Source organism: Haliotis cracherodii, unplaced genomic scaffold (genome assembly GCF_022045235.1).
Source record: "Haliotis cracherodii isolate W230 unplaced genomic scaffold, xgHalCrac1.p SCAF_11, whole genome shotgun sequence".
NCBI classification, from domain to species: domain Eukaryota; kingdom Metazoa; phylum Mollusca; class Gastropoda; order Lepetellida; family Haliotidae; genus Haliotis; species Haliotis cracherodii.
Window position 1 is genome coordinate 39545668 of NW_027266266.1, and position 132533 is coordinate 39678200.

General features: G+C 42.4%; 2 protein-coding genes across 6 annotated transcripts; one reads left to right on the forward strand and one right to left on the reverse strand.

Annotated features, from left to right (window-relative positions):
* Positions 1–6199: 6199 nt before the first annotated feature.
* LOC139456487 (dentin sialophosphoprotein-like) lies at positions 6200–47845 on the forward strand. 3 transcript variants are annotated; one of them, XM_071238223.1, is made up of 12 exons: positions 6200–6403; positions 7374–7520; positions 10524–11453; positions 15605–15667; positions 16493–16646; positions 20163–20326; positions 21937–22251; positions 22872–23664; positions 24951–25102; positions 41416–41509; positions 42470–42547; positions 43188–47845. In XM_071238223.1, exons 2-12 carry the CDS (start codon positions 7416–7418, stop codon positions 43211–43213), a joined length of 2874 nt encoding a protein of 957 aa, XP_071094324.1. In that variant the 5' UTR covers positions 6200–6403; positions 7374–7415; the 3' UTR covers positions 43214–47845. The 3 variants fall into 3 exon arrangements, with proteins under 3 accessions (XP_071094324.1, XP_071094323.1, XP_071094326.1); XM_071238222.1 differs by lacking the exon at positions 6200–6403 and adding an exon at positions 6416–6841; XM_071238225.1 differs by lacking the exon at positions 6200–6403 and adding an exon at positions 6993–7005.
* Positions 47846–62423: 14578 nt separating this feature from the next.
* On the reverse strand, positions 62424–92555 carry LOC139456488 (protein ABHD15-like). Of its 3 annotated transcripts, none has more exons than XM_071238227.1 (2): positions 92163–92555; positions 62424–65355 (listed from the first exon to the last, which is right to left on the reverse strand). In XM_071238227.1, the coding sequence occupies exon 2, from the start codon at positions 65289–65291 to the stop codon at positions 64107–64109; it is 1185 nt and encodes a 394-aa protein (XP_071094328.1). In that variant the 5' UTR covers positions 65292–65355; positions 92163–92555; the 3' UTR covers positions 62424–64106. The 3 variants fall into 3 exon arrangements, with proteins under 3 accessions (XP_071094328.1, XP_071094327.1, XP_071094329.1); XM_071238226.1 differs by having other exon boundaries at positions 62424–65359; XM_071238228.1 differs by lacking the exon at positions 92163–92555 and adding an exon at positions 73579–73711 and having other exon boundaries at positions 62424–65359.
* Positions 92556–132533: the final 39978 nt, after the last annotated feature.

The window sequence follows — 132533 nt, forward strand, 5'->3', positions numbered from 1 at the left end:
CCTCTACTGAGACCTCTAAAGGAGAGGTGGCCTTTGGTGTTTGCGGCTGTTCTTTCTGCTGCTTCTTTTTCAATAATTTCTTTTCCCTGTTTGAAAGTTTAATTGGTTCTGGTTCTGGTTTTGGTTTAGGAGTCTGAGACTCAACATTTTTTACAGTTTGGCGTTTGGGAGGAGTCACAGACGAAGGTGTCACAGTTGGCCTAACGAGTGAAGCAGTAGATAGTGGCTGGACAAACTTGACCCATGTCAGTTCAGTCTGGCAGTCGATAGAGGTAGTGGTGATAGGAGGACGAGAGACAGCAGCAGAATAAGAAATGACAGAGGTCGTTACAGTAGCACCAACAACCCTCTGTTTTGCTTCATGGGAGGAGACATTGTGTTCAACTTTGACCTTCATTTGGTGATTGGCGTTTCCACACAGGGCAGAATTAGACAAGGCCATATGGTTCCCACCGCAGTTTGCACACTTCACATCCTTCCTGCAGTCAGTGGCCTCGTGTTTGTCACCGCAGTGGTAACAAACAGCAGAGGCCTGGCAGGACCTGGATCCATGTCCAAACGCTTGGCAGGTGTAGCACCGGAGTGGATTTGGGATGTACACCTCCACTCCAATTCTACAGTAGCCGGCTTTGATTGATTTTGAAATTTTAGAGCGGGCGAAAGTGAAGCGATAGGTGTTGGTCTCTACAACACCATCCTTTTTTACAGAAAATCGTTTGAGAGCTGTGACAGATTGTTGGGCAAGTTCTTTGGTGATTTCATCCTCGGTCATGCCAGACTGGCAGCGAGTCCTGTCGCGGACAATTCCCTTGCATTAGTTCAGTGCCCTGTGTTCAGAGACAGAAACCTTGATATTTAAAAACTCTTTTAATTTCAGAAGATTGATAGATTGCTGTCTCCGTGCACATTCCACAAGAAGAGAACCGGAACGAGGCTTGGTGACATTTGTAACCTCTCCGCAGATAGCAGCGATACTTTTGGCTTTGTCACAAGCTTCGATAATCAAAAACGTGGCCAAAAGTCAGATCGCCTGGTGGTATTTTCGTCAGGTGAATTGTCAGACTCAATATTGAACCAGGGTGTCGAAAGGAAAGAGATTCAGCACGCCTTTTCCCCACCCACCATGGAGTGTCTACAAGGACAGTCATATGCTGCAGCGGATCTCCAAGCTGCAAAGACCGAGGATAATGGGGTGGTATACTCCAGCAAATTAGACGCGAAAAGCTATAACTATCTACGAAATTAAATGTCAGGCCCATGACAATCAACTGGAGACGTAGAGAATTCAGCAGAGGTCAGCATCACCAGATTGGCCCATGACCTACTGCCTTCTGGGCATAGGGCTCTAAGCAAGTTTTATAGATTCGTTCATATATATTAGACATTTTGAATAGATTTATTTTTAGTACCAAATGTTTGTGCGAAATAGTTTATGACATAACCAGCCGATTGATAGAATCGGGCCCATTCTACCGCCCGACCAGGCAAAGCTATAGGGTCGTAGCGGTGTGTTGGACTAAGGAGCACTATTGTCGCTCAGTCGCCCTCAACCACCAGAATCCCTTCGTCTGTCGTTACAGGGTCGCAGTCCACGGCAAACAGGCTGCCCAAATCGGTCGCATTTCACGACCAGCAATGGGGTAGTGAGGACACATTCTTGTTTATCTGTCCCGGGTCCCAACGGGGACACAACAGAGTAAAATATTCGCCATTTCCGTGTACGTACTTCATATAACACAGTCGGGCGATTTGCGGGTTTATGATGTTCCTCAAGATGTTAAGGTATACAGTAGACTGTTACATGGAGATTATTACTCGAGCATGTGTGTCATAATGATTTTAGGAAATTAGTTAGAGAGTTCGTTCTTTACGGAAGCCTTTTAGGGCCATATGTGTCTTTCTTTTTTTCTTGAAATTTCAAGATGTTATGTGGAAATGTCAAGATACAAGCATAATAAGTTCAACTTTTAAGATTAGAGTTTGAAATTTCAAGATACTAAGTTCAAATTTTAAGATGCTGTGTTGAAATTTCAAGATACAAAAGTTGAAATTTCAACCTGTTATCTTGAAATTTTAACTTAGTATGTATTATGAAATTTCAACATAACATCTTGAAATTTTAACTTTGTATATTGAAATTTAAAGAAAAAACGAAAAAACCCAAAGGGCCCTAAAAGGCTTCCGTAGTTCTTAGGCGAACTTTTGTAAAAACAGTTTGACAACATGCGAGTTGCTCACAATGATCTAGGAAGGAAATCGGTGTGAACCCGTCTTTATGCATATGTTTTCTTGAGTAAGCGGTGTTCAGTCAACCACGACCTATATTGTTAACAATATGGGATTTCTCAATTCACCATAAATCAATTTCTACAGACGTCTGAACACCCACTGTGTGTTCTGTATAGGACATTTTCACCGACTAGAACCTTTTCAATTGTGTAGTACTGACCCGTTTGAATCTCCAACATTTCAGAATCATATGAATGTAAAGTATATATATATGTGTGTGTGTGTGTGTGCAGCGGAAATTATCTGGTTTGAGAGCTCAACCAGCGCTTGAAACTAACAGTTTCGTCCTGTAATCCTTATAATGATAACATTCAGCAAAACCCTTAAAAAGGGCAAATTTTTACTGGTCCTTATGATATTGGGCAGTTTGGCAAGGACTACCTATACAGGACTAGTGCCAATTTCTATCACTGCCAACACAACCAAGCGAAGGTCGATGGTGTGTGTGTAATACTAACATATAGTCCCGGAAATAAAGTTATCTTATTCAAACAGATATATCTACAAATAAGAAATAATATCCAAATGGGAGCCAGAACATTGCTTAATTTTAGGCTGGAACTGAGGCAATCTAGACTTGCTTAATCATTCTAGACTTGAGTTGGATTCCTTTTTTATTTGTCCTCTAGGGTCTGGGAGACTGACTTTGACTATCATTTTTTTAAATACAGTCCTCTCTTATGCAATAACCCTTATAGGTGAGGTGTGTGTGTGTGAGAGAGAGAGAGAGAGAGAGAGAGAGAGAGGGAGAGAGAGAGAGAGAGAGAGAGAGAGAGAGAGAGAGAGAGAGGCTGCTTGTACTAGACAGGTTTTATGGTGCTGGCCCATGCTGAAGTTTCACATGGATAACCCACTCAGATACAATTTACTGACTCCAATCCAGCCACTCCTTGTTTTAGCCCCTTATTGTCGGGCGCCAGGCGGGGTAACAAGTAACATTTTAAACGTCTCTTGGTACATATGACACGGCCGGGGATCGAACCCTCGACAATCCGCTCTCCAGGCAGACGCTCTACCACTAGGCAATGGAGGCGGTTTACCGTTATACGACAAAGGGAAAACATTCATGTGTTCAGATGTTTAGCAATATTCAAACTGAAATGCTTAAGATTATGTTTTATTTTTTTAATATTTTTCAAAATGCTATTATAGTATAACGACGTGACCCTTGACAGAGATGGATGGGTGCAGCTTTATGTGGAGAACGGATCACATGACCACAAAACGGCCCCAACACAGGATATATGTACACCTCATGCATGATGAATATAACAGTGAAGACATCAACTATCGTATAAAATGCCGGGGTAGGGGTTATCTGAAAACAACAAACGCCGGGTTTCGATTGAACGCCGGGGACTGTATGAGTTACATAAAGTGCCCGCTAAAGTCCCCCTAAACAGAAGCATATACATGTATAAGAACGTTTAAACTACGGTACAGAGGATGGTTCGGAGCGAATCATTAGTCGCAAAGTGAATGAGTGAGTCAGTCAGTCAGTCAGTCAGTCAGTCTTAACGCCGCTCTGAACACCATTCCCGTTACATCACGGCGTGTCAGCTGTATGTGGGAGGAAACCCCAGGTCTTGAACGTTGGGGAAACCCCCAGCACGGGTATCTGATTTTGTTTAGTTACATGGAACGTGCATTCACGAACACAAAGCAGTAACATTTTAAGAGTTTCATAAGAAACAATATACAGTAAACCACTCAAAAGGACCACTAATTTTATAGTTCGTTATATCCTTCGTTCGTTAATCACATTTCGACCGTTAGACATCTTTTAGCAAGTCATGTGACATCATTTTACTCGATAAATAACAAAAGTGGGCTCTGTACATGTACAGAATATATCCACTTCAATCACTGTGTTACTATTGTAAATTCGAGGTGTAATTTGCCTCCAGTTGTTTATTGACGCTTTAAACAGACTCCCCTTTCGAAAACCAAATGTAGTATGTTGAAGGCAGTAAAATTATCTGAGAGAGGATTTTGTATTTTGGACCCCCTTTGGCGTTAAACAAACCAAAGACGTATATAGATAGGATGGGTAGCCCGCATCGATAGCCTTTGGCGATGTGCGCCGCGCAAGCAAGGCCAAGTAATTCGACATCACATGTGAACGACCTTCTGCCATGAGTAGAGAGTGCTCGACCTTTAGCCATCAGGCCCTTGCGCAATGCCAAGTGTATCTATATACGTCTTTCAACAAACAAATCTCATCTGTAAATATGGGACTATGTAAGTTTCTGTCCATGTTATCAATGCACTGGGTCAAGATTTCCCATCAATATACCAGTTATGACATTCCATGAAAGTGTTATGCATGCATTAAATTGTGACCCATGGATATGAGTGAAATCGTCGTTTTTTATAATAAATGTTGAAAGTATGAACACAGATATATGCTCTCCCACATTATCGTGGGCAGAATATTAAACCTAACAAAATAATATTACACTACACAAGTTCAAATTAATATGTATACGGGACAGCATACTTATACTATATATATATGTTATTTTATAGCTAATTCAGATAACCGGTGAACGTTATATTTCAGTAAAAAAACACAAACTCTGAATGTTTATTATTTTTCTGTGCATATTCTAGTGTTATGTTTTCACAAATAGAAGCAGCCATTATGGGGTATTAGGCATGAGGCAACGTATTGTGTTCTTAACGCAAGGTCCTCCTATATATATCATATATATAGATATATTACTTAGGCGTGCAACCCCCTTTCGGTCAACGCGGGATTTGGGGGGTTGGGGTTGTCTACTTAAAGGATATTCTGGACACGATACAGTTTAGCACGCAGGACGCAAATAAAATCTTATTCCGTACGCATTTTCGATCTTTAAAACGCAAATCTTTAAAATCTTTGTACGCAAAATTGTCCTTTAATATTATATATATTCGATATGTTTGAGTAATTAACTTCAAATCGAATCCTTTTCTTAATGGTTTTAAGATGTGTGTTAAGTAGTATTCGGGAATCAGGGGTGAGCAATGAGACTCAGAGTGAAAACTTAGATGGTATTCAGGATTTAAGGGAAGCGTGTGGGTGGTGGAGGGGGTGGGGGTAGAGGTTGGGTGGGTGGGATGGGGGTGGGTGGGGGCTCAATGTTAAACAAAGCAAACCAGCTTGCCTCGTCCCGGTGCGGGAATACTCAACGGACAATACACGGAGAGTGACAACACTTCTCGCGTAACAACAGAATCTTAACAACAAGTGACCTGGTCAACGGGAGGTATGTCGTCAGGTAATTTATTTCAATGTTAATTTATATAATGAGAGGTGAACTGAACTCTTTGATGGACATTTAAAGCTTTGTATTTGCTATTTATTAAGTTGAATAAAGGCAGTTTCTCGGTTTTGTCCTCTAGATATACTCTACTGAACTAAATTCGACGCGAAAGTTTTAAACGAAACAACATTTCTGCTCGTAAATAACATGTTAATATATAGACACTCTAGTTTCACACACGGTATACATCAGTGCATGAATGCATTGGAGCAATTTAAATGTATATTAATCTATTGTTGATAGTATTCTTATTATGCTTAAGAAATCATAGATGCACCCTTTGTTTAATAAGCTTCTTCGTATATTAACCTGCTTCTAACTTATCACAGAATGGGGTTTCACTTTCCACGTGTATGAAGTGAAACAAACTCGAGCGCAAAAGAAATGCTGTCGAACGACTCGGTGCTGATCTAGTGACGTCATCAAGGTGACGTCAGGGCATTAAATAATAATTTTATTGTGATGAGATCAGATAACCCGTCCTTACGTTCAGATAGCATAAATCGTCTAACAACAATATAGCTCTCAACAAAGACCCTAAGGCCAGCTATTGCATCTAACTGCTGCGTTAGATGCACGTGCATTAGCCTTGCCCAGTAGTAATGTTTTCGTCGTTTGAAATCATTATAATACCATTGAACTCCCTTGTTGATATCTGTATAATCTACATGGTATAGGACAAAACAATCGGGGCACCTACAACAGACTGTTTGTTGTCAGATTGTTAGGACAGTGAAAAATCGCGTTGAGCGCGCCACATATATATAGAGCGTGTCGTCACACAAGTAGCATAGCGCTTGCAGGTAAGTGACAAGTGCGAACGTTGACAAATGACAACATATCAACTTCGGCCAATCTAATTTAGTTTGGGGAATTTGTGAAAACAAGTAGCTACATATATTGCAGGGTCTGATATCACACCAGTTTGGACTTGTAAATATGCGGAACAGACGGGACTATATTTTCAGTCGACCAAGCCTTGTGATGTCACCGTTTGTGAGTGTGACATCGCTTGACTGAGAGTTTCAAAGCTTGTTGACGGATGGTGTCGCTAAAGGAGGCGTGGATAAGCGAATTCCGACGCTGAGATGTCACAATCTTAGCCTCGGGTCTTTTTCGTTTCCGTTCATATTTCCTATTCCATGGTTTAGAGACTTAAATCGATTTTGTCACGGACATAACGTTTCGCATGGACTTGGATCGGAGCCAAGACAACCCCTCCCATCACCTGAGATTGACAAGTAATAACAATGACATCACATCTTTGCACGTGAAACGTTATGAAGTAATACAAGTTATAGCACATCTGTGATGGACATACTAGAATTGTTATCTTGATTTGTGGGTGTTAGACCTTATATTGATACACTGTGCAAAATCAAAATATTATGTATTGATAGTGTTTGTAAGTTTAAATATTTATTTATTATCGCTAAACGAAGAAATAATTCAACAAAGCTCGGCATATCTTTGTAGTCATAGCTATCAAAGCAATAAGCTAGGGTTAATGCATGATGTCACCATTGTCAAAGAAATGTGCTGACTTCACAGATGAGTGAATTGTCTTTGTTCTTCATTTTCACCACATCTACTGCAGAAGTTTACTTGTAGATCTACCATGAGTAGACTTTATCTAATTGCACATCTTTGCATCTATTGTATATCTTCACGCTTCTTGAACGACCACCTATTTGTGGACTGGTTACCGACCTCAGAAACATGCTGAAAATATGACCGGTTTTAATTTACTAACAACTGGCTTCTTATATACAGAATGCACATGACTTCCAAGAATAGAGGCATATAGTTATCGTCATGTCTACACCCGTGCGAGACCCCTTCGAAGACCTCCTAGACATGGGGGAAGACGAGAAGGGGGTAGAGTCGCCACCCCCTCTGCCTGTATCCCATCCCCCGAAGGTAAGTGTTGCTTAGCTTTGCATCCTGGTACCCTTCCCAGCGATAGAAATTGGTAGTGTCCATGGGCGGATACAGAGGGGTGGTGGGTGCGGGGGTGCGCACCCCCCCTTTTATTTCGAAAAAAATCTTTATTTATGTATAAATTACCACCAAAGACAATAAATAGATGTTAATTGTGCACCCCCCCCCTTTTCAAAAAAGCTGTATCCGCCCATGTTGTCCTTTAGCTCTTGCCAAACCACCCAATAGTTAAGGTATCATGAGGACTAGTAGAAATTTGCCCTTTTTAAGGGTTTTGCTATATGTTATCATTATAAGGACTAGAAGTGCTGCAGTGTGTTGTGGTAAATTAAGCCATTGCTTGTGTCATTAGATTAAGTTACCTGTGAAGATCCAGGTTTGAATAGGTCTTCAGCAACCCATGCTTGTCATAAGAGGTGACTATGCTTTTCATTAGAGGCGGGTGGTCAGGCCCGTTTGTTGATGCATGTCATCATATCCCTATTGTGTAGATCGATGCTCATGATGTCAATCACTGGATTGTCTGGTCCAGACTCGATTATTTTCAGACCGCCGTCATATAACTGGAATATTGCTGAGTGCGTTGTTAAACAACAGGCAAACATTAGGGTGAAATGGTTCAAGATTGAGCCATGTTATAACCTTTGAGTTAAATGCAGCGCCCATAAAACTTCCAGCCCATGATGGGACTCGAGCCCTGACTTTCTTATCTGAGGACGGAAGGCTTGTCCGTATGACCAGAGATGTTTACCTCATGAACAAGTTGACAAGGTTGGGCACTGACGGATTCAGAGGCAGGGTGCAGCCAAATCAATTCATGCACCCCGTATTTTTAAATTCCTGCCTCTGCCTCTGAAGGGATGTCATCTGCAGGATAAACCCACCTTTAGTTACATATCACGATAAACAGTGTGTGGTGTGAATGACCAAATTAATACTTCCTGAATGACTGATTCCAAGGCCGTAGTTAACTTTTTTTGACTGGGGGGGCAAATATTTGTACAAGTATCACTTGTCCCAAACTTGTATTTTCATCATTCAAATAAAACTGTTTTCTATAAAAAATTCAGGGGGGCAACTGCCCCCCCTGCCCCCCAGCTGCCTATGGCACTGGATTCGTACTTCCTGAATGACCTGATAGATACTTGGTGAATGCATGCGGAAATAACCTTTAACCATCAGGACCAAAGCAAGTGCAGATACAGCAAAGGAGAGGTGCTCTTTGTGATTTGGCAATATATGTTCGGTAGCTTTGTTGAAATTATATTTGCCAAGCGAGTTAGTCATAGGGTTGTTTTACATTTACTTTTACTTTTTAGTGAACTGGATCACCCTGAAAATTACTAATTTCAGAGCCTCAGATAAGCAGCGTATTTGTGTAAAATACCCCCTACCCCACCCAAAAAATAAATATTCGAAACCCAATTACTTTCAGTTAACTTGCGTACAGAAACGCATCCAGTAAATGAAAAACTCAAATGTACAAAAACAGCACACGTAAATACCCAATGAAGCTTTTTCAGCATGCATTCAAAGAAGCTAATTTCCGAAATACAATTACAACCTAATTTACTTACCGAGTCAAGCCTATATATTTAGAACAGTTATATACATCTAAAACATTATTTCATTTTTTTAAAATCTTAAAATGTTCACTCTTTTTGGGAAAAACCCAATAGATTGATAAAATAGATGAGTGAAAAAATATTAGTTACCCAGTGAAAGATGTAATAACCCAATTAAGAGTAAAAACTCAATTGCTCGAAAAGTTACCTGGAGCTCTGCAAATGTATAAATGTTAAGTATGCTTAAAAAAGGTATGTGCACCTTGCACTCCATCTGGATGCATATATCCATAGATGCATGTGTGTCATGCAGTATGTGCACAAGACAATTAGAGTCTACTCCCCCAAACAAGATGCTGATGATAATTCAGTAGATTTTGTGTAGTTATGAGGACAACTATTAGCTGAGCTTACCATGCTTACTAGACCAAACATAATTTCACTAGACTCGGGCTTGAGACTAGTGGCTGAAGTTAAGGGTGGTAATATATAGAATCTAATGTCATTGCATGGTTCAGGGCTCTGCCTGCATGCCTGTCTGATAACATGCTATATTACATAGTGCAAGAGCAGGGTTATGTGCAGGCCAGGGATTTATCACATAGGAAATATTGGGTATTTCTTTCATCGGACATCCCTGTTTGTCAGAACTGAATGTTTACCTGTTCGGTGAATATAGGACACAATGTTATCAGTCTTGATTGATAACCTACAATGTGACAACAGGCAATAGTAGTGCTAACAGGTGATGAACAATGGAATGACATCACAGCAGTGTGTGAGTCAAGGGTCAATTGTCTGTGTGTGTAAGTATTACTGGCTAGTGTAGTGGGTATATTCATACATATGTGACATTGATTCAGACACACAGTTGCACTTCCTGATGGTGAAGTGTAGCAACTGTTTACTATAACTCAAGAGTTGCACACTGGATCAAGAGCCTTGGTTGTACGGTATTTTACAGTTGGCAGTGTGACATTTTTCTATTGTCAGTGTTCGAAATTGAGGATGAAAGTCCAGTATTCCTTGTCAGTGCGATAATGTTAAAATCATTGTCAATGGAGCATTGGTGACTGCTGTGAAATTGTTGGATTATTGCTGATCGCTGTGATATGACTGGGTTATTTACAAGTCACTGTGATATTGCTGGATTATTTCCAGTCTGCAGTGAGGGAGCGTGGTTTTTATGCCGCTTTTAGCAGTATTCCAGCAAAATCACGGCGGGGACACCAGAAATGGGCTTCACAGATTGTACCCATGTCGGGAATAGAACCCGGATCTTCGGCGTGATGAGTGAACGCTTTAACCACTAGGCTATCCGCCCCCCACCCCCCAGACTGCTGTGATATGACTGTATTACTGCGGGCTGCTACATATACACTCACTTACAATTAACACCCAGTTTTCCATTTTACAGGGTGATTCTTGGATGGTTTTGTCAAGGGATGCTGATGACTTCAAGTCCATGGCAGACGCAGATTTATTTGGTAGTAGTAGCTCCAGCATGAAGTCCTCTAACACCGACGACCTTGGCGACCTCTTCTCCAGCACCGGCAGCAAGGGTGGCACCAAGGCTCACGGGAGTACATTTGATGACCTGTTTGGGGGAGGACCCGTTGATAAGAAGGCAAAGAAGAGTACATCCAGTCATGGATCCACCTTTGAAGATTTGTTTGAGGACTCCAAACCTAGTGGCACATCTGTACATCAGGGTAGTGCCATGGATGACTTGTTTGGAAGTGTCAAGTCCAGCACAGTTTCTGGTACTGATTCTTCTTTGGTTGATCTGTTTGGAAGTGGTGGTGCAAAGCAGTCGAGCCAGACGTCAAGTAACAGCAATGGATCTCAACTTGTGGATATATTTGGTGATTCTGAAAGTGGGAAATCAGACGCTATTTTTTCCAGCAAGAATACTGATGACCTTGATGAACTGTTCAAAAGTGACTCGAAAAAATCTGAGGAAACTCTTGAGGATATTTTTGGGAGTTCAAGTGAAAAGAAGTCTAGTTCTGGAATAGATATGTCCAGTAACAAAAGTGACGACACACTTGATATCTTCAAAGAATCCACTGTGAAAACGTCTAGTTGTAAAACAAATTTAGATGACCTGTTTGGCAGTTCTTCTCAGATGACAAAGTCCACGGAATCGGTTACAGCGGTTTTGTCTACAGATGACGCCATGTTCACCAATGGTAAGCGCAGCAGGATTAACAGTGACCTTGATGACCTCTTCGCCAGGGATACAGCCAGCAGCAAGACAGCAGCAGCAGCAGATACCGAGAACACTCCTGACACTGTGGATGGGAAGGTTGATGTTCTCATCTCACCTGGGGCAGAGCAAGCTAAGGTAAGCTACATGACTTCAACCTGGGCTAGATTAGGGCTTCAGCAACCGATGCTTGTCATAGTCATAAGAAGTGATTGCATGTCATTGTACCCTGACTGGGTGGATCGTTGCTCACAATATTGATCATTTATCCAGACTACTGTATTTGTTTAAAAATTTTCCCACATTTTTATAAAAACCTGGTGGCCTTTTTTGGGCTGAACATCTTGAATTCTAGCATAGGCACTGGAGCTATGAAAGACATAGACTTTCGTGAAAGACATTTTATGATTGCTTAATGTGAGGTTAGAAGAAGCTCTCAGTACCATAGCTGTCAGCTCCCAATCATTCCGTGTGATGCTTGGGCAACAGAACTCATGCTCTCAAGCACATCAACATGAACATGCTAAATTTGTATTTGCTGTTAAATGTAACAAGTTATATTTGGGATAACACTTTCTGAGTAAAGTACAGATTCTCGTACTTTTTGGGGTTGAGTCCCGCCTGGGTGAGGCACCTGATCGCCAGCACACAAAGTCAGCGATCTTACCCACCGAGGCTTCCACAAAAATGAAAGTCTGACAACTGATAGTCTAGATCACATACTTTGTGTACCCCCCTGTCAAGTGTAAATTGGCACGGCTCCCATGTCCGAAAGCTGTGAACACACGAAGCCATTTAGAAAGTGGTCAAATGTTACACATGTTAATTGTGTGTTCATATTTGCTGTTAAATATCTATGGTTTCATAATATATTTTAGAGTTGAGGTTACAGTTGCCAGGCTTGCAGTGTGTTACTGCATGTCAGTAGGTCACTGAAGGTGTACCATTTCAGAGACCTGAGAATCTCTGGGGTAGAACAGGTCTTCAGCAACCCATGCTTGTCATGAGAGGCGACTATGCTTGTCGTAAGAAGCGACTAATGGGATCGGGTGGTCAGGCTCACCGACTTGGTTGATACATGTCATCGTATCAATCACGGGATTGTCTGTTCCAGACTCGATTATTTACAGACCGCCGTCATATAGCTGGAATATTGCTGAGTGTGGCATTAAACAACATTGGATGGATGGTTGGTTGGTTTGTTGTTTAACGCTGCACTCGGCAATATTCCAGCTATATGACGGCGGTCTGTAAATAATCGAGTCTGGACCAGACAATCCAGTGATTAATGTCATGAGCATCGATCCACGCCTTTTACGACAAGCATAGTCACCTTTTATGGCAAGCATGGGTTGCTGAAGACCTATTCTACCCCGGAATCTTCACGGGTCTATTAAACAACAAACAAACAAAAAACAAAACAATTTCAGGAAACAATTCTCTCCATGTTTCAATGAAATCAGTTATTTGTGTTGCTCATGTTTAAATTCAACAACCAGATTCAGTTGCCACTTCCCCCTTTACAGAATAAAGGAAGTAGAATACATTTCTAACATATTCTTTCACAGTAGCAGCTAGTTTCTATTCATTGATGTCCCCGCAACTGTTCATGCATTTAACATGTTGAAGCCTGTCATGCTTCTGTCGGACCATTTCTCAGGAAACACCTTCAGCAAGTGAAATGCTCAGCTGTAGCATAAAACAATAAGATTTACAATAATAATTGAACAAATTCAATAGACTGTAGCAGCCGTAATATTTCCTGGACCCGTACAGACGCCTTTTCCACTTGACCAAGAAGGTTAAACTGACAGAAAGCCAACATGGTAAGGATAGCATCTGTGGGATGACTCCATGCTCTTCTATTTATACAGTAACATGCTACTGATTTGTCAAGTGAGTGGTTGGGATTAGAACAGTTCCCTAGGAACTTGTGCTGGTCATGTTAGACAGCTTGTCTCCTGAGAGTTTCTAGGGCCTCGGTCCTGCCCCACACTCAAGCACATGTAGCACATGTGCTGTCTCTTTTGGGAGCAGTTCAAAAGTTGGATGCGGGATAAAAAAAATCTTATTTCCTTAAATTTAGAGGTGGGGGAGTGAATGGCCCTGCAAGTTTTCGACCTGACAAAATCAACCCACTGGATTTCTCAACAAGTGCTCAATATTATATACAGTAACTAAACTTAGAACATCCTGTTTTCATTCATATGCTGTTGGTATGTGGTTAGGAGTTGTCATAAGATGCATTCAGTCTTTTAACGAGGTAGGTTTTCTCTTTTTATGAGGTAGGTTTTCTCTTTTTACGAGGTAGGTTTTCTCTTTTTACGAGGGAGGTATCCAATAGTGGTAAGGACTTATAAACCTCCACTGATGTCATACTATTGTTCTTCAGTTGGGTTAAATCTCATAAACAGGGATGTCGTAATGTCGCCAGGGTTTGATTAATACAACTTCCATTTAGATTGTGACATATGAATGTTTCTCGCTAGAAATGTATTGTGCATTTGAACACAATGTAAAGAAATGTAAAATTAAATGACAAATGTTTTCTTATGTTCCTGAGGATCGAACACATAACCTTTTTATCTGTAGCCCAGTGAGTGTACCACTAGGCTACAGCCGCGCTGATAAATCACAATGCTTTTAAGATTGTCTTTTTCAAATACCGTACGCCAGCAACAGATATTTTACACCCGTTTCCTAAGGTTCATGGAAAGTATGTTTAAAACATGAAAATGCTGATAAATGTTGTTTTAAGTGTTTCTTTTTATTTATATATTAGATAAAAGACATCCCCTCATGTTTTCATGATATTTAAGACCCTCATCCTTGGGATAAAACCTTGGGGCTGACGTTCCTCGGTTTCAAATATAAAAACCCACAGACATGCTTTGTCCTATACATCTAGTGCAGTGTTTAAGATAGAATGGCAGATTTGATATGTAAAACCCATCAAATGATTTTCAACACCAAATAAATAAACTTCAGTTGATAAACGTTCTGAAAAATCAGGGCAAAACACAAGAATAGGTGACAAAAAAGGCCACTTAACTCAGGAATTCAACATTTTCATAATGAAGGTTTTTTAGAGTTTAGGGGGGGAGAGGGTATGTCTATTTTTTTTTTTATCTGACATCAATCTTGGGGATATGTCTGGTTTTTTTATCCAACATCAAACTTTTAAACTGATTCCTTGGACAAGTGACTTTGTTTGACATTTACCTCTTCACCCAGCAATGAATGGGTACCCGGTAGGATCAGATAGTAATGTGACTGTTAACCTTCTAGTCGCGTGTCTTCGTATCCCGACGGTGATCATAATATCAAGAGGTCAGGTGGATAAAGTGTCTAACCAGAGAGCAGAAGGACAGTGGTTCGAACCCCAGGCCACATCCTTTATTAAGATTTATTTATTGGCAACATGTCCTAGAGTGTATGAAAATACAGTAAACTACGTTCAAACAAACACGCTTGTAATGAACTCACGGATGTAACAAAGTGTGTTTTTGGTCCTGACAATTTTCTGTATATATATGGGGGGCACAGGTGGCCCAGTCGTCTAAGTCGCCGCGATTTGCTGTGCAGAGTTGCATTCCTTGGACACGCCAGAAACCTATGATTGTGGATTCGAATCCCGGTTCGCCCCGATTATGTTTCTAGGTTTGTCAGCACCATACCCGTGCTCATGGGTTTCACCGAAGTAGTAAACGTCAGAGACCTGCATTTCTTCGGGCTTTCCTCCCACATTAAACTGACACGCCGCGATATAACTGGAATACTGTTAAAAGCGGCGTTAAACCCAACTCACTAACACTCACTGTATATATATGCTGTAAAGATGCATATAACGAACTATGGTTATACTGAACTAGAATTAATGCTCCCTTTGAGTTCTTTGTAGCTGTAGTTTACTATAATATGAGGTAGAGCGTCTGCCCGGAGAGCGGAAGGTCCGGGGTTCGATCCCTGACCGTGTCATACCAAAAGACGTTAAAAGATGGTACTTGTTGTTACTCTGTCTGGCGCTCGGCATTAAGGGGCTAAAACAAGGACTGGTCGGCTCGGAGTCAGTATACTGTGTCTGAGTGGGGTATTCATGTTAAACTGCGGCATGGTATCTCAGTGATGTAGGACTATAAATCGGCATCAGTTCAGACTAGTACAAGCAGCCACACAGACACACACACACACGTGTGCATGCACGTTGCTATTTAAGTGCAATAATCTTGGATGTGACGTTAAACCTCATTTCACCTCTTTAGAGCTTTAGAACTGTGCTTATGTTTCAGCGAAACAGCAGCAGTGATTTTGGAGACATGGAACCACATGAGTTGGACTTCTCTGTGATTGAGGTATCTATATTGTTAAACTTGTCAGGCTTGCTTAATATATTACAGCTAGAACAATGCAGCCCAGGATTTGGGTTAGAATAGGTCCCCAGGTACTTATTCTGGTTGTAAGAGGTGACCAAAAGGATTGGGTGGTCAGACCGTCTGTCTGTCAGTCCGTCCTTCCTTCCATCTGCTTTTCAAAGGGGACAAAGTTTAGTCAGAGAAAAAACATTTTTCAGACTGATTTTACTGGTCATGATCTCAAATGAAAGTTTGTGTCGCCAATTATTGTTTTACAGAGTTATGGCCCTTGTTCTGTGCTTTCCAACTAAGTGCATCCTGTGTGAAATGGAGACAAATTTTCGCAAAATGCTGAAGTTACATGAATGAAAGTTTGCATGCTTATATAAGAGATACTTATCAAGATGGACTTTGAAATTTGGACCCGTAAATTATCTTTTTACAGAGTTACAGCCCTTGATCCATGTTAGTTTACTTGGTGCATAGTGTCTGCAATGGAGACAGATTTTCTAAGGAACTACTGACGTTTGCTTATCTAAGAGATGTGTGTATTAATTTTACATTAGTCATCTTTTCTGATGCCATGAAGCGGTCCAAGTGCCTATCTCTTCTTAAGGCTTTTAGGAATCTATTTTATGGTATATATTTACTACTTTATGAACAAACAAAATTCTAACATGCCCCATGGATTTGATGACTGGAATAGTTTCACTTATGCTCCTTTTCTCAAACAAATGTATTTCATAATCTCTGTCTGAATTCATCTGAATCTCTTGTAAGCGACGACAGACCTTTGATTTTGATCATTATGCTCATATCACCTAGGATACATCATTGCTGGATCCAAACATAAATAGAAGCAAATCATCGCTACGGAAACGGAGCTCACTGGCACGGAGGAAGAAGCCCACTCGCAGCAGCATGAGACGAGTGTTTCAGCAGCCGGAGGATGGTCTCAGCGTCAGCCCTACAAGTGCAGGTAGGTTGTCTGCAGAGGACATACTGTACACAGTGCCTTCCCCGCCAGTGCAGGTCGGTTGTCTGCAGAGGACATACTGTACACAGTGCCTTCCCCGCCAGTGCAGGTCGGTTGTCTGCAGAGGACGTTCTTAGTCCAGCAGTCAGAGGACGCACCTAGTGTCAGCCCCTCAAGTGGCTAGTGGCCACTCTTGCATCTCTGCATCGGGAAGATGTAAACTGGGTCTAGTTTCACACTTTGGTATAGGTTAGTGGCAACTCTTGCAACTCTGCATCAGGAAGATGTAAACTGGATCTAGTTTCACACTTTGGTATAGGTTAGTGGCAACTCTTGCATCTCTGCATCGGGAAGATGTAAACTGGGTCTAGTTTCACACTTTGGTATAGGTTAGTGGCAACTCTTGCAACTCTGCATCGGGAAGATGTAAACTGGGTCTAGTTTCACACTTTGGTATAGGTTAGTGGCAACTCTTGCAACTCTGCATCGGGAAGATGTAAACTGGGTCTAGTTTCACACTTTGGTATAGGCTAGTGGCAACTCTTGCAACTCTGCATCGGGAAGTTGTAAACTGGGTCTAGTTTCACACTTTGGTATAGGCTAGTGGCAACTCTTGCAACTCTGCATTGGGAAGATGTAAACTGGGTCTAGTTTCACACTTTGGTATAGGTTAGTGGCAACTCTTGCAACTCTGCATCGGGAAGATGTAAACTGGGTCTAGTTTCACACTTTAGTATAGGTTAGTGGCAACTCTTGCAACTCTGCATCGGGAAGATGTAAACTGGGTCTAGTTTCACACTTTGGTATAGGCGAGTGGCAACTCTTGCAACTCTGCATCGGGAAGTTGTAAACTGGGTCTAGTTTCACACTTTGGTATAGGTTAGTGGCAACTCTTGCAACTCTGCATTGGGAAGATGTAAACTGGGTCTAGTTTCACACTTTGGTATAGGCTAGTGGCAACTCTTGCAACTCTGCATCGGGAAGATGTAAACTGGGTCTAGTTTCACACTTTGGTATAGGCTAGTGGCAACTCTTGCAACTCTGCATCGGGAAGATGTAAACTGGGTCTAGTTTCACACTTTGGTATAGGCTAGTGGCAACTCTTGCAACTCTGCATCGGGAAGATGTAAACTGGGTCTAGTTTCACACTTTGGTAGAGGCTAGTGGCAACTCTTGCAACTCTGCATCGGGAAGATGTAAACTGGGTCTAGTTTCACACTTTGGTATAGGCTAGTGGCAACTCTTGCAACTCTGCATCGGGAAGATGTAAACTGGGTCTAGTTTCACACTTTGGTATAGGCTAGTAGCCACTCTTGCAACTCTGCATTGGGAAGATGTAAACTGGGTCTAGTTTCACACTTTGGTATAGGCTAGTGGCAACTCTTGCAACTCTGCATCGGGAAGATGTAAACTGGGTCTAGTTTCACACTTTGGTAGAGGCTAGTAGCCACTCTTGCAACTCTGCATCGGGAAGATGTAAACTGGGTCTAGTTTCACACTTTGGTATAGGCTAGCAGCCACTCTTGCAACTCTGCACCGGGAAGATGTAAACTGGGTCTAGTTTCACACTTTGGTATAGGCTAGTGGCAACTCTTGCAACTCTGCATCGGGAAGATGTAAACTGGGTCTAGTTTCACACTTTGGTATAGGCTAGTGGCAACTCTTGCAACTCTGCATCGGGAAGTTGTAAACTGGGTCTAGTTTCACACTTTGGTATAGGCTAGTGGCAACTCTTGCAACTCTGCATCGGGAAGATGTAAACTGGGTCTAGTTTCACACTTTGGTATAGGCTAGTGGCAACTCTTGCAACTCTGCATCGGGAAGATGTAAACTGGGTCTAGTTTCACACTTTGGTATAGGCTAGTGGCAACTCTTGCAACTCTGCATCGGGAAGATGTAAACTGGGTCTAGTTTCACACTTTGGTATAGGCTAGTGGCAACTCTTGCAACTCTGCATCGGGAAGATGTAAACTGGGTCTAGTTTCACACTTTGGTATAGGCTAGTGGCAACTCTTGCAACTCTGCATCGGGAAGATGTAAACTGGGTCTAGTTTCACACTTTGGTATAGGCTAGTGGCAACTCTTGCAACTCTGCATCGGGAAGATGTAAACTGGGTCTAGTTTCACACTTTGGTAGAGGCTAGTAGCCACTCTTGCAACTCTGCATTGGGAAGATGTAAACTGGGTCTAGTTTCACACTTTGGTATAGGCTAGTGGCAACTCTTGCAACTCTGCATCGGGAAGATGTAAACTGGGTCTAGTTTCACACTTTGGTAGAGGCTAGTAGCCACTCTTGCAACTCTGCATCGGGAAGATGTAAACTGGGTCTAGTTTCACACTTTGGTATAGGCTAGCAGCCACTCTTGCAACTCTGCACCGGGAAGATGTAAACTGGGTCTAGTTTCACACTTTGGTATAGGCTAGTGGCAACTCTTGCAACTCTGCATTGGGAAGATGTAAACTGGGTCTAGTTTCACACTTTGGTATAGGCTAGTGGCCACTCTTGCACCGGGAAGATGTAAACTGGGTCTAGTTTCAGACTTTGGTATAGGCTAGTGGCCACTTTTGCATTGGGAAGATGTAAACTGGGTCTAGTTTCACACTTCGTTAGAGGCTAGTGGCAACTCTTGCATCGGGAAGTTGTAAACTGGGTCTAGTTTCACACTTTGGTATAGGCTAGTGGCCACTCTTGCACCGGGAAGATGTAAACTGGGTCTAGTTTCACACTTTGGTATAGGCTAGTGGCCACTCTTGCATTGGGAAGATGTAAACTGGGTCTAGTTTCACACTTTGGTATAGGCTAGTGGCCACTCTTGCATTGGGAAGATGTAAACTGGGTCTAGTTTCACACTTTGGTATAGGCTAGTGGCCACTCTTGTATTGGGAAGATGTAAACTGGGTCTAGTTTCACACTTTGGTATAAGCTAGTGGCCACTCTTGCATTGGGAAGATGTAAACTGGGTCTAGTTTCACACTTTGGTATAGGCTAGTGGCCACTCTTGTATTGGGAAGATGTAAACTGGGTCTAGTTTCACACTTTGGTACAGGTTAGTGGCCAGTCTTGCATTGGGAAGATGTAAACTGGGTCTAGTTTCACACTTTGGTAGAGGCTAGTGGCAACTCTTGTATTGGGAAGATGTAAACTGGGTCTAGTTTCACACTTTGGTATAGGCTAGTGGCCACTCTTGCATTGGGAAGATGTAAACTGGGTTTAGTTTCACACTTTAGTAGAGGCTAGTGGCCACTCTTGCATTGGGAAGATGTAAACTGGGTCTAGTTTCACACTTTGGTATAGGTTAGTGGCCAGTCTTGCATCAGGAAGATGTAAACTGGGTTTAGTTTCACACTTTGGTATAGTCTAGTGGCCACTCTTGCATTGGGAAGATGTAAACTGGGTCTAGTTTCACACTTTGGTATAGGCTAATGGCCACTCTTGCATTGGGAAGAGGTGAACTGAGACCCCGAATCGATCGTTATAGATATGTCAGAATTGAAATGTATTTGTCATGATTGGTGTAGATGGAGACAAGGATGAAGTGGAAGATGAGGCTAAGCCAGAGGAAGAACCTGAGTCTGTCGTCGCCAAGGAGAAGGACGAGGACAAGAAGCCTGAAGCTGGCCGGAAGTGCCCTGTAGCTGGTGGGAGACTGCTCCTTGGACCTGATGTCCTCGCACAGTCACAGGTAACAGCAATATTACCAACAGATTTGTTTGTTGGTTTGTTGTTTGATGCCCTACTCAGCAATATTCCAGCTATATGATGGCGGTCTGTAAATAATCAAGTCTGGACCAGACAATCCAGTGATTGACATCATGAGCATCGATCCATACAAATGGGATACGATGACATGCATAAACCAAGCCAGCAAATCTGACTACCCGATCCCGTTAGTTGCCTCTTACGACAAGCATAGTCGCCTTTTACGGCAAGCATGGGTTGCTGAAGACCCCTTCTACCCCAGATCTTCACGGATCTATTACCAACAGAACTCAGATTTTATTACCAACAGAACTCAGATGGCAACTGTATATGCAGGGTTAGAAATGCACTTGCAATCTACCTTATGGTAAAATTGGTAGCCTACAAAGAATTGTAACTAGTTCTTCCTGAATTTTACTCATCTCAGGAAGCAGGCGTGTGTTAATTTCGAACCCTGTGATATATTATTAACATATAATGAGTAGGTTTCTCCCCAGAATAAAGCCAACGGATAAAAACGGTTGGGTCATATGCAGATAGAGATGCAAATATCAAAGGTCAAGTAGGGACAACTTTCTGTGTTTATAAACAAACATGGCGTCGCCCTTGTCATTCGGTAATTGAGTCAGAATTAACCATCGAGAATGTGGAGAAATTACTGGGATAATTGCTATCATGATCAAAAGAACAGTCTTATATATACTGAAAATCACTAACTGTGACGTAGCTAAGGCATTTACAAGTTTTGACAACATTGGAGATATACATTGCAAAACAATTTTGGTCACTAGGGGGCTTGCCCAGCGGGATCAGTTGCCATAGCTGTGCTTGCAGACCTCGGTGGCTCAGAACCTTTTCCATAAATTAAAACAACTGGATTTTGCCGAAATATGTAAAAAATTATTAACTTGTTTCGTTTTGACAATCTGTGTACATCCGACTACTTCATAACGTTATGACAGGACAGGCCAACTGTCAACAAGGTCTGACTGTGGCCATGAAGCCTGGTAGAGTTAGAGTAGCTTCTCTTTTGATAAAGGGCAGTTATTCTGGTGGACAGACTTTAGGATTGCCGCGAAAGGCAAGGAGAAACAATTTGTGTAGGCAATTGTTGTTTTGCATATATATGATTAAGCCACTGTATAAGAAACAGGTTTCAGTTGAGACTATATTGGCTACTGTCACTGTCCGACAGACACGTCAGATACCCTCTGACGTAGGATATATTAATCCGCTCATTCCAGGAAAACTTGCAATATTTAGGAAATGTTTGTGGGAGATGGGAAGAGATTTTCGAGCACAATTGAAGAATGACATTATATGATAAAGAGGTTATCACTCTTGTGTGTTTGGGGATGGTAAATATCCTGTATTAGGAATATGATCTATGTATTTAGCTCGCCAAGGCTTGCAAATACAATGTATATTCCCAATACAGGATATTTACCATCCCCAAACACACTCAAGTGATAACCTCTATTGATCATGATCATTTCTTTTCTTGGCATGATGACTTACAAGATTGCTGATGAGGCGTATGGCATGATGTACTTACTCCAGTAACATTTCTTTCCATGATGTTTTGTACTACAGCTGCTGAAGGGTATTGGCAGCAAGAGAGGTCAACCATCAACCAAGACTGACAAGGTTGACAACGAGGTCGCAGCTGGAGGTTCCTCTGTGGTCAAGGCTGAGTCCAAGCAGGTGCAGCTTCCCCCTGAGAAGCCTGAAGAGAAACCGGTGGAGAAGTTGAAGGAGAAGTCCGTGGAGAAGGTTGAAGGGACGAAGGAGAAGGCCGAGGAGGTCGCCTCCTCCAGTGCTGGCCCAGAGAAGGAGGAGGCAGTCGGGAAGAAGGGCCCCATTGGAGGAAGGCTGGTGCTAGGACCTGATATGTTGGCTCAGTCTCAGGTAGTTTCTCAGAATTCATTCGTGGAAACATCCATCCTCTGTCCATCATACTGTTGTATGTTACAAAAGATATTATGAATTATGAATTAATTGAATTTTGACAAAAAAGAGTTTGTGTACAGTTCCCTATTAAAGACTGTTTTTTATGGGCTAGGCTGTCATGACCATACTAGGCTATTATGATTGCATCTGTTGATAATTTGACAGATATGGAGGGGTTGAAGTAAACACAATTTGGTGACATGTTATTTGTAAATTTGGCAGCTACATTGGTCAGTATGAAAGGATGTCAACACTCAAATGATAATATTCTACATATCTTGTTGCATGATGTTAGGGCCCTTCGAGTGCATTTTGAATAAGTTGTTCATGCAATTGTCTCAGGTTGTACTCATGGCATTGTTGCATTTTCACTACTAAAAGTTATCACATGGTGCCTCTGCAAGTTCATTTGAATCCAGGTACAATGTGAAGCCCATTTCTTGTGTCCCCCACCATGGTATTGCTGGAATATTGCTAAAAGTGGTTTGACAACCTCCTCAATCACCCATTTGAACATCAACATATTATTAATCATTTTAAGACCAGAGAGTGATATATTTGTCATGTCTTTCCTGTAGCTGTTAAAAGGAATTGGGAACAAGCGAGGTCAGCCCTCCTCTACAGCTGATGCTGCCCCTGATCAAACAAATGGTGCTCCCTCTGTCTGTGAGCTCAATTCCACGGAGGATCAACAGAAACCTGTCATCATATCAAGGAAACCACAACTCAGCCCCAGACCTAAACTGTCTCCACCCTCCGATCTTAAGACCACGACCCCAAGGTCTTGGTTGAAGGAGACACAGCCTGGGGAGACTAAGAAAGGCCCCTCGTCCCTGTCTCAGGAGACTGGTAAGAGCAGTGTGTTTTCTACTGTGCTAAAGCCTACCGTGCCTCAGGAGAGTAGCAGCAACAAGACATCGTCTGTGACCTTGGAGAAGGTCAACCTCCGGTCAACCAGAAGCAGCAGCATCAACTCTGACTCAAAGGTCACCAGTCCCATGGTGGAGAACAATGTGATTCACGGGGAGCTGTCCGAGAGGAAGAACTCCCTGAGGAGAGTGTCGCCGGGGAAGAACAAAGAAGAGGAAGGGAAAGAGGAGAAGAAGGACCAGCCTGCCTGGCTAACCGGGATGAAGCTACGGAAGACTTCCCCGGCAACCAGCGACACCAGCAGCACTGACACCAGGGGCTTCACCGAGCGCACTCCTGTGAAGACATCCGAGGCTAAAGGAGGCACGACCAGGGTGGAGATAGCGGTCAGTCCAAAGGCCAGTACTAGTGTCAGCACTACAACTCCTCGCATCCCCAGGGAGGACAGACCACAAGCAGTCCTCAAACCTCTGGTGGACCGGCCCAAACCCAAGATAGAAGGTGAACTATCTTTATCTTTAAGTTTAAGTTTAGAAACTGTGGTATCATTGAAAACAATCTTGACACAAGGATTTGGCTTCTTTATTCTTTGTGTGCCAAGTTTTTTTGACATATATAAAGCAAGGGCTTCCTAGATAGAGGTACTAGCATCTGTATCAAACTGTGGCATAGAAAGAATAAGTTATAGTCCACTCCTTTTATTTTCCTTTAGAATCTTTATTCTTGTCAGGGACACGGATGGCCCAGTCATCTAAGGCATTATAATTTGTTGTGCAGTTGCCTCCCTTGGACATGCCAGCAACCTATGATTGTGGGTTCTAGTCCCGGGTCGCTCCAAATATGTTTCTAGCGTAGTCAGCACCATGCATGCTATTGAGTTTGACCAAAGTGATACATGTCTGAGAGCTGCATCACTTCGATTTTTCCAACCCCATTAATCTAACACTCTGTGGTATCATTAGAATCCTATTCAAAGTTTTGTTTAACCACTCACTCACTTTATCCTGGTCAAGAAGACATAGATATTACATAGTGACCTATAATATTTTCACAAAGTTACTGTCAGCATCATATTTGAACACGTCTCGATGCTGCAACTTGTGCATGCCACCAACATTACTCCAGAGGTGACACAGTATCATTTGGTTTGTTGTTTAATGCCGCACTCAGCAATATTCCAGCTATGTGACAGAGGGCTGTAAATACTTGAGTCTTGTTTGTTGTTTAACGCCGCACTCAGCAATATTCCAGCTATATGACTGCGGTCTGTAAATAATCGAGTCTGGTTTGTTGTTTAACGCCGCACTCAGCAATATTCCAGCTATATGACAGAGGTCTGTAAATAATCGAGTCTGGTTTGTTGTTAACGCCGCACTCAGCATTATTCCAGCTATATGACGGCGGTCTGTAAATATTTGAGTCGGGACCAGACAATGCAGTGATTAATATCATGAGCATCGATCCACGCAATTGGGATCGATGACATGCATCAACCAAGTCAGCAAGTCTGACTACCCGATCCCGTTTGTCGCCTCTCACGAGAAGCATAGTTGCCTTTTACGGCAAGCATGGGTTGCTGAAGACCTATTCTACCCCGGATCTTCACGGTTCTGATACATGAATGTATGAAACCACTGCGTTGCGTTTATCAAGTTGAAAATTATGTAAAGCATTCCAACAATTTTGTTCTATTTTAATTCAATATTTGTATGTGCTGATTCTGTTGGGAATGAAGATATCTTTTATTGCTTGTATGTTATTCTGATTTCTCTCTATGTATGTCTCAGCCAAGCCGAGTAGTGTGAACGGTCGCGGTGATTCATCAGTGAGCAAGTCTTCCCTTGGGGTACGGGACACCAACACCACTACTGAAGACCTGCCGTCATGGAAACGGGACCTGGCTGAGCGGCGGAAGAAGAAGAAAGAGGATCCAATCCCTGTAAGTCTCTCAGCATCAACCCATGGTGGTGTGTGCCTTGGGTTTTGTATAGAGGCTAGATATTGTTTCAGCTACAGCTGAAATAAAATAATATGGATCCCCAGCCGCGTTATACCAAAAGATGCTACTTGTTGTTACGCTGCCTGGTGCTTGGCATTAAGGAATAAAACAAGGACTGGTCTCTCAGCATCAACCCATGGTGGTGTGTGGCTGGGGTTTTGTATCAAGGCTAGATATTGGCTGAAAAAAAATAATATGGATCCCCAGCCGCGTTATACCCAAAAATGCTACTTGTTGTTACCCTGCCTGGTGCTTGGCATAAAGGGATAAAACAAGGACTGGTGTCTCAGTGAGGTAGCAGTTTAAAACCGGCATAGCTCCAGACTAGTACAAGCAGCCACACACATCACCATATCAATTAAGGAAGAGAATTTGTGGATGTCAACTGCCAATCAGTGATAATTTAAGTCCTGCTATCACCTATCAGTGCCAATCAATTATTGGCTTCCCTTTTTAAGTGGGGTTACTCCTTATGTGTATCACTTCTAAATGCCATTCAAAGACATGTAATTATCTTGAAACCCCATTTCACCTCATGTCCTTGTGGAAATGGATATATAAAGAAATGTGATTGAAATTGAGTAACGTTCTTCCAGGAAAATGTGCTGACATGTAACATGTTGGTGTTTGTTGCAGGGCACCCCTACTAAGTGACATGTAACATGTTGGTGTTTGTTGTAGGGCACCCCTACTAAGTGACATGTAACATGTTGATGTTTGTTGTAGGGCACCCCTACTAAGTGACATGTAACATGTTGATGTTTGTTGTAGGGCACCCCTACTAAGTGACATGTAACATGTTGATGTTTGTTGTAGGGCACCCCTACTAAGTGACATGTAACATGGTGGTGTTTGTTGTAGGGCACCCCTACTAAGTGACATGTAACATGTTGATGTTTGTTGTAGGGCACCCCTACTAAGTGACATGTAACATGTTGGTGTTTGTTGTAGGGCACCCCTACTAAGTGACATGTAACATGTTGGTGTTTGTTGTAGGGCACCCCTACTAAGTGACATGTAACATGTTGATGTTTGTTGTAGGGCACCCCTACTAAGTGACATGTAACATGTTGGTGTTTGTTGTAGGGCACCCCTACTAAGTGACATGTAACATGTTGATGTTTGTTGTAGGGCACCCCTACTAAGTGACATGTAACATGTTGGTGTTTGTTGTAGGGCACCCCTACTAAGTGACATGTAACATGTTGATGTTTGTTGTAGGGCACCCCTACTAAGTGACATGTAACATGTTGATGTTTGTTGTAGGGCACCCCTACTAAGTGACATGTAACATGTTGGTGTTTGTTGTAGGGCACCCCTACTAAGTGACATGTAACATGGTGGTGTTTGTTGTAGGGCACCCCTACTAAGTGACATGTAACATGTTGGTGTTTGTTGTAGGGCACCCCTACTAAGTGACATGTAACATGTTGATGTTTGTTGTAGGGCACCCCTACTAAGTGACATGTAACATGTTGGTGTTTGTTGTAGGGCACCCCTACTAAGTGACATGTAACATGTTGGTGTTTGTTGTAGGGCACCCCTACTAAGTGACATGTAACATGTTGATGTTTGTTGTAGGGCACCCCTACTAAGTGACATGTAACATGTTGGTGTTTGTTGTAGGGCACCCCTACTAAGTGACATGTAACATGTTGATGTTTGTTGTAGGGCACCCCTACTAAGTGACATGTAACATGTTGATGTTTGTTGTAGGGCACCCCTACTAAGTGACATGTAACATGGTGGTGTTTGTTGTAGGGCACCCCTACTAAGTGACATGTAACATGTTGGTGTTTGTTGTAGGGCACCCCTACTAAGTGACATGTAACATGGTGGTGTTTGTTGTAGGGCACCCCTACTAAGTGACATGTAACATGTTGGTGTTTGTTGTAGGGCACCCCTACTAAGTGACATGTAACATGTTGATGTTTGTTGTAGGGCACCCCTACTAAGTGACATGTAACATGTTGATGTTTGTTGTAGGGCACCCCTACTAAGTGACATGTAACATGTTGGTGTTTGTTGTAGGGCACCCCTACTAAGTGACATGTAACATGTTGATGTTTGTTGTAGGGCACCCCTACTAAGTGACATGTAACATGTTGGTGTTTGTTGTAGGGCACCCCTACTAAGTGACATGTAACATGTTGGTGTTTGTTGTAGGGCACCCCTACTAAGTGACATGTAACATGTTGGTGTTTGTTGTAGGGCACCCCTACTAAGTGACATGTAACATGTTGATGTTTGTTGTAGGGCACCCCTACTAAGTGACATGTAACATGTTGATGTTTGTTGTAGGGCACTCCTACTAAGTGACATGTAACATGTTGGTGTTTGTTGTAGGGCACCCCTACTAAGTGACATGTAACATGTTGGTGTTTGTTGTAGGGCACCCCTACTAAGTGACATGTAACATGTTGATGTTTGTTGTAGGGCACCCCTACTAAGTGACATGTAACATGTTGGTGTTTGTTGTAGGGCACCCCTACTGTTGCGCAGTGGAATTTTAAGTATTAACAAAAATGAGAATTCCCTCACTGTTGTATGCGGGGAACTAAACGTGACTATCTTGATATGAAATAATTCAGATAATAAATTCGGGGAACTAAACGTGATTCTCTTAATAAAAGCTGAAGAAATGTAAATGTGACAAATTTAACTTAATATGATTCTCAAATCTATTGCTATCAACCTATATCAGTCCAGCCCTATTTTGGCTAGCATTGTTGCGCCCGATTGCGACATCCTGTGCCCACTAACACGTTCTACTACGTCCTACCTTGACGAGCTATAGAACGAAACTGTTCAATGTACGTCCTATCGCGACGACATATAAAACCAAAACTGACGAATATGCCTCCCATCGAGCCGAACTATCAAACCAAAGTGACGAATGTACGTCCTATCGCGACGACATCTCCAAACCAAAGTGACGATAACTCAAGCAATTCCAATCTCCTCGCTCCGCACGTGCTCGGGCAGCCCGTGCAATGCAATACTTATTTCCGCGAAGGAAGATGCGTTTCCGCTATCTGTTCCCTCTTTGGCATGTCTTTAAACCATACCCCCTTCCATGATTGACACCTGTCAATCATAGATTGAAAACTATTATCCTGAAAGCTAATCAAGACCATTTGTTTCACTCGAAGAAACCCATTCTAGTGGACATACTTTGTTTGCTGGTCTTTTCACTACTGACTGTCTTGTCTTAATATCAACGACACGAACATGGCCATCTTTTCCTGGATAGACCTTCAATATTCTGCCAAGTTGCCAGTTTCCACGAGGCGTGTCGGGAGATATTACTAAGACAACATCTCCAACTTGTAAATCCTTCTGAGGAGTGTGCCATTTTCTTCTGGTGTTGAGGCTTGGTAGCCATTCTCTCATCCACCGGTGCCAAAAGTGACGAACCAATTCTTGAATTCTTCTCCACCGTTTGCGTGGATTGAAGTCTGTTGTGTCAACTGTGTCAGGTGCGAACACGCCACCAATCTGGCCATGTAAGAAGTGATTTGGCGTGAGAGGTGTACTGTCTTGTGGATGAGCAGATTGGTACGTCAACGGACGAGAGTTGATAAGAGCCTCTGCTCCAGTGAAAGCTGTCATCAACTCTTCATCTGTGACATCACCGGCACTAAGGATTGAAAAAATGGCACGCTTAGCAGCTTTTATCATGGATTCAAACACCCCTCCAAAATGTGATGCATGAGGAGGATTGAAACGCCATTTGATGCCTTTGTTTGCAAGTGAACGTCTCACTGCATTCTCATCAAGGAGTAGGAGCAGCTCCTTCAATTCCTTGACCGAACCAACGAAGTTGGTACCATTATCAGATACTACCAACTCAGGAAGACCTCTTCTGTTAATCATCCGATAAAAGGCATTTAGAAAAGAGTCCGTATCCAATCCATAGGCCATTTCCAAATGAACGGCTCTGGTCGACAAGCATGTAAACAGACAGAGGTAACGCTTCTGTCGATGTTTACCTCGACCATGAACGGTCATGAATGGCCCAGCATAATCTACCCCAGTTTGTGTAAAGGCTCGAAGTGAAACTCCCATTCTCATTTTCGGCAAAGGAGCCATAACTGGTTGAACTGGCCTTGCCTTATTCAATAGGCACAGTGAACATTTCCTTTCCCATGACCGAATCGCTTCTCTAGCAGAGATAATCCAGTACCTTGTTGAAAGTGAAGCTAATGTTTGGTTCGTTCCAGCAACATGCTTACCTTCGTCATGATAATGCTTGACAATAAGCGTTGTCACCCAGCTGTTTTTGGGCAGAATGATTGGGAATTTTGTATCTAAAGGTAAGTATTCAGCATACTCCAAACGTCCCTTCATCCTCATGATCCCGTTGTCATCCATCTGAGGATGAAGGTTCAGGATTTTCGACCCTGATGGTAATGGCTTTCTGGACACTAAAGATGAATATTCTTTTGGATAAGATTCCCTCTGCACATCCATGATAATTCTGTTTTCAGCGTCACTTATCTCATCTGGTGATAATTCTCCTTCAACTTTATCATCTTTTGATGCTATACAATTGTGAAGGAACCTGTAAACCCATGCATTCACTCGTGTGAGTCTTCTCCACGAGGAGAATCTGGAGGGTTCTAGTCGCCATGACTCACAGGGCACCGAAACAAAACTTGCAGATAGAATTCTGTTTCTGTTCACCTCCCTTTGTTCATCTACCTTGATAGATTTCAGCTTAGTTTCTGGCCATTCAGTTTCATCTCTTATTAAATAAGAGGGACCTGACCACCACAATGAACTAGCTACCAACTGTTGAACTGTTGCTCCTCGACTAATCAAGTCAGCAGGATTTGCTTCTGTTGGAGTATGTCTCCACTGTGAAGGACTTGTGACATCCTGGATTTCACCTACCCTGTTGGCCACGAAAGGTTTGAAAATTCTGCTGTTATTTCTAATCCAGCATAACACGTTCATGTTGTCTGACCAGAATATCACCTGTTTCAAGTCAACATCAAGTGCTTCCGTGATATTCAGTGCCAATCGTAGCCCTAGAATCGCTGCCATTAATTCTAATCTGGGTATACTGACAGCTTTCAGTGGCGCAACTCTGCTTTTTGAAGCTACTATTCTGCTCAATTTGTTACCATTTGGATAAGCAGTTACTGCATACACAACCGCTCCATATGCAATCTGCGAGGCATCAACATAGGTATGTAAAGTCAGAGAACTGATGTCTTTATCACTGCAAAGACACCGGGGAACCTGTACTGTCTCTAGACCATTTAGATCTCCTAGCCATTGTTCTATTCTGTTTCTCAATGCCTCATCTACTTCATCATCCCAGTCGAATCCCGCCATCCACATCTCTTGTAGGATTACTTTAGCAGTGACAATGAATGGTGCAATGAAACCCAACGGATCAAAAACCTTGGCAACATATCTAAGGAAACCTCTTTTGGAGATTTTGTCATGTGTTATAGGGAAGTTTACCCTAAACGTAAACCAATCATTTGCGGCTATCCATAACAAACCAAGAGTTTTCACAGATGGCAAATGCCCTCTGTTGAGATCAACCTCATTTACTCTATCTCCCTCAGGTATGCCATCTAATACCTCAAGGTGATTAGACATCCACTTTCTGGCATGCATACCCGCCTTAGACCATAGGTTTTTCAACTGTTCATAGAGTTCTAGACCCTTTTTTTCATCTTCAACAGAATTCATACTATCATCCATATATGTTGATTTGATGACAGTTTCTGCAGCCAGTGGAAATTCTTTGATATGAACTCGTGCATTTTCCTGTGCCACGAACTGGGCCAAGAATGGAGAGGATGTAACTCCAAATACAACCCTACCGAATTCATACACGTCAGGACTTCTAGTCATATCCATTGACCTCCACAGGAATCTATGATAAGGTCGATCACTTGGTGATATACTGATCTGAAGAAACATTTCAGCTATGTCACAGATAAGTGCCACTGGATGTCTTCTGAAGCGGAGTAAGACATCAAACAACTCACTTTGCAACTTTGGTCCTGCATGTATTGCATCATTTAAAGATAGGTCATCATGTTTAGCTGATGCATCGAACACAATACGAACCTTTGTGGTACTCCTATCTGGACGCAAAATGGGAAAGTGAGGAAGATACCATCTTGTTTCACTAAATGATTCATCTTGTTGAATTTTGCGAATGTATCCTTTCGACAAGTACTCAGAGATAATATCATCATAAGCCTTGGCTATTTCTGGATGTTTTGTCAACTTCCTTTCCGTACTGTTAAGACGTTTAACAGCCATGAGATAGTTGTCAGTCAGTGAATGAGCATTTTCATTCCAAGGAATACCTATTTCATATCGACCATCCTTATGAGTGAGTGTTTCATGGGCATACTTTAAGACCTTTTCATCATCAGGCTTCATTTGTGATATTGGGTTTCCTTGATCTATTTCCCAAAACTTGTGCAGTAACTCAGTCAGCTCCACATCGCTGCTGTCAGTGAAGAATGAACTAACAAATTTACTTTGTTCAAACTTACCTTGATCAGATAAGCTACCTATGCATGTCCATCCAAGTGGGGTAAGTCTTGCAACTGGATCACCAGGATGCCCAGTCACCTCTCTAAACGACTGGTGCAAATCCAAATGATCGACACCGATAAGCAATTCAACCCTGCAAGGCTTTGATACTTTTGGGAATGGTATACTTTGTAAATGTGTCCATTTGTTTCTGTGCTTTTGCCAGTCAATCGCTTGCAAATTGCCAGTCACAGCATTAGTTGTCATTGCAGACATCTGAATACTAAGATCACCACTGACACTTTCAAGCTTAAATTCTACTGGTTTTGTCTCAAACGATTCTGTGTGACCATTTAAAACATTTACAAAGATCTTCTCTGGCTCACCCTGTAAACCCAACTCAGCTGCAATGTCGGCATTAATGTAAGACTTTGTGCTCGCATCATCCAACAAAGCGTTTACTGTAATGGTCCTAGTCCCATTTTTCAATACCACTGGAACAGTGCGAAGAGCCATCAAAGTGTTTGACGTCAGTGGCATTGTTGCATGAGACGTTTCAGTTTGATCACGTTTTTGAGATTTTGATTTTTCTGCATCGTGACCCAAATTTACCACTGACTCAACTTGTGGTTTAGCTATATCTCTGTTTTGGTAGGTACGCGAAGTCTTATCAATGAACTCATTCTTTCCAGAGTTTTCATTATGCAATAGTCTGTTGTGGTTCTTTGAACAACCTGATATACCACACAGCCTATTTTGACGACAGCTGTTACCCAGATGATTGCCCCTAAGACAACGAAAACAAAGCATCAATCTTTTGGCTTCGTTCCATCTATCAGAAACAAGCATACCTTTGAAAAGTTTGCAGTTCCAAATGTCATGCTCTTCAGCACATACACCACAGATACTAACATCACTAACAAATGTGCTAGACATTTTCTGTTTTGCCTGTGATCTCTTACCTGGTGTAGTCAATCCATGTACTGATTCCTTTGCAACAATCTGAAATTCTGATTCTAACATTATCCATTCTCTGAGAGTCTCTACTGACTCCTGTCTGTCCCTTTCATACACCCACCTTTGATATTGAGCGACCATAAATTCAGTCATCTTTTTCAACAAAGTGGCATAAAGCAGGCCATTACCCAACTCCTCTACCCTGTCAGATTCTCTGATGTTTGCGACTGCAACATCCAAAATATCCGCGAATTTCTCTAGATCCTGAACATGGCCTTCACGAATTGGTTTGAAATTACTAATTTCCTCATTTTGGATTGCAATCTGTCGCCTCTTCCCACCAAACTTTCTTTCAAGGCGTTCTAGTGCAACATCATAAGCTACTGAGCTGTGGCCTAAAGACTGAATTGATTTCAACGCTTCGCCCGAGAGATATTGGCGTAATTGCAACAACTTGTACTCAGGTGTGGCTGGGGACTGATCTATGCAAGTCATAAAAGCCGCCTTCCAACTTTGATATGTTTTTATATCACCTGAGAAAACAGGTATCGACACACGTTTCAACTGTTTCCACATGTCGTTCCCTATGGCCTTATTATCTGACTTACCTGGGCATTTTGTCCTACCAACATGCAATGCTAGCTCATCCTTCTGACCATGTTTGTGTCCTTCAGAGACCAAATGTTCACGGTCGGCTACTTCAGATTGCTGCGGAGATACAACACTTTGTTGTTTAATCTGGGATCTCTTTGGTATGCTATATAGCCTGCCTAACCTTCTACTGGACACAGAGCTATTTCCTGATCTGTTAGACCCTGATCTGCTTTGTAGATATTCCTTTACAGATTCAAGAGCAAAGTTATTTTCTTCCTCCAAACTATCTATTTCTTGATCCAACTTTTTAACATTACCATGTTCTTCCAGTTTAACATAAACCCTTGATAGCTCTATCATAACATCCATTGCTTTCACAAAATGATCATTCATTTGATCGACACCATCCCTTACCTCTTTCCGTGATGGTTGATCCTGACTTTCTATCAAAGTAGTAAGCTTATTCCTAGCTTTGGTACAACTAGATTTGGCTGCTGCCTTTAGTTGTTTCAACACACGAACTCGTTCCGCCGTCTCCGAGAGGGATCCAGTTTCCGACATATCTGCTCTACACTGGCTATCTATTCCAGTTTCAGACATAGTTGGTCTAAGCTGTCTATCTGATATCTAATACAATTCTAATAAAGCTTTTAGTTCAAATGAAAATGTAACAGAAAACCACGCTCTGCTACCATTGTTGCGCAGTGGAATTTTAAGTATTAACAAAAATGAGAATTCCCTCACTGTTGTATGCGGGGAACTAAACGTGACTATCTTGATATGAAATAATTCAGATAATAAATTCGGGGAACTAAACGTGATTCTCTTAATAAAAGCTGAAGAAATGTAAATGTGACAAATTTAACTTAATATGATTCTCAAATCTATTGCTATCAACCTATATCAGTCCAGCCCTATTTTGGCTAGCATTGTTGCGCCCGATTGCGACATCCTGTGCCCACTAACACGTTCTACTACGTCCTACCTTGACGAGCTATAGAACGAAACTGTTCAATGTACGTCCTATCGCGACGACATATAAAACCAAAACTGACGAATATGCCTCCCATCGAGCCGAACTATCAAACCAAAGTGACGAATGTACGTCCTATCGCGACGACATCTCCAAACCAAAGTGACGATAACTCAAGCAATTCCAATCTCCTCGCTCCGCACGTGCTCGGGCAGCCCGTGCAATGCAATACTTATTTCCGCGAAGGAAGATGCGTTTCCGCTATCTGTTCCCTCTTTGGCATGTCTTTAAACCACCTACTAAGTGACATGTAACATGTTGGTGTTTGTTGTAGGGCACCCCTACTAAGTGACATGTAACATGTTGGTGTTTGTTGTAGGGCACCCCTACTAAGTGACATGTAACATGGTGGTGTTTGTTGTAGGGCACCCCTACTAAGTGACAGGTAACATGTTGATGTTTGTTGTAGGGCACCCCTACTAAGTGACATGTAACATGTTGATGTTTGTTGTAGGGCACCCCTACTAAGTGACATGTAACATATTGGTGTTTGTTGTAGGGCACCCCTACTAAGTGACATGTAACATGTTGGTGTTTGTTGTAGGGCACCCCTACTAAGTGACATGTAACATGTTGGTGTTTGTTGTAGGGCACCCCTACTAAGTGACATGTAACATGTTGGTGTTTGTTGTAGGGCACCCCTACTAAGTGACATGTAACATATTGGTGTTTGTTGTAGGGCACCCCTACTAAGTGACATGTAACATGTTGGTGTTTGTTGTAGGGCACCCCTACTAAGTGACATGTAACATGGTGGTGTTTGTTGTAGGGCACCCCTACTAAGTGACAGGTAACATGTTGATGTTTGTTGTAGGGCACCCCTACTAAGTGACATGTAACATGTTGATGTTTGTTGTAGGGCACCCCTACTAAGTGACATGTAACATGTTGGTGTTTGTTGTAGGGCACCCCTACTAAGTGACATGTAACATGTTGATGTTTGTTGTAGGGCACCCCTACTAAGTGACATGTAACATGTTGGTGTTTGTTGTAGGGCACCCCTACTAAGTGACATGTAACATGTTGGTGTTTGTTGTAGGGCACCCCTACTAAGTGACATGTAACATATTGGTGTTTGTTGTAGGGCACCCCTACTAAGTGACATGTAACATGTTGATGTTTGTTGTAGGGCACCCCTACTAAGTGACATGTAACATGTTGGTGTTTGTTGTAGGGCACCCCTACTAAGTGACATGTAACATGTTGGTGTTTGTTGTAGGGCACCCCTACTAAGTGACATGTAACATATTGGTGTTTGTTGTAGGGCACCCCTACTAAGTGACATGTAACATGTTGATGTTTGTTGTAGGGCACCCCTACTTAGTGACATGTAACATGTTGGTGTTTGTTGTAGGGCACCCCTACTAAGTGACATGTAACATGTTGGTGTTTGTTGCAGGGCACCCCTACTAAGTGACATGTAACATGTTGGTGTTTGTTGTAGGGCACCCCTACTAAGTGACATGTAACATGTTGGTGTTTGTTGTAGGGCACCCCTACTAAGTGACAGGTAACATGTTGATGTTTGTTGTAGGGCACCCCTACTAAGTGACATGTAACATGTTGATGTTTGTTGTAGGGCACCCCTACTAAGTGACATGTAACATGTTGATGTTTGTTGTAGGGCACCCCTACTAAGTGACATGTAACATGTTGGTGTTTGTTGTAGGGCACCCCTACTAAGTGACATGTAACATGTTGATGTTTGTTGTAGGGCACCCCTACTAAGTGACATGTAACATGTTGATGTTTGTTGTAGGGCACCCCTACTAAGTGACATGTAACATGTTGATGTTTGTTGTAGGGCACCCCTACTAAGTGACATGTAACATGTTGATGTTTGTTGTAGGGCACCCCTACTTAGTGACATGTAACATGTTGGTGTTTGTTGTAGGGCACCCCTACTAAGTGACATGTAACATGGTGGTGTTTGTTGTAGGGCACCCCTACTAAGTGACATGTAACATGTTGGTGTTTGTTGTAGGGCACCCCTACTAAGTGACATGTAACATGTTGATGTTTGTTGTAGGGCACCCCTACTAAGTGACATGTAACATGTTGATGTTTGTTGTAGGGCACCCCTACTAAGTGACAGGTAACATGTTGATGTTTGTTGTAGGGCACCCCTACTAAGTGACATGTAACATGTTGATGTTTGTTGTAGGGCACCCCTACTAAGTGACATGTAACATGGTGGTGTTTGTTGTAGGGCACCCCTACTAAGTGACATGTAACATGTTGATGTTTGTTGTAGGGCACCCCTACTAAGTGACATGTAACATGTTGATGTTTGTTGTAGGGCACCCCTACTAAGTGACATGTAACATGTTGATGTTTGTTGTAGGGCACCCCTACTAAGTGACATGTAACATGGTGGTGTTTGTTGTAGGGCACCCCTACTAAGTGACATGTAACATGTTGGTGTTTGTTGTAGGGCACCCCTACTAAGTGACATGTAACATGTTGGTGTTTGTTGTAGGGCACCCCTACTTAGTGACATGTAACATGTTGGTGTTTGTTGTAGGGCACCCCTACTAAGTGACATGTAACATGTTGGTGTTTGTTGTAGGGCACCCCTACTAAGTGACATGTAACATGTTGATGTTTGTTGTAGGGCACCCCTACTAAGTGACATGTAACATGTTGGTGTTTGTTGTAGGGCACCCCTACTTAGTGACATGTAACATGTTGTTGTTTGTTGTAGGGCACCCCTACTTAGTGACATGTAACATGTTGTTGTTTGTTGTAGGGCACCCCTACTTAGTGACATGTAACATGTTGGTGTTTGTTGTAGGGCACTCCTACTAAGTGACATGTAACATGTTGTTGTTTGTTGTAGGGCACCCCTACTAAGTGACATGTAACATGTTGGTGTTTGTTGTAGGGCACCCCTACTAAGTGACATGTAACATGTTGGTGTTTGTTGTAGGGCACCCCTACTTAGTGACATGTAACATGTTGATGTTTGTTGTAGGGCACCCCTACTAAGTGACATGTAACATGTTGATGTTTGTTGTAGGGCACTCCTACTAAGTGACATGTAACATGTTGGTGTTTGTTGTAGGGCACCCCTACTTAGTGACATGTAACATGTTGGTGTTTGTTGTAGGGCACCCCTACTAAGTGACATGTAACATGTTGATGTTTGTTGTAGGGCACCCCTACTAAGTGACATATAACATGTTGTTGTTTGTTGTAGGGCACCCCTACTTAGTGACATGTAACATGTTGTTGTTTGTTGTAGGGCACCCCTACTTAGTGACATGTAACATGTTGATGTTTGTTGTAGGGCACCCCTACTTAGTGACATGTAACATGTTGTTGTTTGTTGTAGGGCACCCCTACTAAGTGACATGTAACATGTTGGTGTTTGTTGTAGGGCACCCCTACTAAGTGACATGTAACATGTTGGTGTTTGTTGTAGGGCACCCCTACTAAGTGACATGTAACATGTTGGTGTTTGTTGTAGGGCACCCCTACTAAGTGACATGTAACATGTTGATGTTTGTTGTAGGGCACCCCTACTTAGTGACATGTAACATGTTGTTGTTTGTTGTAGGGCACCCCTACTAAGTGACATGTAACATGTTGATGTTTGTTGTAGGGCACCCCTACTAAGTGACATGTAACATGTTGTTGTTTGTTGTAGGGCACTCCTACTAAGTGACATGTAACATGTTGATGTTTGTTGTAGGGCACCCCTACTTAGTGACATGTAACATGTTGATGTTTGTTGTAGGGCACCCCTACTTAGTGACATGTAACATGTTGATGTTTGTTGTAGGGCACCCCTACTAAGTGACATGTAACATGTTGTTGTTTGTTGTAGGGCACCCCTACTTAGTGACATGTAACATGTTGGTGTTTGTTGTAGGGCACCCCTACTAAGTGACATGTAACATGTTGATGTTTGTTGTAGGGCACCCCTACTAAGTGACATGTAACATGTTGTTGTTTGTTGTAGGGCACCCCTACTTAGTGACATGTAACATGTTGGTGTTTGTTGTAGGGCACCCCTACTAAGTGACATGTAACATGTTGATGTTTGTTGTAGGGCACCCCTACTAAGTGACATGTAACATGTTGTTGTTTGTTGTAGGGCACCCCTACTAAGTGACATGTAACATGTTGATGTTTGTTGTAGGGCACCCCTACTTAGTGACATGTAACATGTTGTTGTTTGTTGTAGGGCACCCCTACTTAGTGACATGTAACATGTTGTTGTTTGTTGTAGGGCACCCCTACTAAGTGACATGTAACATGTTGATGTTTGTTGTAGGGCACCCCTACTTAGTGACATGTAACATGTTGTTGTTTGTTGTAGGGCACCCCTACTAAGTGACATGTAACATGTTGATGTTTGTTGTTGGGCACTCCTACTAAGTGACATGTAACATGTTGTTGTTTGTTGTAGGGCACCCCTACTTAGTGACATGTAACATGTTGATGTTTGTTGTAGGGCACCCCTACTAAGTGACATGTAACATGTTGTTGTTTGTTGTAGGGCACTCCTACTAAGTGACATGTAACATGTTGATGTTTGTTGTAGGGCACTCCTACTAAGTGACATGTAACATGTTGATGTTTGTTGTAGGGCACTCCTACTAAGTGACATGTAACATGTTGATGTTTGTTGTAGGGCACTCCTACTAAGTGACATGTAACATGTTGTTGTTTGTTGTAGGGCACCCCTACTAAGTGACATGTAACATGTTGGTGTTTGTTGTAGGGCACCCCTACTAAGTGACATGTAACATGTTGATGTTTGTTGTAGGGCACTCCTACTAAGTGACATGTAACATGTTGATGTTTGTTGTAGGGCACTCCTACTAAGTGACATGTAACATGTTGATGTTTGTTGTAGGGCACCCCTACTAAGTGACATGTAACATGTTGGTGTTTGTTGTAGGGCACCCCTACTTAGTGACATGTAACATGTTGATGTTTGTTGTAGGGCACCCCTACTAAGTGACATGTAACATGTTGATGTTTGTTGTAGGGCACCCCTACTTAGTGACATGTAACATGTTGGTGTTTGTTGTAGGGCACCCCTACTAAGTGACATGTAACATGTTGATGTTTGTTGTAGGGCACCCCTACTAAGTGACATGTAACATGTTGGTGTTTGTTGTAGGGCACCCCTACTTAGTGACATGTAACATGTTGATGTTTGTTGTAGGGCACCCCTACTAAGTGACATGTAACATGTTGATGTTTGTTGTAGGGCACCCCTACTAAGTGACATGTAACATGTTGATGTTTGTTGTAGGGCACTCCTACTAAGTGACATGTAACATGTTGATGTTTGTTGTAGGGCACCCCTACTTAGTGACATGTAACATGTTGATGTTTGTTGTAGGGCACCCCTACTAAGTGACATGTAACATGTTGATGTTTGTTGTAGGGCACCCCTACTAAGTGACATGTAACATGTTGATGTTTGTTGTAGGGCACCCCTACTAAGTGACATGTAACATGTTGATGTTTGTTGTAGGGCACTCCTACTAAGTGACATGTAACATGTTGATGTTTGTTGTAGGGCACCCCTACTAAGTGACATGTAACGTGTTGGTGTTTGTTGTAGGGCACCCCTACTAAGTGACATGTAACATGTTGATGTTTGTTGTAGGGCACCCCTACTTAGTGACATGTAACATGTTGATGTTTGTTGTAGGGCACCCCTACTAAGTGACATGTAACATGTTGATGTTTGTTGTAGGGCACCCCTACTAAGTGACATGTAACATGTTGATGTTTGTTGTAGGGCACCCCTACTTAGTGACATGTAACATGTTGATGTTTGTTGTAGGGCACCCCTACTTAGTGACATGTAACATGTTGATGTTTGTTGTAGGGCACTCCTACTAAGTGACATGTAACATGTTGATGTTTGTTGTAGGGCACTCCTACTAAGTGACATGTAACATGTTGTTGTTTGTTGTAGGGCACCCCTACTAAGTGACATGTAACATGTTGGTGTTTGTTGTAGGGCACCCCTACTAAGTGACATGTAACATGTTGATGTTTGTTGTAGGGCACCCCTACTAAGTGACATGTAACATGTTGTTGTTTGTTGTAGGGCACCCCTACTAAGTGACATGTAACATGTTGGTGTTTGTTGTAGGGCACCCCTACTAAGTGACATGTAACATGTTGGTGTTTGTTGTAGGGCACCCCTACTAAGTGACATGTAACATGTTGTTGTTTGTTGTAGGGCACCCCTACTAAGTGACATGTAACATGTTGATGTTTGTTGTAGGGCACCCCTACTTAGTGACATGTAACATGTTGTTGTTTGTTGTAGGGCACCCCTACTTAGTGACATGTAACATGTTGATGTTTGTTGTAGGGCACCCCTACTTAGTGACATGTAACATGTTGTTGTTTGTTGTAGGGCACCCCTACTTAGTGACATGTAACATGTTGATGTTTGTTGTAGGGCACCCCTACTTAGTGACATGTAACATGTTGTTGTTTGTTGTAGGGCACCCCTACTAAGTGACATGTAGCATGTTGATGTTTGTTGTAGGGCACCCCTACTAAGTGACATGTAACATGTTGATGTTTGTTGTAGGGCGCCCCTACTAAGTGACATGTAACATGTTGTTGTTTGTTGTAGGGCACTCCTACTAAGTGACATGTAACATGTTGATGTTTGTTGTAGGGCACCCCTACTAAGTGACATGTAACATGTTGTTGTTTGTTGTAGGGCACTCCTACTAAGTGACATGTAACATGTTGTTGTTTGTTGTAGGGCACCCCTACTAAGTGACATGTAGCATGTTGATGTTTGTTGTAGGGCACCCCTACTAAGTGACATGTAACATGTTGATGTTTGTTGTAGGGCGCCCCTACTAAGTGACATGTAACATGTTGTTGTTTGTTGTAGGGCACTCCTACTAAGTGACATGTAACATGTTGTTGTTTGTTGTAGGGCACCCCTACTAAGTGACATGTAACATGTTGATGTTTGTTGTAGGGCACCCCTACTAAGTGACATGTAACATGTTGTTGTTTGTTGTAGGGCGCCCCTACTAAGTGACATGTAACATGTTGTTGTTTGTTGTAGGGCACCCCTACTAAGTGACATGTAACATGTTGATGTTTGTTGTAGGGCACCCCTACTTAGTGACATGTAACATGGTGGTGTTTGTTGTAGGGCACCCCTACTAAGTCCGACTCACCAGATGTGGCAGCAAACTGGCGTGCCCAGCTGTCACAGAAGAAGAGGAGGCCAGTGATGTCACCCGGAGGTCAGACATTAAAGTACTCTGTCTCACTTTCATAGGCAATCAGTAAGACATGCAGGCCCACACTCAGACACAGATGTGTTCAGACAGTCACGAGGCTCCTCAGTCAGACACACAGGCACTCAGTAAGACATGCAGGCACACACTCAGACACAGATGTGTTCAGACAGTCACGAGGCTCCTCAGTCAGACACACATGCACTCAGTAAGACATGCAGGCACACACTCAGACACAGATGTGTTCAGACAGTCACGAGGCTCCTCAGTCAGACACACAGGCCCTCAGTAAGACATGCAGGCACACACTCAGACACAGATGTGTTCAGACAGGCACAAGGATTCTCAGTCGGGCACACAGCCCTTGGTTAGACATGCAGGTAGACTCTCAGACATAGATGGGTTCAGACAGTCACGAGGCTCCTCAGTCAGACACACAGGCCCTCAGTAAGACATGCAGGCACACACTCAGACGCAGATGGGTTCGGACAGGCACAAGGATCCTCAGTCAGACACACAGGCCCTCAGTAAGACATGCAGGCACACACTCAGACGCAGATGGGTTCGGACAGGCACAAGGATCCTCAGTTAGACACACATTCAGTCAAACACAGACACACTAGGATCCTCAGTCAGACACACAGGCCCTCAGTCGGACATATATGCACTCAGTAAGATATACAGGCATACACATAGACACAGATGTGTTCAGACATGCACAGACACACATTCAGTCAGACACACAGGCACTTAACCAGACACAAAGAAGCACTGTCAGGCACTCTGCTATTCCACTTTATCATTTTCTATGATATGGATATTGACTTGTTTTTCTCCAACAGGAACTATCACTTGATATTAAACTTGCAAACACTTATGCTAATGATACTGATCCTTCAGTATTAAGCGACCAACTGTGCCAGTTCTAGCTGAATTCTTATACAAGAATCTGCTTGTGTTGTTCAGGAGATACCAAGGCTAGCCCCGACAGCAAGCAGCCGGAGTGGGCCATGCAAGCAGAACAACGCAGAGCAAGGCTTGTCAGTGAGTACAACTTCCACTTGTTGTGTGTGAAGTTTATTGAGGAGAGATATTGTCAAAGAATACAAGGAGACACAAACATCATATACGATCAGCCACTTGAGTCTGTAGACAGGGTCATGCCAGGAGTCCGATCAAACATTATGAAAGATATACTTCAGGGTAAATATACACGTTGTTAGATATGCAAAGATACTTCACATGCAATCAACTATGTATTAACTGACGTCACATAGACAAAGATTATAGTGTTCTGCTTCTAGTGATCAAGCAGAACTCATGTATTTAACAAATACATTCAAGGATGCTGCTTGTTACATTAACTTTGCAGGGATTTCTCTAGACCTGATCAGAGGCAGATATTCAGCCTAAATATCTGTAAAAATTCTCAAATGGGAAGTGGGAAATTCCTATTTCATGTAAATTTAAACCTCTACATCACTAAGGCTACTCCGTTTTCCCACGGCAAGGAAATTAACTGACTACAAAAGTCCAGTTTCCACCCTTGCCGAACTAGACTGGAAACTGGACTTTTACAGTCCGTTACCTCCCTTGCCTCGGGAAGATGGGAACTACATGACTAGTTCCATGTGGACCTGATCATCACTGATATAGTTTGAGAGTCCCTGGTTTGTATTTTCAGAGTCCGGACTGATTGGGCAGAAGTGAAGACGAGAATCTTAAAACAACAAATCCTATATAAAGTCCTTCATCCTTCCTGCTCAGCAGCTCGTGATGTGAAGCTTGTACAGTGAGCTGGACACCCCTAGGGCAGGGTGTGCCCAGGGAGGGACCACACCCCTGTGTAGTCATCTCTCATCATTCCACTGTTATTCACTACTCTTAAGCAATCTTAAGTGTTAATGGTGCTCAAATTGTTGTATATTACTTATTGTTAATTCTAGACATATGTCAACGTCAGAGACTCAAATATTATAAAGACCAGGTTTTGCAATGTCCGTGTGGGTTGTCTTTCAACACAGCATACAGCTCCATCTTCAAGTTATCGTCAAATTGTCAAGAGAATATTTGGCCTAAAACTTATGACAGTTACTATGGATGCAGTGAATTGTATTACAGCATACATGTATGTATGTATATACTTGCACTCTCTTCTGATGTCTAATCCTTCATTGTGTGATTTGTCTTGGATTGATATGTCAGTGATGTTGCTGTATTAGCTCACCTGATGCTGTACATATTAGCTCACCTGATCATCAACCACTAGAGTGTGTGCAAGGGTGTCCCATCAGTTGGTATTAGATTTTGCCATCATATGAACATTTCCAGGCAATGATAACTCAACAAATTATACATATTTATGTCAAATTCCTCAAAAGACACGGCTGTAAATTCAGTTGAATTTCAAACACCCAGAGTAGGTCAAAGTCACATTTAAAGGCTCAAGAGGAGTTGTAATTGGCATGTATGTTGTGTTTGGAGACAGGTCACATGTAGACACAGGTGAAACCAACCTGGCAATATTTAGTATGTCAAGGTCACATGATAATTGCGGCGACACAAAACTCGATTAGAGGACAAATCTGAAAGGATTAATAGTTGTGTCACTTCTGGTGTTAATTCAGTGTCCACTGAATCTGTTTACCAGAAACGGTTTGCATTGTTCATGTGATGAACATGTTATATATAATGTGGTTGTAGTGAAGTGTTGAGTTGCTGTTCATATTAATATTAGCATACTTTGGTTGTTGTGACATCCCGAGCTTGCTATACTTAGTGTGCCTTACCTACACTGACATATATAGTTGTTTGACATTGTTTATATTATGTTTATAGTTTATTAATATTTCCTGGATATCCTTTGTAGATTTATATTGATATCCTTAAAGATTCATGGTGATATCCTTTGTAGATTCATATTGATATCCTTTATAGATTCATGGTGATATCCTTTGTAGATTCATCTTGATATCCTTTATAGATTCATAGTGATATCCTTTGTAGATTCATCTTGATATCCTTTCTAGATTTATAGTCATATCCTTTGTAGAAGAACATCAGGGGGCAATTTATATGAATTTAGTATTAGTTATGAGTTGTTTTAGAATCGCTGCTGTTGATAGTATTTTTTTGTTAATGAATCGTTGCAAAAGTTGTTCAAGACAGTTTCAATGCAATCTTGTTTTTTTTATAAATTGTGTACTGATGTAATGGCATGATGCCTGGCAGGTCCCATCCTCTTTAATCCAGGGTACTATATAACCATTCTAGTACAGGGATTTGCCAAGACCTGTTAAAAGGCTGACATTCAGGCCCAAGTTTGCAGGAAATGTCAGTAAACATTCCAAAATTGGAATTAAGACATTCCCAATGATGTTAATGTTGTTATAACTAATGTATGGCTTTGTGAAGGTAACTTGTGCTTTGTCATTGTAACTTGTCATTGGGAACCAGACCAATGAAGAGGAACAGCCTTTAATGCTTAGTTTTACATTATTGCACTGTTAAGATACCTCATAATTTAGGAAAATGAGAACTTTAAAAAAATCCCAATTTACCTGCCAAGTTTGGAATCTAGATAAGTCTCTGTATGTGATAAATACCCTGGAACCTTTTTGCTTTGGAAGTGACATCCTCATCTTCGTCTCTCTTATCTCTGGCTCTGCACATTTCTCTCACTTTCTCTCACTTACGAGTACCGGTACTTGGATTGGACAGCAATGGTGGTGAAGGGGTTCATGGATTTTATTGTAACGGAATGGAGATAATAAACTCTGGATAATCGAGGATGGTCAGGTCCTTCAGTTTTGTGTATAACCAATGGTAACTACTCAGTCTGTTAAAGCAAAGACAAACGAAATACTCACTTGTAGATAGTGTTGTAGATTTCCAATTTATAACGATCAGATCTTTTCCTACGATACCATACCTCTCTGCATAAAGATCTGAGGACAGATCCATAGGAACTTTATGATCATCCCCATCAGCATTGAGGCTTCTCGATTCTCTGTATGAGTGAGGGAAGCATTCACACACTCATATCTTATTTCTGCCTCTCTAAAACCAATGCAATTGGGCAGTTCCAAATGCAAAAGAAATAAATAAAGCTGCTCTATAATATATTGTGGCTATTTTATGAATTCTGATATTTATGACTGCCATTTGCATCTACACCCAAAATGATGGTATGTCAAGGGCGTATTTTTGTGGGTTTTCTTTGACTACGATTAAAAATTCTGAATCAAGGTAGAAAAGAAAAGAAGCTGATCCATTTTAAGAAACTAATATCTGATTGGCTTAAGAATCCACTCATCCTTGTCACAAATTGGGCGGTCAAAAACTGCTCAGGTCAGCCTGACGAAAGGTGTGATGGAGGTGTTGTCAGATCTTCGCACAGAGAGGAATAATATCGGGGTAAGGGATCTGAAATTGGTAGATTTCAAGCATGGGCCTCCCCCGTGTTGTACAGCTTCCTACTGACTGTGATTACCCTGTACATTTCTCTCATGTCCTTTCCTCATCACCTCACTCTGAAACCAGTTATTATGCAGTCTCTAGCAATATACATGGCTGTTGATTTCTTTTGCACATACATTGTAGTCATTGGGTGGTCAGATTCCTTCACAGGCTTATTGCTTAACAATGATATCATGTACGAGATTGGTAGTTGTAGATTGTAGATTATCAGATTTGTGACACTGTAAGTGACTGATTGCTCAAAACAAATGTTGTGAAATCCCTTTATTGGTGAAATGCTTTAATGTTGTAATTTTGTTATGATTTTTACAAATTTAATGTTGACTGCATTTGATGTTTTAGTGCTTGAGTGCATATCAAGAAAGGGGGATAACTGCTGTGTTGCAGCAAATCCTATCAAACTGCTACAGCCATGCTACAGTAACTGATAGGCAAGATGAGTCAAGGACTGGTAGGGCAACTGCCACACTGGCTATCGATGCGTTGATGTTTCATAAATGGCTTAGCTTTATAGTTAATTTTATCTTTTTTATTTTCTTACACTATTTTTCTTTCATGTAAGGAGCTCTTTGAGTGAACTATATGGATGCTGAATGCTGAGGTGCTAATGATTGTCCATATGCCGGTCTGTGAGATCTCCAGCAATTCTAACTGTTGCTATTCACGTGTCACAGGACACGCTAGAGAACCACACCTGTTTGACAACACTTGACTCCCATTCGGTCAGTATCCATCTGTTTGTGGTAGGATGTAGATGTCTACTCATCGAGATGTATGACATACAGGACTGCTAGTATATACACATCAGATCACTCAACTAGGAATTTGACAGTACCCACTTTGCCTTGAGCGTCTCCTTGTTTTGTGATGATCAAACGGAGTTGAAAATCCAGTATTAAATCCAGCCATTGTGCAGACATATTTCACAGCTGAACATGGCAGTAATTATCTATCAGTAATGCTGCAGAGACTGATCTCTTGATGCTGATGGTTCCTGCCAACCAATCTTAAGTGTCGGAGTTCACTGTACAGAGTTGTGTCCCTTGGATATGCCAGGAACCTATGATTGGGGTTTGATTCCCCGTTATCATGGTTATGTTTCAAGGTTTGTGAGTTTCAATTGGTGCTGGTGGTTTTCACCAAAGTAGAAAATGTCTGAGACCTGCGTCACTTCAGGCTTTCCCCAAACAGCATGCGAACATGCCGTGAAAATAGAAATACATATACTGTTCATAGCGGTTTTCAACCGAACACACTCACTCACTCCGCATGTGGCAAGACAGCCATGTTCTTATTTCAAAGTGTTGAAAATCAATTCCATTATGTAACTTTTTTTTTGGTGGCATGGAATCAGTTCCTTGACTGTTCTTGACCGTTTGCATTTGAAAACAAGTTTTCAAGACATTAACACTTTATGTTGATAACTGTTTCTTAATTTTTATTACCAAATTTTGTCCCTTTTATACTTTTGTCCTACATTGTGGTCTGTGAATGAGATTTGAATGTTTGACTTTGTGTCCAACACATCTGTATGTTCGATGCATCTGTATGTCCGATGCATCTGTATGTTCAAAGCATCTGTATGTCCGAAGCATCTGTATGTCCGATGCATCTGTACGTCCGAAGCATCTGTATGTCCGATGCATCTGTATGTCTGAAGCATCTGTATGTTCTAAGCATCTGTAAGTCAGATGCATCTATATGTCCGATGCATCTGTAAGTCCGATGCATCTGTATGACTGATGCATCTGTACGTCCGAGCATCTGTATGTCCGAAGCATCTGTATGTCCGATGCATCTGTATGTCCGATGCATCTGTAAGTCCGATGCATCTGTATGACCGATGCATCTGTATGTCCGATGCATCCGTATGTCCGATGCATCTGTATGTCCGATGCATCTGTATGACCGATGCATCTGTATGTCCGATGCATCTGTATGACCGATGCATCTGTAAGTCCGATGCATCTGTAAGTCCGATGCATGTGTATGACCGATGCATCTGTATGTCCGATGCATCTGTATGTCCGATGCATCTGTATGTCCGATGCATCTGTATGACCGATGCAGCTGCATCTGTATGTCTCCCTCAAAGAGCACATGAAGGGTTTTAATATGTATTGAAAGTGGCAAGGTTCATTATTCAAATTGCGAACATCTGACTACTGTTAGATGTTGCAGAGGTTCTCATGTCTGTTATCAAATCTTGCTGGAAGTCATTGTCCATGTGTCATGGGTGTGTCTACACTACGCTCCTCGCCTGTGAATACATTGGGACACTTTACAGTGTAGTTGCTATTTGTGACCAATGAAACAACAGCCTGGTTCAAGCAAGAGAGACTGTCCAATGAGCATTCAGTTTACATCACATTTCCGTGAGTTATATAGATGGCTTCATGTCATCGGTGGATTCAAAATAGACACACATCACTACTACACTGCATGATAGCTGAATGTCTTCACAGTGATGAAGGGACATTGTGTATACAACATGAAGTATTCACAATTGCTTTGAAAGGGGTCTTTCTGAATGTGTATTACTCAAAAGAAGTTAGAGAGCGCCCAATTTTATTTTATATGGCTACAGTAAATCTGTCATGTTAGGACAGGCACTACAGTCATTTGGAAATATTGGGTGTTCTTCTTTTGAGTAGTTTATATTTAGATACCGTATTCGATGTAATAAGCACAAAGGGCGTTCTCAAAATTAGAAATAGGGAGCTCTTATTAGAATATTATTTTGGTAAAAAAAAACGGGTTGAAAGATACATTTCGTGGTTTATGCTGACAGCCTGAAATGTTTATATACAACAGACATATTTCTTTCAGAATTTAATTGCCCATAATTAAGGGTGCATATAACACATGATTGCGTACTATATGCGAATAAATGTCTTGTATACATTGATCAATCGGAAGGGTGCTAATTGGGATTGTTCACTAGCCAATGTAGTAGCAAATATCGCCGTGGGCGCTTATTACGCCCAATACTGTATGTAGATTCTGTAGAATAAGATGTATGGAGGAACAACCTCTTTATTACGATTAGGAGCTACTTTTCAGTGTTATTACAGCTTGATAGTGGTGTTAGAACCTTCACAGCAACATTAGCTCCTCATTGTAATAAAGAAGTTGTTCATCCATATATCTTATCCTTAATTTGTACTCCCACTTCCTAATGCCTCTAGAAGAAGTTATGTAGACTCTAGCAAAGGTTCAGTGGCTTGTGCTTGCTACAAGTTGTGGTGGCGGACATTTTGGACCTCGAGAACACCACTGAACCTTGCCACTTTCCACCGATGTTGATGTTAATGCTGGCTATGCACCTTGTCCACACCATACTGTGTATACCCTGCCCAAGTGGTGCTTCAGTAGGCCTATCTGTTTCAGCACAGTCAGTATTTTTACCGCTCATTTATACAGTTTTAGTTTCTTTACCATTTCTTGTTTTTCTTTCATGTTTCTGTTTTTAGTGGGCAAACTGTATCATGTCCGAGGTATTCCATGTTTTGTTATCAGTTGTTTGTATACATTTAGAAGTTGAGATTAGCTTATTTGTGATAGTTGCGGGAGTATTGGTGATGCTAACAGTTGTGAATACACTAACCAGAGACTATTTTTTCCTTGTGAAAGATATGCCTGTGTATGTGTGAATTTTTCTGTATGACCATATTTAAGTATAGTCTTGCTTCTACTTCCTTACCGAAGTTGTGAAATAATCACTTGTGACAAACTGTGATGTGTATTATCTGGCATTGCAGTGTTAAACAGTCGTGGACAATCGGTCTGAAATGCATATCAGGAGATATTTAAAAAAATATTATATTACATGATTTTGTTGTCATTTAGAAAATTTAGAAAAAATGTCAGATAAAAATAAAGAACAAATAATCGGTTTATTGGGGCCTTAGCTATGTGTATTTGTTTGGTATCAATTTCCTAATCATTTTTAGAGTGTTTTAAATAGTGTTCCATTATGGTCACACTGCAAGTGTTATATCAGTGTTCAGTGCTACAGGGGGCGGTCGGGTAGCCTAGTGGTTTAAGCGTTCGCTCTTCACACCGAAGACCTGGGTTCGATTCCCGACATGGGTACAATGTATGAAGCCCATTTCTGGTGTCCCCCACCCTGATATTGCTGGAATATTGCTAAAAGGGGCGTAAAGCCATACTCACTCACTCACTCAGTGCTACAGGGACCACGTCTAGCCCTCACTAGCTTCATGGATGTCGGACATCCATAGTATGGGTACCTGGAAGTATTGGGATTGTGGACACAGGTGACTTTCTGGTTAATAATAGTGCCATACTTTAAGAATGCCTGTGTTCTGATATTGATGAAAACTTTTTTTTTTTGTTGACCTTTTTATTTTTCTACACATAAGATACTTTTAAAATGTTCCTGGTGGTGTTGTAGATCCAGTTGTGATGCAAGATGATGTATCAAGGTAGTAGATTGTAACATGTCAGTTTTGGGGAATAACATTTAAAGGTAGACATTTCGCATTTTACTCATACAATTATACTCTTATAATTACATAGAAGAATTATATAATTACTTACATTTATATAATTACATAGATTTTTGTTTTGCATCAATAACTGATTTAAGTTATCAGTGTAGATCTATACGGGTTAGTGGAGTTTTACTTTCAGTTTGTGTATGTGAATGTTCTTGCCACTTAACCAGTGTTGTTCATTGTTTCTTCACTGTGTATCACAATTGATTCAGATGAGTTTGGGCAGGAAGTTGAAGTCCTGTTAACAATATCAGATCCAGAGGCAGTATGAGGGTTTTAAAAAGGGGAGTGAGACTTGCCATGTCACAAAGGGAACACACATGATAGGAGTCTGCAGCAAGGGCAACATGTCTCCCCCCCCCCCCCCCCCCCCCCCCCCCCTATGGATCTGCCGATGAGATCACTTGATGGCTTCACTGGCTTGCATTTCAACTTCCCCCCAGATCTCCACATATCTGTGTGTTCATGGGAGTGATCACTGTGTGTAGGACTCTGAGGGGGAGACAATAATGGACTTGGGTACCTGCATCTCAAATATATGTCCTGGCCTCTGGTACCTGTGTCTCAAAACCTGTCCTGGCATCGAGTACCTGTGTCTTAAAATCTGTCCTGGCCACGAGTACCTGTGTATCAAACCTGTCCTTGCCTCAAGTACCTGTGTCTCAAAACCTGCCCTGGCCTTGAGTACCTGTGTCTCAAAACCTGTCCTGGCCTTGAGTACCTGTGTATCAAAACCTGCCCTGGCCTCGAGTACCTGTGTATCAAACCTGTCCTGGCCTCGAGTACCTGTGTCTCAAAACCTGCCCTGGCCTCGAGTACCTGTGTCTCAAAACCTGTCCTGGCCTTGAGTACCTGTGTATCAAAACCTGCCCTGGCCTCGAGTACCTGTGTATCAAACCTGTCCTGGCCTCAGGTACCTGTGTATCAAACCTGTCCTGGCCTCAGGTACCTGTGTCTCAAAACCTGTCCTGGCATCGAGTACCTGTGTCTCAAAACTTGTCCTGGCCTCAAGTACCTGTGTATCAAACCTGTCCTGGACAAAAGTACCCATGTCTCAAAACCTGTCCTTGCCTCAAGTACCTGTGTATCAAACCTGTCCTGCCATCGAGTACCAGTGTCTCAAACCTGTCCAGGACTCGAGTACCCATGTCTCAAAACCTGTCCTTGCCTCAGGTACCTGTGTATAAAAACCTGTCCTTGCATCAAGTACCAGTGTCTCAAACCTGTCCAGGACTCGAGTACCCATGTCTCAAAACCTGTCCTTGCCTCAGGTACCTGTGTATAAAAACCTGTCCTGCCATCAAGTACCAGTGTCTCAAACCTGTCCAGGACTCGAGTACCCATGTCTCAAAACCTGTCCTTGCCTCAAGTACCTGTGTATCAAATCTGTCCTGGCATCATGTACCTGTATCTTAAAACTTGTTTTTTTAGCGCCTGCAGCATGCTTTGAATATTTGAAAATGAGAGTTTTCTCCCCTGGTCTTGTTCTCCAGTACAAGTGAAAGCCAAGTCCATCCAAACCTGCCCCATCTGGAATACTTGTCAGCTGTAACTGTGTGGGAACTGTGGAGTGGGTTTGCCCATACAGACGAGCGACAGCCCATGCTTGAATCCCCAGCAGCAGCCAAACTGTCTCATCAATGTTTTATTTTTCGTGTTCTTAACCTGGGGGGACTTTTCTTTTACGTTTTGATATGTGTGTACAATAATTTTGTATTTGTTTAGTGTGCTAATTACATCCTACCAGTGATAAGTTCATAATCAAAACTTCAATTCAATTATTTGGTATGCAGAGTTGACAAAGACTGAGGCCTTGTTCCAGCCATGACTGATACTCACTGTACAAAAACAGTTCACCAGTGAGAGGGCATGGTGGTTCATTGTTGCAAGATATTCACTTTGTGTGAAGCCCATTTCTGGTGTCCCCCGCCTGATATTGCTGCAATATTGCTAAAGCAGCGCAAAGCCATACTCACTCATTCACACTGAATGTCTTTCAAAGACATGTAGAGAAAGACCAACACTAGATGTGACTACTGCACTGGTGCCAACCATTAGGATTTTGAACCATTCCACCAATTTGATTAAATGAAATATACTTCTTGAAAGAACTATTTTCACATGGCTTTAGTTATAGCTATGGCTTGGGCGCGCCAGAAACCTATTATGGTGGGTTCTAATCCTGGTTCGCCCCAATTATGTTCCCAGGTTTTGTCAATACAATTCCTGTGCTTGTGGATTTCACAAAGTGTTAAACGTCTAAGACTTGCATCATGTCAGGCTTTCCTCCCACATCAACTGACGTGCTGTGAATTCTGTTCACAGTAATGTTAAACCTGTTTCATTGACAGAAGACAGATAGTCATATAAAATAAATTGTTCTTAACTTCATTTGAGTTGTATATATATTATTAGTTTTGTCCCAAGAAACATGAACTGCAATTTAGATTGGATATTGGCCCAGTACAGTAATTGTCACACTTACAATTAACAATGTTAGTGTGTGATGGGATGGTTTCCAAATTTTGAGGTGTTCGAGTTTTAAAACATAATGCAAAAGATTATTTATTTTCATCATAAATCATACCAGACATGATAATAATGATTGCTAATGTTTTTTAGAATTGCTGAGTTTAGTTCCCTATTAGAGTCCTCACTGCCTCATGGGAGGCGGGGGGCACGGGTGGCCCAGTTGTCTAAGGTGCCGTGATTTGCTGTGCAGAGTTGTGACCCTTGGGCTTGCCAGAAACCTATGATTGTGGGTTCGAATCTTGGTTCGCCCCGATTATGTTTCTAGGTTTGTCAGCACCATACCCATGCTCGTGGGTTTCACCGAAGTGGTAAACGTCCGAGACCTGCATCACTTTGGGGTTTTCTCCCACATTAAGCTGACACGCTATGATATAGCTGGAACACTGTTAAAAGTGGCATGAAACCCAACTCACTCACTCACTCACGTAGGGCCTGGCATCTCTGCTTCTGACCAGGTGGGGCTGAAGGGTTCAATGTGCTACATCACAGACTCATGATACGATAGGCAATAAAGGATGATGTGGGATATAAATATATAGAGAATCTCACCCAAGGGTCTTTTGATATCAAATATATCAACACAAGTTGATAAAAGTAGAAAAACTCAGAGGTTTTGGCAAGGAGTTTTTCCACTTTTATCAACTCGTGTTGATATATTTTGTATCAAAAGACACTCGGGTGAGATGTTATTTAACATCCAACATCATTCTTCCAACTTTTTCAGTCTGTAGACAGAAATAAAAACATCTTCGAGTGGCCTATCCCAGCCGTGTTTTTACGTATTTGTTAAGTCAGTTCTGTTGGTGTTGAGGTCTGGATGTAGACATCAATTCTACAGCAGACTACCTTTTTTAAACAGTTGTTGTTGAATGTTGTGGTGTTAGAATAGGTCTCAGAGGCGACTTAATGGATTGTTGGTCCGGTGACTTGGTTGATTGTGTTTCGTTACCACGATGGTGTGGTTTGCTGCTCACAATATCAATCACTTGACTTGTATACATGCCCAATCAAATGGAATATTGGTGAGTGTGGCGCTAAACAACAAACAAAGCAAATTAGTTGTTGTCACGTGAAACAGAATCACTGTGTATCCTGTTTGTCTCATTTTAGGTCCATGGGACTTTTATGAAAGTGTATCTGGACCCATAATCAAAGTTTGTTGGTTATAGAAGATTGGGCATTTTATGTGTGCTCTATTTTACCGATGGCTGAAATGATGTCAGGTTTTACAAGGGACCATTGTTAAATACTGTCACATTCCCCATGGGCGGATACAGCTTTTTTTAAAAGGGGGGGGGGGTGCACAATTAAGATCTATTTATTGTCATTGGTGGTAATTTATACAGAAATAAAGATTTTTTTCGAAATAAAAAGGGGGTGTGTGCACCCCCGCACCCACCCTCTGTATCCGCCCATGTTCCCTGACTTTAATGGGCCATTAAAACACAGTGGAGGTTACAAGAATGCTATTTATTATTTGCAAAGACTTTTTTCCGAACTGTTCTTGTTTTAGTTTTTGATTATGGTATCTTTTTTACATTGCCTTTTGATTGGTCAGTGATTTTAGATTTTGAGAAGCAGTTTAATCAGAGGCGGTTATTGTCATTATCACATCTTGCAATGTCTACAAGCTTGACAAGAACGACTATGCACATCCCTGTATACAGTAATGTAACTATACAACAAAATAAAGCTTTGCTGCTGGTGGCATAACCAGCAAAACTACTGACTTGTTGGTGTTGAGTGTCATGGGATCCATGGGGCAGAGGTGGTCCACTGAACAGAATAACTTCTGCTCCATTAAGATTGCCGGGCCATGATTGTACTGAGACAGCCAGGCCTTATTTGAGTAAGATGCTACAACAAGACAGCCAGGCCTTATTTGAGAAAGATGCTACACCAAGACAGCCAGGCCTTATTTGAGTAAGATGCTACACCAAGACAGCCAGGCCTTATTTGAGTAAGATGCTACACCAAGACAGCCAGGCCTTATTTGAGAAAGATGCTACACCAAGACAGCCAGGCCTTATTTGAGTAAGATGCTACACCAAGACAGCCAGGCCTTATTTGAGTAAGATGCTACACCAAGACAGCCAGGCCTTTTTTGACTAAGATGCTACACCAAGACAGCCAGGCCTTATTTGAGTAAGATGCTACAACAAGACAGCCAGGCCTTATTTGAGAAAGATGCTACACCAAGACAGCCAGGCCTTATTTGAGTAAGATGCTACACCAAGACAGCCAGGCCTTATTTGAGTAAGATGCTACAACAAGACAGCCAGGCCTTATTTGAGAAAGATGCTACACCAAGACAGCCAGGCCTTATTTGAGTAAGATGCTACACCAAGACAGCCAGGCCTTATTTGAGTAAGATGCTACACCAAGACAGCCTGGCCTTTTTTGAGTAAGATGCTACACCAAGACAGCCAGGCCTTTTTTGAGTAAGATGCTACACCAAGACAGCCAGGCCTTATTTGAGTAAGATGCTACACCAAGGCAGCCAGGCCTTATTTGAGTAAGATGCTACACCAAGACAGCCAGGCCTTATTTGAGTAAGATGCTACACCAAGACAGCCAGGCCTTATTTGAGTAATATGCTACACCAAGACAGCCAGGCCTTATTTGAGTAAAATGCTACACCAAGACAGCCAGGCCTTATTTGAGTAAGATGCTACACCAAGACAGCCAAGCCTTATTTGAGTAAAATGCTACACCAAGACAGCCAGGCCTTATTTGAGTAAGATGCTACACCAAGACAGCCAGGCCTTATTTGAGTAATATGCTACACCAAGACAGCCAGGCCTTATTTGAGTAAGATGCTACACCAAGACAGCCTGGCCTTATTTGAGTAAAATGCTACACCAAGACAGCCAGGCCTTATTTGAGTAAGATGCTACACCAAGACAGCCAGGCCTTATTTGAGTAAAATGCTACACCAAGACAGCCAGGCCTTATTTGAGTAAGATGCTACACCAAGACAGCCAGGCCTTATTTGAGTAAGATGCTACACCAAGACAACTAGGCCATATTGCTACACTTAAACAACCAGGTCTTCTTTGAGTAAGATGCTACACCAAGACAGCCAGGCATTCTTTGAGTAAGATGCTACACCAAGACAGCCTGACATTCTTTGAGTAAGATGCTACAACAAGACAGCCTGACCTTCTTTGAGTAAGATGCTACACCAAGACAGCCAGGCCTTCTTTGAGTAAGATGCTACACCAAGACAGCCTGACCTTCTTTGAGTAAGATGCTACACTAAGACAGCCAGGCCATATTGCTACACTAAGACAGCCAGGGTATGTTGTTACACTAAGACAGCCAGAGTATGTTGTTACACTAAGTCAGCCAGGCCATGTTGTTACACTAAGACAACCAGGGTATGTTGCTACACTAAGAAAGCCAGGGTATGTTGTTACACTAAGACAGCCAGGCCATGTTGTTACACTAAGACAACCAGGGTATGTTGCTACACTAAGACAGCCAGGGTATGTTGTTACACTAAGACAGCCAGGGTATGTTGCTACACTAAGACAGCCAGGGTATGTTGCTACACTAAGACAGCCAGGGTATGTTGCTACACTGAGACATCCAGGCCATGTTGTTACACTAAGACAGCCAGGCCATCTTGCTACACTAAGACAGCCAGGGTATGTTGCTACACTTAGACAGCCAGGGTATGTTGTTACACTAAGACAACCAGGGTATGTTGCTACACTAAGACAGCCAGGCCTTCTTTGAGTAAGATGCTACACGAAGACAGCCAGGCCTTCTTTGAGTAAGATGCTACACCAAGACAGCAAGGCCTTCTTTGAGTAAGATGCTACACTAAGACAGCCAGGGTATGTTGCTATACTAAGACAACCAGGATATGTTGCTACATGAAGACAGCCAGGTTATCACTATCGATTGGTTGATGCGTGTCATCGTATCCCAATTGCGTATAACTGGATTGTCAGGTCCAGACTCGATTACACAGAACACCGTCATTTTGTTGGAATATTGCTGAGTGTGACGACGACATACAACAACATACAACATTCCCTTTACGTTGATAGCAGATTTCATAACATACCATACAAGTTTGTGCTGTTTTTAAGTAGTTTTATTGAGGTAAATTCTGTTAATTTCATATTTTGGAACTATATAACAAATATGAACAATTATCGTATCCACGCTTTCGATTCCTCACATGGGTACGATTTGTGAGCCCATGTTTGATGTCCCCATCACCGTGGTATAGCTGGAATTGTGCTTGAAGCGCTAAACATTTGTTAAATACAATACTCACAAAGAATGCAGTGATCGCAGGGTCCATTCGTCCCTTTCCGTAGCCTGCAAGAAGACTCGTCCCCCTATCGATTAATGTTCTGTGCGAAAATACGACAAACCAATCAGAAAGCGCGTATGACTTCAAGTTCTTTGACTAAAGAATCCATCAGGAATAATTTTTGATTTTATATATGTCTTGCATCTAAAATATACCCAAGATACAGTTAAACGTGTTCAATCATACTGTATAATACCGCATGTCTCGATGTGCTTTAAATTGCATCTGAAATATTTATAATATATGGGGAATATACGTGAATCATTACGCAATGAGTTGACAATTCTTTTATCTATGCGCGTTTGCGCTCAGACGGAACCAAATATGGCCACGACAGGGGCACGAGTCGCTTTTCGGCTTGTCCCGGAATAACACGAGTTGGTCACGAAAGTGAAGGGTCCGGTGACTATAAGTGACCGATATGTCGAAGCGCCCGTAAAAGAACAGGATGTCCTCAGCTCAAGCAGGGTGCGGTGCCCACTTGGAGCAAGCAGTCCGGTAATGGCAGAAAGGGGGAGCTCGAACAATCAGTCCTGGGCTGTAGAACGATGGACCCCGGAGCCTACTATAATATCACCGATGATAACCTTGGAGCCTACTATAATATCACCGATGATAACCTTGGAGCCTACTATAATATCACGAATGATAATCTTGGAGCCTACTATATCACCGATGATAACCTTGGAGCCTACTATAATATCACCGATGATAACCTTGAAGCCTACTAGAATATCACCGATGATAACCTTGGAGCCTACTATAATATCACCGATGATAACTTTGGAGCCTACTATAATATCTTCAGCAACCCATGTTAAAAGGCGACTATGCTTGTCGTAAGAGGCGAATACCGGGATCGGTTGGTCAGGCTCGCTGACTTGGTTGATGCATGTCATCGTATCCCAAATTGCGTGGATCGATGCTCATGATGTCAATCACGGGATTGTCTGTTCCAGACTTGATTATTTACATACCGCCGTCATGTAGCTGGAATATTGCTGAGTGCGGCTTTAAGCAACAACAAAAAACCAACAACATAAAAAGATGGCAGTCAGTAGCGGGCTTGCGCCGGTCAGAAGATGGATATCAAACCCATTTGTATGTTTGCGATGAGACCGTCCTGACCACAGCCAGACACCAGATAACCCGTATATCACCACCATCAATTACACCCCACTTAACAGTGGTCAGGTAACGACGTTGCAGTGATTATCACCTGGCCCGCCCACCGAACAGGTGTATACTAGCCCCACAAATGATGTATGTAGTCACGCTCGTGGACCCTCTAATCCTGGGCTGATTGCCATAATACGTCAGCCGTTGGAATTACCCCCATTAAACATCCACGTGGAGCATCATGCGGGGCTATTTGATAGCCTAGTTCTGAAACCAGCATCTGCAAAGTCAGCCTGTATGATAGATGCTAGGACAAGAGTATGTATGATAGATGCTAGGACACTACTATGTATCGAAGATGTTGGGAAACGAGTTATATCGAAGATGCTGACAAGAGTATCTATCTAACGAAGATGTTAGATCAAGACTATTTATCATAGATGCTAGGACAAGAGTATGTATGATAGATGCTAGGACAAGAGTATGTATGATAGATGCTAGGACAATAGTATGTATCATAGATGCTAGGACAGGAGTATGTATCATAGATGCTAGGACAAGAGTATGTGTGATAGATGCTAGGACAAGAGTATGTATCATAGATGCTAGGACAGGAGTATGTATGATAGATGCTAGGACAGGAGTATGTATCATAGATGCTAGGACAGGAGTATGTATGATAGATGCTAGGACAGGAGTATGTATGATAGATGCTAGGACAAGAGTATGTATCACATGCTAGGACAGGAGTATGTATGATAGATGCTGGGACAGGAGTATGTATGATAGATGCTAGGACAGGAGTATGTATAATAGATGCTAGGACAGGAGTATGTATGATAGATGCTAGGACAGGAGTATGTATCGAAGATGCTAGGACAGGAGTATGTATGATAGATGATAGGACAAAAGTATGTATGATAGATGCTAGGACAAAAGTATGTGTTATAGATGCTAGGACAGGAGTATACATATGATAGATGCTAGGACAGGAGTATGTATGATAGATGCTAGGACAAGAGTATGTATGATAGATGCTAGGACAAGAGTATGTATGATAGATGCTAGGACAGGAGTATGTATGATAGATGCTAGGACAAGAGTATGTATAATAGATGCTAGGACAGGAGTATGTATGATAGATGCTAGGACGGGAGTATGTATCAAAGATGCTAGGACAGGAGTATGTATCATAGATGCTAGGACAGGAGTATGTATCATAGATGCTAGGACAGGAGTATGTATCGAAGATGCTAGGACAAGAGTATGTATCATAGATGCCAGGACGAGAGTATGTATCATAGATGCTAGGACATGAGTATGTATGATAGATGCTAGGACAGGAGTATGTATGATAGATGCTAGGACAGGAGTATGTATGATAGATGCTAGGACAGGAGTATGTATCGAAGATGCTAGGACAGGAGTATGTATGATAGATGCTAGGACAGGAGTATGTATGATAGATGCTAGGACAAGAGTATGTGTTATAGATGCTAGGACAGGAGTATGTATGATAGAAGCTAGGACAGGAGTATGTATGATAGATGCTAGGACAAGAGTATGTATGATAGATGCTAGGACAAGACTATGTATGATAGATGCTAGGACAAGAGTATGTATGATAGATGCTAGGACAGGAGTATGTATGATAGATGCTAGGACAGGAGTATGTATGATAGATGCTAGGACAGGGGTATGTATGATAGATGCTAGGACGGGAGTATGTATCGAAGATGCTAGGACAGGAGTATGTATGATAGATGCTAGGACAAGAGTATGTATGATAGATGCTAGGACAGGAGTATGTATGATAGATGCTAGGACAGGAGTATGTATGATAGATGCTAGGACGGGAGCGTCTGTTGAATACTTTAGGACAAGAGTGGGTTCTACCAGTCCCAGTCTGCCCTAATGTTCTCCCCAGACTCTGCTCGACTGTGAAGGCGTACGTACGCCATGCGTGGAATGCAGGGTGTTCGCGGGGTTAGGAATCTATACATTGTATGTCGGGCTAAAGGGTATTTACGTAGCACAGGTAGTATTCACAAGGCATGACATGTTTTCTACCGATGTATTGATGGCGCATATTGATATCTCCTAACGATGAATGTCCCGCATACATAATCAGGCGTAAGTATGCCCTCGTGAGCAGCAGCTGGCGCTTTCTATGCAGGGATGGAAAAACGTTCTGTGGCAATGGTATATTGTGACTGGTGCTCCGGTAATTGTTGGTTCTCGTGGTTAAGACTCCAACACGGCTGTATTGTTGGTTCTCGTGGTTAAGACTCCAACACGGCTGTATTGTTGGTTCTCGTGGTTAAGACTCCAACACGGCTGTATTGTTGGGGGGTCATACAGCGAACTTTTCACGGCGGTATTGTTGAGGAGTCAAAAAGAGTGTAACGAAGGTGTCACGCACTGGGAAGGAGCTTGTGGGAAAGGGAGGTCACTCTAATTTCAACCCGGAGCTATCTCCGTTGTTTTCGTATTTGCGAGTAATGGAGTCACCCACGCTGTACGTTGTTGGTCCAGCTATTAAGTGCCCAGCTTATCCCTAAGGTAAAACGTATTCTTAATTAAATGTTTGAATGCATTATATATTTATGTTTCCATCCGTACATCTTCTAAGATTGGTTTAGTGCTGATAACCATTTTCTAAAATGTGGGCTCACATCTTTCCCGTCATCTATGGTGTTCGAAACAAGTGGGCCCACATTTGTATTTCGCCTAGCTTCGTTGGGTTGTTTCGTTAGTCTGATAATCAATTCCTAAATGTGGGCAGAAGTTCTTCCGTCATATTGATTGCAACAGGAGGGGCCAAATTTATTAATCGCGAAATTCTACTTAAATATTGATAATCATTTTCTCAAATGTGGCCCCACATTGTTCCCGTCATATATGGTGATCGAAACAAGTGGGCTCACATTTGTATATCGCCTAGTGGGTTGACGTTCTTCCGTCATAGTGATTGCAACAGGAGGGACCACATTAAAATATCGCTAAGCTTCATTAGCTTGGCTTACTTATAACCATTTTCTAAAATGTGGGCCCACATTGTTCCCGTCTTATAGTGATCGAAACAGGTGGGCCCACATTTGTAAATTGCTGGGTTTCATTGGGTTGACGAAGTCATTTAGGCTAGTGGGCTCACATTTGCCATTACTTTGCATGGGTATGTGACTTTATATATTATTCATATTTTGTAATATTGATGGGAAATACTTTTATAAATCATTTCGTGTGACGTTAATTCCACGAAAGGCACAAACATCTTTGAAGTTTGAATAACGTCATCATAGCTGACCACACTAGTTTTACAAAAATAGCTACAAAGCAAGAAACTTAAATCTACTTCAAATTAAATTTACAGAGGCAATACCACTCATTCTACCTTTTCCAGTATAACACATCAATCTAATCATAAGTGTTGGTGGCGATATAAGCCTGAAAATATGTCTGCACCTCGGACATGATATGTATACAAGCCTCAAACTTTTCCGAGAACTTGTTCCATAAAAGGAATAACTCATGAATATTAATAACCCCACGTCCTAGTTTGGCGATGTTCGTAGAGGTGAGTTCTGCTGTATTGCCATCGCATTTGTACATTTTAATCCAATTATAAGTCATAATACTTATTTTAAATAGACAAAATAACAGTTCGTAATGCGGGTTTGTTTACGTAGTACATATTCTCAACAACAAGTGCGTTTAGTTTCGAATGTGGGCCCACCTCGAACTTTCGATTAGGCAAACGGAGTTACCTCCCTTCTCGAACAGATAATGCGGTTTCGCCGACCGAGTTAGACCAAGGTAGACTGAGTTAGACCAAGGTAGACCGAGTTAGACCAAGGTAGACCGAGTTAGACCAAGGTAGACCGAGTTAGACATGTTGTACTCATGATACACGACTCAAAGTCTTCTTTATTATGGCATGATGTTTATTATGCATACATCAGTGAATACGACCAATGAACATGACATGAATCGTCTCGAAATGCAACATATTATAAATATTATACGTACAAACAACAAAATTAGATATTTTGTTGTTCCAACAGAATGTTCAGAATACCCGGCTTGAAGATAATCCACATAGTATTCGCCCTCAACAATATTAGTTTTTGTATCGTATCACTGTTTGATATTTCTCAGAAGTTGACGGATGACAAAGTAGGCACGATTATTACGTTAAATTTTGATATAGAAGTTCTTATCCATTAAGTGTGCCCACTTTGTGTCGTCTCAACAATACATTACCCTTGATATATTAATGTAGACTCCAGTACCACGCTAGTACACTACTGTCCTCGACAATTATACTAGAGCGTGGGACAAGAAATAGATTTTATGGGCACTGTGGCTTTCGATCAAGTGACAGTTTAAAGTACTGAAAACCCACTAATGTTTTATTGCTACTTATATCTGTGAAGAACGCTGAGTAAGTTACCGCCTGACGTACTATAACCCGTTAGCACTTACCCATCTGACGCCAGCTGTAACCTGCTCTAGTCTCACTATGGCAGCACTGCCCAGACTCTTCGGGTATATTCGTGAGCATTATTTTATATTTAAAACAGTAGGGTCTATCCAATCATTAAAGATCGACGTTGGTTTACAAAATATATTGATCCGGTGCACTCACTGGCAGTATTCCCGTGAAGTTCCCGTGTTGGAATTGGTCTTTAGCAATCCATGCTTGTCGTAAAGTAGAGTAAAGAGGCGATTAACGGGATCGGGCGGTCAGACTGGCTGACTTGGTTGATGCATGTCATTGTATCCCAATTGTGTAGATCGATGCCCAGGATGCCAATCGCTGGATTGTCTGGTCCAGACTCGATTATTTAAAGACCGCCGTCATATAGCTGGAATATTGCTGAGTGCGGCGTTAAACAAACAAACAGTATTACACAACACCAGCGTGGTGAAACCATACGTATGCATTCATGCCATCCTCCATTATCCGGTAGTCTATATCCTATAGTCTATGTCTATAATGATAAATACTCTGGACCTTTTAGCCACAACAGTTTCGAATAGCACGACGCTGAAAGTAGAATCAAATTATTCTCACGAGCAACATATTCTGTGCTTGTAATGAGTGAGTGAGTGAGTTGGGTTTAACGCCGCTTTTAGCATTATTCCAGTTATATAAAGCGTGTCAGCTTAATGTGGGAGGAAAGCCCGAAGTGATGCAGGTCTAAGACGTTTACCCCTTCGGTGAAACCCACGAGCACGGGTATGGTGCTGACAAACCTAGAAACATAATTGGGGCGAACCGGGATTCGAACCCACAATTCGTGATAGCGAATGCTTTAACCACTAGGTTAAGGAACCGAAAAACAGCAACTGTTAAAAATTCAGATAATCTTCCCAAAAACTTGTTGATATTTGTGTGTCTGTTGATTAACGCCGCACTCAGTAATATTCCAGCTAAATGTCGGCGGTCTGTAAATAATCCAGTGATTGACATCATGAGCATCGATCTTCGCAATTGGGATACGACGAGAGTCACCCGAACCCGTTAGTCGCCTCTTCCGACAAGCATGGGTTGCTGAAGAACAGGTCTAACCCGGATCTTCACAGCCGTAGTTGATATTTTACTTCTTGGGAATATAGCTTATATGGTTGAGCGAACGGCACAGCGGCTGTTCATGGCGTAGCCCTTCGTGGTAAACTCGAACACTGCCTCTATGTAATCCAGGCACAAGTTATCTGCCCATGATTTGGGGGGAAATCCTTCTAAAAAGCCACAATGTCCCCCTTTCTCTGTTGCCACTAGTAAAAAGTTGGGATAATATTTGAAGAGATCATAAGGAATATCACTTTTGGCATAGAAAGGATCGTCTAAACTATTGATACATAGCACTGGCACCGATATGTCGTCCACGTCTCGGATAGGGTTGTTCCTCTCCCAGAACTCTTCCATACTATCGTAGCCATATATTCGGCAGTAAACATCCTCCTCGTATTTGTGAAACGTCCACGCCTTCAGAGCCTGTTTCACGTCGACCGTACCCGACAAGGCACGGGCGTGGCGGCACAGGATCGCCTTGAGGAACAGGAGGAACATGTAGTCATACACACTTCTCATGGACAGGGAGAAACGTTCACACGCGTCGTAACAGGGGGAGACGCATGCGCCGACAGATATAAGAGCCGAGGATCCGAACTCGCCTAAATAGGAAATCAACAGCCCACATCCTGTACCGTAACCCACAGCTGCTAACTTAGACCGCGGGAATTTCAACCTGATGTATTTCACGACTTGCCGTAAATCGGAAGGGTCGCCGGAACTTTGTAGTTTGGCTGTTGTTAAAACACTTCCACCGTGTCCCCTGCGGTTAAACACCACCGCTTTAAATCCGCGTTGTGTGGCGTCGTAACACAGTGACGAAACACCAAGGGCACTTCCTGTTATAGAGGGAATGATAAGCAAAATAGTCCTTTTTCTTTTGATCTTTGGTTGAACACTCACAACCCAATCAAGGGCAACAACTCCCTTGTCTCTCATTTGCAAGTACTCCCTGTCGAAATTCACATCAAACGTAGGGCATATTGCTGCAAGAATCGATTGCACGTGACGATTGCGTATCCAAAACGAGGGCGAAAATACCCGCTCTCGCAGGCGACATTTGCTGAGTAGGTGTCGCGTCAGTGTTGATTCCCTGTAATGGAGCTTTGGGTGGTAGGCACGTGACCGGAAGAACCCATGTATGCGGACGGCGAGACTGAGCAGTAGGGAGCCAATGACTGCCATCAGAAACGGGACGGCGATGATGGCGTATAAGGATAACATCATCATCAGAGGAAAGGATCGTCTGTCTGGTCCCACGCTGCCATCTTTTTTCAAGAGTCTACATGTCGACCTTTCTGGAAAAAAAACAAGAACAGAAATAAAGCAGTTATATAGAAAATTTAGACTCGGACAAGACCTACGTCAAAGCCAGAGAACAACCAGTCTCGATTATCCAACGAAACTGATTCAGACGTAAAAGGCAAAATAGGGTGCCGTTCCACAAAGCATTCTTAGTGCTAAGTGAGCGTAACTCTCATACTTTAACATAATCTTTAGAGTGTCAGCCCTACGATCGCATTGTGGGATGAAGCCCAGGATACCGACAATACAACAGACATAAGATGTCTGAGGCCTTGGATCTCACCCCACAGTACATATTGTTAATTTCATACGTTGATTTATCAAAGGGATTGTTCCCGGCTGTCGTTGCGCAGTTATATGATCGAGAACATGATGTGTATGACCAGCTGCATAGGATCTAGACTTGTTTCCGGACACCTTTGCGCAGCATATTATAATGTCTGGCGGGCCTTTCACACTGCGTTAGTTTTACCTCCTCGGGAATAATGAGATCTGAAAATAACGGGAGCCATGGGCTGTGAGTCCATGGATGGGTGGACACTGGTCATCTACTGGACAGTTCCATGTCTCTTCCTACAACAGTCCAGCATGAGCACAGTGACGTCAGTGGTCATATATCGGGGACCCATAAGGCATTGCGAGTGCATGGTCGGCTCCACGATATCATATTAGCCATATGTTAAGTATGTATGAACGAATGACAGTAATGGTCGTGTTGTGAAATGGGTCGGTTAACAGTTATCCAAGCCACAAGCATCGAACGTTTCGAGTTTCATAATGAACTACAAACAACATTAATGCTTTTCACATTTGTGTTTCTTCAGGATATTCGCATGCACCTTAGTTTTTAGAGTGAGTTGGTGACTGTTGTTTTACACCGCTTTTGGTAATATTCGAGCAATATTACCGTGGTGGACACCAGAAATGGGCTTCAGACATAGTACTTATGTGGGGAATCGAACCCGGGTATTCGGCGTGACGAGAGGACGCTTTAACCATTAGGCTACCCCAAAGCCCCTGCTATTTAACCGTATACAATACATAGCATATGATGGGTGTATCTCTCGGCAGGATAAATCCTACGAATTTGGATCATTGACGGATGATTCTGCCAAAGAAAAATAGGCCAGATCTTTCAGTGTTGATAAACAAACATGACGTCACCCTTGTTTCAAATCGTTCGCAGAAGAATATTAGTACTCATGCCATGTGTCTGTTATCATTATCCAAATACTAGTCTAAGGTCTAAAAACCAGTGTCAGTTTCAGATGAAACTGTATTGCCTGTTGTCACTGTATCACAAACTAATCACTGGCCTTGTGACGTAATGTATTACTACGCACATTACAGGCACATTGGAATGATGGGGTACCGTTTTTGAGAGCTGAGAATACTATTTTCGAAGATAGAATTTATGAATAACAGTATGTGATAAAGAAATTATAACGCGAGTGTGTTCAGGGTTGGTAAATAACCCGTATTAGTGATAATCGTTGTATTTAGCGAACCTTCACAGCCATCTGAACACACACTCGTGTGATAACCTCTATACCATGCGAGGTGAGGTGAAATGGGGTTTAACATTTTATTGCACTTTTATGCACGTGTGTGTGTGTGGCTGCCTGTACTAGTCCGAGCTGATGCCTATTTATAGTGCTAGCCCACTGAGATACCATGCCGCAGTTTAACTAGAATACCCCACTCAGACACAGTATACTGACTCCGAGCCAACCAGTCCTGGTTTTAGCTTAATGCCCAGTGCCAGACAGGGTAAGAACAAGTACCATCTTTTAACGTGTTTGGATATGACGCGACCGGGGATAGAATCACGGACCTTCCGCTCTCCGGGCGGACGCTCAACCACTAGACCACGGAGGCGGTCTCTGTACCAGGTTATATATAAGTGGGACATAAATATTTCAACTCACACGTCCGATAAATGTGCCCAACACGCAGTTCCCGATGTTTAAGTTTTGAACCTTCATCTAACTTGGCTACTAGTCGACGACCATCAGCACGTTGCATACGCAGCAACCAGGCTCGACGAGTAATGGAAACGCATCTAATATCCGTCGGTCAGTGCGGATGTATATACTGGGAGTGTCCTCATCAGCTGTATTGGAAATCTCTACTGAGCGTAATGTCATCCATAGCGCATATAAAAAATGAGATTTTTTCCCGCATGTAGTAGATGGTGCATACACGGAGATGGGGGTCTGGAGGAGAGCTCGTTATCAGGACTGTCAACACACTTACGTTTAAGTGCCTGGTGATTGGGTTGGTTCTGACAAGTAAGTTTATGACTTTCTGTTCTTATGACGTCATAACAGACTCTTAGTGTCCAGCTGATGTGACGAAGCAGCTGTTATGCGGAACACAGCTTTATGAAAGACCAGCACGAGATGTTGATTAAATAGATGTCCTAGGGACATATAAAGTCAGAATCGATTTAGCTGTGAGTGTGATTTCCTCAGTGACAAGACATCAAGGTTGTTGACGAGATGGTTTTTCATCACTGAACATGACAATTGCATTAAGGAACAATGCCGTCGTCGCGATGTGCGAACAGATAGGGTTGAGTAGCCATGCTCAGATCATACATTCCGGTGTTGATTATAGTCTGAAGCAAATCTTTGTTAATCACGAATGAGTATGTTGTCATATACAGTTAATGTGTTACATGATTACTGCAGAATGATATATTCTAAATGTTCAGGATGTAATTGTTTACATTCCTGTTGATGTACACAGGGCTAATAAAGATGAGTCAAGTGCTCAGGGAGGTGAGGTGAAATGGGGTTTAACGTCGCGTTCAAGATTATTGCACTTATATAGCGACGTGCATGTACGTGTGTGTGTTTGTGTGACTGCTTGTACCAGTCCGGACTGATGCCGATTTATAGTGCTTGCTCACTCATGCCGCAGTTTAACATGAATACCCCACTCAGACACAGTATACTGACTCCGAGCCGACCAGTCCTAGTTTTAGCCCCTTAATACCGAGCGCCAGACAGGATAACAACAAGTACCATCTTTTAACGTCTTTTGGTATGACGCGGCACCCGACCGTGCGGACGCTCTTCCACTGGAACATGAAGGTGGTCCTAGAGGGGATAAGATGCCCCGTGATTGTGAAGACTACATGTTGTGAATGCTGCGACTACAATACTAGATACCTACTTCTGTGTGGGATCTGGGTGTGAGTTGATCCGGGCGGACGCTCTACCACTAGACCACGGAGGCGGTCAAGTGCTCAGGGACAATGACCAAATGAGCTTCATAGGACAATCGTCAGCAACATGTCCACATGACTTTCATAGGCAGCAACATAGCCAATGACAATCGTCAGCAACATGTCCAGTTGAGGTTCATAGGACAATCAGGGCGGCCGGGGAGCCTAGTTGTTAAAGCGTTCGCTCGTCACGCCGAAGACCCGGATTCGATTCCCGACATGGGTACAATGTGTGAAGCCCATTTCTGGTGTGCCCCGCCGTGATATTGCTGGAATATTACTAAAAGCGATGTAAATCTTCAGCAACATAGCCAGAAGAGGTTCATAGGACAATGTCAACCACACGAGTGAGTGAGTGAGTATGGTTTTACGCCGCTTTTAGCAATATTCCAGCAATATCACGGCGGGGGACACCAGAAATGGGCTTCACACATTGGACCCATGTCGGGAATCGAATCCGGGTCTTCGGCGTGACGAGCCAACGCTTTAACTTCAAGGATACCCGACCGCCCCCGTCAACCACACGAGCGAATGGTGTTAATAGTACAATTTCAGCAACACGACCAGATGAGGTCACAAGGACAATGCTAGAAACATGTCGAAATGAGGTTCAACGGACAATATTTAGCAACACGCCAAGGTTGGATTCACAGAACGATGTCAGCAACATGACTAAATGAGGTTCACAGGATAGGAAAACCGCACTAATAGCAGCCCTGGTAGAATCACCGACCACGGAGAAACTTAATAACATAACTCACGGGCAGCAGGTGTTCATAACAGCCTTAAATGCCTCGTGGGTATTCCAGCTCCGTGCATAATTACCCATACGTGTCGCGGAATGGACATCAAATGGTTACAGCGCGTGCCTGACTGGATATGACTGTTGGTCAGACCGACCAGTGGTTGGACACAGTCGGGTACGATGGATCGCATTCGGATAAGACACTAATAACATCCCAACCTTCATTAAGCGCGAAGGTCTGTGGACCTATATTCCCAAGGGCATGGTATAAGTTGTATCACGTACTCCCAGTGATATCCGTGCTCAAGGTTGTCAATCGCTTCTTCGTCTGGCTGTGATGTTTGTTTGCTTATTGTCTGACGCCACATTTAGTAATAATAAATGAAGGCGGTCTGTAAATAATCGAGCCTGGGCCAGACATTTCAGTGACTGATATTGTGAGCAACGATCCACGCCGCCAGGGCTCTATGATATACCATCAACCAAGTCACCGAGCCTAACCAACCGATCCATTTGGTCGCCTCTCACGACCAGCATTCTTACCCGGAATCCCTCTGAATTACCGGCGATGTAGCTGTAATATTGCTGCCTGCGGCGTAAAACAGTAATATGCATTCAGAGTACATTGGGAACACCCCATGTCCACCTGTATGAAACAGTATTTCAGTTTTATTTCCCCAGCGTGTCAACTTGATGATGGAGGAGTCGGAAGTGATCGAGTCTCAAACGTTTACCACTTTGATGAAACCCATAAGTAGTGGTAGGGTGTTTACAAACAAACACACCAGCCTGGTTCCCTGGGTATGCTGCGCTGGCGCTACACTGCGGGCCTGGGGCTTTGTATCGAGGCTGGATATTTTTTCAGTTACAGTTACAAACCCAGATATCATTTGCATTTAAAACTATGATGTTTTTTTTATACACAAACACCTTGCAACAATGAAATATTTATGGCAGGCAATTCCTTTTGTTCAACAATTAAATTTTCAAGAGTTTTCGGGCCATTGGATTTTTTCCCCGATAAAATCCCAGCTCCCCCCCCCCACACACCCCCCCACCCCCCCCACCCCCAGGCTGACAAACACACCAGGCACATATTGAACTCGGTTCTTTAAAACAACGTCAACTGTCAAGCAGACAGAGTTTGTTTCATACGGCGCAGGGAAATTGAAACAAATATGGTTTATTGGCAATAAAAACGACTGACGTGTAGGATAGACGAGACGCACTGGTGCCCGATAAACACTTTCTTTGTTATCCTAATGAAGATTAACCAACTACCTCAGAGAAATGCTGGTGGAAAAACAAGACTAGGATGAATTCCGCAACCATAAATGTGTGCTGCAAACTCGAGTACATTAATATACATTACACGTTTTAGTTCACAACCAGTCCATTTGAGTTCAGCAACAGGCTTAACGCTGACATACACAATACCCTTGACGACTATGAACACCTGTCTGGGAGAACACGATACTCTGCCTTTCTAGCTCGCGAGAGAATTTATCTTTAGGAGAACGTAATAGAAATCCCGGTATAGCGTATTCCGTGTGCTAATATACAAGACACACTTTCTACTTCATAGATAAGTAATATAAAGTAAGAGTAATTTGAGCCTGTGGAGGCTGTCCCTAGACGATCTGCTTGCTACTGCCCCGGTTAGTGTTGTGCAGCGAAATGGGTAGACTAAAGCTCAGTCTCTGAAAATATTATTTGGATAGAAACAAACAACTCCATTTAAATTGAAAAGGAGCCATATTGAGATGGGAAACCTGTGGACAATCTAGACTTGCTTCATTAAGGCAATATCATTATAGTAAGGGCTGGGAGGGAGGAAAATAATATGATTCAGGGACTGCGAGACAGACTACGTGGGTGTGGGATATGATGGATTCTAGTCCGCCTCGACCCAAATAGCTGTGCGCTGACGCCCTCGTCATCAGTGTGTATCATCGTCATCGCAATTTGGGCTTGAAAGGTCATGAATGTTCAAACTATAAACATTCCTGAGAGTTATCTTCTTTTTTCACCAACACGGTCATATTACTGCATAAACCGTAGGTTGCATATTACGTGAGTGTTTGTAACAGCAGCTGGTACGAGGGTTCTAATAAATACTGTTCCTCGCCATCAGCTCCGCGTCGCATCCCTTACTTCTACACAGACTCCATCCACGTCGCATCCCTTACTTCTACACAGACTCCATCCATGTCGCATCCCTTACTTCTACACAGACTCCCTCCACGTCGCATCCCTTACTTCTACACAGACTCCCTCCACGTCGCAGCCCTTACTTCTACACAGACTCCCTCCATGTCGCATCCCTTACTTCTACACAGACTCCCTCCACGTCGCATCCCTTACTTCTACACAGTCTCCCTCCACGTCGCATCCCTTACTTCTACACAGACTCCCTCCACGTCGCATCCCTTACTTCTACACAGACTCCCTCAGTGGTCTAGTTGATTGCGCGGCTGTCCAGAGAGTGGAAGGTCAGGGATCGGATCCCCAAGCCGCGTCATACCAAACACTGAGTGTGTTTCAGTTATATCAGTGTGGGTCAACTTTGGACGTGAGGGAACCATGAATTGACGCGTATCAAGACCTAGACCGCTTGGTCAAAACTCGGACGAACTGAAATTCGATCCGACGACCCGTGAAACACATCTCCATGAACTTATAATTGGAAACAAATAATTATATTTTCTATTTTTTTTCTCACTCTGTGTGAATGTGTAGTGTTGTCGTCGCACAGCGGCGTGTAGAGTGCCCGGAGGCTGTCATTGTGTTAACACCAAGAAAAGATGGTACTTGTTTTTTCCCTGTCTGGCGCTCGGCATCAAAAGGATAAAACAAAGACTGGTCGGCTCGAAGTTAAACTGCAGCATATGGTATCTCAGCGGACAAGAACTATGACACCGGCATTACCCCGACTAGTACAAGCACATACACACATGCACACGCACGTACGGATGCGCACACGCACGCATGTCACAATATAAGTGCAATTATCTTGAACACGACGTTAAACCCCATTTCACCTCACCTCGATCCACAGACATGGGCTTTGTACATGCACTGCAATGACAGGGGCCCTCATCCACATTTAGCCATTATCTCTGTGGAATCTCATTTAATATTTTTTATCTTTTTTTTAATTTTATTATTTCAATATCCCAAATGATGAGATATGTCAACGATGAGGAAGAGACGAGGTGCAGAGAAGAAAATAATCCAGTTTAATCCCTCTCCTAACAAAGGTGAATTTCACCCTGTAGTTAAGGGATAGTCCCGCTTAATCTATATTGTGACGTTTAAGATTTGGTGTGGTCATCGTTTCTGACATTTGAGGATTAACCTGTCTTGTCCCTTTACAGCAATGCTCTTTCGCCCCCACCCCCCCCCCCCCCCCCCCCCCCCCCACCCCCCCACACACACACACACACACCACTCTTTCCTTCTCCGCTCCCATCATTGATAACTTCTTCTTCCCACTCTACCTTTCTTCCAATTCATACCCTATTCGATCTTTCTACCGTGCCTACTCAACCCGTCAAGATCCAGGTTAGAATTGATCTTCAGCAACTCATGCTTGTCGTAAGAGGCGACTAAATGGATCGGGTGGTCAGGCTCGCTGACTGGATCACTGGATTGTTTGCCATGACTTCAGTTATTTCAGTTATGATTTGGAGAAGACAAATTGCAACCGTCAGAAGAACGAAGAATCGGGCTTAAAATCTTTTCTTTGTTATCAGGAATTCTCAATTGGACAAAACCTCCTACCCTCGCGAGCCCACTACACGCTAAGCGCCATAACACAACGAGCCGAGGACTACAACAAACACTGGTAAACATGAAAAGACGGCTTTGGAAAAATCGCATTTCAGCCTAAAGTAGATCCAAGGAAATCCAAATGTCAAATCTTGTTAATCAGTTGCGAAACGTGATAAGTTAGAAACGTGAAGAAACATGTGGCGGCAATATAGCCATTAAGAAGCAGGTTTGGCGAACGCATAGAAAACGTCTTTGTTAGGATATAAAAACAGTACGCCTCAAATGCGTCATTACTGTGCGCTGTCAGACGGTGGCTTATGACCATGGGCGGATACATTCAATGGAGTCAAGGTCCCTTTCTCAGCCACGGCAACACATTCATACAACATGCAACTTAATCAAAAATGCCGTTTCAACAAAACAGAGCATATGCATGAAAACAAACCAAGGCTTGGTACCACCTGTAAAGAAACAGCCTGACTGGACATATGGCTGCGACGCAGGGCGAGTTGTATTGTTCGGTCAAGGAAACCAAGTGGACATTTTCACGGAATCGACATGAAACGGCCCGGGGTCAGTACAAGTGACGAGTGACTGAACACTCCACAGCAAGAACGATTCCAGCTTTGTCGTAAAGGCCCTCATGGCTTATTATCCCTGCGGTGTTTTATTGTACGTTAAACAACGACCACGAGTCATTTATTTCTTAAACACGTCACAGCTGTGTAATGACGCGTATACGTCACAGCTGTGTGATGACGTTTATTACCCAGACGGTTACAAATAACCGACTTAATAAAAGTGGCGACCCTTGAAGACCCGGGGTAGAATAGGTCTTCAGCAACCAATGCTTGCCGTTAAAGGCGACTGTGCTTGTCGCCTCTTACGACCAGCACAGTCGATTTAACGGCAAGTCTAACGGGATCGGGTGGTCAGGCTCCCTGACTTGGTTGACGCATGCTATCCATCCCAATTGCGTGGATCGATGCTCATGATATTAATCACTGGATTGTCTGGTCCATACTCGACTATTTACAGACCGACGTCATATAGCTGGAATATTGCTGCGTTAAAGAACAAACCAATCAACCAATAATAAAAATCGCATGTGCACCAGTGAACATACCACTTTTCGTCACCCGGACTACATTGTTAACGTCATTGAAATCTTATTGTGACGTAAGGTCGGAATGACGTCAAACTAAAAGACGTCACAGCTGAAGATCGTTGACGTGTAAAGTGTGGGATTGGTGTAATATAGAATTATCAACTCGGTTAGAAAATCTCCAACTTGAAGCTGCCAGAGTAGTTACTGGGCTCCCCAAATATACTTCGCACACACATCTGTATTATGAAACAGGATGGGAAACGTTAATAGAAAGAAGGAGGAAACGTAAGCTGTGTTTGTTCTACAAAATACAAAGTAATATTGCCCCAACTTATCTAAAAGACATTGTACCAACCACTGTAGGTGCAAATGTATCATATACTTTTAGAAATTCAGACAATAATGAGATTGCATATACTAGTTTAAAACACTCAACGGGTTCTTTTATTCCATCAACTGTAAGGATATGGAACAATATTCCTGCAGCAGGTAGAAATTGTACATCTACATCCCAGTTTAAGACATACATACAAAAAGAGCTAGTCATTGCACCTCCATCTTTTTCCTATGGTGTTAGAAAGTTGAATATATATCATACTCGATTAAGATACATGAAAAGCCAGTTAAATTATGATTTATACAGAATAGAGATAAAATGTGATCCAACATGTCAATGTGGTGATCCATGTGAAAACGCATAGCATTATTTATTAAAGTGTCCATTGTACGTCCACCTAAGAAAAACTATGTTAATATTAAACCATGGCTCCTTTGTGTTTGACCGTGGTCTAACTAACTGAATTGTTAGTTAAACACCCGTTCGCAATAATGACGGAACTTCTTTTTTTCCCTATCATTTGTCTTGATGATAGAACAATTTCATGAAAAATGTTTGACGCCAGCGAGATTCGAACCCGCAACGTCCGCATGGCAGGTTAACGAATGTAGTCTTCTGCCACGGCGGGATATGGAGAGAAAGGTAAGAAATTAATTACTAAATATTTAGTTACATCAGTAGCAATTGCTTATCCCTTTATGAACTGCGAAATGTGTATTAGGCAATGTTTATACAGTATGTTACTCTATGCATTCTTGTATTTGTACAGTACTTGTGATTTTGAAGCTTTTCGTTCAACGAAACGAACAGACAGAAAAGAAATTACTATTATCTTGATCAGGGCTACATTTGCTCATAATAAGCCCATCAACATGGGCAAGTAATATTTAGTTGATTGATAAATGTGCTCGAGTTGGTCCAAACGAATGGTATACTTGCCCCGGGACATGCATTTCATAACCAACATCGGCAAAGTGCGAGGTGCACGTGCGAAAGGCTCGGGGGACACATTTCACGTGCTTCACGCAGGGCCGACTTACACAGTGTTCTCAGAGTTGAGCATAGAGTTCCTGAATATCTTTCATAATACCTTTAACAAAACAATGTTTTTTAAGCATTTTAGGTGCTATTAATGTTGGACATGGTTTAAATAAATTAGATCCCTCCAGGCCGGGATCAAACGTTTAAAATTTGACAGTCAGACCCTGCGGACTGCGCCCCTAGGGATCTAACTGTCAAATTTTAAAAGTTAGATCCCTGCTTCGAGGGATCTAATTTATTCTTAATTCGGGACATTTTACAGAACGCCGTGAACACAAATGTAAATTAGATTTAGGTTTGATGTTAAACATAAATGAATGTTTGTCCATTATCGAAAATCAACATATCTTTAAAGCAGTTCAAATGTTTATAAGTCATACAATGAGATCTGGGTAACACTTTAATGTACATATACTAGTCTCTCATTTGTACATTTCTTGTTATCTTTACACACATCTTCTTTTCTGTTTTCCTTGTATATGATTTACTGTACAAGCTTTTGTAAATACCATGGAGAGGGAGTCCTAAGTTGGATAACTTGTTCCCAATCCATTTCAATCTGAATAAATATGTTTAAATCAAATCGATCGTTGACGTCATTCGACAACTGTGGTTTTCTTTGTCAGCGGTCGTGATCATTATTCAAAAGGGGATCTCAAAACAATTAAGAAATATTGGTCAATAAAGGAATTATTACACTCGCATGTGCGTCACACTGATTTTATAAAAAACATTTAAGAATTCACGTATCACCGTCGCTCTCGCTCCGGAAATACAAGAATTCGGACTTTTCGTACGGTTGCGGTTTCGTACGGTGACGGTTTCGTAATGACCTATCCGCCAGTTGAGTAATGACGTACAGTTCATAGAGTGGCCGAACAGCTGTTGTAGGCGCCAGCCAACAATATATGAACTACTGTGCTTGTCTGCTCTGTAAATCAAGGTATGACACTAAGCCTCAAACATAAAACACCCCAGTGGCAGTTACACATACCGATTCCAATCACACATTCACGACGGGCACGTGTCCTTGCAACATATGGCAACCGTAGAACGATAACTATCATGGATGCAAACACTTATATTGTCATGATGGTGCCGTCACTCTTGTCACAGGTGTCATGCAGGAACAGCATGCAAGAACGTGACAACGATTTCTGGTACACATTACATAGCACATGTTGCATTGTTTGAACATTGCGATCCTGGTGCTGTGAAATCAGCGGCAACTGTCTACACAGGAAGAAACTACCGATGTAGATTGGATCTGCTTTCAACATGTGTTGTTTAATTTCACCAGTCTGACATATATGACACTGACGCACTTGTTAAGGCCGCATGTCTATTTCACGGTAGACAGACTGACTGAAATGTACATTTCACAGCTGATTCATAATAACTTAACAGCTTACAACCGTACATTGAATACACAACCTATGATGAATGTTAGCGTAAGGATGATGTGCGGTTACTAGTTCGTACTGAGTTCGTACACAAATAGACCTGTGCTGAGGAATTTACAATTTTTATATTATTTTTTACTATACGCCTTGGCAAGTCTAGATCAAACTAAACCAAATCTAAAGGTGACTATGCTTGTCGTAAGAGGCAACTAAAGGGATTGGGTGGTCAGACTCGCTGACTTAGTTGTATCCCAACTGCATGGACTGATGCTCATAATGCCAATCACTGAATTGTCTAGCCCAGACTCGATTATTTACAGATCGACGTCATATAGTTAGGTATTGCTGACTGCCGCGTTAAACAACAAACAAACAAACAAACAAAAAAACTTAGGTTTTCTGGATTCCACACGAACACCACAAAGAAATTTTCTTTAGAAAGAACAAAATTAAAATATTTCAAAGAAAAGTTTTTGTAGACTTAGTGTTAGTCTAGTATACAAGTATTGATCACATACAGGCATTAAACCAGCTTGGATTTGGCTAACGTTTTCTCCACGCAGTTTTTTTTACACAATAGTTTTGTCTCCTTACTCTTTTTCTAATGTTGATTTAACAGAGGGTATTTCACATTAGATACTGATTTTATATAGGTTGACATGTCTTTTTTTATAATCCAGAGAGATAATCCGGAGTTGTGGTAGAGGAGCCACGCATACAGGGTTCATTGTTTGCCATCTGTAAACATCATTACATCTACAGTGTCAGAACATGTGACGCACACGGTACGCAGAGATATAGGAGGTATGACTGACTACGTAAGTATTGAATTTAGCTGGACTGGCTGGTCTTCAGGCTGATAGACGAGCATCGCCTTGTGACGCAATAAGACATGACTCAGTTGCTGCGTTTATCAGGCGAACATATAATTGGCTTTAGGTCAGTTTTTAACAAGATATGTCTGGAAGGTTTGATTTGTGGTGCGGTTATTATTCGTAAACTAATGGAAATTGTTTTTGTATTTCACGTTTGAGACATGCTGACTGGTCACGTTCGTATAAATATCGATACTTGAAAGCACCAGTAGTGTTAAGCGATGTTGATGCCAGACACCCAAAGGTGCACTGTCCGACACGCTCATCAGCTATGGACTACTTATACCACACTCCAGTCAAGACTCAATCTTACACCACGTGTTTTAGGATCATTAGGTTAGAGACATCAATTCAGACTACAGCTGATTGCTTTTGTCCGGCTAGGTTTACGTAACAAATACACAAGATAATCTTACTCTCTGCAAATCACACAATGCCTTGCAGAAGGGGAAATATTATTGAAATTGAAAATCATCAAGCCTAGTGACGTTTTATCGCATCTTTCACATTTTCATTGATCAAGTTTGTTATATCCTGTTTGCCCAGCTGAAGCATACGCGTATGCGCCCTTACTTAAAAAAATACGGTAAAAGACATACGCCTCCTTACGTTTTTGTTTGTTGTTGGGTCTAAAAAAGGGACTGCGTCATGAAACTATTGCGAGTGTTTATCACTCGTGGTTTTCGCAGTACTCACTTTCCCGCAAAACCTTCCAGACTCACAGTATTCAAAGTGATATCGATACCGACCATCGCACTTAAACCTCCCCCAGCCTCGAGACAAAATAGAGCCAAAAGACTCTGTAGCTCACCTGACGTTTTCTGGAATATTATATTAATTCAGAAAGGTCATTCAAAGGCAAAAAAGCAAAAATAAAACTCAGAACAGAAGTACTCTTGGTACGTTCATTAATTACATAACGATACATACTGGCCTTTAACTACAGAACGGTACGTTATAGCCTTTAATTAAATAACGGTACGTACTGGCCTTTAAGTACATAACGGTACGTACTTGCCTTTAATTACATAACGGTACGTACTTGCCTTTATTTACATAACGGTACCTACTTGCCTTTAATTACATAACGGTACGTACTTGCCTTTAATTACATAACGGTACGTACTGGCCTTTAATTACATAACGGTACGTACTTGCCTTTCATTACATAACGGTACGTACTTGCCTTTAATTACATAACGGTACGTACTTGCCTTTATATACATAACGGTACGTACTGGCCTTTAATTACATAATGGTACGTACTTGCCTTTAATTACATAACGGTACGTACTTGCCTTTATTTACATAACGGTATCTACTTGCCTTTAATTACATAACGGTACGTACCTGCCTTTAATTACATAACGGTACGTACTGGCCTTTAATTAGACAACGGTACGTACTTGCCTTTAATTGCATAACGGTACGTACTTGCCTTTAATTACAGAACGGTACGTACTGGCCTTTATTTACATAACGGTACGTACTTGCCATTAATTACATAACGGTACATACATAACTGGCCTCGACATTCAAGGCTACCGTGGACATATTGGAAACCACAGACGAACATAAAGGTCAGGGTTAAAGTTGTGACAATTTACAACACACAGAGCAATATATAGCGTGTTATCGTTGAGTCAAAAACATAACTGTTTATCAAACTTAATAAGGACACATGAAAAAGGGCAGACCAATTGGAATAGTCCTTTCCAAAATGGCCGCCCTGGTAGGCAATTTAAAATCGGATCGGTTTTCTTTGAGCAGTTTTCAGAGTCATCATTACTAGGGAGATGTAGTTTCATCTTCATATGTTTTGTAGTTTGAGTGAAGATGTCGAAAATGCAATAACGCCAGGAAAATGGAAACAGGAGGAGGTGAAGGTCAATCAAACCGGTCTGCAACCCGCCATCGATTAGTACTTTTGGTTTCGAAAAAGAAATCTACCAATTCAATAACCTCGCACCTCTGGTTTTTGAAGATACAATTTCCTGCTGTTGTTGCGTTTTCCTGAGGGGCATCGCTGAAAACTCACACTCACAACACAAGTAACCATAGCAACTAAACAGAAGAGTAGTATCACTAATGTGACTGATGACATGACGATCAATTTAAGCAATATCTGTCCATGACATTGTCCAGAAAAGAATCATATTCTATATGATGACATCAGTCTCTTGTCCCGTGATCTATTTCGACTGACGGATCACACTGGCTACTGAATGTGGCAGGTATATGGATTTGTAAGATTAATCCTTGCACGGACTTAACGAAGGACGGCAGGAAATGGGAGGCAGGGAGGCGTGTGAGTAAACTGGGTTTAACGCAGCTTCTCAGTTACAGTAGGAAAGCCCCAGGTGATTCGGGTATTCAACGTTTACCACGGAAGCATAACCATGGCGTAGTGTGATTCGAACTCAGTTTCATAGGTTTCTGGTACACCTAAGGGAGGCAACTCTGTACAGCGAACTGCAGTACGTGAGACGACTGGGCCATCCGAGCACGGGCATTATGGCCAAAGTTAGATTCGAACCCAGATTCATAGGTTTCTGGTACACCTAAGGGAGGCAACTCTGAACAGCTAACTGCAGTGCCTGAGACGACTGGGCCATCCGAGCACGGGAATCATGACCAAAGTTAGATTCGAACCCAGATTCACAGGTTTCTGGAACACCTAAGGGAGGCAACTCTGCAGTACCTTAGACGGCTGGGCCATTTGTGCGAGAAAACGACGTCATATAATGACAATATATCAGCTGTCATCCACCGAGCATGGACGCAATCCTTTACAATGATATAGCCAGGACTTCATAGGAAATACAATCAAGATACTTGACAGTTTAGGGTCAAGCACAGACAGTTAAGATCTCTTCCATGTCCTAGAGGTGAGGTGGGGTGAAATGGGGTTTAACGTCGCGTCCCAGATTATTGCACTTATATAGCGACGTGCATGCATTTGTGTGTGTGTGGCTGCTTGTAGTCCGGACTGCTGCCGACTGATGCCGATTTATAGTGCTACCACACTGAGATACCATGCCGCAGTTTAACATGAATACCCCACTCAGACACAGTATACTGACTCCGAGCCGACCAGTCCTTGTTTTAGCCCCTTAATGCCGAGCGCCAGACAGGGTAACACCAAGTGCCATCTTTTACTGTCTTTTTGGTATGACGCGGCTGGGGATCGAACCCCGGACCTTTCGCTCTCCGCTCGGACGCTCTACCATTCGACCACTGGTCTCCATGTCCTAGACAAGACTAACACACGCCTGACAAAAACTGACATCGACAGGAGCAGATTTAATGTGCAGGTCGACATGTTTACTTTCTCTTTCTACCGCCTCCGTGGTCTAGTGGTAGATCGTCCACCCGGAGAGCGGAAGGTCAGGGGGTTCGATTCCCAAAAGACTTTAAATGATGGTATTTGTTGTTACCCTGTCTGCCGCTCGGCATTAAGGGGCTAAAACAAGGACTGGTCGGCTCGGAGTCAGTATACTGTGTCTGAGTGGGGTATTCATTTTAAATGCGGCATGGTATCTCAGTTGGCTATCACTATAAATCGACATCAGTCCAGACTAGTACAAGCAGCCACATATGCATGCTATACAAGTGCAATAATCTTGGACGCGAGGTTAAACCCCAATTCACCCAGAAGTACTCTCGGCACGTCAAACATCCAACGCAACTTTCTCTTTTAGGGAGTATGCCCGCGCTTCAGTATGACTAGTGATGTTAGTGTTGCCATGGAAAGACAGTAAATTAAGAACGTTTCCAATATGGCTGCCCTGGCGGCCATGATTTAAACCAATTTCTGGTATCAGCGCTTGCCTCCCACACAGCGTGGATCGTTGCTCACAATATCACCCTCTAGATCAGGTAAGTATAGATGTGATGAATCAGCGCTTGCCTCCCACACAGCGTGGATGGTTACACACAATATCACCCTCTAGATCAGGTAAGTATAGATGTGATGAATCAGCGCTTGCCTCCCACTCAGCGTGGATGGTTGCTCACAATATCACCCTCTAGAACAGGTAAGTATAGATGTGATGAATCAGCGCTTGCCTCCCACACAGCATGGATCGTTGCTCTCAATATCACCCTCTAGATCAGGTAAGTATAGATGTGATGAATCAGCGCTTGCCTCCCACACAGCGTGGATGGTTGCTCACAATATCACCCTCTAGATCAGGTAAGTATAGATGTGATGATTCAGCGCTTGCCTCCCACACAGCGTGGATCGTTGCTCACAATATCACCCTCTAGATCAGGTAAGTATAGATGTGATGATTTTTAAAAAAAATATTAATATAAATTATGATTTTTCAAAAGGTGGTTTAGTTAAATCTAGACTTGCCTGGGTTAAAGGCACACACACGCACGCACGCACACACGCACGCACGAACGCACGCACGCACCTTCGGCGCAGGAATGAGATAGTAGCTTTGTGGATAAATCGTTCGCCCCTTTCGCCACACATGAGAACACTCACTCGAGCACTCGAAGACTCACTCACTCACTCACTCTTATTAAACATCCAAGTCGTAGATCTGAAGTGTATTTTAGTATAAACGTCCCCAGCAACACTCACAAATGGACAACACCAAGGCTGGTTTAGATACACAGAATCAGTGCTACTAAATATCCCTTGGTATCTAGTGACACAACAACAAAGCCATAGCTTAAGTATTCATATGTATCACAGGTCCTAACCGTTAAATTCTCCTTTTCGGTTGTCACACCAGTTTAGACTTATCTCCCAGTGGTATCATGAGCAAAGCCCCCTCGATCGTAGTTCGGGCCTCCTGACGCTTTCAATATCTTCTTTACATGGTGTTAGAATGGGTGACACCCTTTCTGTAACTATGTCCGTGCGTCTTGAAGACCCTACATTGTCCACATGCGTGTGTTGCCCTGGGTGACCAAGTGGCTTGACTTTCTAGCTTGACTCAGTCCATGCAGAGGTCAGTGCTATATTACAATATTAACGTGGCCAGGATACAATAACACGAATTTAGCACCAAGTCGGACCAAGGGATAGAATACGAACAGCAATAGACTGACATATTCTTTGTGAAATATTGTATTGCAAAATACATCTCTCTCCTCTTGAATTAAAATAATGTTTGATTGTGGAATAGAGCTGGCTAGAGCTGGCTGTAGCGGGCTAGACTTGCTTATAATGCTTATATATATATATATATATATATAGACTTGCTTATAATGCTTATATATATATATATATATATATATATATATATATATATATATATATATATATATATATATATATATATATATATATATATATATATATATATTCCACAATCCACAATCATGGTGCAGGACTAGACCAGAAATAGAGTGACCGAACCTTTTCTAACCTTGGCCCCTGCAGTCTCCAGGGCCGTGATCCAGGACACGAGGGATGGGGGATTGGGGATGGGGGTGAAGGATGGGGGTGGTTGTGGTATACCAACTGGATATTCTGTCAGTGAACTCGAACCGGGATTCGAACCCACGATCATAGGTTTCTGGCGCGCCCAAGGGACGTAACTCTGCACTGCGAATCGCGGCGCCTTAGACGACTGGGACACCCGTGCCCCCTCGGATAAATGGAAACTTGAAGTAAACATAGAAAAAACAAATATAGTGATTTTTAGAAAAGGAGGACCTACTGTATTGAGAGAAAAGTGGGCATATAAAGGTGAATACTGGGAATATAAATACCTTGGAATATTATTCACAAGTACATTAAACTTAAGTAAATCGGTGTTAAATTTATCAACAAGAGCAAAGAAAGCTTTCTTTCATTTACAGACTGTTGTGTTTAAACTTGGCGTTGCTACACCTCACATTTTCTTTAAACTGTTTGATTGTCAAATACAGCCGATCTTATTGTTTGGCGGAGAAATATGGGGCTGTCGAGAGCTTTACTCAATCGAAAAGGTTCACCTGTTCGCCTGTAAAAGATTTCTGAATGTGGGCATGTCAACTAGGAGGTTCCCACTTTATATAACATCTTATACTCGATGCCTACGCTATTGGCTGAAGTTATAATGTATGCCTGAACATGGTTTGCCCAAGAAAGCTTAAAATATGCTGGTATATCTTGACAATATTGGGAAGAACACATGGGCTTCCCGTACAGGCTTAACTCTTTTGAATCATGGCTTTGGATTCAAATGGATATCGCAATCTATTGGTGACATAAATATGTTTTTACTGTAGATATGTTCCAACAGGATTGGCATTCTACACTTTCAGGAAGTTCAAGATCGACACATATCGTAATGAAACAGTCCGTTTTAAGGGACCGTTTATGCATAGAATTGTTACGGGGAATTAACTCTGGGATATCCACGCCTTCAAAAACAGACAGAGAGGTTCTCAGGCCAAATGCAGAAAGAAATGATAATGGGTTACATAAGAGTGGACTCATTAAGATACCATGTTATAAACGCCATGGTCTCTTACAACATTGTGCTCAGTGAATATCAATCATGTTCATAGCCTACATCATTCATACATTCAGTTAAAATATGGACATAAGGATGATCTTACAATACTCTTCGTGTACAATGAGTTCATCATTATACTATAGTAAAATACTTTCACTTATTAATTCATTCCGAATATTCTTAAACTTAATTACCTCAGAATTGAATTTAATTGATAAATAAGTAAAGTACATTACTGGTACCTTGTTGAAAATATAACAATGATTACATTGTTGTTGTAACCAGGGTAACTGCGGTACAGATACCTGGGGCTTAAGCCGGGGGTCACGGTACGTGCCCCACGTGAACAATGGCTGATGGCCGAACGTGCGTCGAACCGTAGCCTTTACTATAACGAGGTAACTGCCGATACTTACTTCAAGATAATGATGATTATACATTTTAACACTAATCAAAAACTTCTGACGTTTACCAATTATAAGTAAACAAGAGTTTGCCACTAACGTGGCTGTACCCCCCGTCCCTGTTGCAGAATTTATGACATAATTAAATCTAAACAAACACTAACCTTTTTTAACCGAGGTGGAACTTGTCATGGAAATTGTAAAAAAAAGATGAGTTTGGAACCTTAGTCCATCTTGTTGCCATGGAAACGTAAAAACTAAAAATTTCTAAAATTTCTCAATAGCAAAAGGCACCAGTTCAGCATGTACCTGACAGAACTGCAAAGTTTCATGAAAAAATATTGAACGGTTTATGAGTTATGCTCCGGAAACGAACCCTACCATCACAGAACCTAAATCCATCTTGTTGCCAAGGAAACGTAAAAAATAAAAATTTCTAAAATTTCTCAATAGCAAAAGGCACCAGTTCAGCGTGTACCTAACAGACCTGCAAAGTTTGATGAAAAAATATTAAACGGTTTATGAGTTATGCTCCGGAAACGAACCCTACCCTCACAGAACATAAGTCCATCTTGTTGCCATGGAAACGTAAAAAATAAAAATTTCTAAAATTTCTCAATAGCAAAAGGCACCAGTTCAGCATGTACCTGACAGACCTGCAAAGTTTCATGAAAAAATATTGAACGGTTTATGAGCTATGCTCCGGAAACGAAATGTGACGGACGGACGGACACGAGAAACAGTTTATAAAAGAAATGCTGAATATTGTATTGTAACTCTTATCTACGAGACTGCCACTGAATTGCCTGTATCTTTATAGACTATTCTACGATATGAAACACAAAATCTGCGAGCGCTTCACGATAGTGCGGATGCACTTATGTCATAAAGAGTTAAAAGACATTGCCGAGTCTGTGCGTATTTAGCTACAGAAACAGTGTTACTTTTCGTGTATTGTGTTCTAGACATATACGGTCACAGACTGGTTATCTTTAAATACATACATTTAGCTGCCGATGCTATGCTACTCATTATATTGAAACATGAGATGTTTCCCGTGAAAATACAAACAACGAGACGAACAACATGACCAAAAATATAATTGCAGATAATAGAACACGTTGACCACCAAGTCACTTGATACAGAAACGTTATACATGTTGAACATAATGTGTAATATGTTAGATTGATACTTAAACGACTAGAATACTAACGCTAGTAATTTATCCGGGACGCTCTATTATTCTCTATTATTCAGTATAGTATTTGATATCTAGTTGAACTGCATGAAATTAACATATAGCAGCCAAATCGTAGATTTCGATCAATACTTTTTGATTAACTATAACATAAGTTCATTGTACCAGCAGAGTAACAAAGTTATTTACAGCTGGTTTAACTAAAATGGCAAAGTAATAAGTAAAAGTAACTTACCTTCAAAAACAGACAGAGAGGTTCTCAGGCGAAATGCATGAATTACTCAAAGCCAAGATACCCCTGCATTTATACCCGAGTCAACGTTTGAAAGCATGTCACTACCCATTTGTCCAGTTTGGAATTGATAACAATGGTTTCCCACATGGTGGTCAAAATATGCAAGTTTTGATGTGCTGACTTCCTTAGTTAATTGTTTATAGGCTGGTCTGCTGTGTCTGAAACTGGTCAGGGGGTCTAGAATTTCAATACTTGGAATTGATAACAATGGCTTCTCACATGTTGGTCAAATTATGCAAGTTTTGATGTGCTGACTTGCTTAGTTAATTGTTTATTGGCTGGTCAGCTGTGTTCGAATCTGGTCAGCCTGGTCTAGAACTTCAATAGGGTTAGCTGACTAGCATCTGCCAGCTCGTTTGACTGGTTTCGACAGCTTGCATCTCCAATCGTTACGTATTATGATACACGACCTGGAAACTATGTAGCGTTTACTGGCTTGGGAATGTGAAACTTAAAGTAGTAGAATATATTTGATTTTGATAAAACTTGAAGAAAAATATAATGATTTTCGCACTGTTATAGTACCCCTGGATGTCGTGGAGCTTTGACGGCAAAAGCCTATTAATATTTTGTTATACAGGTGTTAGACGTAAACATAATACAATTGTACACAAAAAATACATAAAACATTTTAAAGTAAAACAGCAAACAATAGAGGAACATGACAAAGGGTATGCACTGCTTAGACAGCCCGCTTAAAATACCTTTAACATACAAGAAGGATCTAAAATTTGGTATCTACCATCATGAACCATAAGAATGTAGGCAGCAAAAGGTTGATTGGACATTTTCTGGAGTTTACAGGCAGTAAAGAAAGAGACTTGAAGCGTGTTCGGACCGAGAGAGACGTTTGGGTTATACCCGGATTCTCCACCAACTGAAACGAGACTTGAAGCGTGTTCGGACCGAGAGAGACGTTTGGGTTATACCCGGATTCTCCACCAACTGAAACGAGACTTGAAGCGTGTTCGGACCGAGAGAGACGTTTGGGTTATACCCGGATTCTCCACCAATTGAAACAGTCCGTTTTAAGGGACCGTTTATGCCTAGAATTGTTACGGGGAATTAACTCCGGGATCTCCATGCGTTCAAAAACAGACAGAGAGGTTCTCAGGCGAAATGCAGGAATGACTCCAAGCCAAGATACCCCTGCATTTATACCCGAGATCTCCAGTCTCACATGTTGGTCAAATTATGCAAGTTTTGATGTGCTGACTTCCTTAGTTAATTGTTTATAGGCTGGTCTGCTGTGTCTGAAACTGGTCAAGCAGGTCTAGAATTTCAATACTTGGAATTGATAACAATGGCTTCTCACATGTTGGTCAAATTATGCAAGTTTTGATGTGCTGACTTGCTTAGTTAATTGTTTATTGGCTGGTCAGCTGTGTTCGAATCTGGTCAGCCTGGTCTAGAATTTCAATAGGGCTAGCTGACTAGCATCTGCCAGCTCGTTTGACTGGTTTCGACAGCTTGCATCTCCAATCGTTACTTATTATGATACACGACCTGGAAACTATGTAGATTTTACTGGCTTGGGAATGTGAAACTTATAGTAGTAGAATATATTTTGATTTTGATTTTTACAGGGTCGTATCTTTCAAATAAAGGATTCAACACCTCCACAATACACGCATTAGACTTGGTCTGCGTGATCTGAAAGTGAATAGAGGAAGATATGTAAATATTGAAAGGTCACTAAGAATTAAACCCGTCTGTAACCTTGGTGTTGAAGACAAATTTAAATTTATGTTTATTTACCCCGTATATAACACAATAAGAATGGAATATCTACCCGCCTGGCAATTTTCATGCATATCTACTAACAACTTTATACGCCTGCTGTCAAACAATACCTATAGCGTCCAACTACAAGTATCTTTATCCATTCATCACGCATTTATGTTATGTCAGTTGTTGTCTTGATACTCCGTATTCTACAATATATAACTGTGTATGTAACTCACTTGTAAATGGGCTAATGGTCTTTCATACAATCAATAACTTACGAATTGAATTGAGTTATATGTATATTGGAGCAATATATAGTGGCACAATACATTTGTTTATGTGTAAATTCCTCTTTATGCATGTTTGATATGATGTATAGAGGTGAGATGAAAATAAAATAGGAGTCTGGATATATTGTCTCTAACAGCTGTGCCAGGCGTCGTGTTTCAAAAAACCCAGAGCACTTTGTAATTTATGAATGATATTAGACCGTGACTCAGAGTCGCACTGTATCATATTATATATTACTCACATGATAGACTCAATCCATTTCATCTCGGTAATTAGATTTTCAATCCAAGCTGTCCTGGATAATATCTCACTGATAGTACAACGTCATTGCATTCGTCCCCGTGGATTGTCCATTCAATCGGACGCAAGGAACTGGTATATTTCAGCTGAGACAACGGAGTGCTTCACTTTACTAGGCCAGAATAGAGAGGATCACTTCACGGACTTGTCTATTCCCCTACTGCTGTGATCTGCAGTTGTCTAGGAGTCGATAAACGTTTTTGTCATAAGCTACGGAAGCGCCTGAAGCATCAAACGTTTATTACATCTCCCTGTTGTTTCGTGGCGATTCCCAAGTAGAATTAATATGTTAACCAAGAAATCTGTTCGTAAAAGAATTGAGTGTGACACCAAAAAAAGGTATAAATCAACAGTTGTATTACAAAATGAATTAGGTTTATAAATCAATACAAATTACTGCGCAACAATTACAATCACGAAAACAATAGAGTAGTAGTACAATATTCAATGGCTGTATAAAATGTGAGCGCAGTGGAAATGCCAATGCCAAGAATATTAATCACCTCGACGCAAGCTTTCGAGATAGGCCACTGAACACCAGGGTGAAAAGTGATCTTCACACGGAAGCTGGTCTTGATGTAATGTCAGATGAAATGTGAGATGAGACAGGGACGCGTCCGCTCCACCTATATAGTCTAACAAGCTTCCAGTACTTTCTACACGGTGCTAGACCAGTCAGTGTCACTTGAACATCACAGAATATTCTAGAATATTACAATATCGCTTGACAACCATCTATGCTATTCCGGAAATTTACAGATAATTCGAGCATCTAAATATAAAAACTTTCTCACAACTGCTTACATTAAATAGTACTACAATCCTGACAACTAATCATTGTCTAAATACAATGCTATGACCTTTTACTTAATCTCAACAGAAACAATGTAATACATTTACAATCATTGTTTAACTATAAATATGTTTAACTGCCATATAACACTGTATTTCACTCTGTGATCATATGACGACCTATTTGGTGAATATATAATATTAACCTATTTTTGACAAGGGAATATTGGTCTTATCTAACTCACACACACCTATCTCATCTGGAATGTTTAGGATATCAAATTACATTGATCTGTCAATCGATGCCAGCGGTTGATCTAGTCATGCTGACCTCCGTGTCACAGAGACGTCCCTAATAACACAACACACACAGAGACACTGACACAGCCACAGATACACACACACACACACACACACACACACACACGTCGCTATATAAGAACACATCGCCTATTTCTTCTGATCCAAAATGTTTACTCAATGTATTTTTAAGCCGTTGCCATGTCACAGAAACAAGACGCCGGAGACTCATAGTGTTGCTTGGGGGAACATCTCGTGACAGTCAAACCATTTGCTATCCGTTGTGTGTTACATCATGTAAGAGGTGTACTGGACACCGCTCTATCTGGTTAATAAGTAAAAGTATACAGGACACCGCCCTATCTAGTTAATAAGTAAAAGTATACATGACACCGCCCTATCCGGTTAATAAGTAAAAGTATACAGGACACCGCCCTATCTGGTTAATAAGTAAAAGTATACATGACACTGCCCTATCTAGGTATTAGATAAAAGGTTACAGGACACCGCCCTACATAGGTATTAGATAAAGATACTATATCAGAGCTGTATAGGAGACTTCTTATCGAGTTATACCATATCAGAGCTGTACAGGAGACTTCTTATCGAGTTATACCATATCAGAGCTGTATAGGAGACTTCTTATCGAGTTATACCATATCAGAGCTGTAGAGGAGACTTCTTATCGAGTTATACTATATCAGAGCTGTATAGGAGACTTCTTATCGAGTTATACTATATCAGAGCTGTATAGGAGACTTCTTATCGAGTTATACTATATCAGAGCTGTATAGGAGACTTCTTATCGAGTTATACCATATCAGAGTTGTACAGGAGACTTCTTATCGAGTTATACTATATCAGAGCTGTACAGGAGACTTCTTATCGAGTTGTACTATATCAGAGCTGTACAGGAGACTTCTTATCGAGTTATACTATATCAGGAGACTGTTATATTCAGTTATAGTAGAGCTATACAGGAGACTGTTATATTCAGTTATAGTAGAGCTATACAGGAGACCGTTATATTCAGTTATAGTAGAGCTATACAGGAGACCGTTATATTCAGTTATATAAGAGCTATACAGGAGACTGTTATATTCAGTTATATAAGAGCTATACAGGAGACTGTTATATTCAGTTACAAGAGCTATACAGGAGACCGTTATATTCAGTTATATTAGAGCTATACAGGAGACTGTTATATTCAGTTATAGTAGAGCTATACAGGAGACTGTTATATTCAGTTATAGTAGAGCTATACAGGAGACTGTTATATTCAGTTATAGTAGAGCTATACAGGAGACTGTTATATTCAGTTATAGTAGAGCTATACAGGAGACCGTTATATTCAGTTATATTAGAGCTACAGGAGATATACAGGAGACCTAGTAGAGCTGTATAGAAGCCGGACATATCGAGATGTATCTCACGAACCCAGATCAATTGATTGTTCGTAGCGCACTAGCCGTACCTGCATGCGACCGTTGAGTTTTCAACTAAATACATTAACGTAACACTAGACTGAAGGTAAGCTGTTGCAGTGATCACCGAGCAGCTTCACGCCATCATCACCGCATTGTCACACGCACCACACTTCTCTGACACCTGGACCAAATATACAACCAGAATATCCCACTCCACCCTAACCTCAACAAAATACCACCGTGTATTCGTCACGCTCCCTACCCCCGTGACATGGGCAGCACGCGAAAGTGAAGCATGACCCCCCTCTCAGCTCCGGTTTCATTGCGGATGGGAACGACTCGATCAACTGGACCCGCAAAAGCCCCATCTCTTCTCGGTAATCGTATCCGTCAAGTCGTGTAATCACGGCGTGCATATAAGCCACAAACAAACACACTACAACACATTTCCTTCACGCCAAACCCCCAAAACTGGATTCATGTCTTCCGTTACCATCATTCCCGCATCTCCGTATGTCAGTATATAGCGAGTGTACTTAAACGTCACATCACAAAGCACTGCAGCAACCATGTATACGCGGATCCGAAGGTACCACCGTCGGCGATGTATATGCTACCCGACTGTCGTTACCGTCAACACACAGCCCTGACCACCTGCATCCACTACCCTATAGACAGGGGTATGTGGGGGCAGGAGGGGTGGGGTGAGAAGGGGGTGGGGAGGAGGGGTGTGCGGTGTCGGTTATTCTCTGAACGTAAACACGATTAAAATAAGGGTTTGCACCTAAACATCGAGAGAGGAATCTGACCCGGTTATACATTTAACAACCTACATAAACTCTCTCTCTCTCTCTAGAGATGAAGACATATACACACGCAGAGATTTATTCAATTCAATAATCTTGTGACAGTAAGATGTGCGCCAACTGTTACTCTGCACCATTTCCCCTCGTGGTGAAGCTGTTAAAGCACGTGTTTATGCATGGACACGTTTGGCAGAAAGTACGCTCTAATTACACCTCCCCCTGTCAATATACAACAAATACAACTCACACCCATCTAAAACAAGAGATATACTTACACGCTAGTGTCCCAGTCCCAATATCCTACAGCGTCCCATCACTGAGTGAACTCACTGTTGCCCATAACGTCCATGTATTGACATTCCGAAGTTAGCGAGTCGGTCTCTTCCAGCTGACTGTTCGACGTCCTCGCGTGGCGGCGCCCAGCCCACCACAGCGCTCACTCCGCTCACAGTCGGTCGGCGGAGGTCCGCGGCGCGTGTGGTGTGTGAGCAGGGAAGGAATCGAATTTCAATCGGAATAACCTATACTCCACACAATAGATCGATGTTTAGACATCAGTCTGAAGGAATCGCGCGTTTTTTTGCCTTAATACTTCCTGGTTGAATCCGATTGATGCTCAGCAGTAGATTTGTATCTTGTAACCGAGACGTGAGTCTAAAGCTCAACAATTCGTGCGTGTCTTTGATATATATATATCTAACGAGAATATATATGTATATATATTCTCCCTGATGAATGATGTAATGTTTCCCTCTGCATATTTCGTGTTTTTCCTATAAAGTAGTCACACGAACAGGTAAACAGGTTGTTGTTGTGTTGTTTGAAGGTAGATGTTGTTGCGTACGTACAAACTGCAATTTATCCTGAGGAAGAGGTGGGTTCAAGAAAGTATTAAACACACTCACTCGGAAATATAAAAACCTACGGCCTCATCTCCCCCTCCCCTCGAGCACACCCCCCCCCCCCCCCCCCACACACCCCACACCCCCGCACCCCCCCCCCCCCCCCCCCCCCCCCCCCCCCACACACACACACACACACACACCCCACCCACCCTTCACACACACACATACACACATACCTCGGATAGACCCTGTATATATGATTATTTCTCACATAGTGTACCGCGGTCATTCCCATTGTGGCTTCTAATGACGACGACGGCGTTGCGGGAACGACATACAGTTACGGTAACGTGAACAATGCGTCATGTTCTATCATCACGGTTGGAGTCGTCAAGGTTCTGTGTTCTAACCTTAAGTGTGTTGTGTTGTTATGGGTTGATAAGCAAAGTGCTTCCTCAAAAGTATCCGACTCTAAACAGAAGCATAGCGATAAATAATTCACTTAGTGCAGGGAGATAATCGATAGATATATAAGGGCGCGCAGGGTCACCAACCCGGGAAAGAAAATAGAAATCATATCAATACAAAAACAGAAATTATGTGAATACCAAACTCACAATAGATATGTGTACCCTACTCACAGGAGTCCCAAAGAGGGACAGGTCAGCCGAAATTGCTTAGGCAGAAGGCGATCTCTTAAACACCTAATGCAACAACAACAACAACAACAACAACAACAACAACAACAACAACTCGGGACGGGGAACTGATAAACAACTCGAAAACGCTTGTGAACAAATTATAAACTGAACGTGTATATTTTGAACTGATATTCCGTGAACGTATATTAACAACTGATATCTCCTCTGGGTACATATTGACAATTTATATCTTCTGTGAGTATATATTGTAAACTGATAGTTTGTGTAGGTATATAATCTGAACTTATATTTTGTGTAGGAATATATTGAGAACTGATATTCTGTGTACGTATACATTGGGAAGTGATATTTTGTGTAGGTGTATATTGTGAACTGATATCTCGTAAACGTATATACTGACAACTTATTTTTTGTGTAGGTATATACTATGAACTGATACATTGTTTAGGTTTATATTGTAAAGTGATATCTCGTGTAATTCCCTTTATTGTAAACTGTTATATTTATAAAGTATATATTTGAAGCTATATCTATTATGAAGGCATCTCGTGAACGTATGTATTTCATTTGGTGTCTTCATAACTGAAACCTCGTGGACCTATAGACTGTGAGTGAGTGAGTATGGTTTTACGCCGCCTTTAGCAATATTCCAGCAATATCACGGCTGGGGACACCAGAAATGGGCTTCACATATTGTACCCATGTCGGGAATCGAACCCGGGCCTTCGGCGTGGCGAGCGAACGCTTTCAACACAAGGCTGTGACTGACACATCATGTGCACGAATATGTTGGAAAATGATATCATCGTAAATTCGTAAACGAATATTGTAAACATCTAATATAAAAAGTAATACTAAAAATAATATTTATTCCATGTTCGACAAACTCACCATGGGGCAGGGCATTGTAGTTTACACATGTACGCAGCGGTCGGCAGGCCGCGGGGAATTATGGGATAAGAAACCCCACTGTGAACAGGTTCATGGAAAAATAATAACAATAACGTTAGATTAATATGTCATATCTTTCTCTTTAATCTTTTGGCATATGAGATAAAGAGACTAGCTGTCGCTGTAAAACCCAGACTAGCGGTTTACGTAAAGAATTCTCCTTTGTGACGTGGATGTAGACGTGGCTCGTTTTGTCTTGAAGTCTACTCCTACGACGACCAGGTATGATGTAATATTTAGTCTCCACAAACATCCAGAGAGGTGTCGTGGGTAGTCTGGGGGGTCATTGAGACAAAAGGGGGGTCAGTCTAGTAGGTCATTGTGACAGAGGGAGGTGGGTCAGTCTAATGGGTCCTTGGGATAGAGGAAGATGGGTCAGTCTAGTGTGTCATTGAGACAGAGGGAGGTTGGGAAGTCTTGTGTGTCATTGAGACAGAGGGAGGTGGAGGAGTCTAGTGTGTCATTGAGACAGAGGGAGGTTGGGAAGTCTAGTGTGTCATTGAGACAGAGGGAGATGGAGGAGTCTTGTGTGTCATTGAGACAGAGGGAGGTCGGGAAGTCTTGTGTGTCATTGAGACAGAGGGAGATGGAGGAGTCTTGTGTGTCACTGAGACAGAGGGAGGTCGGGAAGTCTTGTGTGTCATTGAGACAGATGGAGGTTGGGAAGTCTTGTGTGTCATTGAGACAGAGGGAGGTTGGGAAGTCTAGTGTGTCACTGAGACAGAGGGAGGTGGGGAAGTCTTGTGTGTCATTGAGACAGAGGGAGGTCGGGAAGTCTTGTGTGTCATTGAGACAGAGGGAGGTAGGGAGGTCTTGTGTGTCATTGAGACAGAGGGAGGTGGGGAGGTCTTGTGTGTCATTGAGACAGAGGGAGGTAGGGAAGTCTAGTGGGTCATTCACAGAGGGGGAGGTGGGAATTAAACGATACTGCCTAAAGCTAAATCCATGAATGTAAGCTGGGTTGAAAGAGTGCCCAATCGCAGACCGTCGTGTAGCAGTCTACATGGATGCCTCTACACATAGCCTATGGAATGTGATCGTTACAAAGGACGTGTTCCGATCAGAAGATAAACCCACCTCTCCTCCTCGCTAACACGCGATATCCTCCCCGCGGGTAATGCTGAACAAACGTACATTCATAACAATTATAACGAAGCCACTTTCCACAACATCGTCTCCAAAAGACGCTCGCTATGTTTCTCTCGATGTTGCCAGCATATAGGGCAACAACTCCAGAGTGAGTGAGTTTGGACTTCACGCCGCGTTTAGCAATATTCCAGCAATATCACGGCCAGGACACCAGAAATGGGCTTCACACATTGTACCCAGGTGGGGAATCGAACCTAGCCAACACTGTAACAGTAGTATTGCGACACTAGAAACCCGACTGTAAGGCTCGATAAGAAATAAATAAAGTATTGTTGACAAACTCAAAGGCGCCCGTAAACCAAAGGAAAGTGGGCGTAATCCTTGGTAACCATGTATTATATGTAAATTGGTAAATTATGTATTATCAATAACTAATTGCAACTATCGATTGTTCCGAAACTATCATACAATCGACGAAACTGTTGCCATTTTTAAACTCCTATCGATATAATTTTGAACTAAATCGTACGGCAAACAATTGCGATAGTTCGATTTAGCATCACCTCTTTGCTATCGTTTAACATTCATATCGGTTTTACAACAGCTTATATATACATACGGCAACCAACACACATCGTGAATAGCAACAAAGATGCCTTACATCTCCGTGTTGCTCAGTAGCATTTCCTAGGCTATTAATTTCGCCATCTGTCGTTGTCATCGTCGTTGTTGTTGTGATGATGATGTAGCATTTCCTAGGCTATTAATTTCGCCATCCGTCATCGTCGTTGTTGTGATGATGATGATGATGATGATGATGATGATGACATTTTCAACAAAATATAGTCAAACATTCAAGGAACCTCAGCCGACTCTGTGTGTGCAAAAGACGTCCCTGACGTATTACCACAAAGGCGTTAAGACTTTCAGTAAAACGTAACGTTTCACGTCGGTTCAATTACACTTGACCTGCATCTGAGGAGCTCCTGGGCTTACCAGTTACAGCAGATCAATATATACACAATCTACATGTCTATTTCATATAATATACCCCTGTCGCAACACAAACTGTATTACCAGGCAAGTAGATCAAAGCCAAGTCTATTATGTGACGCTATCACTTGAACGTATCCCACTTGGACTGGCGTGTATTGTGCCGTCCCGCCATCAATCATGTGTGTGGTAGGACTTTGAAATAAGTGTAATTTGGAAGTGATGTAACCCACGTGGGAAGACAACCGGCTACAGATGGGACTGCTGCTATCACTCAAGGGCTATTACTCCCTCTCGAACACTGAGTATGAGATTGTGTGGTTGGCGCGTTCTTTTGTGTCGTGGAATTGTCGGAAAAAATAGCCGTCATTTCGGCTATGAGAAGTTCTAATGCGTAGGAGAAAACCTTCAGTGGACTCATTAGCGTTGGATTGTGTCTTTGTGTAAGATGCACGTTAAAAATCGACGCTTACTTACACCCTGTTTGATGTTAATAAGCGAAGAGATGCTTCAACTGTAGACCAATAGCGCCATATTCTTTTTTGCCAAAGGTGAACGTCAGTCGAGCAGGCGGTTGACCTCTTTGTCGGATTATACGGGTGAGTGGGGGATGAGAGGGTGAGTGAGTGAGTGAGTTGGTGGGTGGGTGGGTGGGTGGGTGAGTTGGTGGGTGAATGAGTGAATGAGTGAGTGGGTGGGTGAGTGAGTGAGTGAGTGAGTGAGTGAGTGAGTGAGTGAGTGAGTGAGTGAGTTGGTGAGTGGGTGAGTGAGTGAGTGAGTTGGTGGGTGAGTTGGTGGGTGAATGAGTGAGTGAGTGAGTGAGTGAGTGGGTGGGTGGGTGAGTGAGTGAGTGAGTGAGTGGATGGGTGGGTCGGTGTTGGGTGTGTGGGTGTGTGTATGGGAGTAGATGGGTGGGTAAGTGGGTGGGTGGATTAGTGGGTGAGTGAGTGAGTATATGGGTGAGTGGGTGGTAGGGTGGGTGAGTGGTGTTGCACAATAGTTTCTGATTTTGTGTATTCTTATATTAATAACATGTATGAATGTTTAGTCTGAATGTCTTTAAACTGTATGTGTGTTTAGTCTGTATCAATAATACAGTTCGTCTATCCATTTAGTCAGTAAATATTAATCAATATCTGTATTTAGTCTATATGAGTAACACTATCACACTTGAAAACCTCTGGAGTGAGGGGGCAGTGCTGTGATTTAATGGTTCTTTCGTCAATCCCACATGGATACAATGTCCATTCTTGGGGTGTCTAACGGGATCGGGTGGTCAGGCTCGCTGACCTGGTTGATGCATGTCATCGATCCCAATAGCATCGATCGAGGATGTCAATCACTGAATTGTCTGGTCCAATATCGATTATTTACAATGTAGGTGGAATATTTTCGGCGTTTAACAACAAACAAACAACTTTTTCCTTCGCGATATTTCTGGAACTTTGATAGCGTCATAATTGCCATTCACTCACTCACCTTGTCTAGCCTCAGGGTGCTCACGAGGGAGACATTTGCAGGCTGTTGTCTCAAGCTGTCAGCGAAACAAATGGGAACCTCCCAAGTTTGCCCCTAAGGCATATGTGCAGTTGAACTATTGAATAATGACATGCACATACCACACAGAGAGCCTGTCCCCTGCGGCGTAATGAAACGTTCAGGGAGGCATTCGATTTACATATATATTGATGGAACATGGGCATACTGATATGCGGAACATGATAGGCGTGGTTTCAACACAGTGAATGCCTAATAACCTCTATTACAGCAATAGGGCGCTCTAATCGTGAAAATGTACGATAGAATTAGGATATGTATGTGCTTATTCAGAAACAATAAGTCGATTCTATGTGCTTCATGATTCAAGTGTGCTTACTCAGAGACCTGTGAAGATCCAGGTTAGAATAGGCCTTCGGCAAATCATGCTTGTCGAAAGAGGCGACTAACGGGATCGGGTGGTCAGGCTCGCTGACTTGGTTTGATGCATGTCATCGTATCCCAATTGCGTGGAATCGATACCCATGATGTCAATCACTGGAATGTCTGGTCCAGACTCGGTTATTTACAGACCGCCGTCATAAAGCTGGAATATTGCTGAATGCGGCGTTAAACAACAAAGACAACAACACGTGCATGTATGTGTGTGTGTGTGTTTGTGTGGCTGCTTGTACTAGTCCGGACTAATGTTGATTTTAAAGTGCTAGCACACTGAGATACCATGCCGCAGTTTAACATAAATTCCCCACTCAGACACAGTATACTGACTCCGAGCCGACGGGTCCTTGTTTAAGCCCCTTAATGCCAAGCGCCAGACAGGGTAACAGCAAGTACCATATTTTAAACGTCTTAGCTGGGCCTTTCGCTCTCCGGACGGCGCTCTACCACTAGAGCACGGAGGCGACCCATTCAATTCAGAAGGTTTCAGGCAAGGGACAAGCTGTGCACTCAACTTTGGATTTTGTTGTTATAAGCTGTATGGGTTATGGGATGTTGGGATATCACCGTGTAGTTACGGTCAGTCTAGTCCCGTCAAGCGTCAGCACCGCTTCCCTCTCCCTTAATTGTCCGGCTTCCGTCCCCATTCGGCAAAGTCCGGCGGTCGTCGTTGTTCAGTGTCATTACGTTCAACTTCTTCGATAGGCATCTAGAAATTGGAGTACTAAGTAAGGATACGAATTTATGGATGAACAACTTCTTTATTACAATTAAAAGCGACGTTTCGGTGTAGGTTCTAACACCGTTATCAAGCAAGTGATATATACTTGTCTGCCACACTCTGTATGTTACTTGCTTGATAACGGTGTTAGAACCTACACCGAAACGTCACTCTTAATTGCAATAAAGAAGTTGTTCATCCATTCATTTGTATCCTTACTTTTCGCACGTCACGCCGAAGACCGACATGGGTACAATGTGTGAAGCCCATTTCTGGTGTCCCCTCTGTTTTTATTTCTCCCTATTTAACACTGCCGAGGTTACTATAAGAGTGCTGAGTTAATTAACTCTCAGGTGCTAATTGGTCGAAGCCGACTTAATCGGCTGTCAGTGCATCTTGTCAATATCTTGGTTTAGCTACTCTCCTTTTATTACCGTTATACGATTGCTCAGCTAATCAGCTTGTACATTTGCTCTGATTCAATTAATCAGTGATCATTGTCAGTGTAAATGTTTTTATATCTTATTATGTCGGCTAATGATACATATAGCTGATAGTAATAAACCTGTGAACCTATAACTACGTTTTCATGATTACTTTATTCTTGCTTAATGATACCTGGTCTCTGGAGAAAAGCTCCATTACAAGAGGTTTTGGGACGATACTCTTCCAGCCAGGAATTATGATTTTTAAAAAATCAGGGGTGACGGGCGGATTTTTTACCACAACCGTAAAGTTCTACTCATTCTTTTCCGCGAATCTGGATTCATACTCCGACCGTTTTAAAGCATACAATTTATTCATTAGGATCATCTATAGATTATCAGTTATAGTAACTGCACATGTATCACGACTCTATACGTTATTCCATTTATGATATTCTTGCAGCAAATAAATTGCAGGAAAATTGGCACCTTTTGCACCTGTATGTTGGCTTGTGATGATGATTCACTCTGATTCACTCTTCTCGTTTAGAAAGCTGTATATGCGCCTGACTGCGCAGACCGTTAGTTGCCCCAGGGTAGCTGTTGTTGTGATGGAAAGATGCATTTGGTTTTTTAATTTTTTTAGACTCCCGTGTTATGTCATTAACGTCTTATTCCCAATCCCAAACCTCGTTTGACAGCTTCAACGACCTTCTCCAGCTAATGCAGGCCTCTGTGACACAGACACTGAAATGAAGCTCACTCTGTTTATAAGATACCACGGGGAAACTGAAGCTTTACTTTTCTAGTACATCCGTGAAGATCCGGGTTAGGATAGATCTTCAGCACCCATGCTTGCTGTAAAAGGCGACATTGCCTGTCAAAAGGGGCGACTAACAGGATCGGGTGGGCATGATCGCCGACTTGGTTGAAGCATGTCATCGTATCCCAATTACGATGCTCATGATGTCAATCACTGGATTGTCTGGTCCAGACTCAATTATGTACAGACCGCCGTGGCCCAGTGGCCCTGTGCTGTCGGATGTTGTGGTGGCCCTGTGCTGTAGGATGTTGTGGTGGCCCTGTGCTGTAGGATGTTGTGGTGGCCCTGTGCTGTCGGATGTTGTGGTGGCCCTGTGCTGTAGGATGTTGTGGTGGCCCTGTGCTGTAGGATGTTGTGGTGGCCTTGTGGTGTCTGATGTTGTGGTGGCAATGTGGTGGAGGATGTTGTGGTGGAGGACGTTGTGGTGGCCCTGTGGTGTAGGACGCTGTGGTGACACTGTGCTGTAGGATGTTGTGGTGGCCCTGTGCTGTCGGTTGTTGTGGTGGCCATGTGCTGTAGGATGTTGTGGTGGCCATGTGGTGTAGGACGTTGTGGTGGCCATGTGGTGTAGAATGTTGTGGTCGCCTTGTGGTGTCGGATGTTGTGATCTCCCTGTGCTGTAGGATGTTGTGGTGACACTGTGCTGTAGGATGTTGTGGTGGCCATGTGGTGGAGGACGTTGTGGTGGCCCTGTGGTGTAGGACGTTGTGGTGACATAGGATGCTGTGGTCACCATGTGCTGTAGGATGTTGTGGTGGCCCTGTTGTGTAGATTGTTGCGATCGCCTCGTAGTGTAGGATGTGCATCGTTTTCCGAAAATGTTAATCAATTTAACAGTTCTAGACAAAGACAGTTACGGAGAGACAATATCTCAGTTTCACACTTGCCTCTTTCCACAATGTCAAGATTCAGTCTTGAAATGAACGCCGAATCGTGCAGCGGTATCCCACTTTAAGCTGACACGTCATGGTAAACTGAAACACTCCCGTAAAAAAAGGTCACCCACTAACGGAATGACTCCATACCACCATACCAGGTCTAAGGATATTGTTATGCTTGTGCAATCGTGCTTACATGACGCGCCTTATCATTGAATTGAACACCCTTGGACGGATAAACCAAGATCGTATGTAAACCAATATATACAAAAGGTATCAAAATGTACATTATAAATGTCATACATTATACATGATTACCATTGTGAAAGCGAGTCGGAGAGAAGCCCTATTAGACTACCTTGTTAACCGGGGATTTGTATGTCATATAAATTAACTAACATATTTGGTATGTTTGTTTGTTGCTATGCGACGGCGTCCTATATAAATAATCGACTCTGGGCCAGGCGATCCAGTGGTTGTGATGATACGCGTAATGTGTGTGTGTGTATTTGTGTGTGTGTGTGTGTGTGTGTGTGTGTGTGTGTGGGGGGGGGGGGGGGGGGGGGGGGGGGGGGTGTGGTTGCTCGATCGTTGGGCCACCAGTGGCTATAACGATTTATGTCCATTGTAAGCCTCTCCTATGGACCTAATCAGATTCCACCACTCGTATCACTTGAATTAGCTTCAAACAATATAGAGGCGCCCAGTCAAGACGATCTGATCGATTTCGTTGCGCGATTTTGTTTGGACTATGCATAGACTCGTTAGTCCAGCCAAAATGTAACTCCATAATACCAGCCTCGTTCGGCAAGGGTGGAAACTGGTCTTTTATAGTCAGTTAACTCTCTTGCCTCGGGAAGATGGTGGTTGCTTGTACAAGTCCGGATTAATGCCGAATTTATAGAGCTATCCTTTTAAGATACAGTATACTGACCCAGAGCCCCTTAATGCAGAGCGCCAGGCAGGGTAACAACAAGTACCACCATTTAACGTCTTTTGGTATGACGCTGCCGGGGATCGAACCCCAACCTCCCACTCTCCAGGCGGACACTCGACCACTAGACCACTGATGCAGTCCACGGGGTAAGTAATAAACAGCCTTGCTTGATAGAACCTACATCGAAACGTCGCTCCTCATTTTAATAAAGAAGTTGTTCAACCATATATCTTATCCTTACTAAGTACTCCAACTTCTAAATGCCTCAAAGAAGTTATCGAAATTGAGAAGTTTTTTAAAATGAAATAAAAAAACACCACACACTCGATAATAGATTTGGATCTAGTGGTCCAGTCAGGTTCTGGCGGTGCAGACACTGGAAACGGAGGCGTGCCTCGGGCAAAGACCCGCCATTGTCACCATATGTTCTCTGCTACTGCTGACGTTTAGCTATCGTGCTCATTACAACCCTAAACTACCACTACTACAGTTGTAGGTAAACTTCTTACAATAGCATTCACACACACACACACACACACACACAAGACACACATGTGTCAGCCACATGTTTCTCTGTGAGCATATGGAGACGCCCGCACGACTTTTATCTGTCTCATTGTTGCAGCGTGGGCCTGCATCAGGTGTTGACCACATGGCATGGGTTCGTGGACACACAGATAAGCCTCGAGTTGACACCATCTATATTACTTTGCAGATCAATGAAAAAAAGCCATCAAAATATTCTTTGTATGTCATGGATTTCAGGCGATAACAGTAACCAAATAAAAAAAATATGTCAAAACGACATATATATTGGATAGATTTTCGGTTAAAGAAGAAAGAAATCATTCGACAGTTTTTAACACATTAATCTCATTGACAAAACTATATGCCGGCTATGGGAATGGGAAGATTTGAGGGAAGTGTCCACATCTATCAAATCATCAAACCATCCACATATCTACAGCGGCCTCTTGACTACCTGTCATATACAAAAGGGTGAGGTGAAATGGTATTTAACGTCACGGTTGACCCGTGAAGATCCGGGGTAGAATGGGTCTTCTGCAACCCATGCTTGTCATTAGAGGCGACTATGCTTGTCGTAAGAGGCGGCTAACAGGATCGGGTGGTCAGGATCGCGGACTTGGTTCATGCATGTCATCGTATCCTAATTGCATAGATCGATGCTCATGATATCAGTCACTGGATTGTCTGGTCCTGACTCAATTATTTACAGACCGCCGCCATATAGCTGGAATATTGATGAGTATATGGACGTGTGTGTGGCTGATTGTACTCGTCCGGACGTCCGGTTTTATAGTGCCAGCCCACTGATATACCATGCTGCAGTTTAACATGCATACCCCACTCAGACACAGTACTCCGAGCCCACTAGTCCTTGTTCTATATCCTTTATGTCGAGTAACAGGCAGGGTAACAACAAGTATAATGTTGTACCGTTTTTTATGACATGGCCGGGGGATCAAACCAAGCCTTAAGGTCACCAGGCAGACGCTCTATCCACTAGACATAAACGAAGAAAAATTAATAGCTTATAATTCCAAACACATAATTCTGGTAAGTCTTTCAGTTCTATGATTGTTGAGTAGTTTGCTAAAATTTATGTACTTTTATCAGAAAACCAAAGTCTTTGACGAGCATAATACACATTTCTCCTTCCTTATATATGTGATTTTTAAAATGAGTAAATACACAAGGGTAACAAAAATTCACTTTATTATAGAATGTTATTCTTAAATAATTGATGTTTGATGATTTCTTTCAATGAAGAATGTTTATCAATCGTGTAGGAATACACTCTTTGAGTGAACCGTCCCATGACTCATGTAGTGACAAATGATTTGCAGCCATGTTCTCCTACAGAATCCCCCACACCTCAGGAACTCCTAATAAACGACCATTCAATGTACAGAATTGCGTCCCTTGGGCACGCCAGAAACCTATGATTGTGGGTTCGAATCCCGGTTCGCCCCGATTATGTTTCTAGGTTTGTCAGCGCCATACCCGTACTCGTGGGTTTTCACCGAAGTGCTAAACGTCTGAGACTTGCATTAATTCGGGCTTTTCCACATTAAGCTGACACGCCGCGATATAACTGGAATAATGTTAAATGCGGGTTAAATCCAACTCACTCAGTCACCTACTGAAGGTTTGTCAATAGTTTATTGATATTCTCATCGATGTGTGGGGGCTAACCCAGTTCCTGAAATGTGAACACATCTGCATTTGCATTGGATCATGATAAGATTTCTATGGGATTGGTTTATCGCATTGAAAACTACTATCCATTACCCGACGAAGACAAAATATATCAGTTATATCCCGTGTCCAAACAATTCAGGAAAATGTCAAACAATCAGTCCACGACCAGGTACTCACAAGCTTCCTCGACTGACACGCGATGTCGCCAGTCCCAAACCAAACATGTAAGACACGAAGTGAGTTTCCTGAGTCTCAAAACATCTAGGTTTAACGTCATCAAGCCATTATATCATACAGAGTGTCAGTACTCTTGTGGCTTGAGGCTGTTGTGAAGCCAACATTATGAATACTCTCAGTTATGAGGATGGGCTTTTACATCCAGATAGGATAATGGCATCCTACAAACTCAATTGTGTGTGCATTTTCTTGCGCAAACAAATTAATCAAGACTGGCAATGTGAATCCTCTCCAGAGGCCATGTTGTATAGAGTCAGTTCCGTTTCATGTCCAGTCCTAGTTTTACCAGTACAGAAAGGCACAGGTGCATAACTCCTAAACAGAACCTTCGTAGAAATAAACATGTATTTCCTTTCTGTTTTATTTATTTTAATGGAAACAAGCCTTCCGACTGATAGTCACATGACTGCTAGTTAAAGGGAATAGAGTTGGCAAAAAACATGTCCAGACCTGAAGCTACGTTGCACATGTACTTTTCTTATTTATTTATGTTACCTCAATGAGGAGGAAACTATATTTTCTTGGACCTGAATATTATTTGGCTTGCCACACACACACACATTCCACCACAACAAAACTGAGGGTGCAGTTGAACCCGTTCGTCATCAGTTAGGATTGGAAGCAGATAAAATCTGGGTTATTGTGCCACAATTCTACAGACAACTCATAAGAAACAGGAAAGACAATTAATGACATGTTCAAGTACTTCCTTATTAACAAAGCAAGAATTGATTCGATCTTATGTCTGTCACGCAGCCTAAGTCAATTGTATTTCCTTTTTCAATTTCGAACTAAACGACCACAAATAAGAATTCGCCTCACTTTGCTCTTCATTGATTCTCGGTGTTGACATCAGCACAATGACAGCCCTCGGGCACTCTACAGGCCGCTGTGCGACTACAACGAAACAGTCAGAGTTAAATAAAACGTGAAAAATATAATTATTTGTTTTCAATTATCTGTTTAAATATACACTCTTAAAAATAAGAAACGCACCGGTAGTATGGAGTTCATTGAACCTGACTACACAAAAAAACTGCTATATAAATTGTGGGCGCGCATTATACTCGGGTGCGCACTATACTCAAGAAAATACGGTATATTTTATTGGAAAATGTTGGTGGCCTGATATTCGACAAACGGTGCGTCAAAACGCAGCCGCATTGCTTTCGCACTTGTTAAAAAATGTCATGGAGGAAAACAGTAAAGTCAAATTCACGTGCGAGGTATGGCATTCGTAACTCGCGGTAGTGGCTAAAAAAAGGCAAGCATAAGCCAATAATTTGTCATTCAACTGTCAACATTTTTCAAGTTCGAAAATGCCGAGACTCAGCGCTGCCCATCAGAAAATCGCCATAAGACGTGTCCAAAGAGCGGAATCACAGTCTTCTGTTCTACGCAAGTTCAACGTCCACCAAAGCACCATTTTGGGACCGATACACACAGTTCAATTCCGCTGCAGACCGTCCGAGAACCGGTCGACCAAGCGTTACCACCCCTGCACAGGATCGCTACATTCGACTGTTCCACCTACGTCATCGCAATGCCACAGCTACGGAGAATGCATCCTTGGTTTGAGGAGGATATCGGACCAGACTGTCAGGAACCATCTTCGCGAGGCTGGAATCCGACCCAGAAGACCAGTTATCGTTCCTGTTTTGCAACAGATCCATCGACAGCGACACTTGTGTTGGTGCCATACCTTACAGCCTTGGAATTTGAGAAACTGGAGACGAATGCGGTTTAGCGATGAATCACGATTTCTTCTTCACCGGCGAGGTGGAAGACAATGTGTTTATCGTCGTCGAAATGAGCGTTTTGTCCCACATTGTGTACTTGAATTCGTCTATTTTGGTGGCGGTAGTGTCATGGTGTGGGGGGCCATATCCTACACCAGGAGATTTGACTTGGTTGTGGTTCAGGGAAATTTGACAGCAAACCGCTACATGAACCAAATTCTTCAACCTCACCTTCTTTCAATCATTGATCGCCAGCGGGAACTGTTTCAACAGGACAACGCTCCCCTGCACACAACTCATGTCACGGTAGACAACCTTCATAATGCCAACATCAACACCTTGCCCTGGCCGTCGAGATCTCGAGATCTCAACCCAATCGAAAACATCTGGGATGAACTCGATCGACGTGTACGTCAACGTCAGAACACGCCACAGACACTCCCATAACTGGCCAACGCCTTACAAGCAGAATTCCGCAGGACAGAATTCGTACACTTATCCAGTCAGAGGAGATGCATAGCCGTTATTGCTGCCCGGGGCGGTCACACGAGATAATGAGTTCAGCGCAACCTTGTGGCCGTATGTGACATGACAATGCACAGTTTTCAATGCCTTTGTAGAACGACAACATGTGACCATCGAGCTACAAAATGTCATATTTGTATCTATGTTATTAATTAAATATATCGATTTTATTAGGTACAATAAATTTACGAAAAATCTACCAGTGCATTTCGGTTTTTTTTAAGAATGTCGTTTCACTGATCCTCGGTTTGAGTCCCAAATCGTCCCAGTTTTGACCATCTGTAAACGTCTTTACACATATCAATCCATGGTTCTCTCACATACCAAGTTTGATGCTCCTTGATATAACTGAAACTAACCCAGTGTTGGTAGGACGCGGCCAGGGGAATCCAAACACAGACCTTCCGCCCTCCGGGAAGACGCTTTAAACCACTTAACAACGGAGGCGGTCATGAAAAAAGAAAATGTAAAGGGTTACAAGGTGAAAGATAATTCTGGCAAACCTTTCAGCTCTATGGTTGTTGAGTATAAACTTTTAATATATTCTTTCAAGAAAGTAGGGGAAACTCGGAAATAACTGAATGTTGATGCACACATCTCCCTATCATGTCCCAGACGGGTTTAATTGGGGAAAGTTCTGGGCTCATTGCTTGCCATGGCGCATCCTATGGATGGTGTGCTGCTGGAGATGAGCTTTGACATGGACAGTGATCACGGGCGTTGTCGTCCTGAAAGACAAAACGTCGACCCAAACCTCTGGCAAACGTGACAAAATAGGTGTCAGTATGTTGTCCCGATAGTACTGTAACCCTTCCTGGAACAATATGAGTGAGTGAGTATGGTTTTACGCCGCTTTTAGCAATATTCCAGCAATATTACGGCGGGGGACACCAGAAATGGGCTTCACACATGTACCCATGTCGGGAATCGAACCCGGGTCTTCGGCGTGACGAGCGAACCCTTTAACCACTATGCTACCCGACCGCCCTTGGAACAATATGAAGTGGGGTTTGGTCAGTCATAGTGATGCCACCCCACACAATAGACGATTCAGCGCCAAACCAGGTCATGAGGTCTCAGGTTGACAGTGGCTTGATGTTCATGTCGACGTGGCCAGACACGACCACGCCTATTGACGAAAGCAACGTGAATGGGAGTAATCTGAAAACATGACAAGAGACCAGCGAATATTAGTCCAGTTGCGGCGCTGCGTACACATCATTGACGTCATATGACAATTTGTAAAGGGTGGCACAACAGGTGGCCGTCGAGCATGGAGTTGAGCTTCATGGGGACTGTTTCTGACGTCTATTCTACGCCTGATGAAAGTTTGCAGCAATTTGATTCGCCGTTTGAGCTTGATTTCGTAGAGTCGGATTTCGGATCAGATCCTTTATCTGGTAAAGACAAAATATCTCAGTTATGTCCCGTAGACAGACAATTCAGGAGTATGTCAACCCACCAACCCAGGACCGGGACAAAAATGCTTTCTTAACTTTGTCAAGCCTTCTGGCAGATAGTCACGTGGCTGCTAGTTGCAATCCGTTGAGTTGGCCAAACCATGTCCAGGCCTATAGCTACGTAACACATCTACCGTCTGATCTCTCAGTATTTACGTTATCCCAGGGGCGGGTGGGTAGCATAGTGGTTTAAGCGTTCGCTCGTCACGCCGAAGGGCCGGGTTCGATTACCCACATGGGTACTATATGTGGAGTCAATTCCTGGTGTCCCCCGTTGTGATAAAGAAGGAATATTGTTAAAAACACACCTCTCCATTCACTTTTTATTTTCTTAAGCCTGGGTATTATTTTTTCTTATATCCAACCACACAACTCTTTTCTTCATGGTTACACAACATCTTTACACTGATACAGTTAAACCCGTCCGTCATCTCTAGGAACTGGAAGCAGATTAAATCAAATCTATTTTGCCACAATTCCACAGACGACGTTAGCACAAACACCGTGGACAATCAATGAATTTATCAGGTGCTTGCTTTATCAAAATAGCAAGAATCTAGTAGATGTTATGTCCGTCACGCAGCCACTTTCAATTGTATTTACTCTTTCAATTTAGAACTAAATGACGACAAATCACTTTGCTCTTCATCGATTCTTGCTGTCGACATTAGCACAATGACATCCTCCGGGCATTCTTCACGCCACTGTGCCACAACACTACACATTCATTCAGAGTTAGAGAAAAATATAGAAAATACAATTATTTGTTTTTAATCATCTGTTCAATCAGATGTGTTTCACTGGTCATGTGCATTCGTGACCAACTCGTGTTATTCCGGGACAAGCCGAATAGCGACTCGTGCCCCGCTCATGACCATTTTTGCGACAGGGTTCCGTCTTAGCGCAAACGGGCATACCTAAAACAACTGTCAACTCGTTGCGTAATGGTTTACTTACATTTCCCCATATATTATATATATTTCAGATGCAATTTAAAGCACATCTGGACATGCGGAATTATACAGTATGATTGAACACATTTAAGTGTGTCTTTGGTATATTTTCAGATGTAAGACATATGTAAAGTCAAAAAATATTTCTGAGGGATTATTTGACGAAGAACATGAAATCATACGCGCATTCTGATTGGTTTGTCGTATTTTCGCACATAACATTCATCGATAGGGGGACGAGTTTTCTTACAGGTTACGGAAAGGGACGAGTGCTGACGAATGTGGTCATCTGTTGGAGGTGAGGTGAGGTGAAATTGGGTTTAATGTCGCGTCCAAGATTATTGCACTTATATAGCGACGTGTGTGTGTGTGTGTGTGTGCGGCTGCTTGTACTAGTCCGGAATGATGCCGATTTATAGTGCCAGCTCACTGAGATACCATGCCGCAGTTTAACATGAATACCCCACTCAGACACAGTATACTGACTCCGAGCCGACCAGTCCTTGTTTTAGCCCCTTAATGCCGAGCGCCAGACAGGGTAACAACAAGTACCATCTTTTAACGTCTTTTGGTATGACGCGGCCGGGAATCGAACCCCGGACCTTCCGCTCTCCGGGCGGACGCTCTACGACTAGACCACGGAGGCGGTCTCATGTCTTGATTCGCACCAATTCATGATTCCCTCAAACACAAAGTTTTTGTTACTGAAACACTCTCGGTGACTCGCTCACACGCATGTTGGTCCAATTTATCTGAACTGTGTTTAACGGGGAAAGTCTTTCCCCTGCAGGGGGCCATTTTGGGCACTGGCATTGGACATACCTGTTTTACTTCGTTATGTCTAAATTATATCGGACAGCCTCAGCGGTCTAGTGGTGACATCGTGGAAGGAACAGCGCAAGCACGGTCTGAACGTGCTACACAGTGACCGTGTTCATTCAACGACAAGATGCGCTACTCAGCAGATGTTAAACAGTTGATGTTGAATGTGTATGCTTTCTTTAGAAGTGAAGCAGAAAGAGCAAAGCCATTTTATGCAATTAATAAATTCTTGAAACGAGCTTCAAAAGCTCTTGGTATGTCCCCTCAGAAACTTAAAAATGTTGTTAGTCGACGAGATACAAATAGTCAGGCCAAGGAAGTAGGGAACATGTCTAAACCACGCAATATTGATAAATTGGACAGTTTTCAGAGGGATCAAGTCAGACGTGCAATTGTTAAACTGCACTCAGAAAATAAGTACCTGTCCCTAAGAATTTTGAAGAAACACCTTGAATCTGACCATGATTTACGTGTTACAAAGTACAAACTATGGCAGCTGTTGCATACATTTGGTTACAAATACAAAAAGATAACTGGAGAAAATAGGGCTGTGTTGTGTGAACGGTCTGACATTGTTCGTCTCCGAAATCATTACCTTCGTACCATCAAGCAGAAACGTGAAGAAGGATATGAACCCGTCTTAGATGAGACAAGGGTAAATGCGTCACACACAGCCAGCAGTCAGTGGGTACCCAGTGGTGACTGTAAGGAGTCTGGTAGAAAGTTACCAGTGGGAAAGGGTGAAAGACTCATAGTTCTCCATGCTGGTTCTGGTCGCTATATAAGTGCAATAATCTTGGACGCGACGTTAAACCCAATTTCACCTCACCTCACCATGCTGGTTCTGCTAGTCAGGGTTTCTCCCAGACTGTGACCTCGTCTTTAGAGCCAAGGCCAAAGACAACAGAACTACCACACAGAAATGAACGGCAATGTATTTCTGGAGCGGGTGAAAGATAAATTAGTCCCTGCTTTGCCTACCAAGTCTATCATTGTCATGGACAATGCACCGTATCATAGTGTGCAGGATCCAGAAAGCAAGACTCCAACCTATAATAACCGTAAAGGAGACATGGTTACTTAGCTGCAACGGAGGAACATTACCTTTCCTTCTCGAGCGACGAAACCACAGTTCTATGAAATCTTCAAACTATGAAACCTGTATAAAGTTGACAGTTACATCAAGGGTCAGGGTCACGCTGTCTTACGACTGCCACCTTATCACTGCGACCTGAATCCAATCGAGTTGGTATGGGGCATCGTCAAGGGTGACGTTGGACGATCGAACACAACGTTCAAATTACGAGACGTTGAACAACTCGTAAAGGAATCCCTTGGTCGGGTAACAGTAGAAACATGGAGGCGTTGTGTGGCCACAGTCGTTGACGAGATAGAGTCACGTTATTGGTCACGAGATGGACTACGGCCAGCTACAGTCCAAACTATAATAGTGGCAGTCGGTTCAGGCACCAGCAGTTCCGACGACGAGATCTATGGCATGAGCGAGTCAGATTGCGACTGAAATTATCATGAGACGGCCCCTCTAACGCTCTTTCATTTCCCCTACTACAGAACGTGCAGTACATTCGTGCTTGTGCTGTGCCTTCCACGGTTTGTCCCCCCTACGTGTCATGTACACATTTCTATACAAAATTACATGATAGTTTCTTAAAGAACTTCATCCGTCATGGGTCTTAAAATAAACGAAATTCAGATTTTGTTGGTTACAGGGTATTCATGGTCAAGTACCGTATTGATGTTTTATACACTTTTCTGGATTTGGAGTTATTTTGCAATTCATCGTTCTCATTTGGAGTGTTTTCACCCATCTAATTGTACAGGTCTTCAATTCATCAAAGCAATTCGTTTAACAAGGAGAAAGGGACTAACTCTAATCTTCACTATTCACCAGTATTCGTGTCCTCAAATTCAGGAGAGCCCGGAATGTCTCGGACGCCGGTATAGAAATGACGTTACTGACGCCACGATGGTCAGTAAACACCAAATATCCCCATAATGTCTTGATGAGGAAATAATCATTCCATGAGCGTTCATTGATCGATCATCTACTTTAGCGATTGTTAGCCATGCGTCGCCAGCACGGCCACTGGTCAGCACAGCGGATAGACAGAGGCCACTATACTGGAACTAATGATAATGGGCCCTTGATTCTCAGATTAAATGTTTCTGGTCACTTCATGCTGATTGTGACTCCTACTTTTGATTGATAACGATATCAAGCGAATCGCCTGTTAAATACAGAGTAGCTGGTTAATATGGTATTTAACAATAGACGCCCGACCTTGAAAGAACGTATAATAACAGACGATCGACCAAAACATTTGGGAGACCTACCTCTGTTCGTGGGTATTGGTTAATCTAAAATTTACAAACTTGAAATTGTTTTAGCAACAAAATTAGCTTCTTAACGACCAGTCGCGGTTGCCGACTGTCACTGAAACTGTAAAAAGTGATCGTTATATCCACCAGTCAGAGAAGGCAAATGCTAATCCTACTGTTCATTGGGGGAGGATTCCAATTACCATTTACAGTCTTACATCATGATTCCCAGCGGAGTCCCGAAGCTGTAGGCGTTCCCCATTTTTTTCTTGTAGTTAGAATAAACTACAATAGTATTAACGTACTCGTGAGGTCAATGTTAATCGCATGTCTGACGCACATAGACGTTGTTCGTGTGGCAGTTTTATCTTTGAAATGGAAGAAACGGGGATTGTGGCGTCTCCCCGCGAGGTCCCGGTAGAGTACTCAATGGAGGAGAATACGCCACAAGAGAAATGTTAGATGGCTTTGTGATGCGATTTGTAGTAATAATATCCAGTTTTTTCGGTGGTTTTGGTCAATATGACTTAGGCTTCCTCGTGGGGTCCCCTGGCGACAGGGAGCTGGTTCCGCGAATACAACTAGATACATTGGCAGATATACCGGCAGTCTTGTAATACGTTATATACAGAAATACCCAGCTCATAGCGTGTAGTGAGGTTTTGTTCAGTTAGTTGAGTTTTACGCGCTGTGAACCGTATTTCCGTTATGTCACGGCGTGTCAGTTTGATGTGGGAGGAAAGCCAGTGGCGATATATATCCTGGATCTGTATTGATTCCCCAACGTTGACTGCAGTTAAAACAACATACAATAGTAATTACTTACTCGGCGGGTTACTTTTAATCGCAGCATCCACACGGATATGGCATGTCACGCCCACATACAGCGCTAGTGCTGAATATCTCGTCACGTCCCCTGACACCACCAGCGTCACGCCCACAGACAGCGCTAGTGCTGAATATCTCGTCACGTCCCCTGACACCACCAGCGTCACGCCCACAGACAGCACTAGTGAAGAATGTCAGATCACGTCCACAGACGCCACAAATATCAGGCCTACAGACAGCACCAGTGAAAAATGTCTTGTCACGCCTACAGACAGCACCAGTGAAAAATGTCTTGTCACGCCCACAGACAGCACGAGTGAAGACGTCAAGTCACAACAGCAGCCAACAGAGCCGAGCATATCACAGAGGTAATACGGTATTATACCAGTAGGACTTTCTGCTTATACTTGTCAACACAGATAAAGAATCAAGTATCAAGAATATATGGATGCCAACTTCTTTATTATGAGGAACACAACGTTTCGGAGTATATGCTTACTCCTTCATCAGGTGAAGAAGTTGACATCCATATATTCGCTTCCTTGGGTAACCTGTTCGCAAATTGTTTATGGCCAACCCCACATCTGGTATGAAGAATCGCGTGGGGGGGGGGGGGGGGGGGGGGGGGGATAAAGTAATGAAATGATTGTAATGCATTAAGCTTTGGACCATTCTTTCTTATAAGCTTCATCCAAGCCATTAAATGGGATTATTGATGGGCCTGGGAATTTTGTTGGAAGCAGGTTCCTCTTTAGGTCTCTGTCTCAAAACTGTTTCTTTATTGTTTAACGCTGCACTCAGCAATATTTCAGCTATATGACGGCGGTCTGTATAATAATCACGTCTAGACCAGACAATCCGTTGATTGCCACGTCGAGTATCGACCGATGCAATAATTGGATACGATGGCCATCATCAACCAGTGGGCGGGCCTGACCACCACATCCCGTTAGTCGCCTCTTGGGACAAGCATGAGTTGGTGAAGACAAATTCTTACCATGATATTCACAGGAATCGTTTCTCTGAGAGGAGCCGAATTTCCTTTTTCACACGGCAACACAAGTATTTCAGAATAAGGGGCATGTACAGTCAACAATCTTTTGTAGAATCTGAGGCAAATTGTTTTCTTGTATAACCTTTTGTAAAACTTTCTAGCGTTTTTAGGTATACACATCTTTTACGTTATATATTTTAACCTAGTTTCTCTGTTTACTTATCATTTAAGTATTTTTTACTTCATTATTCCAATATGTACCATTTTCTATCTGTTTCAACTCTTTTATATTCATTTATCAACTTAAAATCTCTCTCTCTCTCTCTCTCTCTCTCTCTATCTCTCTCTCTCTCTCTCTCTCTCTCTCTCTCACACACACACACACACATGTCCATGCATGTCGCAATATGAGTGCACAAAGATAATCACAATTTCACTTCACCTCACCTCACCTCACCTCACCTCACCTCACCTCACCTCACCCCACCCCACCTCACCTCACCTCACCTCACCTCACCTCACCTCACCCCACCCCACATAACCTCACCTCACCTCACCTCACCTCACCTCACCTCACCTCACCTCACCTCACCTCGGCCCTGTCGGCGAGTGTCACCTGCACAAAACCTACGTATTTATGTACTCATGTGTTTCAATTAGAAAACGTAAATCTTGAAATAACTTACAACACCAAGCTGCTGATAGTGTTTGGGAAAAGATATAATCAGACGGAATAAATGTTTATAACTTTTGCTTTGGGGGCCTACCTGTACAAACAAATTGGCGTTATGAGAGAACGTTCAACACCTGTGTGTTTATACACTGCACTCCGCGATATAGCCGTCATACCTCGGAGGGAGAGATAGAGAAGGAGATGGAAAGAAGGAGAGAGAGGAGAGGGAGAAGAGAGAGAAGAGGGAGGAGAGAGAGGGTAACCCTGACCCCTGACCCAGACATACACATACACTCATAGAGACACATAGACACGCACACACACGCACATACAGAGACAGATTGTATGAATCTGACTGTCCCTGAAACCGTATGTATGCGAGGCTTGATGATAAATGTTTGCTGGAATATACATTTCCTCATGTAACATATCGACACTTTCACTGACAACCCCAATGCTGTAAGTGCACGAACATATCTGGTTCTTCCTGAATACTTAATCCTCGACTTGACGTGTTTGAGCCAATGACGTCATATATGTTCCAGCGAGCGTGGTGCAGCCCGAAGATCCGCGTCTGTTTTTTTCTCACTTCTGTTTCCTGTCACTGGAAAAGATGCTATCGGTAATGTATAGAATGTACCATTTATCATGATGCACTGGTTTGCGGTAATCACTCTGAATTCTGGTAGTTCACTCACACTCGTCTGGAACATGACATGAGGTGAGGTGAAATGGGGTTTAACGTCGGCGTCCAAGATAGCACTTATATAGCGACGTGCATGTGCGTGTGTTAGTGTGGCTGCTTGTACTAGTCCGGGCTGATGCCGATTTATAGTGCTAGCTCACTGAGATACCATGCCGCAGTTTAACATGAATACCCCACTCAGACACAGTGTACTGACTCCGAGCCGACCAGTCCTTGTTTTAGCCCCTTAATGCCGAGCGCCACACAGGGTAACAACAAGTTCCATCTTTTAACGTCTTTTGGTCGAACCCCGGACCTTCCGCTCTCCGGGCGGACGCTCTACCACTAGACCACGGAGGCGGTCTACAGAATCCATGACATGTCATGTTGACAACTGAGTGGCATAGTCATGCCGACATTCAGGTATCATTCATACATTACAAGATGTTGACAAGAACGCGATGAGCTGAAACACATGGCAAATAAAGCCTATAATTGCTGCTGATGAGGGCAGGTTTGTGTAACCTAAAACATGTACATATGCAAGTACCAGTGTGTGGTTTCACGTGTGAATATTGTAAAAACACATTTGGACTCAACACAGACAGACCGGCAAAGCATTAACATACCAACACAGGGATGCCTTAAAGGCCAGGTAGAAAATCATATATGCACATGAATTAAGAAGCATGGAATTCTAATGAGGCCGCTTTTTTAAAAATAAGAAAACAGCAATGAAGGCCGAAAGAGAATGCCGACAGTTGGCGGAGAATGCCGACAGTTGGCGGTGAATGTCGACAGTTGGCGGAAAATGTCGACAGTTTCAATCTTCTAAAGAGAGGTTCACATGTATTCGGAAACGGTCAATGTCAGATTGTTTATTCAGTTTGGCCCTCATTCTATGAAAGTTCAGACGTTCAGACATTTTTGACTCCATTATTTGTTGGGTCCGGTCGTCGAAGACGCCGCAAATAGCAGGTCCAGAAACATATGACCTTGTATTGTAATTCCGGTTCGCCCTCTTATGTTTCAAAGGTTGTCAGGGCGGTCGGGTAGCCTAGCGGTTGAAGCCTTCGCTCGTAACGCCGAAGACCTGGGTTCGATTCCCGACATGGCTACAATGTGTAAAAGCCCATTTCTGGTGTACCCCGCCGTGATATTGCTGGACTATTGCTAAAAGCGGCGCAAATGCATACTCACTCACTCAAAGATCGTCAGAACCATGTTCCATGAGTTTAACCAAAGTGGTAAGCGTTTAACGCCTGAATCACTTTGAGCATTCTTCATTGACATGCCTTGCTATAACTTGAATACTATGAAAGCGGCGTTAAAGCAACCAAATTCACTCACTCTTAATTGTTTCAAGCATCACAGCAGTGGTAGTTACCAGGTCAACCAGTTCCTCATCGCCAGACTCCTGGCAGGCATCACAAAAATACATATATGTCTGCAATACATCGATGCTGGTAGCGAACGAAGTTTCACACAAAGCCCCGTGCACTCTGCCGCTCACAATCAAACGAGCGAACACTCATGGCGCAATATCAAGTGACACCGGTTACGAAAAGCAAGATCGTTTTGACGTAAGTGTGTGAAGCTAAAACAAGATTTGATTTACAGAAGGCATTAAATGTATTGCAGACCAGCGGAAGAAGAAAAAAAAACGATTATTCATTTAGAAATTCTTACACATGAAATTAAAGTTTTGTGCTAAAATAAAGATTCATGTTTTTGTCTTGCAGCCTACAGCAAACATCATCTGCTCGACATGGTATTCATGTCCTTGAAACGCCTCTTGGAGACAATGTACAGACAACACCATCTGCTCGACATGGTATTCATGTCCTTGAGACGCCCCGTGGTGTCCTGGACATGTGCAGTCTACAGTAAACACCATCTGCTTGACATGGTATTCATGTCCTTGATACGCCCCGTGGTGTCATGGACATGTACAGTCTACAGCAAACACCATCTGCTTGACATGGTATTCATGTCCTTGATACGCCCCGTGGTGTCATGAACATGTGCAGTCTGCAGTAAACACCATCTGCTTGACATGGTATTCATGTCCTTGAGACGCCCCGTGGTGTCAGGGACATGTGAAGTCTATAGAAGACACCATCTGCTTGACACGGTATTCATGTCCTTGAGACGCCCCGTTGTGTCATGGACATTTACAGTCTACAGCAAACACCATCTGCTTGACATGGTATTCATGTCCTTGAGACGCCCCGTGGTGTCATGGACATGTGCAGTCTACAGCAAACACCATCTGCTCGACATGGTATTCATGTCCTTGAGACGCCTCTTGGAGACAATGTACAGTCAACACATCTGCTTTACATGGTATTCATGTCCTTGAGACGCCCCGTTGTCTCAGGGACATGTACAGTCTACAGCAAACACCATCTGCTCGACATGGTATTCATGTCCTTGAGACGCCTCTTGGAGACAATGTACAGTCAACACATCTGCTTTACATGGTATTCATGTCCTTGAGACGCCCCGTGGTGTCAGGGACATGTGCAGTCTACAGCAATTATCATCTGCTCGACATGGTATTCATGTCCTTGAGACGCCTCTTGGAGACAATGTACAGTCAACACATCTGCTTGACATGGTATTCATGTCCTTGAGACGCCCCGTGGTGTCAGGGACATGTGCAGTCTGCAGTAAACACCATCTGCTTGACATGGTATTCATGTCCTTGAGACGCCCCGTGGTGTCATGGACATGTGCAGTCTACAGCAAACACCATCTGCTCGACATGGTATTCATGTCCTTGAGACGCCTCTTGGAGACAATGTACAGTCAACACATCTGCTTTACATGGTATTCATGTCCTTGAGACGCCCCGTTGTCTCAGGGACATGTACAGTCTACAGCAAACACCATCTGCTCGACATGGTATTCATGTCCTTGAGACGCCTCTTGGAGACAATGTACAGTCAACACATCTGCTTTACATGGTATTCATGTCCTTGAGACGCCCCGTGGTGTCAGGGACATGTGCAGTCTACAGCAATTATCATCTGCTCGACATGGTATTCATGTCCTTGAGACGCCTCTTGGAGACAATGTACAGTCAACACATCTGCTTGACATGGTATTCATGTCCTTGAGACGCCCCGTGGTGTCAGGGACATGTGCCGTCTGCGGTAAACACCATCTGCTCGACATGGTATTCATGTCCTTGAGACGCCCCGTGGTGTCAGGGACATGTGCAGTCTGCAGCAAACACCATCTGCTTTACATCGTATTCATGTCCTTGATACGCGCTGTTGTGTCATGGACATGTGCTGTCTACAGCAAACACCATCTGCTCGACATGGTATTCATGTCCTTGAGACGCCCCGTTGTGTCATGGACATGTGCAGTCTACAGCAAACACCATCTGCTTGACATGGTATTCATGTCCTTGAGACGCCCCGTGGTGTCTGCCTAGTATTCATGTCCTTGAGACGTCTCGTGAAGACATCGAAAGTCAAGAGCAAACGCATTCTCCATTTGGTTACATTGTCATCAAAATAGACTAGATTCAAAACGGAATCAAGCATACATAGGCTTATCTCCGTGGCAACTTTTTCCTGTTTCCGCTGCTGCAAAATTGTATCTGTTTATTAATAGGAATCCACGAGACGATACACACTGATAACTAATGTCTAAACACATATACTTGAAACAAGTTCGAGTCGACTTTAATTTGTTGTTTCTGTTAATTTCAGAAAGCAGTGATAATTGTTGATTTCAGGGTATCTTGTAAGAACGATATTCCAGCAGACCGCCTTGCTTTGTAGCCATGTTTTTATACAACAAACAAGATATTGGAACCAGTTCCTTAATAAATATTTCATTTAGATTTCCGAACAACTACAATGTATGACGACTTCATTGATGTGTATCATGTACACACCCACTCTGCATTAAGTTCATTCATTGCAGTTCGGGAGAAAAACTCAACCCATGACGTTATGCAGTGGCTATACAGTGCAGTGGCGTCATCTTGTTGCAGTCATGACGTTATATAGTGGCGCCATCAAGTGGCAGTCGTGACGTTATACAGAGTCGCCATCCGTGATAGTCATGACGTTAAATAGTGGCGCCATCTTATGATAGACATCACGTTATACAGTGGCGCCAACTTGTGGCAGTCATTTCGTTATAACGTGACGTCATCTTGTGACAGTCATGACGTCATATAGTGACGTCATCTTGTGGCAGTCGTGGCGTTATATAGTGGCGCCATCTTGTGATAGTTATCACGTTATAGAGTGGCGCCATCTTGTGGCAGTCATGACGTTATAGAGTGACGTCATCTTGTGACAGTCATGACGTTATGTAGTGGCGCCATCTTGTGATAGTCATCACCAAGCTCCTTCCCAGCGCGTGACACCTTTGGTACACTCTCGGTAACATCACTGCCACCAGTGTGGGCGCGGCCATTACAAGAATCTTGAAATTTGCCCTCTAACCCCATATGTAGTAACGTTTTTACTTTTGATTTTGTCTTTGGGAATGCCATCATATTTAAGGATTGACTGTGTATTTTGAGCGGATTCTTACAAAAGTTTGCACATCGGTTTTTCGATTCATACCTTAATGAACCGAAAAAATTATACAGTCAATGCTTATAATTAAATTCGACAACGTAAAACATGTTTTATCTACAATAGTTTAACCCAAAGCAGTTGCATATATCAAAACAGACAAAAATGACGACATTGATAAACATTCCAGGTGTAGGAATACATACAGTGGCGTGACATGAATCAGGTGATCGTTTAATTTATGCACATAACTTGACACGCCTACACAGTCAGTAGCCAATCAACGGAGAGTGGAATTAAAACAATGTTCATTGGACCTGTCAATTAAGGCAAGAGGCGAAAAGAACTGCAACAGTCAGACTGTAACGAACCGGAAGAAATATGTCCGAGAGAAGGCGGCTGTTTCAAATAACATGGTCATTTACTGCGTGATTCAAACATTACTTCCCTGATTACGGTAAAACACAGTTGGAGAAATGTTAGTTAGAAATGAAACCCGAAGACATGAAAGTTGAACCGAGGCGAGCGGGAAAAAAACAGGCGAGCGAGCCTGCACGTTTGCTGTTTCATTCATTCTCGGCCTTCGGTTTCAAAGGGTAGTTTGGACAATGAATATGCATGAAGGTCGCTAAATGTCCTGTGCATGACAATACACGTGAGCAGAAAGGGAATTCCCCCGACTATAATATTGGGATTCCCCGACATTCCGCAGTATTAAAAGTAGTGCGCCGCGGTGGGCGTTGCTTATTTTTTTTACATTCATTGGGAAATGAATGCAATAACACGTGACCAATTCAGCTAATCAGAATGCAGGAATGTCCATGAACACAACGAAAATTTAATTATTTCAATTTGAAAAGGTTTACGACCGACCATGTTTTCCAGATGAATTTACTTTGTTGTTTTAATAATCAGTTTGGTTCGAGATTGCAGACTAACGGAAAATCAACCAACTTCTCCCTTACATTCTTACTATATCAATAACATGATAGTTTTAATAAAACAGAAATTCAAATTGACAAACGAAGAAAGTAATTTAGCAGCGATAAGTGTATTCGGCCTCACGACATTCGTCACTTGTTTGTAAACATAACGGTCATTCGGTTGCGAGTTCAACTCCAAGCATGGTTGTGGCCACCTATTCACAGTGTAGAGTTTTGACTGGTGGCAGCGATAGTATAGAGAGCGCCGGGAACGTACTAACGCTGTGAGGAGCTTGAGTCATCACGTTATACAGTGGCGCCATCTTGTGGCAGTCATGACGTCATACAGTGACGTCAACTTGTGACAGTCATGACGTTATATAGTGACGTTATCTTGTGATAGTCGTGACGTTATATATGGGCGCCATCTTGTGATAGTCATCACGTTATACAGTGGCGCCATCTTGTAGGAGTCATAACGTTATACAGTGGCGCCATCTTGTGGCAGTCGTGACGTTATACAGAGTTTTTTCCCTTACATTAGGTATCAGCTGTTTTCAATGAGGCCACTACGAAATTGTAAATTGCACAAATGCAATTGTAAAATCTGTAACTGTCAGTCGAGTTGTGAAAAATGACGGACTCTTCAAGTGCTTCGTATAAGGACGTTAAGCGCTCTCTGCTAGTAGTGTTTAGTTATGCATGCAAACGATGGCAAAATACGGCAATAAAGGAACGCAGTCGTTAGGACAACTCCAGCGAGGAACCAGCAACGGTTGACATTTGCCCCTGTGGCTGTGGCTCATCTATTCATAGTTTTACATCACATCGAAAACAACGACACATGCCGGTTTTGAAAACACAATGGTGGCGCCAATGATAATCTTTAGTCAAAGTTCACTTTCAGTAAAATAAAGTATACAATGTTTTGTAGGATTCCATACAAAATACAGCAATTAAGGAACGCATTATGCAGTCGTTAGAAGAACTGTAGCGAGGAACCAGCAATGGTTGACATTTGTCTCCTTGGTTGTGGTTACCGTATCCCTTCATCTAGTCATAGTTTTACATCAAATTGAAAACAACGACACGTGGTGGCGCCCATGAAAAAAACACCGTTTTTCCGCTATGAAATCTTTAGTCAAAGTTCACTTTTAATAAAATAAAGTATACAATGTTTTGTAGATAAGTGATTGAGGGAGAGGTTAGTATGTGTTTATTATTATTATTTTACGACAACCATTCCTGGAAGTGCTTTTCTAGGGGGAAGGTCCGGATACCTCAAAAAGGGAGAACAAGGGATGTTAAAGGATGAACGGATGATGCGATACTGTGTCCACAGCTGACGCCTACGATGACCTCAACCCGACAGAACTAGGCGCGGTTCTACCCCTGACGAGACATGGCGCGACATCAACTATAATAACCCTTATAAGTAGCCATATGATAAGTAACAGCTGGACAGGAGATCGATACGGTCATTTTGATTGGCATAATCCGACCTCGTGGTATTTGACGTATATTGTTATAGTAGCCATAAATGTTTCTTGGCGTTGATTAACATGCACGGGGGTGTCAATGACGTCATCAAGTAGTGATTGAGACCTGGAGGCTCCGTATTTCTCGTCTCTGGCTGGTGTCCCAGTGCCTGGATGACATTGAGTGAAAGGGTTATAGGCGCGTGTTGTGACATTTGTCTTCAGGGTACATATATACTACACTATGACGTGATTATGACGATAACTTGAACAGGCCCGCAAGAGATGGAAATGACGAAACCATGGACACGTGTAACAGCTATCCGTATAATTTAACATTTCGTGCATGAAAGTGAAGTGACGTAAAGTGAAGTGACGTAAGGAGAAGTGGAGTGAAGAAATAAAATAAAATAAAATAAAATAAAATAAAATAAAATAAAATAAAATAAAATAAAATAAAATAAAATAAAATAAAATTAAGAAACAATGAATGAATGAATGAATGAATGTCATTTTATTCGTGCCAGTTTAGTTTTCCCTCGTTACACGATTAAGGAGTCTTGAGTAGATTAAGGAGCAAACGATTTCATGCCGATATCCCAACACCAGCTTGAATCACAATGCCGCAATGTTAAAGAAGGTTCCCTAATTACATAAGCCGACGTACCTGGAGTTCTGCGAGAGTAATCGATCAATTGGATCTGAGAGTGGAAAGTGTCAAGGCCACTTACAAGAACCCACCGACACTCTGACTTATAGACCAGAGATGCCCGATTGGATCAATAGATCATAACGCATTGTATAAGATAAGATAAGATAGGTAAGATAGATCAGAAAGTGGATAGGAGAGGGGGATCTATGCAACCATCATCCAACAACCCATCCATCCATCAATCCAGCCATCCACCCATCCATCCGTACATCAATTATCCACCCATCCATCCATCTGTTCATGCGCCCACCACCAACCCCTCGGTCATCCATCCATCATCCACTAATCCATCGATCCACTCATCCATGATCCACCCACCCACCCACCCATATATCCGTACATCAATACATCCATCACCCATCCATTGATCAATCTATCCATCTATCTATCTGGGTTCTTTAATATATTATTTGTATAACACGAAAATGTGCCCTGTTTATTTCAGAGCTCGATATATCTCGTCCTACGTGACAGGTAGCCATAATGCACTAATGTTATCACTGATAATTTACAGGCATAGAAAATATGTTTATCACCGGAGTTAATGTGCAAACAAAAAAGATGATTTATCACCCAGTCATACAAGTTATACACCAGGTGTTGGGGACGTGTTACACGTGAACAATCACATGCGATGGATGTATTATTAGAGCATCTGTAGCCCGCACTTGCAGGCTGACTGACTTATACCATGACTAAGTAATGGTGCTAATCAAATAACAATCATCTCTCGCGTGCCCTGTGCACCACTGTATGTCGAACCATTCAGCGTGCAGATGCCTGTTCTAATTGACCGCTGGTATGTAATATTGACCGCATGTTTTATTCATATTCCTGCAGAGGCGTGGCTAGAGCAGATCGAGTCATTACACAGAGGGAGAGAGTTGCCATCGAACTAATTGTCTCATCATCTATTTTCTAGTGTATTTTATCTTCATTATCTGTAATATTATCATAACCAACTTGGACCCACTCGCCAGCATAGCTTCGTTTCGGAGTTAGTGAGTGAACATTGCCTAACGCCACATCAGCAATCTTGCAGCTATTCGCGGAGCTTCGCTTCAGAGGTGTCCATTCCCCAATCTCTCATTTTTTATTTAAAGATTGCTGTTTCATGAGAATAATCTGGCTGATTGATTTTAAGCGACGTGGTACTCGAATCAGGCTTGAAATGAAGCCATTGGAGCGAATGGGTCCAGGGTATTTATCTAAATAGAAAGGAGATACTCTGGATGAGCGGGATGGAATTACCTGTGTCGTTTTAGGTCTTTTAGGAGACTCACTCACTCACTCACTCACTCACTCACTCACTCACTCACTCACTCACTCACTCACCCACTCACTCACTCACTGTAAACCTTTGTGCATGAGTTCAAACTTCTTAACAGAAAATCAAAACCATCTTTTCAGATCGATCAACTTAAGGCTAAGACTGATTCGCAGTTGTTGAAAACTGATGCTAGATACTGGGTGAGGTGAGGTGAAATTAGGCATAACGTCGCATTCAAAATGTGTGTGTGTGTGTGTGTGTTTTGTTGTCCGTTTACTTGTCAGGATCAATGAAGCTACTAGCCCACCAATTGGTTTTTTTCCCTAAAAATCTGCCTTTTCAGCTATAGCTGAAAAAAATGTCCAGTCTCCAAACAGAATCCCATTTCCATGGTCGACCCTTGAGCAAAACTTGTAACTTCAGATGTGCACGTGGTGAATGATGTTTAAGTCTCTGGCAAGTGTTTTTAGGTACGTCAAAAATATACAAATAACATTATCCTTTCATTGACAGTCTGGGGGAAGAAATCGCAAATAAAGAATAAACAGTTCTTGACATGATGCCCGAGATCAATAACACAATCGTAGTTAGTTTTGAAGGGATAACTGATTCCGGTTTGAAGATCTTCAGTGTCACCCGTAAACAAGTAAACCACATTCATCCGGGAAACTCGTTTAGAGGTTGCATGAGAATGTTGCTGATGAAAAAGGCTACACGATACCTACTCTGGTATTGCTGCATATTTAGGAACATAAAAATACCACTATCTTCTATATATATCCCCCCCTCTCACTTTCTCATCAATCTTACCTATCTTATCTTATCTTGTCTCATCTTACACAATGCGTAATGAGCTAGTGATTCAATCGGGCATCTCTGCTCTATAAGTCAGATGGTCGGTAGGTGCTTGTATATGGCCTTGACACTATCCACTCTCAGATCCAATCGATCGATAACTCTCTAATGTAATAAGGGAACCTTCTTTAACATTGCGGCATTGTGATTCAAGCGGGTGTTGGGATCTCGGCATGAAATCGGTCACTCCTTAATCTACTAACGACTCCTTAATCATGTAACGAGGGAAAACTAAACTGGCACGAAGGCAGTGTTTAATAGATATGTTTACCTTGTGAGAAGAATAAGTGAATAGATTATTATGATCACCACTGTCATCATTATTTATTTATTTATTTATTTATTTATTTATTTATTTATTTATTTATTTATTTATTTATTTATTTATTTATTTATTCCTTGTTCCTTTGCTTTATTTCATTTTATTTTATTTTATTTTATTTCTTCACTTCACCTTACGTCACTTCACTTCACTTCACTTCACTTTTATTTTATTTTATTTTATTTTATTTTATTTTATTTTATTTTATTTTATTTTATTTTATTTTATTTTATTTTATTTTATTTTATTTCTTCACTTCACCTTACATCACTTCACTTTCATACACGAAATGTTAAATTATACGGATAGCTGTTACACGTGTCCATGGTTTCGTCATTTCCATCTCTTGCGGGCCTGTTCAAGTTATCGCCATAATCACGTCATAGTGTAGTATATATGCACCCTGAAGACAAATGTCACAACACGCGCCTATAACCCTTTCACTCAATGTCATCCAGGCACTGGGACACCAGCCAGAGACGAGAAATACGGAGCCTCCAGGTCTCAATCACTTCTTGATGACGTCATTGACACCCCCGTGCATGTTAATCAACGCCAAGAAACATTTATGGCTACTATAACAATATACGTCAAATACCACGAGGTCGGATTATGCCAATCAAAATGACCGTATCGATCTCCTGTCCAGCTGTTACTTATCATATGGCTACTTGTAAGGGTTATTATAGTTGATGTCGCGCCATGTCTCGTCAGGGGTAGAACCGCGCCTAGTTCTGTCGGGTTGAGGTCATCGTGGGCGTCAGCTGTGGACACAGTATCGCATCATCCGTTCATCCTTTAACATCCCTTTTTCTCCCTTTTTGGGGTATCCGGACCTTCCCCCTAGAAAAGCACTTCCAGGAATGGTTGTCGTAAAATAATAATAAAAAACACATACTAACCTCTCCCTCAATCACTTATCTAAAAACATTGTCTTTTCGGGGGCGCCATCATTTTGTTTTCAAAACCGGCACGTGTCGTTGTTTTTGATTTGATGTAAACTATGACTAGATGAAGGGACACGGTAACCACAGCCACAGGGGCAAATGTCAACCATTGCTGGTTCCTTGCTAGAGTTCTTCTAACGACTGCATAATGCGTTCCTTAATTGCTGTATTTTGTATGGAATCCTAGAAGGGACATTGTCGCATTGTCGGCCTTACAAAAACAAGCAAAAAGTCTCAAAATTAACCAGAGCTTGACAATGCAACAACGCGACATTTTGGCCAATTGTCGCATTGTCGCGTTGTCGCATTGTCGTGCTATACATAATCTTATTTATTTTACCAAAGGGCAATGCAGCTAGAACACGACAATGTCCCTACTAGTATTCCATAATTTTGCAGTCGTTTGCATGCATAACTAAACACTACTATCAGAGAGCGCTAAACGTCCTTATAAGAAGCACTTGAAGAGTCCGTCATTTTTCACACATCGACTGACAATTACAGGGCAATCTACAATTTTGTAGTGGCCTCTTTTGAAACAGCTGATACCATGACGTGTCACATACCTGTGGCGCACTTGTCTAGTTTACCTGTGGCGTACCTGTAGTGCTGATTGCATGTGGCGTACTGGTAGTGTTGTTTACCTGTGTCGCACCTGCAGTTTTGTTTACCTGTGTCGCACTTGTAGTGTTGTTACCTTTGGAGAACTTATAGTGTTGTTTACCTATGGCGAACTTGTAGTGTTGTTTACCTGTGGCGCATCCTGTAGTGTTGTTTACCTGTGGCGCATCATGTAGTGTTGTTTACCTATGGCGCACTTGTAGTGTTGTTTACCTATGGCGAACTTGTAGTGTTGTTTACCTGTGGCGCATCATGTAGTGTTGTTTACCTATGGCGCACTTGTAGTGTTGTTTACCTGTGGCGCATCATGTAGTGTTGTTTACCTATTGAGCACCTGTAGCGTTGGTTACCTGTGGGGCACCTGTGTCCACGTATCTGTCAATACTACGATGACATCATACCCCAACTTTTCAGAAGATGCAAATATAATTCAGTGATCGATGCGAGTACATCCCTACTGTGACACATCTTACCCTTCTATTCAGAAAGACGTAAAGTCAATCAAACGTATTCCGACCTGGAAGTCTGTCACCTGGACTAACAACAACATTGACATTGACCACTTTCATCCAGCTCGCCATCTTGCATGAATGAGATTCTCATCCTGTTACAAAATCTGCATCGATTTCAGGGAATTGCATCTGGCCAGGACGGCTGCACATCTTTAGACATCATAACACACGGATCCCGGCGGCAGACCACAATCATCTATCTGGCTATAATGTGGCCGACAGCCTCCCCACTCATATACCAGTGTCCAGACGTGTGCGTGTGTGTGGCGGTGATGATCAGATGCTTCAAGTTGATGTACTTCGAGCTCTTACCCTATTTTGTACAGACTGAACTTGTATCAGTACAGTTTAAAGAAGGGGTTTGTTTACAGAACTTCCAATAGAAGATTGACATTTAATCCCAGAAATGAATCTCAGTTAAACACATATATCTACAACATAAAAATATACTCTTCAAAAAAAGAAACTTGACATAGATGTAAAACCACTTTTAGTCAAATATCTAAAATAATTACATTAAATGAGAACCAAATAAGTCAAACAGAAAGATGATGTGTCTATAATTCGCAAAAACACATGCAAAGCACATAAACGTAGCGTTTGGGGATCAATTTTACAGCTTCATCCAAACGCAACCGCCTGTAAAAAACGTGCAGCACAGGATCCTGCATTTAGGCATGCAGGCCCCCCTGCTGAATGGGTATAAAAATCCACATCAACGGCTGTTCATACAGTCCTTATAACGGCAGTAGAGGCGGTGACAGAATGCCAAGACTGAATGCAGCTCAACGGAACAATGTCATTGGGAGATTACAAGCTGGAGCAATTCAGCAAGAAGTGGCCAGGCACTTTGGCGTTTCCAGACAGACAATCTCCGCATTGTGGACCCAAAACAACAACACCAACAGAGTTGACGACAGACCAAGGTCAGGAAGACCAAGGGTGACAACCCAAGCACTAGATCGATACATCCGGCTGCGACACCTCCGAGACCGCACTACCACAGCCACGTCTACAACCACACAGATCCCTGGGTACGCAGAATATCAGATCAAACGGTACGCAACAGACTGAGGGAGGCTGGACTTTTTGCACGAAGACCTGTTCGACGTCATGTATTGACCCCACGTCATCTGGCTGACCGTCTGCTTTGGTGCCAACAGAGGGTGAGATGGGCACGTGCGAGGTGGAGAAATGTACTGTTTACTGACAAGTCCCGTTTCCTACTCACACGTGCTGATGGGCGCGCACGTGTCTACAGACGTCGGGGTGAACGTTACGCCCCCAACTGTGTGCAGGAGGTTGTCCCATTTGGCGGCGGGAGTGTCATGGTATTGGCCGGAATTCATCACGGTGGTAGGATGCCTCTCGTGCATGTGGCAGGTGCTTTGACAGGTATGCGTTACAGAGATTTGATCCTACAGCCTTACGTTCTTCCTCACGTCAACGTTCATGGCGGACAGTTCCAGCATGACAACGCTCGACCGCATATTGCACGTGTTTGTCAGGACTTCTTACACCACAACAACATCCAGACATTACCTTGGCCAGCCCGGTCACCAGATTTATCCCCGATTGAGCATCTGTAGGACGAGTTGGATCGACGCGTTCGCAGAATGAATCCACCGCCCCAAACACTTCCGGCGCTTCTTGATGCAGTTCAGCATGAATGGCAGCACATCCAACAGCGTGTTATTGACAACTTGATTGCATCTATGGGTCGTCGGTGTCAAGCGGTGATTGATGCACGTGGTGGGCACAACAGATACTGACATTTTCTGTACCCCTGTGACATTAACTGTATCGTGTACGTGTGACACGATTAATGTTTTGAACATTGTGTATATTGGTCTTCAAACAGTGTTTCAATTATGGTTTCTGTGTCCTATTTTGAAACAATCGCATTATATTACATTTTGTAAGTCAGTGTCAAGTTTCTTTTTTTGAAGAGTATATTATCCAAATGTTCCGGGTTCGATGCCTCTTAAACACATAAACCTACAGTCCTTCAGTCCAGTAGCTGTGTTCTGTCCGGAAAGCGGAAGGTCACTGGTTCAATCACCTGTCGCGTCATATCAAGAGAAATTCACTTCACCACACCAAGTAGCTGGCATCAGTTTTCAACAACTGGGAATCAGTCTTAGCCATAAGTTGATCGACCTGAAAAGATGGTTTTGATTTTCTGTTAAGAAGTTTGAACTCATGCACAAAGGTTTACAGTGTTGTTCGCGTACGTGTACAGAACGTGGTCGTTGAAGGAAGACGATTAATGCAGAGGAGGAATCTGAATACAAATATAGAATGTTGAGCCGGTTGATGTTGACACATCACATCATCAGAAGATATTAGATATGATCTTAGATATAAAATACACAGAGTGAGTGAGTGAGTAAGTGAGTGAGTGAGTGAGTGAGTGAGTGAGTGAGTGAGTGAGTGAGTGAGTGAGTGGGTGGGTGAGTGAGTGAGTGAGTGAGTGAGTGAGTGAGTGAGTGAGTGAGTGAGTGAGTGAGTGAGTGAGTTAGTTAGAGAGTGAGTGAGTGAGTGAGTGAGCGGAACACATGCTGTCGATGTGACAAGCCAAAGCTTTATCCACAGGGCCTCACGGTCACTGCTGGTCACCAAATGACGTTCAATAAGAGTTAGTAGCAAGAACAACAACAGCTAAAACGACACAGGTTTTGTCTGTTTAGATAAATAGCCTGCTCCCATTCGCTCCAATTGCTTCATTTCAAGCCTGATTCGAGTACCACGTCGCTTAAAATCAATCAGCCAGATTACTCTCATGAAACAGCAATCTTTAAATCAGAAATAGGAGATTTGGGAATGGAATAGCAGCAAGATTGCTGATGTGGCGTTAGGCAATGTTCACTCACTAACTCCGAAACAAAGCTATGCTGGCGAGTGGGTCCAAGTTGGTTATTAAAATATTATAAATAATGAAGATAAAATACACTAGATAATAGATGAGACAATTAGTTCGATGGCAACTCTCTCCCTCTGTGTAATGACTCGATCTGCTGTAGCCACGCCTCTGCAGGAATATGAATAAAACATGCGGTCAATATTACATACCAGCGGTCAATTAGAACAGGCATCTGCACGCTGAATGGTTCGACATACAGTGGCGCACAGGGCACGCGAAGGATGATTGTTATTTGATTAGCACCATTACTTAGTCATGGTATAAGTCAGTCAGCCTGCAAGTGCGGGCTACAGATGCTCTTATAATACATCCATCGCATGTGATTGTTCACGTGTAACACGTCCCCAACACCTGGTGTATAACTTGTATGACTGGGCGATAAACCATCTTGTTTGTTTGCACATTAACTCCGGTGATAAACATATTTTCTATGCCTGTAAATTATCAGTGATAACATTAGTGCATTATGGCTACCTGTCACGTAGGACGAGATATATCGAGCTCTGAAATAAACAGGGCACATTTTCGTGTTATACAAATAATATATTAAAGAACCCAGATAGATAGATGGATAGATGGATCAATGGATGGGTGATGGATAATGGATGTATTGATGTACGGATGGATGCGTGGGTGGATCGATGGATTGGCGGATGAAGGATGGATGATGTGATGGGTTGGTGGTGGGCGGATGTACGGATGTTTGTTTGCACATTAACACCGGTAATGTATGAGCGGCCTTTCGGTCAAAAAATGCAAATTTGAAAAAAAGGACAAAAGAACGTCAGTGAGCACGAAAGGACGTTGACAATAAAGAACGTCACTGAGCTCGAAAAGACGTTGACAATAAAGAACGTCAGTGAGCACGAAAAGGCGTTGACAATAAAGAACGTCAGTGAGCACGAAAAGACGTTGACAATAAAGAACGTCAGTGAGCACGAAAAGACGTTGACAATAAAGAACGTCTGTTTGTTTTGTATTTATTAGTAACATTTAGTTCTTTATTCGTAATATAAGACATTTATTGCGTACTTTTGTCCTTTTTTCAACTTTGTATTTTTGGACCGAATGACCGCCAATAGTAATAACGATATTTTCTATGTTTGTAAATTATCAGTGATAACATTACCCCATTATGGTTTCCCGTCACGTACGACGAGATATGTCGAGCTCTGAAATAAACAGCGCACATTTTCGTGTGTTATACAAATAATATTCAAAAAACCCAGATAGATAGATGGATAGATGGATGGATGGATGGATGGATGCGTGGGTGGATGATGGTAGGTGGATGGGTGGGTTGGTAACTTCATTGATCTTGAAGCTTTTCAGCCGATATCTCACAGTTCGATCATCTAATCGCCTGTGAGTGATGTCTCTACGCTCTGCGGTTAAGTTTGATGCTGATTTGAATGTGTCCGTTAGCGCTTGGAATCCGTCTGACGACATCGCCGTTCGTTTCTTGCGTTCACCACTTTAAAGTAAGCAAATGGAAATATCGAATAGTTCAATAGCCCATAAATCGTCTTTTTCCCGTGAGTTGTGGAATATATCCTATCTAGGCATGCCTTATAACCTAGTCTTGCTCAGGGAAACATCATGTAAAGTGCAGATGTTCCCCAAGTATGGCTGAGGAGCTTGGAATGAGTGAGTGAGTTACAAACTAGAGTCACACAGGCAGTATATCAGCCGTATCTTGACTAGAAATGTTATACATTAATTATAGTATAGTCAGCGATGGACAGTACAACAACTAGCAATATATCACAATTTTATTTTAAACCTAGTTTAGGAACAT

Coding starts and splice junctions, on each gene's coding strand:
- LOC139456487 (XM_071238223.1), top strand. CDS start 7,416: ATGTCTACACCCGTGCGAGACCCCTTCGAAGACCTCCTAGACATGGGG. Junction 22,252..22,871: donor ATATGTTGGCTCAGTCTCAG/GTAGTTTCTCAG, acceptor TCTTTCCTGTAG/CTGTTAAAAGGAATTGGGAA. Junction 23,665..24,950: donor GCCCAAACCCAAGATAGAAG/GTGAACTATCTT, acceptor TGTATGTCTCAG/CCAAGCCGAGTAGTGTGAAC.
- LOC139456488 (XM_071238227.1), bottom strand. CDS start 65,291: ATGATGATGTTATCCTTATACGCCATCATCGCCGTCCCGTTTCTGATG.